Here is a 144,179-nt window from a genome sequence, read left to right as displayed (position 1 = left end):
GGTGGAGGAGATGGACAGACGTAGCCCTCCCAGGAGCTCAGCACCTGTGGACCTACCCTCCAGAGCGCCAAGGAGGTCCCGCTCGCCTGCAAGGGAAGCCAGACGGGACGGTCGGGGAAGATCTAGATCGCCTGCAAAAGGCCCTAGACTGGACGGCCGGAAGGCCCCTGTCCCTCGGGGCAGATCTCCTGTGCGGTCTCCATCCAGATCGCCCAGGGCATCCCGATCGCCTAGAAGAGACCATCGTCCAAGGGATCGGGTCAGGTCGCGCTCTCCTAGACGGGAGGAGCGTCCCAGGAAGTCGAGGGAGCGGGGACGCAGTTCTCACCATCGGCATAGACGTACCCCGTCTACCTCTTCCACTTCATCTACCAGGTCGTCGAAGAGGGACTACTCTCCGACTTTAACAGACAGTCCAACGTCCAGGTCCTCCCCGGTGGATGATATTGGCACGTACCTGGACGTTCTGCAGAGAGGTGCGCTTAAACTAAACATTGAAATGTCTGTTCCTCAAGTCACGACGACAGTCATTTTCGAAACATTACACAAAAAGGCCATCTCCAGACCTCTACTGCCGCTGGTCCCAGGGATTTTGGATCCGGTCAAGGACGTTTTCCTGACCCCGGCTTCAATCAGAGCAGTGCCAGCACGCATTACGAAGAAGTACAAACCTGCGGCTTCGGACCCGGTGTTTGTGAGGTCTGACCCTCCGGCGGACTCGGTCATCGTGGCTGCGGCAAGGAAAACTCATGCGGTTGCTGGTTCGTCTTCAGTCCCGCCAGATAAGGACAGCAAGACCCAAGACTCCTGGGGTAGGAAGGTCTGCAACTCTGCTGCCTCCACTCTTAAAGTCTCCAGTGCAGCTGCGCTCCTGGGTCGGTATGACAGGGCCTTATGGGACTCGATGGAGAGATTCAAAGCGAAGCTGCCGAAAGAGGATCAGCAGGACTTTGATGAAACTGTTACGGAGGGGTGTCTGGTGGCTAACCAGATGATCAGCACGGCCGCGGATGGGGCGGTGCTGTCGGCTCATTCCTATGCCCATGGAGTTTGTGCCAGAAGGTCGGCCTGGTTGCGCCTTACGGGGCTGAAGCCGGATGCCCAGCATCGGATTCTGAATCTCCCTTTTTCGGGTTCTGCCCTCTTCGGGGAACACGCAGACGAGGAAATGACCCGAATGAAGACTGAGCTGGACACGGTGAAGGCGGTGGGCTTGGAGAAGAAGGAGTTCAAGCGCCGCTTCAAGTCCAACAGGGGGAGAGGGGCCCAGCAGAGGGTTCAAACCCCTCAGTGGTCGCAGAACAAAGCTCAGGGAAAACCCCAGTTTCACGGTAAACCCAGCAGGGGCAGAGGAGGCCGCCAGCAGTCCTCCAACGCCCCGAGAGGAGGAAAGGCCTGAACAGTGGCTTCCTCTGACACCGTTGCCCACTCCGGTGGGAGGAAGTGCATCTCAACACCTGGAGGAGTGGGTCAGCATCACAAGAGATCAGTGGGTGCTGAATATACTGCGAAATGGTTACAAGATACGTTTCCGTGCTCTTCCAAAGAGCATTCCTCCGAAGAGCTCTTGTCCTCACCAACTGAGCTTGCTCCGTCGAGAGGTGACGATCCTACTGCAAAAAAGAGCGATAGAAGAAGTTCCTCGCGCTCTAAAAGGCAAAGGAGTTTACTCCAGATATTTCCTTGTCCCCAAAAAAGATCAGGAGGACAAATTCAGACCCATTCTCGACCTACGACTCCTAAACAAGGTCATCGTCAAGGAAAAGTTCCGCATGTTGGCGCTTCACCAAATATGTCCTCATCTACAAGCCGGAGATTGGATGTGTTTGGTGGATCTTCAAGATGCGTACTTTCACATCCCGATTGCACAGCAACATTGAAAGTACCTGAGGTTTGTCGTGGGGCACAAACACTACCAGTACAAGGTGTTACCCTTCGGTCTCAAGTCCGCACCACGAGTCTTCACCAAATGCATGGCGGTGGTGGCGGCTTTTCTTCACAAGAAGGGTCTCTTCGTTTACCCATATCTGGACGACTGGCTCCTGAAGGGTCCATCTCCGGGACGGGTAACACAAGATCTGCATCTGTGCCTGCAACAGCTTCACAGACTCGGCCTCCATGTAAACCTGGAGAAGTCAGTCCTGCTGCCTACGCAATCCATCCACTACCTCGGCTCCGTTCTGGACACAAGCGTGGGAAGAGCGTTTCCTTCGGAGGAGAGACTTTCTTCCATGAACCTGAAGTGCGGGATTCTTCTGGAGTCTCGTCCTCCAACAGCACGACAGGTGGCGTCTCTGCTGGGTTCCATGGCGTCCTGCATTTTTCTCATCCCACACGCCAGGCTGAGAATGCGTCCTCTGCAACAGGCCCTGGAGGATCAGTGGGACCAGGCCACAGGTCGTTGGGAGGACCGTATCCATCTTTCCCAGGCGACAAAAGAGTCCGTCAGATGGTGGACTCGGAGACGCAATGTGATGGTGGGAGTGCCGTTTCATCAACCCATCCCATCCCTGTCTATCGTGACAGATGCCTCCCTGCACGGCTGGGGAGCACACATGGGCCAGCTTCAGATTCAGGGCCGGTGGTCTGCGCAGGAGCAGACATACCACATCAACATGCTGGAGCTCAGAGCGGTATTCCTGGCTCTCAAAGCTTTCCTGCCAGCGATCACATCCAACTCAGTCCTGGTTCAGACAGACAATATGACAACCATGTTCTATCTGAACAAGCAAGGAGGCACAAGATCTCGCCCACTGTCTCGAGAGGCTCAAACAATGTGGCATTGGCTCCTCGCTCGAGGTCTCACAGTGGTGGCGGTGCATCTTCCGGGCGAGTTGAACGTCAAGGCAGACGCACTCAGCAGGCACTTCGAAGATCAGCCAGACTGGGTGCTAAACGAAGAGGTCGTGGAAGAACTTTTTCGTTGCTGGGGGCGTCCGTCCATAGACTTGTTCGCAGACGACGAAAACACCAAGTGCCACGCCTTCGCGTCCAGGTTCCACAGACCAGGGACGCTGGGGAATGCTCTCCTGTTGGATTGGACAGGGATGTTCGCGTACGCGTTTCCTCCCCTGGCTCTGATCCCGAGAGTGGTGTCCAAGCTCCTCAGGACGAACATGGAGATGATCCTAATTGCTCCAGACTGGCCTCGGCAGTGGTGGTATCTGGACCTTCTACATCTGTCTGTGTGTCCACACAAACGACTTCCTTGCAGGCCAGACCTGTTGAGCAAAATGAACGGGAGGATAATGCATCCCAACCTCCCATCATTGAACCTAACAGCATGGCTCCTGAGGTCCTGCAATACGGACATTTGAACCTGCCTCCTGAATGTATGAGCATTTTAAAGGAGGCTAAGAGACCGTCCACGAGAGCATCCTATGCCTTCAAGTGGAAACGGTTCTACTTGTGGTGTAGGGATCAGCATTTGGATCCGATTAAGGGGCAGGAGGACGTCATATTACCATACCTCCTTTCACTCGCAACAGCTGGTTTAAAGTACGCTTCCATTAGGGTGCATTTGTCAGCTATTGTGGCTTACAGGAAGTCGCCTGACCAGGTGTCTTTCTTTCAGGTTCCAGTGGTCAAGGATTTCCTCCAGGGATTGAAGAAGGTGTATCCCCCTGTACGAAATCCTTCTCCTCCGTGGGAATTAAACCTAGTTCTATCAAGGTTGATGTCTCCACCTTTCGAGCCAATCCACAAAGCTTCCTTACAACATCTATCTTGGAAGGCAGCTTTTTTGGTGGCCATTACCTCCGCACGCAGGGTCAGTGAGATACAGGCGCTCTGTGCAAAGGAACCTTATACGGTATTCCACCATAACAGAGTGGTTCTGAGGGCTCATCCTTCCTTCTTGCCTAAAGTGATATCTGATTTTCATATCAATCAGGCTATCTCCCTCCCTTCCTTTTTTCCAAATCCGGCGACCCCGGCTGAGAGGTCACTTCACTCATTAGATCTTAAAAGAGTGCTGAAGTTTTATTTGGAAATGACTAAAGGGATTAGGAAAACAGACCAACTGTTTGTGAACTATGGTGCTATGAGAACTGGTTTTCCAGCGGCAAAGAGGTCCATCTCCAGGTGGATTGTTTCTTGCATTAAGCTGGCCTATCAACTGGCAGGAAAACCTTTGTTGATGTCTCCTAAAGCGCATTCCACTAGAGGGAAGGCGGCTACGGTGGCTTTCTTGCAAGACGTTCCCATGTCTGAAATATGCAAGGCCGCGACCTGGAAATCAGTGCATACTTTTACAAGGCATTACTGCCTTGACTCTGATTCCAGGGCTGACACTCAAGTAGGGCAAGCCTCCTTGAGGAATCTGTTTGGGTAGTCTATTCTGTCTACTCGAGCTTATTGAGGAGATTTCTGTCTTCTCTTTCCTTTGCCCGCAGAGATGAGGAGAGGCTCGCTATTCTATTCTAATGCTTATGACTATTGATGAGGATCCCCTGGAAGAGAAGGATTAGTTACTTACCTGTAATCCTAGTTCTCTTCCAGGGGTATCCTCATCAAAGTCATAAGCAACCCTCCCGCCTCCCCGGGCAAAGGATACTGGTTCGTAAGGAGATATTGTTGACCTAAGTGTTATTGGGTTTGGTTTTCAGTCTCCGAAAAGAACAACTGCCTAACTGCCACTCCTGAGGCATGATGGGATTCAGGGGGTCATGAGTGCCTTAAAGGCACAGTGTCAGTTTTTTGTTATTTAGCTACAGGTTAGCTTTTCAGTCTGGTTAGACTGTGTGTTTGCAATGCAGCCTGGGAGCTTCCTATGCTTCCAGTGAGTTCTGTGAATTTCTACTGCTTTCTGAGCATTAAAACAATTCCTAAACAAACTTAGTGTTGTTTTCTCCTGTTTCTAATGCGTATTATTCATGTATGGTGGAAATTCTTCACAGCATATTTCAGCTCTAATGTGATTTGGCTGCTATTGCTTGTTTTTATATATATATGGTTTATATATATATGTGGGTTTATATGTGGGGCACATATAATATAGTGTTTCCGGGGTCCCGCACGTAGGCGGGAATATTCTAATGCTTATGACTTTGATGAGGATACCCCTGGAAGAGAACTAGGATTACAGGTAAGTAACTAATCCTTATCCACCCAGAGACTGACAAGACTATTAAGAAAAATAATCAGGATGGAAGATGAGGAGGCTGGAGGAGGTTAAATTGAGAGACCCCATCAGCTAGGGAGAAGATGTTGGTTTTCCTTCTGGCCCACAAGCTGACCCATCTGCAATGATGTCTGCAGAGCTGGTCCCAACATCAGGGCCTGCCACCTTCCCCTCCCTAACTCCTGAGGCCCCCATTCCATCAGGACTTTCATTTGCATACTGGCCACTACTTCCCATCCAAGTGCCCGCCAAGAAAATCAAGAGTCGAGAGACATCTGCCCTCAACACGTACATCCCTCCTGTGAGCCACAATCCCTTCTATGTATGTCTGTGACTGCACTCCAGGGGGTGATGGTGACTATTGAGGATGCCAAGACTGTGTTCTCTCTGGGTTTCCAGAACATAAGGGCCGAGCTTCGGATGCTCTGAGACAGTCTACGCAGCTTGATTCAATCAATGCCTCCATCAACTTGAGTGCAGCAATGTTGTTGGTGTTGGCTCCAAGACCCACCCAACCTACTGTTATTGTGTCTCACAGTTCGTCAGCCATCCCAGTTACCCCTACAACCCCTTGTGTTGTCTCGCTCCATGGGTACCTGGTCCTGCACCGGCCAGCCAAAGTGTGTCCACACATGAGGAGGATTTTCCCATAATTGAGAAAGGCGAGAGTAAGGATGGCCAGTGACGTGTTCCCTGAGCCTGGAACCTGCATGCAACCAACATGTGGTTTGGGGCAGACATTGTTCCTTAAGTTGACTGTGAACACTTGTGCTTGGACAACATTTTGATTGTGGACTATTTTGTTTGACCCCTTGTATATAGACTGGTTCCCCTGACGCTTCCTGACATGTTTTTATTATGTTGCCCAACCACATCCTATTTCCTTTGCCCATTCTGCCTGAAGACTTGATTTGTCTTACTTTCTCCCATTTCACCTTACAGTTCGTTTGCAACTTCAGTTGATATTCCTGTTATTTATGTTTTATTCAAATACTTGCATAAATGATATTTTCAAAAAACCTCCTGGTCATTAATTTCCAATAATGTGTGCTACATAAGATGTGGTTAATTGTAAATCTGTAGGTGTTTAGCTTATGCTTTCAAATTGCCATCTTGTAACGCAGATGGTCCTAGAGGTCGACATGTTGTAGTCAAAAACAATTATTTAGAGAACTATGTCCTGCAACCAGAGTCATTGTTTAAAAAGACATCAAAGTCAACTCAGGGCAGAAGTTGTGGTAAGTGCACATATATTTATTGATATACATATGTTGAGTTAAAAAACATATTTGCAATACTCATGGAGATATCTCTTATGACTTTGCAAAGGGGGGGTGGATTATTGTGAATTAGTATTCTGGGTGGTGCTGCGGTGTGCATGTATGTGTGGCAGCTGCTTGTGCAGGTGGATCTGTTTGCTCCTGTGATGGGGCAGGTGGCTGTCCTGATGGGGCTGGGGGGAAGCTGTACTGGTTGGGGTGGTGGAAGCTGTACTGGTTGGGGTGGTGGTGGTGGCTGTACTGATTGGTGGTGGATGTACAGATTGGGGAGGTGGTGGCTGTACAGATGAGAGGTTACTGTACAGTTTGGGTGCAAGTGGCCGTACAGGTCTGGGTGCATAATGTATTTTCGTAAAGTACACGTTCACCCAGAAGCGTATCTTGGCGCTGAATAACAGATGTTTGTTACCCATCTCAATGTTACTCCTTTTTTGTTTTACCTAAAAAGATGAAAGGCTGAGTGGACCCGCTGGGATTTGAACTTGTGACCATGAGGTTGAGCACAGGCCCTTACTATGGGTGCATTCGTCCACTAAGCCACTAGACCCAGCAGGTGGGCTGTACAGGTTTGGGTGCAGGTGGCTGCACAGGTTTGGGTGCAGGTGGCTGTGCAAGTTCTCCTCCATGTGTTGGTCATAAAGGTAGACTTAGGAACATTTTCAACATGCCCCCCATCTTCATAGCTAAGGCATGGTATCTTGCACCCTCTTCCCTAAATAATTTGCTTGATCTTAGTGGATCCTCAACATATCTTGGTAACATTTCACAGCATTGTCCAAGGCATGGGTCTGCCTGTCGGACATCGTAGTGAGTCCTGGTAGTGAGTCTGAAATGTCAGACAAAGTAGTCCCTAGTACCAAATAGCCTGCTGCACATTGGTCTGCTATTGAAAAAATTCCTCCTCCCAATGGCCAACATGAGCATCTGCCGCCCCCCCTTCGCAATGACCATCAGGTCGACCCGTATTGGGAAGGGTGACACGTGGGTAGCTGTGTGGGGAAGATTCTTGCTTACTGAAGTAGCTTTCATAGTTTCACATGCCTGAATCATTCCCCGTCGTCGAGACTGGAGTCTCAGGTACATAAAAAAGCAATGCTTAGTAGTATAGCAAACTGAAAAGATGTGTAGGCCCATTTCCCTTTTGCAACCCATAACCTTTGTTATATAAAAAGGACCAAACTTTTCCCTGAACCAATCCGAGCTCCTCACCCTCTAGAACACTCCTGAGAGAACCTTTTGCACCTCAGATTTTCTACTGCACGTCTTGCTAGGGAGTCTCCTTCGAGCTCTGCTCACACTCTAGCTATTCAGCTTTTGAGGAACCCTGTTTCCTTCTATCTTCACTTGGATTTGAGAGTACTTAGACCTGTTCTCAAGCACATTCTGTTAGAATGTCTGGAAAAGAAAAGAAGGGTCTATTTAGAGCCTGTGCTACCTGCTCTAAGAAGAGGCTCTGCACTGATGACTCACATCAAGACTGCATTTACTGTCTTTACCCTGATCACCAAGCCAAGGACTGCAAGGTATGTTGCACTTTCTCTAATAAGACCCTTAGAGATCGTGAGGGACGCCTGTTGATATGGCTTCAGAAGTTGAAGGCCATAAAGGAGGTAATCTCTAGTGACAGTGATCAGTCCACCTCCTCTACGTCTAGATCTCAGAAGAGAAGAAAATCTCCTTAGACTCATTCCTCAGGGGAACGTCCTGGGAAGGCCTTAAAAAAGACCACTCATGGGTCTTCAGGGCGTAGTCCTTCAAAATCTCCTCAGCCGAAGGAAAAGAAGAGTAAAGGACACACTTCTGGTGAGAAATCATCTAAGAGATCCTCTTCTGAGCCTTCCAAGTCACCACCTTTGGTCAAAGAATCCTTCAGGAAATCATCTTCTATTCCTCCTGAGGAGAAAACCAAAAAACCTACATCGTCAACGGAATTGTCGATGAAGAAACCATTGTCGACAGCGATGAAAACAGAGGTACAGAAAATGACAAAACTACCAGCATTGCATGTTACGGTGTCGACGACGTCCGCGTCAACGGTAGCGTTGACGCCGGTAACATAGACGACAACGACGACGATGGCAGTGATGACGACAACCATGTCGAAGACTGGATATTCATCGACGTTGATGACGGGGTCGTCCACGGGAACATCAACGATGATTAGTATGTTGGCGAGAGATGCCTCTGGCCTGGTATTGACGACAACATCATCGACTGCGATCTCGTCTACGGGCTCGTCGACGAGAGATACTCCAGAAAAACAACTGTTGGTCTGGAAAAAGATTACGCCAGCAGTGACTTCCTCGAGTAAGATTACTCCTCTGGTTCCATCACACCTATTGGAGGAGGAGTCGTCCGAAGAAGAGGATGAGGGACCCTCTGGGTATGCCAGTAGTCCGTCACAACTTCATGTGAAATGTCAGGAGGATGAGGATGAAGAGGGTTATGAGGAGTATCACAGCCCCTCGCAACATCGTTATCAACAAGGATTTCAGGAGGAGATGGTTGCTATGCCATCCTCCGTGATGATGGACTTGCATTTCATGCTAGCAGATTATAAGAGATTTCCACCATCAGGAGCCCCTCAAGAAATTCCTCTTCCACAACCACGTTCCATTTCGGGTACTCCAGTTATAAGCAGAGAGTCGCTACAAGAGATTACACCTCCAACGCCTCAAGTTCAACATCACCAGGATCCGGTTACAACGGACGATGAGGACCAGGAAGAAGGGGAGTTAACGGATCCCAACAAGGAATGGGACGACTACTTAATCCCATCTCCGGCTTCACCCACACCAGGGCCTGCGGATCCTCCACAAGTGGATATTGGTGGATTCCGCAACTTGATGGATAAGAGCCGCGAAAAGGTTGCAACTTCCAATGGCTACAACTCAGACTGAATGCTTCTTCTATGATTTTAAGAAGCCGTATCATAAATCAAATCGATCAATACCAATCGTCAACCATGTGTGGGAGGAAGGCTTGAAAGTGATGAAGACGCCAGCGACAGTCACACCTGTACTTGCTAGGTTGGAAAAGAAGTATAAGGCTCCTTCGGACGCACCAGTGTGTTTGCTGGGTCATCCTAAACCGGATTCGGTAATTTCGCAAGCAGCGCAACAAAAATCAAAAAACCCATCAACGCCTATTTCTGCACCTCCGGACAAGTAGGGAAGGCGTTTGGACAATGCAGGGAAAAGATTCTCCTCTATGTCGGCTCTTCTCGTCAGAACGGCGAATGCCCTTGCCATTCTGGGTAGATATGACAAGCAAATGTGGTGCAATATGGCTCCATACATAGACCTCATTCTGGAAGACCGCAGGCAGGAGGCGAAGAAAGTTCTGCAGGAAAGTGAGAGGACTTCGGCTGAAGTCACTGACTGTGCGATGGGCATCGCGACCACAGCCTTTCGCTCTCTGGGAGGTGCATCGTTTCTATAATGCTAGGGTTGGCTAAGGGCTACTGCCTTTAGACCAGAGGTCCAAAATAAGATTCTAGATCTTCCATTTGATGGGGAAGATTTGTTTGGAGGACAGGTGGATGAAACCCTCCAGGGTATCAAGAAGGACACGGATACGGCGAAGACCTTGAGTACATTGCAATATCGGAAGGTGCCTTTTCGAGGCGCCCGGGGAAGAGGACAACCATCTTATAGAGGCGGCTACCAACAGGGAAGATACCCCTCTTATTCTTCCTCATCACAGCAATACCGTCAGCAATACAGACGGAGACAATCGGGGAGCTATTCTAAATCTGCTCCAAAAGGACGAGGGGGTCGTCAAGGTAAAGACAATAATAGAAGGCAATGACAACCTCCGGTATCCGGCTTCATGTACTCCTTCCCCTCCACGAGTTCCCCTGGGTGGAAGGGTCACTTACCATTTACACCAGTGGCAGAGAATAACATCGGACAAATTGGTCCTCAACATAATAAAATTCGGACAGACTCTAAAATTTCTACAATTCCTCCTTGCACGCCACCTACAAATCAGGAAGCCAAACATTTATCTCAAATGCGCTGGGAGATTCGGACAATGCTCCGAAAGGGAGCAATAGAACCGGTGCCTAACTCCCAAAAAGGGGAAGGATTTTATTCCTGTTTCTTCTTAGTCCGGAAGAATGCTCTCCAATGACGTCCGATTCTAGACCTAAGATCTCTGAATGCCTACTTAAAAAAAGTCATTCAGGATGGTGACCCTCCAGGCCATTCTACTGCTCTTAAACCCAGGGGACCATATGACCACCCTAGACTTGCAAGATGCGTATTTTCATATCCCCATTCTTCCTTCCCACAGAAAATAACTTTGGTTTACAGTAGCGGGAGACCATTACCAGTTCAAAGTGCTGCCATTTGGCCTCAAGTCTGCCTGAGGATTTTTACGAAATGTCTAGCGCTGGTGGCAGCCTATCTCAGAAGACAAAAACACCAAGTATTTCCATACCTGGACGATTGGTTAATAAAAGCACCATCGGAGACGTCGACTCGGGCTTCAACTTTGGCATGCATACAGTTATTTACAGATCTCGGTCTGACTTTAAATGTGGAAAAATCATCCCTTCAACCATCCAGAAAAATCACGTTCCTAGGTGCAAGCCTAGACACTTCGCAAAACAAAGCATTCCCGTCCACAGAGAGACAATTGGGACTAGTAACTCTAGCCAAGGAGTTCAAGAGAAAAAAGTGTCTTTCAGTATGCAAATACAAAACTCTTCTGGGGACGATGTCCTCATGCATACCTCTCATTCCCCTTTGCCAATTAAAAAAGCGCCTCATTACAAGAGGCTTTAGATCTACAATGGTGCCAAGCAAAGGGGTCCTTCAAGGACAAAATCAAGGTCCCACTGCTATGCTGCAGGCAGTAATGTGGTGGACCCAAAGAAGCAAAGTCTCAGTGGGTCTTTCCTTCCTTACCGAACCAGCTCCATTGGTGATTACCACAGACGTATCTCTGGAGGGATGGGGAGCAGTCCTCCAGGATTTGCAGGTCAGCGGCTGATGGAAGCAACCGGAGCAACAACTTCACATAAACGTATTGGAGCTGAGGACAGTAGGCTTGGCGCTGTTAGCTTTCCTACCAAAAGTTCAAGGAAGATCTGTTTTAGTGCGAACGGACAACACCACGGCGATGCACTATCTCAACAAGCTGGGAGGCACAAGATCACTCCCTCTATCGCTGGAAGCCCAGAGTATATGGGAATGGGCTATAGGACATTGGGTATCTCTAAAGGCGGTGCACCTTACGGAAGATCAAAACATTACAGCGGACACTCAGCAGGCAGAGGACGACCTGCCACGAGTGGTAACTCAACCAAGACACATTACAGAGAGTCTTTGGCAGATGGGGAGTACTGACGGTGGATCTGTTTGCAACAGCCCAGAACAAGAAATGCCAGTTCTTTGCAAGCTAGCATTACCAACGGGGATCGTGGGGGAATGCGTTTTCGATGGCACGGTCAGGTGTCTTTGCCTACTCCTTTCCACCGATTCCCCTTCTACCGCAAGTGCTCACAAAGATAAAGAAAAACCATGCAGGATAATATTGATAGCCCCTTGGTGGCTCAGACAGCACTGGTTCACAGAGGTACTACTACTATCGGAAAATAATCTAATACGTCCGCGGCCGATACCAGCACTTTTGACTATGGCCCAGGGACTGGTGCGGCATCCAGACCGAAGTCCCTGCTACTAGCGGCCTGGCTCCTGAATACTGTGGATTTCACCAATTAGACATTCCGGCAGAGAGATACTATCCAAGGCAAGGGCTTAGAGCACTAATAAAAAATATAGGATGAAATGGAAGAGATTCTGTTTATGGTGCCAAGAAAACGACCTGCATCCTCTGAATGCAGAGGCACATCAGATCATCCCATATATACTACTACTGGCAAAGTCAGGTTTGGCCCATGCCTCTATTAAAGTACATTTAGCGGCGATCTCTCAATACTGGAGAACCTCATCGGGTCCGTCCCTATGGTCAGAAAGTATTATAAAACAGTTCATGAAGGGGCTGTTTAGGGTTTACCCCCTATCAGACCTCCGCCTCCACTATGGCAATTGAACATTGTTTTATCCCAGTTGATAAGACAACCATTCAAGCCAATTCACAGAGCAGATCTTAAATTCTTATCCTGAAAAGTGGCTCTACTAGTAGCTCTCACTTCAGCCAGGAGAGTGGGGAAGATACAGGCGCTCACAACTCAGGAGCCTTTTTGTGCAATTCAGAGGACAGGATGGTCCTCAGAACTAATCCCAAATTTATACCAAAGGTACCAACGGACTTTCATTTGAATGAGCCATTGATCCTTAAAAGAGTCTTCCATCGACCGCTGCATTGAAAACTCTCCATACTTTGGATGTTCAATGTTGTCTAAAATTTTACTTACAAAGAACAAAATCTTTCAGGAAATCTACCCAATTATTTGTGGCTTTTAGTGCCCCCAGGAAGGGGTTCCTGTTGTCGAAACAGGGAATTGCAAGGTGGATTTCAAACACCATACAATACTGTCATCAGGCGGATGGGAAGCCGTTGAATGCACGTGTTTGTGCACATTCCACGAGAGCTGTGTCCACCTCTACTGCTCTGTTTTCCGGCTTGCCTATCCAGAACATCTGCAGGGCTGCTACCTGGAGGAGTATTCATACTTTCACCAGACATTACTGCCTAGACGATCATGCAGAGGAGGACGTGGCAGTGAGACAAGCTGTACTGAGGAACTTTAAGTAACAGTGAGCCTTCTTTGCCATCCCTCCTGCCTTTGTTGGTAAGAAAAGCACATTTTATAGTTGTATGCTGTATTATATATGATTTATGAACATCTGTCTGTGTATTTATATACAGCTACTGCTATTGTTAGATGACATATGTTGCCTATTTTAGGGACTTAAATGACTAAACATAAACCCAACATATAATAGCTCTGAGTTTAGCAGTGATGTGATAAACAAATATGTTAAATGCAAACTCAGACTCACCAACTCCAGCCAAAGATCTTTGTGGTTTAGATATCCCTTGTGAAGTCAGCTGCTGAACCTGGCTCCTCAAGTCTTGGATGGATGAGGAGTCCCTCGACCCAGCAGTTTGAAAACGAAGTTTCACTTTTATTAATTGTCCATATTAATAATAAGTGAACATGAAGAACAAAGCTTGGACATCACTGTAAATATTGGGAAAATCACACACCACCATTACATGCTTAGAACAAGTTGCATCATCTGTCAAGCTAATTTCTCCCAAGAGTTAGTTTTTGTGAACGCTGTGCAATATAATAGTTACCTACACATATTGGCACATGTACGTAATGAACAGATTGTAGTAGGTCTAATTGCTGCTGCCAGTACATCTCCTAATAGCCGAGATGTGTTCATGTTGGTGCTCTTGAGGACTGACTTGGTCCTGGCAGCAGTTGTAATGAAGCGGACAAATATATACTTGTGAAAAAATTGCTTATGTATTAAAACAAAATGTATGTTGATCAAAACCACTTTCTAAATAGTTGGAACCACTCTTCCTTAGAGGAAACATTATGAATTATTGTGTTCATAAGTTTTGCATTGATTGGAAATGTTGAGTCATACACTCACATCAAATAACGGGTTATGAAGGCTTTTAATCTTCTAAACCATATTTGTGCATATTGAGATGAGTGACAACAGTGATGTTTGCAAAGCCATGTACAGTTAACATGTCATACTTTAAATCTGACGATGTCTTTTTTGAAGATATATGTAAATGAGCTTACTAGTGTCTACCATCTGCCTGCTGTGTGGTGCCTGACCAGTTGTGACATCAGTACGAGGGGAAAAAAGTCACTCTTGCCTGCAAATTTTGCCTTGGTCAACATCACAGGGCCTTTAAGCATATGGGTGCATTTCTGATGGAATTCAACATTTAATATGTCAAAGAAAAAAATACTCCTTACATTTTTATGTAGAAAACCAAGAAATGGATGTGTCAAAAAGTATGTAATGACTGTGTAAATTATGGTACCACATGGCACACACTTCCTGTTGGCATATTTATGTACTAGTTCTTTGCTGGTGGCTGTGGTTAACTTCACCCCTGACTGCAACCTCCTACATGTGCAAGGGCTTCTGCCCCAGCATATGGATTCACTCTGGCTGTATATAGAAATTAGATATAGCAGATTGCACACAAACACATCAATGGATGCTTCTGTATATAAACATAGCTAACTAATACAATATATGATGAAGATGATATGGAAACACAAACAAGATAAAATCCATGAGCCAGTTATAATTCATATCTCAAATCACATGTAGAGGATTTACAACCTTTACTCAAGATGTTTACAACTTTGAGTTAGATTTACATAGAGTTCTGGTACTTGTAGTATGTTTGAGAAAAAGAAATACCTAAGGGTTTAAACCACTTCGAGTCATAGCACAAACATGGAGTGTCTTCCATTGTTACAATTGCTAATGAGAAAACACCTATTTCCATACTCAATGAATCTTTGTGCTTCATTTATTTACTGGCTTCACAATACAGTCATTGGCCACAGGCAGCCCATGCAGCGGGTGGAGGGTGCATAGTAGAGAGGAAGTCCTCTCGAGTTGGTTCAGATGAGTTCCAGTTTGTCCACAAGGAAGAGCTCTTGGCACCGTTATCCTAGGGACTTTTTCACCTGTCTCCTCTTATCCTGCCACCTTTTCTTAATGTTGCACAGTCTGGACCTCTTACCCCCAATCCAGTGACTCCATTTGCCAACTGCTGCCATAAGGCTGCTTTCTGAGTTGCACTTGTTAAACAAGCGGGCAGCCCATGTAATTTTTTGAAGTTGTGGACTACAAGTCTGACAATTGTTTTAGTCTCCTCCCCATTGAAATTACACTTCTCTTCCTGGGGATCCTCATTAATAGTCATAAGCACAGAATAGTACTGCCTGCACGTGGGAACTCCGGAGCACTTATAAAATACATGAATGTATGCATACATCGATCTAAAAAATATTTACACTCGCATCAATTGCTTATTATAAACCGGCTAAGAAGTCCACATTTTATTTTAATTTAAAAAAAGAAGCATTTTATTTTAAATAGGTCACTATAAAGTTAACATGGTAAATCTCTCACAAACCTTTCTCTAAAAGGAAAAATAAATGGACAGAATTAGCCAATAGGCTGAAAGGAATACATTCAGCTAATACAACTCGTACTATGCCTTTAAGAACCTCACAGTACCCCCAGTATCCCATCATGCCCCATAGGTGATAGCAAGGCCAGTTAATTTTTCCGGCTCCTTGAAACAGGATCCTGGGACACTGAGCTCTGTCTTTTTTTGGCCAATATTGAAAGATTAGCTTTATTTAAACAGTATTTTTAGTTTTTTTCTCAATGTCCATTTAGGATTAGAGTAATTTATCAACATTTTTAGGACTAAAAGAGGTGATTTTTTTCTGTCAGAATGCCTATAGTTGTGCCATTCCTGTGGAAAGATGACTCCAACAGATCCACACAGGGTCTTTATCCACTGAGGATCACCAACCTAGTTCATGATGACACTGTAAATAAAACTTTTTAGAAGAACATTGAGAGACAGAGAAAAAATCAGACTGCATGGGGTATATGAGAAACAGCAGGAGAAGAATGCTGGTTCCACATGCAACCATTGTGAAGGTCAGTCTTCCACCCAAGCGCTTTCCTCCCACTTCAAGGACTCCCCTTGAGGTAGATCCAAGGAGAGAAGGCATCAGGGGAAAATACATAATTCCTGATCGATGTTGAGGAGTATCACGTTGAGGACCGTAACATCGATGAATCTGCTTACCTGTTCGCCCCCAACAGGTATTCCTTTGAAGTTGACGTTGAGGCCCATTTTGATGTCAAGGGACCAAAGTCCATCCACGTCAAAGCAAGTATCTAAATCAAAAAACCCTTCTGTCTACTGCAATACCACTACCGTCGTAATAGTCTCCCCTTCGTCGACATCAAAAACATCACCAAGGTCGATGTTGAAGCATCCACTGTCAACGTCACATCAATCTCAGTCACTGTTAAGACCAATATTTTGTGAAATCTAGATCTCCATAACTCCACTTTGCACCAAGATGGTTGCAAGACTTAAATAGAAAAGGGTACTCCTGATTTGGATTATTCTGAAACCTAGTTGCCTTTTAGAAACATGCTGGAGTTAGCCCGTTCTATCTTGCAGTCTCCTGGGCCAGTCCGATCTCCTAGGCTGTTCGGAGAGGCTGCATCCTCTCCATCACCAGTCAGGCAGACCACTCCCCCCCCCCCCCCCCCCCCCCAAGAAAACCGAGATCACCAAGGAGAAAACATTCTCGCTCTAGATCTAGAATTAATCTTAGAATACCATCTCCTGCAAGATGTGCCTTTTTCCACTCAAGACAATCTGGTAGAAGATTGGCAAGGACTCAATCTCACCATTGGAGATATTCGCCTTCAAGTACCTCACGGTCTTCTATAAGGGAATTACTCTCTAACCCCAACAGACACTCCGCTGGCTAGAGTCTCTCCAGTAGACGATCTCTGCACTTTTAATGATGTGTTAGTAAGAGCGGCTACAAAATGTAACATCAAAATGCACTCCATCACTGCTTCGACTTCAACCATCTTTGAGAATTTACGCTAAAGAACCTATTCTTGACTTCTACTGCCTTTGATCCCAGGTCTTTTAGAGCCAGCAATGGAGCTATACATGATGTCTTCATCAATTAAGTCCATTCCTTCCAGACTTTAAAAGAAGTGCAAAATACCAGCTCAAGATCGTCTATTTTTAATGCAAGATCCTACGCTGGATTTGGTATTGTAGCTGCAGCTAAAAATATCAAACTTGGTTGCTCCTATTAACACCACCAGTTAGAGAGCAAATGGTTAGACTCCTTGGGTAGAAACATGTGCAGAAAATCTGCAACAATCATGAAGACAGCAAGTGCAACAGCTTTCTTGGGTAGATATGATAGTTCCCAGGGGCGCTTGTTTCAAAATCACTCTGGCAAACTCCCCAAGAAAGATAGAAGAGACTTCCCAGAAGTCCTTAATAAATGAGTGCTAGTCGTTAATCAAATCTTTGGTAGCAGTGACAGAGAAGTTAGATTTGGTAACTCATGTGTACTGCCATGGCTTCTCCACTAAAAGCAACTCTTGAGGCTGACTGGGAAGTGCAACGGAGGATTGCTAATTTGCCATTCTGAGGCTCAACATGGGGATGATGAAATGTCAAGAATGTAGTCTGAATAGGGCAGTGTTATTCAAAATTAAGGCCCTCCCACACCCACTCTATTCTTTGCAAAATACCCCATATAGGATCCTGGACACCTTTTTCAGGCTATTGGAGGGGATCAGCGCAACCTACTATTGAAGAGTAACACCGTTCCGGTAGGATTAAAAGTGAAAAACATCCCTGTAATTTTTTTCCAGATAAGATTTACCTTAATAGATTTAGTGGTGTTGGAACCAAATGTTCCCTAGATTGGATGGCATTATCGGTAGAAACGGCTTTAAGACTTAATGAGTAAGAACTAAGAGAAATTGAGGCGTTGGAACGGGAAATAATTGGAGACAGCACTATAAAAGATTCCAAACAATTGCTGGAATCAGTTGAGAAAACTGCTGCAGAATTCACGGTGCACAATACTAATCTTAAAACTACGAAAGTAGCTTGCGGTATAAAGAATTTCAAACTGGATGAAGTCTATCCTTTTCTAAAAGAAGACTTCTTTCAGAAAAACAATCCAAGTGCATTGAGCCTGCAATACAGAGGCAGGTCACGCAATAAATGTTTTACATTTTCAGATACATCATCAGATTCAGATCCAGGGACATACAGTGGTTATCAAACATACCCCCAATATCCAAGAGCAGTACCACCTTTATCTGAAAGGGACACGTTAGTGATAGATTCCTTACCTTAGAATATCCCCAGGCGTCAGACTGGATCCGGAAAATTTTGCGTAGCAATACCACTGCGCGCCGGCAGGCGTCGTCCGCGGCTCCGTGTCCGTCGTTGGCGTCGTTAGCGCCGGAATGACGTCGTCGGAGTACTTAGACGCCGCCCATGCGCCCTGACGTCAGTTCTCCTTTTTTCTGCGCCAGCTAGCGCAGATCTAGAGAAGCCCCCTTAGTCTTTTTTGACTAAACTTTTTGATCTTTTTGATCATTTCTTTGCTCGAGTCTTCGACTCCTAAGGTGCCGGTAGGGATGCCCGGGTTTAAACCCTGTTCCAGGTGCGACCGACTGATGTCGGTTACCGACCCCCATCGCCGGTGCCTCAAGTGTTTAGGCCTCGACCACGACGACCGCACCTGCTCCGACTGCCGGGCCGTGACGTCTAAGGCTAGGCGAGAGCGGTCTCGCAAGCGACTGGAGCTCCGGCAGTCAGCCCCACGGGAGGTCGAGGGACAGGTCGCGGGGTCGGAGCCCTCCCAGTTCCGGGAGTGGACATCGGTCGTCGGATCCAAGTCCTCAGGTAAGAGGCATAAGAGGTTGGAGAGACATCCTCGTTCCTCCGACCCACCCCGACGCTCGCACGATGCGGCCGGGGGTTCGGGTGACACAACCCGCACGGCTCCGCCGAAGTCGCTGTCGTTGCGGTCTGCCCCACACCTTCGGTTCCCTTGGCAAGACGCGACGCCTGAGGAGGTCGAGCGGTACCTCATGGCCAAGGGGTCCCTCCCTCCTCAGCCGGGTCCTGTGGCGCCTTCGGGCCCAACTGCCCCGGCTGGAGGGCCTAGAGGGTCGGGCGCTTCGGCTCAAACGCCGTCGGGTGCTTCGGTCCCGGCGGCGCAGGCCCTCTCTGGATCCGCTTCCGGATCCGGGTCGTCGCCGGTCAACCTCGCTGACGCCGGCCCTACGGGTGTCACCCCCGGTGCCTGCTATGGGCGCCGTCCCCAATCCTACCCCCGGTCCGGTTCTGGCACCGGAGCGGCACCGATGGGCGCCGCTACCGACGGCTTTTGGAGATTTCTATTTCCATGAACAGGACCCATCTGTTGAACCTGTGCTACAGGAGATGGGCGATTGGGAGGGGTCTGAGGACCCTCTGGCACGGGAGTGCCAGTCACCACAAGACTGGACATATGAGCTTGGGGAGGCCAGTGGCATTGACATGTCGCCAGACACTGGATATGTCTCCCCTCCCACCGTGGCTTCGGAGGAGGGGGCAGTTTATAGTGTAGTGTTGAAACGGGCAGCCAAGGCCCTAAATCTTGAACTCCCTGTCGCGGCCGTGAGAACTAACCTCTTCACAGATGTCCTTAAACCGCAGGCAAGCCCCAGTGAGCCTCTACTGCCGTTTTATGAGGCCTTGTGTGACGTTTTTGTGGGCACTTGGTCCAAGCCCGCCACAGGTCCGCCTGTGGATAGGAACGTGGCCAGACGCTACCGCCCGGCCCCGGGCGACCCTTGCTTTTTGTCCACCCACCCCACCCCCGAGAGCCTGGTCATTCAGGCCTCAACTTAACAGACCGCATTCCCGACGGCTCCGCCCGATCGGGAATCCACGAGGTACGAACAGTTTGGGAAGGTGTTCTCGTCCCTCAGTTTGGGACTGTGGTCAGTTCATACCGCATGCCTCTTGGGCCGCTTTACTCACACCCTGTGGGACGCGGTCACGGACGTGCTGCCACAGTGTCCGGAGGAGGTCCGGGCAAAACTTGCCCAAACCCTTGCGGAGGGTCGAGATGCAGCACGGTATTCCATCCGGTGTGGGCTGGATACCACGGACTCACTAGGCAGGGCGATGGCAACGACAGTGGCGGTTCGACGCCACACCTGGTTGAGGTCCGCCAACTTTTCGGCTGATGTCCAGGCCACTCTGCTGGACATGCCGTTTGATGGCCGTCGCCTCTTTGGCGACAAGGCAGACCATGCGCTTGAGTGATTTAAGAACTCCAGGGCTACGGCCAAGTCCTTGGGCCTCTCTGCCCCTCTCCAGCAAACGGATGCCTTTCGCTCCTTTTGTGGCCAAGGAAGGGGCGCCCTCACACGTGCTGCCAGCCACGCGCCGCAGAATGTCCAATAGCGCGGTGGTGACCATGGAAACCGCTGTGGCGGCGGTCGGGGACAACGGCACGGCCACGGCCAGTCCACACCTTCCCCAGCAGCACCTGCCTCAAAACCCTCCCAGTCCATGCTTTCAGGCCCATGTGACGCCAGTGGAGGGCAGGGTTCGCCATCACCTCTTCCACTGGCGCACCGTCACGTCGGACAGGTGGGTGCTGCAAATCGTCCGAAGGGGCTACTCCCTCCCCTTCGTGGCGACCCCTCCAGCCATGCCACCGCAATTCCACCGCGTGTCGGGGGATCACTTGCAACTTCTGCAAGAGGAAGTCACTGCCCTCTTGGCCAAGGGGGCCACCGAGCACGTTCCTGGGCCAGAAGTAGGGTGTGGTTGTTACTCCCACTACTTTCTGGTACCCAAGAAGGACAAAGGGGGCCTACGCCCTATCTTGGACCTACAGAACGTCAACGGCTTCCTCAGGAAGGAGAAGTTCAAGATGCTGACTCTGGCTCAGGTCTTAGCTGCCCTGGACCCAGGAGACTGGATGGTAGCGTTGGACTTGCAGGACGCCTATTTTCACATCCCCGTCCTGCCGGCCCACCGGTGTTACCTCAGGTTCACGGTAGGCCACGAGCACTTTCAATTTACCGTGCTCCCCTTCGGCCTTACCAGCGCCCCACGGGTGTTCACCAAAGTGATGGCGGTGGTTGCAGCTCATCTGCGCAGGTTAGGGGTTTCACGCTTCCCCTACCTCGCCGACTGGTTGTTGAAGGCGGGCTCGCCCCAGACAGTCGTCAGCCACCTCCAGACTACGGCCGATCTCCTGCATCTGCTGGGGTTCTCCATCAACGTACTGAAGTCACACCTGTGTCCCTCTCAGAAGCTCCTCTTCATTGTAGCGGTTCTGGACTCGGCGCAGTTTCGGGTTTATCCACCCGAACAGCGGGTTTGGGATATTCAGGCTATGCTTCCGATCTTTTAGCCTTTATCCCGGGTCTTGGTCAGGTTGACGCTGCGGCTTCTGGGGCTGATGGCCTCCTGCATCCTTCTGGTGCATCACGCCCGGTGGCGGATGGTGGCTCTGCAGTGGGACCTGAAGTTTCAGTGGGCCCAGCATCAGGGCAACTTGACCGACCATGTCCTGATCTCGGAGGCCTCTGCAAAACAAATGGGTCTGTGGCAGATCCCTCTCCCTACCCCACCCGGAGCACGTAGTTGTGACGGACGCATCCCTCCAGGGCTGGGGAGGCCACATGGGAGAGGCGGAGATCCCGACTCCATATCAACCTTTTGGAGCTGCAGGCGATTCGTCTTGCACTGAAGGCATTCCTCCCCTCTGTCCGGGGGAGTGTAGTGCAGGTGTTCACGGACAACACCACCGCCATGTGGTACTGCAACAAACAGGGCGGGGTGGGGTCGTGGACCCTCTGCCAGGAGGCTCTGCGCCTCTGGCAGTGGCTGGAACATAAGGGCGTGACCCTGGTGGTTCAACACCTGGCAGGTTCCCTGAACGCCAGGGCGGACGAACTCAGCCGACGGTGCATGATGGATCACGAATGGCGTCTGAACTCGGACGTGGTGCAAGGCCTCTTTCAGCAGTGGGGAGAGCCTTGGTTAGATCTATTCGCCACAGAAGAGAACGCGCAATGTCATCAGTTCTGCACGTTGGAGTTTCCAAGGCGGCACTCGCTCGGGGACGCTTTTCGTCGTGAGTGGAGTTGCGGTCTATTGTACGCCTTTCCGCCTATACCACTTCTGCCCAGAGTGCTGAAGAAGATCAGGCGCGACCGGGCCCAGGTTATCCTTGTGGCTCCGGACTGGGCACGAAGATACTGGTATCCCGAGCTACTCAGCATGTCAGTCGATCCCCCGATTCGTCTGCCTCTTCAGGAGGACCTTCTGTCGCAGCAGTAGGGGATGGTCCTCCACCCGAACCTGTCAAGTCTCCACCTACAAGCTTGGAGATTGAGCGGCGACAGTTGAGGCCATTTGACTTGCCTCCCGAAGTCTGTAATGTCATTCTGGCAGCCAGGCGTCCCTCCACAAAGTCGGTATACGCCTGCAGGTGGAACAGATTTGTGGCATGGTGCACAGCAAAGGCTGTGGATCCTCTCTCTGCCCCTCTCTCTGAGGTTCTTCTCTTCCTTCTTTCTCTTGCCCAGCAGGGCTCTGCTCTGGGCACTCTCAAGGGCAACCTTTCTGCCCTTTCCGCCTTCTTAAGGCTACCTGATCAGCCTTCTTTGTTCAAGTCCCCCATTGTCAACAGATTCTTAAAGGGCATCACTCATATGTTCCCTCCTGTTTCCTCCGTGATGCCCCAATGGGACTTGAATCTTGTACTTACTTATCTAATGTGTGCTCCCTTTGAGTCGCTCCATAACTGTCCTCTCCGTCTTCTTACCTTGAAGACTGCTTTCCTGGTTGCTATCACCTCTGCCAGGAGAGTGAGTGAGCTCCAGGCTCTTTCTTCTACACCTCCTTTCCTCTCTGTTCATCCAGGCAAGGTTGTGTTGCGGACGAGACCTTCGTTCCTACCCAAGGTTGTCACGGCCTTCCACATTGGGCAGTCCAATACCTTGCCCACCTTCTTTCCGACTCCGCATCCCTCAAAAGAGGACTTACTATCTGGATCGCACACGCCAGTTCCGGGTGGATGACCAACTCTTTGTTGGTTACGCTGAGCGCTAAGAAGGGAAAGGCGGTGCACAAGCGGACCATCTCGCGGTGGATCATCTTGTGTATCCAGGCGTGTTACTCCTTGGCAAAGAAGGAACCCCCTGTGGGTCTACGGGCTCATTCTACTCGGGCCACGGCGACTACAACTGCCCTGGGCTGAGGCGTACTCTTGCAGGATATTTGCCAGGCAGCTACGTGGGCCTCGCTGCACACGTTTGCGAGACATTATTGCCTGGACAGCCAAGTCCGGAGGGATGGCTTCTTTGGCCGTTCTGTCCTCCAGGACTATCTAGTGTTATTATTGGTTCGCAGACCCACCACCAGAGTTGGTATTGCTGGGGTATCTTTTCTAAGGTAAGTAATCTATCACTAATGTGTCTCTTTCAGATGCACAAGTAACTACTTGTGTAACGATATATCTGTAAGAGACATTAGTTAGTGAGATTCCTTACCGACCCACCCATCCTCCCCGCTCTGCGAACCGATACCTAGGGTTAAGGTCATCCCCTTTCAAGGCCCTAGTTTCATGGCACCAGTGTTGGTTCTATCATGGCTCTGCGTATCTGGCGCGGAAAAGCTGTGTTCGAGGCATATGGGCTGCAGATGGTACATTATGAATAGATCGCCATCTGGTGTTGGGCTCGGATGATTGCACTTTGTTTTTCTCTTGGAGAGTCTTTTGTATCTTGGTGACTCCTCCTTTAGTTGGTAGTGCGCATGGGCATCGGCTCCATCCTTAGATTGTTTTTTTCCGCCATCGGGTTCGGATGAGGATCGAGACGCTCCAGATCAACTTCGAAAGAAAGTGATTTATCGGCGCGTATTCCCTTTCCAATTCGACGGTATTGTTATCGAACGCGTTCATCTCCATTCCGACGCGTTGCAAATTAAAAATCAAAGAGAAAAACTTGGATCTACGTCGAAGAACAGGAGACCTTTCTCGGCGCAGTCAAGCCCGGAGTCCATGGAAAGGACTCCATTCAAAAAATGTCCAAAGTGTGGTGCTAAGTTCCCACACAAGGACCTACACGAGGTGTGCAACCTCTGTCTGTCGCCGGAACACGAATCCAGGGACTGCGAAGCCTGCGCAGCATTCTCCTCCAAGCTAACGATTAGAAATCGTCGAGCTCGAAGACACGAGGTTTCCAGAATGCAGGCGGAAGCGATCCCGGAGTTGTTCGGAGACGACCAAATCGAAATCGAGGAAGAAGAAGAAGAACAGTCGGGGTCGGAAAGGGACCAGTCGGAGACTGAGGAACTCATCGATCAACAAACCGTGAGTGACGACGTCCCCTTACCGAAAAACCGACCCCGTGCGGTAACGACCCCGCCCTCGGGCCCGGTCAAACCGCTGAAAAAAGTTTCCGACGCCCCGCCCTCGGGCCCGGCAACGAAACCGAAAGTGAAACCGAAACACTCGGACTCCCACCATGTCGGATCCGACAAAAGGGCGACATCGACTTCGACACCGAGGCTACATGCAAAGGAGAGCTCGGTACCGAAACATTCCATGTCGAAACATAAATATTCCTTATCGCCCAAAAGACACTCGATACCAAGAAAGTCTGAATCGAGCAAACATTCGGTGCCGAAAACAACAAGATCTGACGATCGAAAACAAAAGCACCTCTCGGAACCAGCACCTTCGGTACCGATGCAGGAGCAACAGACAGATCCAAAACAAAAGATCTTGTTTATTGATCCACAAACTGGGAAAGTGGTCACAAAAAAGAGAAAGAGTGAACAATCAGAAGATAAACCTCTTCCTCCAAAGAAGAGAACAATGGGGACTAATATAACTCCTCCTGCTTCTCCTCGTCCTAGGGTCACACCCTCTTCTCCTATTCCTCACAATAGGCCAAATATTCCTACACCTTCCACACCAAGACCAGCTACACCTCAGTCAGATGTAGACAGTGATCTAGGGGAGGGAGAACCTCAGGGGGATGATGAAACCATCCCAGATGAGGAGGACCCATGGGAAAATTATGATGTAGGGTCAGATGAGGACAATGACCCAGAACTATATCCCTCAAAGCCTTCACCACCTGATGATAACACAGGCTTTGTGCAGCTAATTAATAGGGCAGCAAAATATCACAAGTTAGACATGCATACAGAACCTCAAATAGAAGATTTCTTGTTAGAGACTCTACCTAATGCACAGAGAACATCAGGTACTCTTCCTATGTTAAAGGGTCTTCTTACTCACACAGAGGAAATATTCGAAAACCCAGTGAGAGCCAGGGTGTTAAACCCAAGAATTGATAAAAAATACAAGGCGGCTCCAAAGGACCCAATTTTTATTAAAGGACATGTACCTCTAGACTCGCTGGTGGTCTCAAACGCTCGTAAAAGAGCAAACTCATTATCTACAGGAGAGGCACCTCCACCAGATAAAGAATCAAAGCTGATAGATGCATCAGGCAAAAGAGTAGCATCACAGGCAGCGAATAGTTGGCGTATAGCAAATACACAAGCACTACTCGCACGGTATGACAGGGCACATTACGATGAGTTAGAGAAACTTCTCATACATCTCCCAAAAGAACACCAGAAAAAGGCAGATCAATTAATACAGGAAGGTAAAATAATAACCAATACTTCCATTAAGTGTGCATTAGACGCAGCAGACACTGCAGCAAGGTCTATTAACACGAGTGTCATGCTAAGAAGGCATGCATGGCTTAGAATCTCAGGATTCAAACAAGAAGTACAAACGGCCCTACTGAACAAACCATTTGATCAAAAAACATTGTTTGGTTCAAGCACAGACGAGACATTAGAAAAAATGAAGAAAGATACGGAAACGGCTAAGTCAATGGGAGCATTGCAACAGCCAACACACAGAGGTTCCTTTCGTAGATCCACCTATAGAGGGGGCTCAAAGAACACAGGAACAAATCAGCAAACCACATCTTTCACACCAACATCACCCAGAGGTAATTCAAGGGGGAGTTACAGAGGTAACAACAATAAGGGTAGAGGCCGCGGAAATAATAACAACCGCAACGCCTCAACACCAAAACAGTGACTTCATAGAACTCCCCCCAGACCACATAACACCGGTCGGGGGACGTCTATCACAGTTCCTACCTGTCTGGGAAAACATCACGTCAGACAAGTGGGTGAGACAAATTATCCAACATGGTTATTGCCTAGAACTCACAGCTACCCCACCAAACATCCCCCCCAAACAGCGTCCAATGAGTCAAGATCATCTAACATTGTTAAGAGAAGAAGTTCTAGCACTTCTACAAAAGCATGCAATAGAGAAGGTCCCAAAGGATCAACAAGGAACGGGAGTATACTCTCTATACTTCCTGATCCCCAAAAAGGACGGGTCCCTAAGACCGATATTAGACCTCAGACCTCTCAATGCGTACATAAATTCGGAGCACTTCCACATGGTCACGCTCCAACAAGTACTCCCTTTACTGAAGAAAGGGGACTTTCTTTCTACACTGGATCTAAAAGACGCTTACTTTCATATCCCAATTCACAAAGCCCACAGGAAATACCTAAGGTTTGTGTTAGAAGGACAACACTATCAGTTCAAAGTCCTTCCGTTCGGTGTCACAACAGCACCAAGAGTTTTCACAAAATGTCTAGCTGTGGTGGCAGCACACCTAAGAAGACAACAAATACATGTCTTCCCATACTTGGACGATTGGCTAATAAAGGCCAAGTCAAAGGAAGAATGTCTTCACAACACACAGAAGACAATCCAATTGCTGCACCACCTAGGGTTCACGGTGAACTACAAAAAATCACACCTGCAACCAAACCAGATTCAGCAATACCTGGGGGCTACAGTAGACACAGAGAAGGCAATAGCATACCCCAACCCAATCAGAGTACAGACAATGGTCGGGTTAATACAAAGATTTCAACCACAACACTTACTACCAGCACGAGTGTTTATGCAACTATTAGGCATGATGTCCTCCTGCATACAGCTAATACCACATGCCAGACTACAAATGCGCCCACTACAAGAGTGTCTAGCGACACAGTGGAATCAGGCTCAAGGTCAGATTACAGATCTGGTGTTGGTAAACGACCGGACGCATCGCTCTCTGAAGTGGTGGAACACAGAAAACATTTCCAAGGGACGGTCGTTCCTAGAGCCAATTCCACAAGTGACGATAACAGCGGACGCATCGCTCTCCGGATGGGGAGCGCATATGGACAGATACACAGTACAGGGGAAGTGGAGTGTGCAGCAAAAGAAACTGCACATCAACCACCTAGAACTATTAGCAATATTTCTAGCACTAAAGGCTTTCCTAATACAAATAGCAGGAAAAGCAGTCCTGATCAGAACAGACAACATGACTGCAATGTATTATATTCAAAAACAGGGGGGGACACACTCTCTCCAACTGTCCAGACTAGCACAGGACATATGGAGATGGGCCATTCCTCAAAAGATCTACCTGTTAGCGGAACACCTACCAGGAGTTCAAAATCAAATAGCAGACATCCTAAGCAGACAGTCAGAACAAGTACACGAATGGGAGCTGCACGACCAAATACTACAGCCATTCTTCCAAAAATGGGGGCAACCAGAGATAGATCTGTTTGCCAATCATCAGAACGCAAAATGCAAAGAATTCGCATCCAGGTACCCACACCAAAGGTCCCAGGGCAATGCACTGTGGATAAATTGGTCCAACAAATTTGCTTACGCGTTCCCTCCTCTACCACTAATTCCATTACTGGTTCGGAAACTACAGCAACACTCAATGACAATGATACTAGTGGCACCCACGTGGGCAAGACAGCCGTGGTTCACCACGCTGCTACAACTCTCACAAGTACCACATCAAAAGCTAAGGTTATTACCCATGCATCTTACACAGAACCATGGAGAAATAATGCACCCAGATCCCAAACAACTGAACCTAGCGATCTGGCTCCTGAGGTCATAGAGTTTGGGTATTTAGATTTACCACCAGAATGCATGGAAATCATTAAACAAGCAAGACGTCCTACCACCAGAGCATGCTATGCAGCAAAATGGAAGAGGTTTGCTATACACTGTAACAGTAAGCACATCAACCCTCTGGACGCATCCACTAAACAAATCATTTGCTATCTATTACACCTACAGCAATGTAACCTAGCATATACCTCTATCAGAGTTCATCTCGCAGCCATAGCGGCGTACCTACAAAACAGGCAACATCTGTCACTGTTTAAAGTACCAGCAATCAAAGCTTTCATGGAAGGACTCAAAAGAGTCATTCCACCAAGAAGACCACCTTCCCCAGTCTGGAATCTCAACATAGTGCTTACCAGACTAATGGGGCCACCCTTTGAACCAATGCATAGGTGTGAAATACAATTCCTCACATGGAAGGTGGCCTTCCTCATAGCTATCACGTCACTTAGAAGAGTAAGTGAGCTGCAGGCTTTTACGATTCAAGAACCATTTATGCAGCTACACCAAAATAAAGTGGTTCTTAGAACAAACCCAAAGTTCTTACCGAAGGTTATTTCAGCATTCCACATCAATCAGTCAGTGGAATTACCAGTTTTCTTTCCAAAACCACAAACAGTAGCTGAAAGAGCCCTACATACACTGGACATTAAAAAGGGCCATATTGTACTATATATAAAGAACACAAACTTTCAGAAAGACAAAACAGCTATTTGTTGCGTTTTCTCCTACACATAAAGGCAATCCCATCTCCAAAGCGGGCATTGCCAGATGGATTGTAAAATGCATTCAAATATGCTACTTAAAGGCAAAGAGAACATTAACTGTTCCTCCTAGAGCTCACTCTACACGTAAACTAGCAGCATCTATGGCATTTTTGGGAAACATTCCACTAGATGACATATGCAGAGCAGCTACCTGGGTTACACCGCACACCTTCACAAAGCACTATTGTGTAGATGTGCACACAACACAACAAGCTAGAGTGGGACAAGCAGTACTAAAAACATTGTTTCAGACAGTTGCAACAGACACGGGCGACCACCGCTAGGGAGAGAACTGCTGTATAGTCTATTCATAATGTACCATCTGCAGCCCATATGCCTCGAACGGAATATGCTACTTACCAGTATGCATCTGTTCTTGGCATAGAGGGCTGCAGAGTGGTACATGCCCTCCCAGCCTCCCCGGAAACCTGTGTCTGTTCCAACATTATCTTATTTAGATACACTTACATGGGCACTCTTATCTGTATTCTACTATACTACTCCATCTAACCCTACTATGGCAAAACAATCTAAGGATGGAGCCGATGCCCATGCGCACTACCAACTAAAGGAGGAGTCACCAAGATACAAAAGACTCTCCAAGAGAAAAACAAAGTGCAATCATCCGAGCCCAACACCAGATGGCGATCTATTCATAATGTACCACTCTGCAGCCCTCTATGCCAAGAACAGATGCATACTGGTAAGTAGCATATTCCTTATCAGAACTGACGTCAGCGCGCATGGGCGGCGTCTAAGTACTCCGACGTCATTCCGGCGCTAACGACGCCGACGACTGAGCCGCGGACGACGCCTGCCGGCGCGCAGGGGTATTGCTACGCAAAATTTTCCGGATCCAGTCTGACGCCTGGGGATATTCTAAGGTAAGAAATCTATCACTAACTAATGTCTCTTATAGATATATCGTTACACAAGTAGTAACTTGTGCTTTAGGCAGAGGCAGGTTTCGAACAAGGAGAGGAGGACCACAATGGAGGGGTTACAATCATCAAATGGGAATGTTTCAACCCCAGGGCCCTTTCCAACAGTCAGAACAGTACCAGAATCAAGAAACCGAAACTTTCCGTACACGGAAGAAAACATACAGACGTTAAGCACAAATATGTATAAAGAGAGGAAAAGAGTTGATACCATACCCATATACAATTTGTCAGATCATATCCCTACTGAATCCGAATTATCAGTGCTGTCAAAGGGACTCTCGTTTGTGCCAATGGCTCTACAAAATCCAATAGAGACTAAAACGTAAATTTTACATTTCCTTTGTAAAGTTCGTCTAAAAGCCTTTTTTATGGAACGTGAGTCCATGGAACAAACTAATATAAGTGGACTTAAAAAATAAATCGGACTCCATCCCTGAAAGTACACTTTTACCAGAAGAAATATCAATTTTGGAAGACCAAGTCTTACGAAATCTAGATACTTTACAAACCAAGAAATTCTTTTTTATTGCAAATTGTAGTAAATCAGAAAGGATTGCCCTCAAAGACCTGTCAAATAATTTGACAGTAATAATTAAACCTGCAGATGAGGGGGGTGGAATAGTCCTCTGTGACAAAAATAAATAAGATCTAGAAGTAACGAGACAATTATCAAACTCGCTACATTATAGACCATTGGATAACAATCTGACCCCACGTTAAAAAGAAGAGATTCTTGATATAAGCAAGAGCTGGTCTAGAACATGGGTGGTTGTGCCAACAAGAGTTTGATTTCCTAAATCGTGAACAGAACAAAGCACCCAACGTTTATGTCTTGCCAAAAGTGCACAAATCTACAACTAATCCCCCCGGCAGACCTATTGTGTCCTCATGTGGTTCTATTTTAGAACCTTTGGCCAAATATGTAGATATTTTTCTTATCCCATTAGTCAAAGACACAAAATCATATATTAAAGACACAATGGATTTGATATCAAAGATAGAAGACCTACCATGTAACAAAGAGAACCAACTGTTGGTATCTTTTGATATCGAATCGCTATATACGAATATCCCTCAAGAAGAAGCTCTGGCAGTAATGAGACATGTGTTGGACCTGAGAGATAGTCCACACCAAGTACCAACAGAATTTTTGATTTCTTTAGCTTCTCTTTGCTTGAAGAATAATTTCTTCAATTTCAAAAATAACCTATACTTACAAATATCAGGACTAGCTGTGGGTTGTAGCTTTTCACCGGAGATAGCCAATCTAGTGATGGCTGAATTTGAGAAGAAGTGGATATATAGCGACACCAATCCCTTTAAGAACCAGGTGGATTTTTGGTGTCGCTAAATAGACGACATTTTCATGATCTGGAATGGTGACAATTCACTTTTAAATGATTTCCATAATTGGCTAAACTCAAGGACTCAAGAATTCAAGTTCACCTTAGCCTGTGATTCGAATAGGTGGAATTTCTTGGATGTATTTATTAAACATGTAAATGGCCATTTACAAGTAAGTCTGTATACAAAACCCACAGACCGTAATACGCTTTTACACTTTTCAAGCAGCCACCCTCGCACGTTAATGGAGAATTTGCCTTACGGACAATTTCTTCGTGCGAGGCGAAATTGTAGTAATAAAAATGACTATTTTGAAAATGCTAACAAACTAAAAGAAAAATTACTGGAACGTGGGTACCCCAAAAAATTGGAAAAAGGTGCTCTTAAGAGCTTGGTACACACCTAGAGAGGTGTTACTAGTTCCCAAAATAAGAAAAAAGGAAACTCCTCCAACATGTGTCCTTACATATGATCCTAGGGCAAATAGAGTTAAAAAGTTGGTACAAAAAAACTGGAAACTTATTGAACATCTAGGTATTCCTAAGCCCCTTTTGCCTTTAAAAAGGGTAGAAATGTGAGCAACAACTAGTGAGATCGGCAAGAAAAGGAGAGAGCGACTAAAGAGATACCAGAGGGTTACTCAAACTACCTCCTATAGTAGGTCACTATAGATGTCAGAATTGTGTAGCGTGTAGTTTAACAAATGATTCTAAGGAGATTGATATAAATGGACATTTACATCAACAAAGAATTTTTTCAAATTGTAACTCAAAAAATAAAATGTATTGTATTAAATGTCCATGTAATAAGACCTACATAGGATAGACTATACAAATAGTTAAACGCATTCTACAACACAAATCTCAAATTAAATGTAAGGTTCAAGGTGCTCCACTTGTGCAACATTTTGGGGACTTTAATCATTCAGAAAATGACAGAGTGGTCTGTTTTGTGCACATTGGGTAGGACCAATGTCAGTGAAGTTGAACATAAATTGAAACGTCTTGAAGCAAGACTAATTGAGAAATTCAATACTGCGGTGTCAGGTTTAAATGATAGAGATGAAATTTGGGCGTTGATACAATGATGTTCCATGTTGCTTGAGATTACAGCAGAGACAACTTGTTTGTATATAAGCTTACAAACATGTATGGATTGTTAGGAGTGGGGCACAATTTGTTGGGCTATAAGGTAATTTATTGCGCATTAGACACACAGTTGCACTTTAATTTTTTTGTTCAATATCATTTAGATTCTATGTTCTTTGTACCGATTGATCGGTGCACCTATCTCTATTGTTTTCTATTTCTAAATAGATTGAATACAATATTTGCAGAATTAGACTATGTAGGTTTAGAATTAGTTTTTACTTAGACTTTTTTTTCTTTTCTTTTTGAAGTTTGACTGCTCATTTATCGAAAGATATGCAGTTCTTCTTTCTATTGTTATTACCGGGAAGGACGGTTAATCCTTCATTTGTTTTGGGACAGGAAAGAGTAGTCCTTTAACTATGTTTGGGACTCTTGAGGGCAGGCTTATAATCACTTCCGCATCACGCGATACTCTAACACGTTGACAGATTACAAGCAGCGTGCAGAGTGGGACGCAGAGTAGAAACGCGGAAACAAGGTGAGCGGTTTATCTTAAAGAAACTGGTTAGTATTAGATTCCTTACCTTAGAATATCCCCAGGCATCAGACTAAATCCGGAAACTTTTGCGTAGCAGTACCCTTGCGCGTCGGTAGGCGTTGTCTGTGGCTCCGTGGTCGGCGCCATTCGCGATCATTTTCGATTAATTTTTGATCTTTCTTCGAAGTCGAACGACTCCAACGGTGCCGGTAGGGATGCCCGGGTTCAAGCCCTGTGTCGACTGCAGCCGACTGATGTTGGTTACCGACCCCCTTCGCCGGTGTCTACATTGCCTGGGGCCCGACCAAGATGACAAGTCGTGCCCCGACTGCCGGGCATTGACGTCAAAGGCTAGGCGGGAGCGGTCCCGCAAGCGCCTCGAGCTCCGGCAGTCGGCCCCGCGCCGTACGAGGTCCCGGTTCGGAAGGAGGTCGAGGGACTGGTCGCGGGGCCGAAGTCATCACAGCTTGGAGAGTCGACACCACTCCTCGGGCTCCAAGTCCTCAGGCATGAGGCACAAGAAGTAGAAGAGGCGACATCGCTCTTCTGCCTCCCCCGACGCTCGCGCGGCGCGGCTGGGGGTTCAAGTAACACCGCCCACACGGCTCCACCGGAGCCGCAGGCATCGCGGCCTGCTCCATACCCGCCGGTCCCTGGGCAGAACGCGACACCGGAGATCGATGCCTTCCTCATGGCATGAGGTCGCTCACTCCTCCGTCTGGTTCCGTGGATCCTTCGGGCCCCGCGGTCCCGGCTGGGAGCCCAAGCGGGCCGGGTGCTTCGACCCCAACGCCGTCGGGTGCTACGGCCTCGGCGACTTCGGTCTCGACACCGCAGGGCCCCACTGGATTTGGTTCCGGATCCGGGTTGCCGCTGGTCGACCTTACGACCCCGCCAGCGTCAGCCCCTAGGGTGTCGCCCCTGACGTCGTCCCCGGGCAACGTAGTCCCCGGTCCCCCCCTCAACCTGGTTCCGACGCCGGAGCGGAGCAGCTCGATGCCGCATTAGACGTCGAGAGAAGAATTTTTCTTCTATGATCCGGCCCCATCATTTGACCCTGAGTACCAGGAGATGGGTGGCAAGGCGGATTGGGAGGGGTCTGAGGACCCTCTGGCACGTGAGTGTCAGTCTTTTTAGGACTGGGCAGGTGAGCTAGGGGATGCCAGTGGTTTGGGACTTCACCAGACACTGGTGTTGTCTCCCCTCCTACCTTGGCTACGGAGGAGGGGGGCTATCTATAGTGTGGTGTTGGCGCGGACAGCCAAGGCCTTATCCCTTTAACTCCCTGTTGCGGCCGTGAGGACTAACCTCCTCACTGAGGTCCTTAAACCACCGCAAGCAAGCTCTTCGGAGCCTCTGTTGCCGTTTAATGAGGCCTTGTCTGACGATCTTGTGGGAACTTGGTCCAGGCCCGCTACAGGTCTCCCTGTAGATAGGAACGTGGCCAGACGCCACCGCCCGGCTCCGGGCAACCCTTGCTTCCTGTCCACCCACCCCACTCCCTAGAGCCTGGTCATACAGGCCTCTAACTCCCAGACCGCATTCCCGTTGGCTCCCCCCGATCAGGAATCCAAGCGGTACGAACAGTATGGTAAGAAGATGTTCTCCTCACTGAGTTTAGGGTTGCGGTCAGTTAATACTGTGTGCCTCTTGGGCCGTTATTCCCACTCTCTGTGGGATACAGTCGCGGACGTGCTGCCACAATGTCCGGAGGAGGCCCGGACTAAACTTGCCCAAGCCCTTGCGGAGGATCGAGATGCGGCACTGTATTCCATCCGTTGTGGGCTGGATACAATGGACTCGCTAGGCAGGGCGATGGCAACGACTGTGGCGATTCGTCGCCACGTCTGGCTGAGGTCCGCCAACTTTTTTGGCTGATGATCAAAACACCCTTCTGGACATGCCATTTGATGGCCGTCGCCTCTTTGGCGACAAGGCAGACAGTGCGCTTGAGCACTTTAAGGACTCCAGGGCTACGGCCAAGTCCTTGGGCCTGTCGGCCCGCGCCAACAAACTGCTGCCTTTCGCTCCTTTCGTGGCCAAGGAAGGGACGCCCCCACACATCCTGCCAGCCACGGGCCGCAGACTAACTTCCAGCGCGGTGGCGGACGTGGTAACCGCCGTGGCGGTGCCCGGGGACGATGGCGAGGCCAGTCCACATCCACCCCCGCAGCATCCGCCTCAAAGCCCTCCTAGTCCGAGCTTTCAGGCCCATGTGACGCCAGTGGGGGGCAGGGTTTGCCATCGCCTCCACTGGCGCACTGTCACGTCGAACAGGTGGGTGCTGCAAATCGTCCGAAGAGGCTACTCCCTCCCCTTCGAGGTGACCCCTCCAGCCATGCCACCGCAGTATCACCGCATGTCAGGGATCACTTGAATCTTCTGCGAGAGGAAGTTACAGCCCTCTTGGCCAAGGGGGCCATAGAGCGCGTTCCTGGGCCAGAAGTAGGGTGTGGTTGCTACTCCCACTACTTTCTGGTTCCCAAGAAGGGCAAAGGGGGCCTACGCCCTATCTTGGACCTGCGGAACGTCAACGGATTCCTCCGGAAGGAGAAGTTCAAGATGCTGACACTGGCTCAGGTCTTAGCTGCCCTGGACCCGGGAGACTGGATGGTAGCGTTGGACTTGCATGACACTTATTTTCACATCCCCGTCCTGCCGGCCCACCGGCGTTACCTGTGGTTCACGGTAGGCCACAAGCACTTTCAGTTTACCGTACTCCCCTTCGGCCTTATCAGCGTCCCTCGGGTGTTCACGAAAGTGATGGCGGTGTTCGCAGCTCATCTGCCCAGATTAGGGGTGTCAGTCTTCCCCTATCTCGACGACTGGTTGTTGAAGGCGGGCTCGCCCCAGACAGTCGGCAGCCACCTCCAGACTACAGCCGAACTCTTGCACCTGCTGGGGTTCTCCATCAATGTGCCGAAGTCACACCTGTGTCCCGCTCAGAAGCTCCTCTTCATCGGAGCAGTTCGAGACTCGGCGCAGTTTCGGGTTTATCCTCTGAACAGCGGGTTCCGGATATTCAGGCTTTGATTCTGATCTTTCAGCCTTTATCCCGAGTCTCAGTCAGGTTGACGCTGCGGCTTCTGGGGCTGATGGCCTCCTGCATCCTTCTGGTGCATAACGCCAGGTGGCGGATGCGGGCTCTGCAGTGGGACCTGAAGTTTCAGTGGGCTGAGCATCAGAGCAACTTGTCCAACCACGTCTTGATCTCGGAGGGCACTGCAAGACAGTTGCAGTGGTGGCTCACGGACTGCGATTGGGTCAGCGGCAGATCCCTCTCCCTACCCCAACCGGAGCACGTAGTTGTGACGGACTTGTCCCTCCTGGGCTGGGGGGCCACATGGGAGAGGCGGAGATCAGAGGCCTCTGGTCTCTGGCGTAGTCCCGTCTCCACATCAACCTTCTGGAGCTGCAGGCGATCCGGCTAGCACTGAAAGCATTCCTACCCTCTGTACGGGGGAGTGTAGTGCAGGTGTTCACGGACAACACCACCGCCATGTGGTACTCCAACAAACAGAGCTGGGTGGGGTTGTGGACCCTTTGCCAGGAGGCTCTGCGCATCTGGCAGTGGCTGGAACATCAGGGCGTGACCCTGGTGGTTCAAAACCTGGCAGGTTCCCTGAACGCCAGGGCGGACAAACTCAGCCGCCGGTGCATGATGGATCACGAGTGGCGTCTGAACTCGGACGTGGTGCAAGGCCTCTTTCAGCAGTGGGGAGATCTATTCGCCACCGAAGAGAACGCACAATGTCATCAGTTCTGCCCTTTGGAATTTCCAAGGCGGCACTCGCTCGGAGAAGCTTTCCGTCGCAAGTGGAGTTGCGGCCTGTTATAAGCTTTTCCGCCTATACCACTTCTGCCCAGAGTGCTGAAAAAGATCAGACGCGACCGGGCCAAAGTCATCCTTGTGGCTCCGGACTGGGCACGAAGATACTGGTATCCCAAGCTACTCAGCATGTCTGTCGATCCCCCGAATTGTCTGCCTCTTCAGGAGGACCTTCTGTCGCAGCAGCAGGGGACGGTCCTCCACCCGAACCTGTCCAGTCTCCACCTCAATACGTGGAGATTGAGCGGCGATAGTTGAGGCCATTCGACTATCCTCATGAAGTCTGCGATGTCATTCTGGCAGCCAGGCGTCCCTCCACAAAATCGGTATACGCCTGCAGGTGGAACAAATTTGTGGCATGGTGCACAGCAAAGGCTGTGGATCCACTCTCTGCCCCCCTTTCAGAGGTTCTCCTCTTTCTTCTTTCTCTTGCCCAGCAGGGCTCTGCTCTGGGCACTATCAAGGGCTACCTTTATGCCCTTTCCGCCTTCTTTCGGCTACCTGATCAGCCTTCTTTGTTCAAGTCCCCGGTTGTCAATACGTTCTTGAAGGGCATCACTCATATGTTTCCCCCTGTTCCTTTCATGAAGCCTCAGTGGGACTTGAACCTGGTTCTGACTTACCTGATGTGCGCTCCCTTTGAGCCACTTCATAACTGTCCTCTTCGTCTACTCACCCTTAAGACTGCATTCCTGGTTGCCATCACCTCTGCCAGGAGAGTGAGTGAGCTCCAGGCCCTCTCTTCTAAACCTCTTTTCCTTTCCGTCCATCAGGACAAAGTTGTGTTGCGGACACGACCCTCTTTCCTGCCCACGGTAGTCACAGCCTTCCACATCGGGCAGTCCATCACCTTGCCACCTTCTTTCCCCCTCCACATCCCTCGAAAGAGGAAGAGAGGCTCCACCGTCTGGACCCAAAACGTGCGCTGTCATACTGTCTGGATCGAACAAGCCAGTTCCGGGTGGATGACAAACTCATTGTTGGTTACGTGGGCACTAAGAAAGGACGGGCGGTGCACAAACGGACCATCTCTCGATGGGTCGTCTTGTGCATCAAGGCGTGCTATTCTTTGGCTAAAAAGGAGCCTTCTGTTGGGTTGAGGGCCCATTCCACTCGGGCCACGGCGGCTACTACTGCCCTGGGTCGGGGAGTCCCCTTGCAGGACATCTGTCAGGCAGCTACGTGGGCCTCGCTGCACACGTTGGCAAGACACTACTGCCTGGACAGCCAAGTCCGGAGAGATGGCTTCTTTGGCTGTTCCGTTCTCCAGGACTTTCTGGTGTGATCATTGGTTCGCAGACCCACCACCGGGGTTGGTATTGCTGGGGTATCTATTCTAAGGTAAGGAATCTAATACTAAACTGTTTCTTTCAGATGCACAAGTTACTTACCTTCGGTAACGATATATCTGTTAGAAACAGTAGTTAGTATTAGATTCCTTACCGCCCCACCCATCCTTCGAACCGATATCTAGGGTTAAGGTTCCCCCTTTCAGGGCCCTAGTTTCTTGGCACCAGTGTTGGTTTTTATCATGGCTCTGCGTTTCTAGCGCGGAAAAGCTGTGTATAAGAATTGACGTCAGCGCGCGAGGGCGGCGTCTAAGTACTCCGGCGATGTCATCCTGGAGCCGCAGACGACGCTTACCGACGCGCAAGGGTACTGCTACGCAAAAGTTTCCGGATCCAGTCTGACGCCTGGGGATACTCTGATTGTGGTACGAGCTCTGCAACCGTTTGCGCTTGAAAGGACATTTTGATATTCAAGTGCAGAGGAACTATGTGGTGGTTGAAGGTTGCGAACTAGAATTATCCGCCCCTGTTTTTCCTTTTCTGAGACCAAGGATTACTGTCCTGTATTTAAATCCTCTTCAGCTAACGCTACAGGTGAGTGTGGGACAGCACATCCATAATAGTGTACTCTTTAGTGATAGCTTTATATTGCAAACTTTATTGACATTTTGTTTGTTCTATGTCACCCTACAGTTATCCTGACGTTTACCTGTTCATCTCCACAGTTGGCTGAAAGGTAATTCTTAGTCTCTTCATTTTCCGGGGTAATCACCTTCTTGTAGTGTTTATTGTAGATACTGGGAAGGTGGTACTTTGGGAAAGGTTTAGACATTGGCTTCGCTGCCGGGGAATTGGAATTCTGCCTGGATCTACCTGAAGGCCCGACACAAGCTGAACGAAGCCATGATGTTAGAGAAGAGGTACTAGATGTACAGAGATCTGCCTCTGTTGCAGAACTTGAGCAATGGTCCATAGAAGGAATATTGGACGATGAGGATTGTTGGCGCAACAAAGACATGGATAAGTAGAAGTTACCTGCAGCCCATTTACAACCTATTTTTCAAATGGCACATGGGCTGGCACATGTTAGAGCTCTAGCGATACCGAAACTACTTACACAAGTTTGGGAGCATCCTGAGATTGCCAGCACAGCTAAGAGAGTAGTACAGTCCTGTTTGATCTGTTGGCAGTACAATCCTGGAAAAGGGACACAAACTCCTACAGGAGGGTTTGCTACACCAACCGCACCTTTTGAAGTTTTTCAGATGGATTACATCCAGCTTGAACGCTGTAATAATCTAAAATATGTCCTAGTGGTGGTATGTGCCTTCAGTAAATGGATAGAGGTGTACCCTACAAAGGATAATGCTGCTCTTACCACAGCAAAGGTGCTTCTGAGAGAATTTTTTCCTAGGTATGGTGTTTGTCAAATTTTGTGAAGTGACAACGGACCTCATTTTATTGGGCAAGTTGTTGATTATGTCATGAAAGGATTAGGCATCAAACAGAAGTTTCATGCAGTCTACCACTCACAATCAGCAGGATTGGGGGAAAGGTATAATGCTACCTTAAAATTGAAGCTGGCGAAAATACTGGCTTCCACGTCCCTAAAGTGGCCGGATGCATTGCCTTTGGCACTGTTATCCATAAGATCAGTACCACACTCACAATCAGGTCTTACACCTTACGAGGTGGTATTTGGAAGACCGATGAACATTTGGGGAGTTCCTAAGCCACGCCCTAAACATGATGTACCTTGTGTTCTGTTGAATGATTATTTGGCACAATTAACTGACAGTTTGACCTCTATTCATCAACAGGTTCGAGAAGCGATTTCAGACAGATCTACAGGTGAGACCCATGACCTCCATCCCGGTGACCAGGTGATGATCAAAGCATTCGACAGATCGAACAGCTTGGAGCCGAGGTGGCGAGGTCCGAAGCAGGTGCTGTTGGCTACAAGGACAGCAGTTCGAGTAACGGAAAGAACTGGCTTCATACCACGCATTGCAAGCGTGTATCGCCCGCCTTGGTAGAACCTGCTGTGCTGATCGACCATCAAGAGATTCTGGAAACGGAGAATGGTCAAGCTATCTCATCTGACGAGTCTACGGAAGTCTTCCCGGACCACACGATTTCTGGAACAGCGCGATATAATTTGAGACCGAGGAAAGAATCTGCAGTTTTGAATGAGACTGGTCGAGCTACCGCCCTGGGTTTGTGAAACGGAGAGCCAATGAGGCAAGGGGGCAAGGGGGGGGGGAGTTCAGCCCTGCATTAGTGTAGTGACACCCGTCTTGGCCCGTGGTGAAGAAATCAGCGGCTACCCAAGGGATAAGAGCTGCAACAATTGTTTTTAACAGGTTCTTAGAAAGATCGAGCATCGTTGTCAATTGAAATGAATAAGAAAATAATTTGTGCTGAAGGGTTTGTTTTTGCCCTGATGGTTTTGGCAATAACCACTTGGTTCATTGAGAAAGCAGTTCCTGCTCGACAGCTTTTTGTTGCAACCACTCCAGCTCCACTGGAGCATCACTACTACACTCTTCCTTATCATGAGCAGAAACATCGACAGTCCTATCTGGATAACACATTCATTCAGATGTTGCATCATACCCATAATGCTACAAATACTACCAGTTGTTGGGTGTGTGGGATGATACCTGCACACCAGAAGAAAGAAGGAAGGCCTTTTATTCCTCTACCGTTTTCTCATAATGGTTCATGTCAAGCTTGGTATGCCCTTTTGTTTGCTTATGGGAAACCTTCAATAGGTGGAATTATTTTTCGATTGAATAAAGCATGTTACCAAGATAAAGATGGCTATCCTCAAGCTAAAGGGACTAAATGGGAACGGGATGAATACCAACAGAACAATATTTCGACACCATATGTCTTCACAAATGTGAGGAATATGAAGAACATTGGACCCTTTGTGATTTATGTAACCAGAGCAAAAGCAGATTTATGTATTGGCAGTGTTGGGAGAATTCCCGTATGACGAAGCGAATGTACTACTGTATTAAACATTGAGGGTGTTAACAATAGCAGCTTTGTATCGTCACATAACTATTTTGTGTGTGGTAATAAAGGATATTACCAATTACCTGTTTGATGGTCAGGGGTATGCTACATATCATTGTTGTTACCCTCTGTGTTTTTAGCACCTGCATCATATCATCTTAACTTGAAACTGTATAATAATATTTCAAGGAATAGATATAAACAGACAACAAGTACTGATGAGATTGATCAAACAGACACCGCTCTGCAACAATATGTTGATTTCAATTTGGGTTTGTTTTTCTTTGTGGGTGCTGCAATAAATAGTAGAAAGATCAGACGATTGACTCGTAGTGGAAGCTGTTACCAATCAGACAGCTATGGCACTTGGGAACGTTACAAAAGAACTGCAAATTGCAAGAATTGTAGCACTCCAAAATCGGATGGTGCTCGGTGTGATCTTGGCTGATCGTGGTGGTGCATGCGGCATCATCGGAAGTAGCTGCTGCATCTTTATACTTGACCATTCACCTTCAGTTTATGACGCAATCTCTAAACTGCATAAGATTGCTGCAGACATTCACCCAGAGACTGGTACATGGGCATTTTCAAACTGGATATGGACACTCTTTGTACTTGGGGCTGGAAACCACTGACTTTTCTATGTATACTACTGGTGATACTATTTACATGCTGTACTTGTATACAATGTGGTCCCATGATTTGCTCTATGTGCATCACTGCTTGTACACCTGTGAAAAAGAGTATTTCAAAAGAACAACAAATGCTAAATACTGAAGTTACTGAGATGATGAACATTAATATACAGGATGCAGATCTAGATTACCCTAGACAGACGAATGTCTTCAGCAAATGCTGAAAGGGTCGTCTGTGGTAATTTAACAGCGATTAGATTAAGCATTAGCAGAAGACATTCGGTATTTCGAGACTATCTTGCCTGTTTTACGGAATCCATTTTGTATTTCTGTCGCCCATTTTGTATGCCATGTGCTCTGTCCTACCTTTCTGTCAACTGCTCTTTAAATCTGCCCAGAGACCAGATATGTTTAGTCTCCTCTACTTTTCACATGCTCAGAAAAGCATACAGCTGTCTCCAACTTGTAGTTGTCAAGCTGTGCCAACCAAAATTAGCTAACTGTCAGCCCTTCCCACTTGTTGCTAGCACACTCTCTGTATGACCTTATATGTGTCTGAAACTATTACTCTGTACCTTGTACCGCCTTCATTTCAGCCCCTGTGTGGGTTTAAAAGTACCAAGCTCCTTCTAGTCAGTGTGCTACCTCAAACTATACCGAAGGGTGTTGTGTGAATGTAGTTCCACCTCATGAGGTTTAATAAACTCTGTCTTTTCTATTCCAGTTTCTGTGCCAACTTCTTACTATTGGTCTAAGGACTCTGAGCAGAGCAGGGCAAATCCATTGCACTAGTAGGCCTAGCTGAAGCTTGCTACTACACCTCTTTTTATTGGAATGGCTTTGGTGAGTTTGCCACTGGTTCCCATCTGACTTTTGCGTAGTTATCCGTATGAAGTTGTACTATTTCTACTGTGACAACGACACCAAGCCTAATTGCAATGTGACCCTGAATGTGGAAACTATGCTGTATTGCTGCCAACTGGAAATGTATATCAAAACTAATAAAGTTTGTTTAAAAAAAGAAAAAATGAAGTCGTACTATTTGACAGAGCAGGTCATCGGGGACACCCTGGGTTTTTAGGAAGTTCCACAGTAAACCCATGGAAATGAGGTTTAAGGCAGCCTTCAAATATATGTAGGCTATGTACATGTGGCCTCCCTTGAGTTTGACATATTTCCATATTATACATAATAGTCTGAACACCTGGTCAATTGTGCTTATTCTTGCTCTAAACCCGGCTTGATATTCAGACATATTATCGTTTTCTTCTAGCCAGGTTTTGAGCTTGATTAGTAACTGCTTGGCGTATATCTTTTGAAAAACATCAATTAAACTAATTGGTCTGTAATTGGCCGGGTCCTGACGATTTCCCTTCTTGAAAATGGGTATTATTTCAGCCCCTTTCCATGTTTCTGGTATTGGTGAACCTGCAGCAACAGCATTACAAAGTAAGTTTACGTAGGGTTCCCAGACCTTGAGGTCGTGTCTCAGCAGGTCACCTGGAATCTTGTCTGGTCCTGGAGCTTTCCCTAGTTTGACCGCTTTTATTGCTGTCACTGTCTCGTCAAGAGTGAAATAGGGGACGCTATTTTGTTCATACCAGTCAGCTACCCTAAAACTTGTTCCATTGGTGTATTCATCGGTTATCAATGGTTCACAAGTTTCCGAGTATAGGGTTGTGAAGTGATCTTTCCATGTACCTGGGTCCAAATAGAGGTCCAAACTAGTGTTTCACATTTTGCTACCCTGGGCTATCAGAATCCAAAATCCAATGTGGTCCTTATTTTTTGCTGCAGTTAGTAAGTCATTCCAATTATTCTCCTCCCAATCCTTTTTTGCCTGAGCTAATATTTTCCTATACTGCGTTCTAGTGGCTCTTAGTTTGGTTATATCACTTAACTGAGCGGCCAGTGTCAACTGATGTTTCGCCACATGACATTCCTTAGTAAACCAGTAATTATGAGAGGAATGGTTGGCGGAGGCAGGAGTTTTTTTCTTAGACATTTTCGTCAGCAGGTTTACAAACTTCTCAGCCATTGTATAGTGTATTTGCAGAATTGGGATATCACACAGATGGGTATTGATATAAGGTGTTAATACATCTGCAAAGGTGTTATAGATTTTAGCCAAGGTTTGGGGATTCCTAACAATGGATGGCCATTTTATTACCCTACGATTGTTGCTGATCAACGGGCTTGGGAGAGAGTTCTTTCTTATGCTGTTCTCACGTAATGCCCATGTTTTTAACAGAGCACCTATTGTCAGGCACAGGGGGAAGCGATTGCTGTTGTCTCTTTTGTCCACATGTAGCACTTAAAGCTACAGTGCCCAGAGAGACACCTCCACGGGCGTGGAGGTGCTACTTGGATTATATTATTTACACTCCCGAGCGGGGAACGATTTTCTGGAGCACGGCACACGTATTGAACTCTACCCAATAATAGGCAGTGCACAATCTCACTTCTTTGAAATTATACTCTATACCTGCTCACCGATAGTAGCACGCAAGATTTTAACATGCAGATTGAGGAGATCATACACACCAAAATTTGCTGTGGAGAACTTTTTCTGTTTAATTTTGCTGGGTTTCACAGCACTTAAAGCTATAGTGCCCAGAGAGACACCCCCACGGGCGTGGAGGTGCTACTTGGATTATATTATTTACGCTCCCGATCGGGAAACGATTTTCTGGAGCATGGCACACGTATTGAACTCTACCCAATAATAAGCAGTGCACGATCGCACTTCTTTGATATTATACTTTATACCTGCTCACCGATAGTAGCACGCAAGATTTTAACATGCAGATTGAGGAGATCATACACACCAAAATTTGCTTTGGAGAACTTTTTCTGTTTAATTTTGCTGGGTTTCACAGCACTTAAAGCTATAGTGCCCAGAGAGACACCCCCACGGGCGTGGAGGTGCTACTTGGATTATATTATTTACGCTCCCAAGCGGGGAACAATTTTCGATAGCACGGCACACGTATTGAACTCTGCCCAATAATAAGCAGTGCACGATCGCACTTCTTTGATAATATACTCTATACCTGCTCACAGATTGTAGCATGCAAGATTTCAACATGCAGTATGAGGAGATCATAAACACCAAAATTTGGTTCAGAGAACTTTTTCAGTTTAATTTTGCTGTGTTTCACAGCACTTAAAGCTACAGTGCCCAGAGAGACACCTCGACTGGAGTGAAGGTGCTACTTGGATTATATTATTTACGCTCCCGAGCGGGGAACGATTTTCTGGAGCACAGCACACATATTGAACTCTACCCAATAGTAAGCAGCGCACGATCGCACTTCTTTGGTAATTTTATTTTTGCCACTAGGATATCTGGAGATGGCTGTTCAAGTTGGCTAATGTCTATCTTTAAGGAGATTTTAGCCCAGATAGCTAATCCTCCTGATGGTCTGTCTCTTGTGGAAGGAACAGCGCTGGTGCTGAGAGTCCTGTAGCCCAACTTATAGGGCGAGTCCAAGGCCCATGTTTCTTGTAATAGGCAAAGATCAAATAGGTTCATATATTCTTGCCATTCTAAATCTACTAGCTTGTCCCTAACCCCAGCTACCTTCCATGAGACTAGATGTTTTGATCCTAGTATAAATTTCTCACTACCATTCTGTATGCTGGAGTGAGGTGCTACTGCACCAGTAGACTTAGCTTTTTCTTCGACAGTTCCCTGGTGTACTTTGTGAGGATTGTCCGAAGAAAGTATTCTATGGGCTATTCCTTGGGGTGGACTTAGGACACAGGTATATCTGGTGCAGTGCATAATTTAAGTTCTCTGTGTTCCTAGTCAATCAACTGCCTCTAATCATTTCGACTACTGTTGATTTTTGGTGGGCGATCAGTACCTGTGAATATTTCCTCGTTTGCTATCTTAGCTCTAGTTCTGTTTATCCTAAATCTTATTGATGAGTTGGAGTTTAGAGGTGTTCACAAGTCCAGCGCTAACAGGCAATCGACTAACTTTTAGACTTAAATACAAGATTAGTGTCATAAGGTTCCTACTTGTTCATAATACGTTCTGTTTTTAGAATGTCGGAGCAAATGACTGATAAACACTCGTGCTTAGATCTAATCCAGTGGATTACCTTGTTTGTAAGCGAGTCCTTATCTTCCCTATAGGACGAAAGGGTCAATTTGGGAATGTTAGTCATGTATAGTGTCCGGTCGGCCTGACTATTTTTGTCATTAAATACAACGCTGTTGTGGGTCTGCTTGGGATCTAAATGTGTTATTTATGTGGTGTTTTAGCATCTCGCCTTTTAGATCCTGCTCCCTTCTAAAAGTTATGGGCCCTGTGGGATAGTTGGTGTGCTCCCCCATATTGTACTGTAGTCCAATCAGTGGCACCCTTGTTGTTCCTCCCCTCCCCCCCCTCTCCAGCCGTGGCCCCCTAATACCAGGGATCCTCCCCTCGTGGCCTTTATTATTTCCGTAACTTAGTTCATTGGGACCGGTGTTGTGCCGCTTACGGGTTTGTTGTGTGGCTGTGGGTTCGCATCATAGAATTAGAGGTGCTAACAGCTTTCGACTTGTCACAATGTACCTTGCTTAGGCCCGCCCCTCCACTGAGTTTGCCTGGGTCACCAGTAAACCACTAGATGTAAGGTTTCTGACTTAAGTTTTTAGGGAAGCAACTTCCTCTGTCAGAATATCTAGCTTCTGCACTAGTTCAGATAACAACTGTGCAGACACGGTGATTTGAGCCGTTTGAGCCAGATTTTCCATATTATTAATGGGGCAACAAGAAGGGGATTTCTGCGCCTGCTGGTCATTGTGGTTTGGTGCTGTTATTGGAGTCAGCTTCTGGGGTGGTGAGAGTACAGTCCCACTACCTAATGTTTATGTTCTGCCTAGTAGTACACACAATTGTACACACAATTGTTGGTATACCCTCCATATCCTTATCGGAACAGAGTAGATCTTGTGGGAAGTTAGGTTGTGTGGTGTTGGCTAGATGCGCTTTTCCTATATAAGTTTCTATTTCAGTCTGAGTTGGTGATTCTAGCAAAGGCATTACTGATTCATTTGGTACATTTGGTGGAATCTCGATGATTGCAAGCGTTTCACCTACTCTTGGGGTCGATTTATTCTGGGTATTTTCCTCTTGGTTACCTTAAAATGCTGTGATCCTAGATGTGTGTGAACTAACTGGTTTATGTTTCTTGCTTAATAGGGATTCTACCTCCTCTAGTAGGTCATCAATCTCCTCCAGAGTACAATTTTCTGCTGCACCTCTTGTTATTTTTGATTTTTTCCCCTTCTCCATGCCCTTTGTGGCTTTTCGTTTGCCCATGCTGGTATTATTTGTGGGTGGTAACAGGGATGCTAATCCCAGCTAGCTATTGGTGACCTTTCTGTTTTTTAAGAGCATACAGCCTCTAGTCCCTCCTCTTGCTCTAGGCAAAAACAAACAACAGAGTTATCAAATGATCACACACAAAAGGTGAAATCAGGACCTTTTCCAAGACAAAACCTCGCTACCATTAAAGTTTTGGTACACAATATGAATTTCCATGGGAAGTTAACAGATAATCCTTTTAGAGTGGTAGAATGTTTTGTTTGATTACCAATTCCAGTCCTGGAAGCAGAGGGCAAAGTGCGGTGGGTAGCAAAAATAGTCTTACCTGTAGCACAAGTCAGCGAACTGCACATTTTAAGCCAAAGAGCTAAAGGGGATGGCCCTGCCCTGCCTCTTTGTGTTGCTGACAGGCGCAGATGGGCCCGCCCTTGGCCCGTGCTTCGCTTGCGCGCGCCTGTCCCGCGCTGCGGGAGTGATGTTGTGCCTTTGTGGCATCGGATGCATGGCCCCGTCCCCTGCAGCGAGGAGTGTCGGGCTGGGGGACCGTGTCCCACCCCAGCAATGGCGCCAGCAGTGCGGGGAAAGTGACAGCAACAGCTGTAAGGTTACCGATAGGTGGAAGGCACCCTGTGGCCCAAACAAAGCGTCCCGTGCTACGGGAGTGTGGCGGTGCCTTTGAGGCGGCTGATGCGTGGCCGCACCCCCTGCAGCAAGGAGCGTCGTGCTGGGGAACCGTGTACACCCCTGCATTGGCGGCAACAGTGCAGGGAAAGTGGCAGCAGCAACGGTAAGGTTACCAATAGGTGGAAGTCCTGGAGGCACGAGCGTTGCGACAGGCCCTGGCGAAGTAACCCTGACAAAATGCTAGGTCCTTAAGAATATGAGTGCGAGTATAAGCATGAGTACATTAAGGGATGCACCAGAGGAGGGGCAATCATGAGGGGAATGGGAGGGGAGGTGTCAGCATCCAATAAGATTGAAGGTAATGATAAGGGTAGCAAACATAATGGTGAGAGGAATGGTAGTGGTGAGGATAACAACAGTGAGAATCATAGTAGCATTGGGGGAAAGCTGGGAGAGCCGGTGCAGGGCTAGAGGAGAGGCGGGTATATCGGAAGAAATGAGTGGGGAATAAGAGAGAAGAGAGGGGAGGGGAAAAGAGGAGACAAAGCAAAGGGAGTGTATATCAGAGGGCGGAGGTTGTAAGTCGTGTAAGAGAACCTCCGAGGGTGTAAGCGGCAGTGTCATAGTGGCACTCGGAGTATTTCCCACGTATTACCAAAACGTTTGTACTGAGGGGCACTCATAGATGATATGTGTTATGTCGCATCGGAGTTTGGGACAACGTCAGCATTTTGCATGGGGGAGAAGACCCGCTCCGTTCAACTTTGTGGGTGTCCAGTACAAGTCCTGCAGAACTTTAAAAAGGCAGAACTTCACCTGCGCCTTTCTCGCGCCCTTATCCGGGGGTTCTACTATATCAGCCCAATCGTCGTCTTCGTATGTGATCGCCAGCCGTTCTTTCCAACGGGCACGAAGTGTCTGTGCCAGTGGGGCCAAAAAGCGGTGTGATGAGAGCACCCCTTAGAGTCCGGACATACTCCCTTGCACTTCCCTCAGACGAGGAGGAACAACAGCATTGGAGACGGGGACAAGTTCCACGGGGGTCCCAGGCAGACAGTGGCCCATCTAGGTGTATCTCCAGGACTGTAAATTGATACTTGTATAGCGCACTACTCACCCGCAAGGGTCTCAAGGCGCTTGTACGAATACCGCTGTGGAACCCATCCTGGCTTTCCCTGTGAGGCGTCCACTCCTGGGCACCCCCAAGGTGGAGGCCAGGCATCCTTAGCATTGTGGAGGCCGTTGTGGAGATTAAGCAAGCTATTGCCCAGAGTTGCAGAGTGGGACTCCATGATTGGAATAGGCACTAAGACGAGAATTATCAGGTCCGTGGAATTTTGAGCCCAAGACCCGCCGAGGCGGGGAATTGAACCCTGGTCCCGGGCTAGACCTCTGCATCAGGGTCCGAAGCTCTAATCATTGAGCCACACTTCTCCACTGCGTCATAGGGAGACTGTACTCCTCACTGAGTTGTGCCAGTGATTTCGTAGAGCCGTTGTAAATGAGCTGATCGATGGTATATATACCGACTGCCTGCCATACCTGCCACCTCAGGCTCTTCCCCCCCCCCCCCCCCCCCCCCCTACACGTATAGCGTCATTCCCCCACAATGGGACCGTCTCATTGAGGCCTGGATGGGCTCCCAGAATATTGTGTGCTCGGTGCCAGGCCTTGCGCATGGCTAGTAAGATCGGGTGAACAGTACCACTGCCACCGGGCATCGCCATGTAAAGGGCGGATAGACCTCCCTCACCTGAGAGTAGGTGTCATTCCAACGGAACTCATTGTGGCTACAGCAAATTTCTAAACAAAATTACTTAAAATAGAAATCGTATCAGTATAATAGAAAAATGGCCTACATGTGGAGCAGACAGCGTTGAAACAATTGAAAAATCCTGGGCATAGAAGAAGGCGTATAGGGAAACCCACGTAGCTTCATTGTCCATCTATTTTAAAAATCATTTCCCAGCTTACAAGAGAGGTATCAATGGCCAATTCAGAGGGCCCATCCTTTCCCCTTTATCCGACTTAAGGTTAAGCAGAGAATTTAATATCTTAGAGCAATTCTGATATATATTGGCAACTTTATTTTTTCTCAGTTGCTACATCAGGTAGCCCATGGGAGAGCTAGAACCCATACCCTTAAATTCTTTAAGCAGATGGTTCTTTTTACGCAACATGAGCGATAAAGAGAAAACTCTTTTCAAAATATCTAGAATTTACATTTCCATGCTTCCAGGTAAAAATCCAGATTGACAACCAAATTCTGGTTAGGTTGTGTAATTCAAATTCTGAAACAGATTAATATACACCAATAGAAGCATTATAGTGTAAAAATACAAAGTAAACAGAATAAAGCTATCTCTCCGAAATTGATTGAGGCGATACAATAAAAAGAAAACAACTAACTCAATCACTGCAACATAGGTTGTTAGGAGATAAAAATGCACTTTGGATTGCATCAAGTTTAAAGTACAGGCCCTACAAATCCCTAACTATCCCTACACTATCTTAAAATGTGTATCCTAGTCTAGGGTAAGTTTAGCAAAGGTGTGGGAAAGAAAGGTGTCAGCCGTTCGAGCCTTCCTAAGAAGTAACTCCAACCAGTGTCAAGCACCATGAAGCCACAAAATCAAAGGCGAGGTCTGTACCTCAAGACGTCCTAAAACAGAGTGTCAGCTGCGCTAACTACATTATAACATAAGCAATCACTAAATTAAGGCACCTTCCATCGTGCCGCTGGTAAATTTCAATTTTTGCAAATCTCTACTCTTATCAGGGATATAAGTACACCACTGCTTCGGGTAACAAATGTTGAGGTAATCAAGTTAGTTGTTTTCTTTTTGCTGTACCACCTTAATCAGTTCCGGGGCTTTAGCTTCATTCTGTTTAGTTTGTAGTTTTATACCTCTTTACCTCTCATTCTGCTTAAAAAGAACCATCAGTCTGGAGAATTTATGAGTATGGTTTCCAGATCTCCCACCCTCAAATACAGGCATTTACTACAATGTATTTTAATGGGTACATTGTCCCTGAGTCCTTAATGGCTGTCACAACATGTTGGCCATGTTGTAGCCAGCCAATTGGGGAGGGGGAGGCAAACATGTCTGGGCGTGACAGTGTGCTCACCCTGCTCTCCTATATAATTTTACTTCATTTTCAAGACATACTGATGGCGTCTCTGAGTCCTGTAATGGCAGCCACAACATATTGTTCATGTTGTGGCCAGTCGATAAATATTGGCCAATTCAATGGCCAATCAGAGCATATCTGGCTCAAATGGTCCAGATATCACTAACTTTTTCTGGAAGTTAATCCCTCCATAGCCAAGCCGAGCATCACTTCAAGAGCAAATTTCTCAAAACCACTTAACGGATTTACACCAAATAATGAAAGCACACTTTCTGAGTAAAGTTCTAACATTGTGATAAATTTAGTGTAATTCCTTTCAGTCATTTTTTCTTCAAGGAACTGTAAACATTCCTATGGGAAATAAGATGGGAAATTGATGTTTTGGTACCTTCCCTTTTACCTGAGCCCAACTTAATGGGTCAGTGCCAAACTTTCAATGAAGGAACCAAAGTGGATGAAATTTCTTTTGGAAAGTGTCATGCAGGTACGCTGAACAGCACCAATGTTTTTTAGAAAATAATAAGTGAATTTTCTATGGAAACTCTGACCTAACTATAACTATTCTTGTGCTATTGGGTAACCCTGTATCTGAAAGAGACCATTACTTATAAATTCCTTACCTTAGAATTACCCCAGGCGTCTGAAGGACGGGGCCTTCTAGGGCCACGCGGGTTATTTACATCCACCTGCTATGCCTTCCCAAAATAAAGAGTCGGTCAGCCAGTAGAGAATACAAACTTACGTTTATTCAGCATATACTCTCCAGAGGAGTCCTATCAGACTTTCACCCTAGGATGTCTGCCCAACGTTTGCTAATACTTTTGGAGACTTCGGCCAAACCTCTAGTGGAAAACTACCGGCCTGAGCCGGGCATAGACAAAGGAGGCACAGAGATGAGCTAACACGTGCCAGATGGGTACATTCTTTCAGCAGTCTAAGGCCACTGTGCCGAGTCTAAGCGTCTCCTAACGTGGGAGCAAAGTTACACATTGAGAATGGTATACAGAAGCAGAATAATTGCTTGTTAGCAAGTCAGGTAGCAACCTTGAATGAGAGAGAAAATAATAACAAGGTACAGTGTTCTGCTGAGGCAGGCAATTCTGAATACTAAGGCCTAGTTCGAGCACAGTCCAAGCAGTCTACTATGGATTACAAAATACAAAATGGAGTCACACGGTCTAACGAAAGCCTACATGTTTCAGGGATAACTCAGTGGGTTGCATAACGTGAACACAGATGGCATCTATTTAGCCACATATTGCTAATCTAATAGAGCATAGACAAGTGCATTATAGAGAGGAATTTCGAACCTAACACGTCAGACTGGATCCGGAATTTTTATTTTATTTAGCAGTACCCCTGCGTGTCGGTAGGTGGCGTTGGTCGACTCCACGTCCGTCATCAGCAACGTGATGACCGGGATGATGACGCAGTGTCTATTTAGACGACACCCCGGCACACTGACGTCAGTTATTTCTTTTTCCGCTGCAGCCTTGCGCAGATCTGGAGAAGCTTGCACCTTAGTCAATTTTTGACTTAACTTTTCTTAACTTTTGCCAACATCTTTTGAGTCTTCGACTCCTGGTGCATGACAAATTTCACATTGGCGGACCAGACTCAAGCCGTGCGAGGCCTGTAACCACCTTATGCCGGTTACGGACCCCTCATGTGCCTCTGGTGCCTGGAGCGCAACCACAACCTAAAGTCATGCTCCGACTGTTGAGCCATGAATCCAAAGTCTGCAGGAGCGGTCCCGAAAGCTCTTGGAGGCCCAGCAGTCAGCTCCGCGCCCCTCGAGGTCCAGCTCAAGAGGGAGGTTGCTGGACCGATCACGGAGCCACCAATAACATTCTTCATCAAAGTCGTTGAGATCTTTGGGTAAGTCAAAGCACAAGAAGGAGGTGAAGAAGTAGCGTCGCTCTTCGCCTCCTCGTCCGTTGGCCGATTCGACGCGGGACCTGGAGCGTCATCTCTCTCTCCAGCTCCATCTTCAGAGCCTGCTCCTGGGACGGCTCGGTGCTACCCTCCATTTCCTGGTGGTGGTGCGTCCGCTGCCCAGCTTTGAGCTTTATACGAAGCGCTTCATAGCATCGTTGGGCAGCCCGACTTCCCCGGCGCGCCTTCAGGACCCACGAACCCGGCTGGGGGCCATGGGCCTTTGATGCGACTCCACCCCAGCACCTTTGGGCCCCGAGGATCCAGGCCTGGAGCCAGATCGAAGCCAGTCGACCTCATGGTACCTTCCCCGGCACCGATCCCGGTGTCGACGCCCCCCGAGCCGGTCATGCCGCCCTACCGGAGCCAACTCCAGCCTCACCCCCGACTTAGACACTGCGCTGGACCGACATCGCTCGATGCCGGTACCGGCACGGGAAGGTAGATTTGTGCCGCTGTTCATTCCTGGTGTTCCTTTCAGGTCTGAATGGCAAGCTTAGGAGGACTGGGAGTGGTCGGTTGACCCTTTGGCTAATCAACTTGAGGAGCCGTACTGGCGAGAGGACCTGGGTGATGCCAGTGGTCTGGTTACCTCCCCAGACCATGGCATGCTCTCCCCCTACCGTGGCTATGGAGGAGGGAGCCTCATATACAGTGGTGTTGCGCAGGGCAGCTGAGGACTTTGGCCTGGAGCTTCCTATGGTGACAGTCAGGACTAACCTCCTAACAGAGGTGTTTCAACTGGCAGCGCCCTCTTCAGAGCTTCTTCTGCCTTTTAATAAAGCCCTCATTAACGTCCTTCTGGGCACTTGGTCCAAGTCCAGCACAGGGGCTCCTGGACTTGCATGACGCATATTTTCATATTCCCGTCCTGCCAGCCCACAGGCGTTTCCTACGGTGCACGGTAGGTCATGAGCATTTTCAGTTTACTGTGCTCTACTTTGGCCTTACCAGCGCCCCTCGAATGTTCAAGAAAGGGATGGGGATGGTTGCAGCTTATATGCGCAGATCAGGGGTTCCAGTCTTCCCCTATCTCGACAACTAGCTATTGAAGGCGTTTTCACCCAAGGCTGTCCTCTCCCACCTCAATACTACGGTAGACCTCATGCACTCACTGGGGTTCACTATCAACGTGCTGAAGGCACACCTGACCCCCTCTAAGAAGCTCCTTTTCATTGGAGCAGTCCTGGATACAGCGCAGCTTCGGGCTTATCCTCCTGAGCAGCGAGTATGATATATTTGGGCTATGATACTGATGTTTCAGCCTCTATTCCTGATTTCGGTGAGATTGGCTCTGAGGCTGCTGGGTCTAATGGCCTCCTGCATCCTGCTGGTGGATCATGCCAGGTAGCATATGCGGGCTCTGCAGTGAGACCTGAAGTTCCAGTGGGCGCAGCATCAGGGTAATCTGTCCAATATCATCCAGATCTCAAGGGGGGGGCTCAATAACCCGGATTGGGTCAGCAGCAGATCCATCTCCCTGCCCCAACCAGAGTTGACAGTAGTGACGGATGCGTCACTTCTGGGATGGGGCGGTCACCTTGGAGAGGAGGAGATCAGGGGTCTGTGGTCTCCGGTGGAGTTCAGTCTCCATTTTAAAAAAAATAATAATTTTTATTGATTTTCATAGATCCAAAATAACAAGGAGGGTTTTGGTTACATACCCCAGACAGGTATCAAAGTCATAGTGCAATTCAGGTTACTTATGGCATAACTATAGCACAAAATGATGTTCATATCAACTGTTCAGGCATTGCATACTTTCATCACAACAAGTATTTGCAACCAGTGGAACTTCCCATCCCCTACCAGCCCCTCACCCTTCCCCCACCCCCCCAGGCGAGTCACTTAAGTGCAGTCTGTAATAAGCCAATAGAACTGTTATTTCTGTGGGGCGACCAAGTCGTATAGGAGGGTGCTGACCCTGAGTGTCACCTGGCTTGCTTGGCAAGCACCACTACTAAGCGTGAGGCTTCAGACCAAAGTGGTCTTAGAGCTGCTTATGTGTTAGCCCATAGCTGCCACAGGGTTGCTTATGCGTTAGCCTATATCTGCCATAGGGTCACCTACAGATACGTCATATCCCTCAGCTTCAGGGGATTTATCTGCCACAACGAGCTCTTCCCAAGCTCTTGCCCATTCCAGGGCCTTTTCACTCTTGGTTCGCTTCGCTATTTGTAACCTAATTACGCCCTCACATTCAGCCCACTTTAGGAATTCTGCTTTCCACTTTGCTATATTAGGGCCCAATTTGCCTTCCACTGGGTGGTGATGGTGTGTTTGGCCAGGAGCAGACCTTGACCATAAATTTGCTGGTAAGTTTGTTCTTGGACGTGTGGGGAAACCAGTGTAAAATACAATGAGCCATGGTTGGATCCAGCTCTCTATCAGTGAGGTCTTAGATCGGGCACTCCCATAACATGTGTTTAAAATCTGCGCTTTCTGCGTTACATCTCGGGCATGCCGCTGAGTGGTCCGGTAAATATGCATGTAATTTTGCTGGGGTATGGTATGCTCTATGTAAAATTTGGAAGTGCACCAATTGAAATCTTGCATTACTCGTGCTCTTCCAGGCTCTCTCCACTAATTCTCTCCACGCCTTATCCGGGATGTTCCCCCCCTATATCAACTTCCCATTTAAGCTTCAGGACGAACAAGGGGAGTAAGGATTCCAGCGTCATGCGCCTATAGAGGTACGTTACTGCTTTAAAAGTGCCTGCTACCGTAACTACATATTGGCAATCCATGGAAGATGGTGGTTCTGTAATTCCCCTACCCCAGTGCTTCCTGATAGCCGCAGTGAGGGCTGTGTACTGCGGGAAATCACCCCCAGGTAGGTCAAAGCTGGTTTGCATGTCATTAAACAGGATCATGGCACCCTCTTCATATAGGTCCCCTATAGTAGTCAGCCCTTTCTGCACCCAAGTTTCCAATCTCTGCCAATTGCCACCATGCGGTAGGGCCCTGCACATGATCAATGGTATTTCTGGCGCGTAGGAGTATTTAATAGAGGCTCTGCGCAAATATCTGTGCCAGCATTTTGTGCCGTGGTGAGTTCCAAGGTGAATGTTGCGGTGTTAACCGGGAGCCGCAATACAATGCGGGAAAGTAATACCAGGGGCCAGAAATCTTCCCTGCACTCATCATCTCCCCTAACCGCCCTCGCTACCCACTGAGTAAGCCCTTGAAATTGTTCTGCCAAATAATAAGTCTCGTAGTCTGGAACCGCCAAGCCACCTTCTGCTCTAGGTCTCATGAGTGTACTCAGCGCCACCCTCCGTCTGCCCTTGACCCAAAGGAAGGTTGTGATCATTGAGCGAAGCTGCTTGAAATACACTGTCTGGATCCAGATCGGTAGGGTCCCAAAGTAATATAAAAGCCTCTGGAGGGTTATCAGTTTTAGAAGGGCCACACGTCCCCCTACTGACAGCGGCAGGGATCCCCAGAATTTGAAGTTGGCTTTTGTCACTCTGATGGCCTTCCCAATATTACCTTCAAGAATGTCCTTCTGTTTGTGGTAATATGTGTGCCCAGATAGGGAAGACATCTGTCCTCCCAGTTCACCCCTTCTGTGCACTGCGGGCCTAACATATTCCCACGTGCCGGGAACAAGCAAGATTTCGACCAGTTTACCTTTAATCCTGCTACTCTGCTGAGAGCGTGGAGTAGGTTTTTCGTTCCCAAGAATTCAGGTCCCAAGTCAGCGAGGAAAAGCAAAAGGTCGTCCGCATATAATGCAATACGATGAACCTGTCCATTTACGTAAGTCTGCTCTGACCTCGCATGAGCGGCTAAGGGCTCCATCACCAGCGCAAATAATAATGGGGAGAGGGGACAGCCCTGCTGCGTGCCCCATCCCAACCTGCAAGCGTCGCAGATTAGCCTCCCCAGTTTTAATTCTGGCGGTTGAGTCAGTGTATAAAAGAGCCGTCCAGTTCACAAAGTCAGACCCTAGCCCCGTTTTCCACATCACATGAAATAGAAAAGCCTACTCCAGACAGTCGAAGGCTTTTTCTAAGTCCACTGCAAATATCACGGCAGTATTTCCACAGTAAGTGTCTGCTTCCAGGATGCGCATGAGCCTTCTGATATTGAGCGCTGTGTTTCTAGTGGGGATACACCCGGATTGGTCTTTATGTATAAGGGTGGTCATGTGAGGGAGCAGACGGGCGGCTAAGATTTTACTTAGTAACCTATAATCGAGGTTGAGCATGGATAAGGGGCAATACGCTGTTTTATCCTACGCCTGCTTGCCCAGCTTTAGCAGATGGATGATGATCGCTTCCCTAGTGGAGACGGAGTTAGCCAACTTTTTTGGCATCATTATATAATTGTACGAGTTTGTGACCCAAGAGGTCAATGTATGCAAGGTAAAATTCTATTGGGAGACCATCAGAGCCTGGAGTTTTATTACCGGCCATACTCTTGATAGCTCCGCACACTTCCCTTATTTTGATCTCTCGCCCTAGCGAGAGTGCTGTATCTTTGTCCAGCGCAGACAGATCAACCCCTTGCGTGAACTACTGCAGTTCCTCCTCCGTTGGGGACACCAGACTTCGGCTCATTATAATATTCCAAAAATACATAATTAATTCCCTTGTTGGTCATACCTGGCTACCCCATTCTGGTCCCTGATCTCTAGTATGACTGACCCCCGTCTAGCCGGGTTGGCCAACCAGGCCTTAAGGGCCTCTGATTTATCCCTCTCCGAATGTGCCCGAGTTATGTAGTTTTTGTAATCAAAGCATCGCAGGCGCTCTACCTGTGTGGCTACCTCCTCCCTGGCCTCAAGGAGCTCTTGTTGTTTATCTTGGTTTTCGGGTCTGTCCTTTTCCAGGGCCGCAGTTGCTCATTTCTCTTTATATCTTGGAGGAGAACCTTCCTAACTCCAATAAATGATAAGAAATCAGCACCCATCCAAGAAATATTTTCTTTGTAGTTTCCAATGTCCACAATACATATAAAAGTGCACGATCTTGTAAAAAAAAGTCCGGATTCTTGCAAGATTGTCTTATTCAAGTTCTTTATTGCGGTATTTCAACACAGAAAAAATCCAAGGACACAAATGGATTTCCTTCTTAGCCAGCCAACGCGTTTCGTCTCTGACAATGAGACTTCTTCAGGGCTTAAACGTTAATTGGTAATCATAAAACAGTACATCACAGTAGATTTCCTCAAAAACAGCGTGTTGTGAAAATTTCTCTTTATCTTGACGAGATATCTAGAAAAGGTATGGTAACCAGCAGAAGTTCCACATCGACGGTAGGGCAGTTGCTGCCCCACCGTCGATGTGGAACTTCTGCTGGTTACCATACCTTTTCCAGATATTCAAGATTAAGCAAGACAAGAACAGTGTTAGAAACACAACCTTCTTATAGACAGGGATTCCTGATTGTGTACGGGTTCTATCTCTTTGAGCAGATCTCGTCAAGATAAAGAGAAATTTCCACAACACGCTGTTTTTGAGGAAATCTACTGTGATGTACTGTTTTTTTTTACGCAGCTTTTCAATAATTCCCTAGAAAGAGAAACCTTTCCAGAGACATGGAAACAAGCCATAGTAACTCCACTACTAAAAAAAAGCAGGCGCAGATGTGACGAACCCAGTCAATTACAGACATATCTCTCAACTGCCTTACCTCTCCAAAGTTTTGGAGAAGTTGTTCAATAGACAACTGTCTAACTACCTAGAAGACAACTTCTTATTGGACCCCTCGCAAACGGGATTCAGGGCCACCAACAGCACAGAGGCTACCCTGCTGGCCGTCACGGAGAATATTATAACATCACTGGACCAGGGCAAGGCTGTGGCCCTGATCCTGTTAGACCTGTCGGCAGCGTTCAACACGGTCTCCCACCACCTCCTACTTGAGAATCTACATGAGAAAGGGATACATGGAAAGGCCCTTCAATAGCTCAGTTCTTCCCTGAGCAACAGAACTCAAACTGTACAGCTAGGTGCCTTCTCATTTGAACCAAAAACTGAAATGCGGTGTCCCTCTCAGGGGGCATCCCTCAGCCCCACGCTGTTCAATGCCTATGTCGCACCTCTGATTCAGAAAAGGGGGTGGTGATGGACAGAGTTTCTGAATTAAGCAGAATACTCCTACCCAGTCAAAAGATCAGGGCTTGATCCATCACCGTTTTTTAGCTCACTGCACCATCCCAGTTCAGAACCTGGCTACATGCAAATTAGTCTGTCCCTGTCCCAATGCATCATGGGAACAGGGCAAACCAAACTACCAAGCCAATTCTTTCACTGGGAAGGAAACAAGCTTCCGGGGACCGGTTTCTGGCATTACAGCAGTCATCGGACACTCTGTTCATCACCACCCCCTTTTCTGAATCGTTTTTGGCCACTACAGGTGTGGCAGGGTATACTCAGACATGAGTCCCTTGCTCACTGCACCATCAGGATTCAAGCAAGCCGGGCCGACGACGGCTGAAATGCCAGAAACCGGTCCCCGGAAGCTTGTGTCCTTTCTGGTGAAGAATTGGCTTGGTAGTTTAGTCTGCCCTGTTCCCATGATGCACTGGGCCAGGGACAGACTGATTTGCATATAGCCAGGTTCTGAGCTGGGATGGTGCAGTGAGCTAAATAACGGTGATGGATCAAGCCCTGATCTTTGGATTGGGTAAGAGTGGTCTTCTTAATTCAGACACTCTGTTCATCACCACCCCCTTTTCTGAATCGTTTTTGGCCACTACAGGTGAGGCAGGGTATACTCAGACATGAGTCCCTTGCTCACTGCACCATCAGGATTCAAGCAAGCCGGGCCGACGACGGCTGAAATGCCCGAAACCGGTCCCCGGAAGCTTGTCTCCTTTCTGGTGAAGAATTGGCTTGGTAGTTTAGTCTGCCCCGTTCCCATGATGCACTGGGCCAGGGACAGACTGATTTGCATATAGCCAGGTTCTGAGCTGGGATGGTGCAGTGAGCTAAATAACGGTGATGGATCAAGCCCTGATCTTTGGACTGGGTAAGAGTGGTCTGCTTAATTCAGACACTCTGTTCATCACCACCCCCTTTTCTGAATCGTTTTTGGCCACTACAGGTGTGGCAGGGTATACTCAGACATGAGTCCCTTGCTCACTGCACCATCAGGATTCAAGCAAGCCGGGCCGACGACGGCTGAAATGCCAGAAACCGGTCCCCGGACTATTGTCTCCTTTCTGGTGAAGAATTGGCTTGGTAGTTTAGTCTGCCCTGTTCCCATGATGCACTGGGCCAGGGACAGACTGATTTGCATATAGCCAGGTTCTGAGCTGGGATGGTGCAGTGAGCTAAATAACGGTGATGGATCAAGCCCTGATCTTTGGACTGGGTAAGAGTGGTCTGCTTAATTCAGACACTCTGTTCATCACCACCCCCTTTTCTGAATCGTATGTCTCACCTCTGGCACAAATTGGGACAAAATGGGGTTTTGGTGTGTGCTCCAACGCGGAGGACATGCAACTAACAGTCACTATTGGGCAGGGGCATGATGACACTAAAATGAAACTTAACAGCTGCCTTATAGAAATGGCTAGCTGGATGGCGGACCACTGCCTAAAGCTAACCGCAGACAAATCCGAGATCCTGATCCTCGGGAAAGCCAAACATATTTGGGACACATCCTGGTGGCCCTCCTTTCTGGGACACACACAAGCACTGTGCCAAAAACCTGAGCGGTACAATCGATGACAAACTATCCATGCAGGCCCATATACGAGCTCTATGTGGAAAAAGCTTAGCCACCCTGCAACTTCTAAAAAGGTTATTCCCATGGATCCCCCTGGAAAGCAGGAAGACAGTCCCACAGGCCCTGCTGGTCAGCAGACTGGACTATGGCAATGCCCTTTTCGTGGGCATGCCAGACTACCTCTTCAAACGACTACAGGTGGTGCAGAATGCTGCAGCCAAACTAGTGTTTAACAAAGACAAATACAGCTCAGCAAAGGACTGCCTAAAACAACTCCACTGGCTGCCCATTCGTCAAAGAGCATGATTCAAGCTCCTTGGACATGCCCACAGGACACTCCACGACACAGGCCCCATGATCCTCCAGAACAAAATAAGTTTCTACACTCCGACCAGATCGCTAAGATCGCAACACCTCACACTTGCCGAAAGGAAAAGGATAAATAAATCCAGAACGGGAGTCCGCAACTTCTCGCAGCACGGCACTGGAACGAGCTTCCAGTTGAACTCAGGCTGACCAAAGAACACAACATTTTTAGGAGAAAACTCAAAACACACCTATTTCCCAAAGACTGATATCTCATCCACCAATCTCGCGGATCCTACCCACCACCGTAATCCTTAGCGCCGTGATATCCTCAAGGATGAATGTTGCGCTCTACAAGTATTACATAAATAAATTCCACGAGAGACAAGTCGAGCCTAATGGGGATCCCATTGTTGTGGTCTATGCTTCCAACCCTTAAGAAACTTTACCCCGTGACATGCCTGGGACCCCTTAAAAAACCCCAACTATAGAAACAACCCCAACTCCCCCTCCCCAGAACAGGTATCCAAAAAAGAATCCAGTCCAAACCAAAGTAACACAAACCATCGTCCAGTGACAGTGGGAGGAGTGGTCACCTGTTAAGAACCGTGTTAAGTACCCCAAAGTGCCGCCCCATGGCTGATCTAACCAACAGGCCCCTTTTCAACTGGATGTTCCCCCTAAGGCAATGTAGGGGAGGTATAGGTTTACTGTCACTGCTCCAGAGGCACGATAATGGGAGGCCCGAGAAATCTCTGCTCCTAGACTGTCGTTGCATTCTGGTGAGGTCTCAGACCTTCCAGTGAGGCGTCCTTTCCCACTCAGAAGGGAGCCAGGACTTTTGTGGCTGTGCGATATCACCGCCTGTAGCGCCTTGCAACGTTCAAGACTAAGTTCTCTAGGCAAAGGAGTCTTGGATCCAGCTCTATGACTGTGAGGACTATGCTGCGGTTTCCCGGAAGCGGAGGTGTGCTGACCCGCCAGGCTGCGAGTTTTAAGCCAGTCCCAAGCTTCTTGTGGCGTGTTGAAGAAATGAGTCCCCGTCAGGTCTACCACCCGAAGCAGAGCAGGAAATAACATGGCATAGGGCAAGTTCCGTTTGCGTAGTTGTCTTGACAGCAGTGAAGTGAATGAATGAATGAATGAAAGAGCTTTTATAAAGCGCATGGCTACCAAAGGCCTCCCAGCGCTACAAGACACACCTAAACCAGAGATAGTAACAAGATCAAGCAAACAGAAAAGTTTTAAGGAGTTTTCGGAAGCGAAGATGGTTGGCCTCTAGACGAATAAAGTCTGGCAGTTGATTCCACCTTTGAGCAGAAATGACAGAGAAAAGACGACCCCCAGTCCAGGCTCGATTAAATCTCGGGACAAGGGCAAGATATTTCGACTCTGAGCGGAGGGATCTTCTAGGGACATATAGAGAGACAATGGATTGGAGAATCGGTGGCTAGAGATTTGTGGACAATGTATAAGGCTTTAAATTGAACTCTTTTGTTCACAGGCAGCCAATGCAGTGCTCTAATGTGTGGCTTAGCAGATTCTCTGTTATGAGCATGCATCAAAAGACGTGCCGCACAGTTTTGGACCGTTTGGAGTTTTTTTATGGTAAGACATGAGGAGCCCAGGTACAGCACATTGGCATAATCAAGCCTTGATAAAATCAAGACTTGAACTAGGAGTTTCCTGGCATTAAAAGGTAAGATGGGCAGGATCCTCCTAATCTTCTTAAGAATGTCATAGCGTGAGCCAGCAACCCTGGATGTCTGAGTCTTAAAGCTCAAATTATGATCAAGCCATTCTCCCAAGCTTTTTAGTTGGTCTTTGGGGGCAGGCATATCTCCCATACATTTCGGCCACAGGGAGTCATTCACCAAATCCAGTAGTCTTTCCCAAAATCATCAACTCAGTTTGAGCCGAATTCAGTTTAAGGAAAGAAGAGTCCATCCGAGCCGAGACTTTCCCCAAGCAGTTCGCCAGGATGGACTTATTGTTGTTCATCAAATTGAGAGACACAATAATCTGAGTGTCGTCAGCGTATGTTACAATCTTAACCTCAAACGGCTCAACGATCTCAGCTAAGGGATGCATATAAACATTAAAAAGTGTGGGGCTCAGTGAGGAGCCCTGAGAAACCCCACACTGTAATGGCATCCAGTCGGAGGTGGCGTTGTTCTCAAACCCAAGAAAAGAACGCTGAGCAAGAAAAGACTCCAGCCATTTATGTAAGAGGCTATTCACTCCAATCTCTCTAAGTCTTACCAGTAGAAGCTGGTGGTTGACCGTGTCGAAGGCTGCGCTGAGAGCAAGCAAAATGATCGCAGCGGAGCCTCCAGAGTCAAGGATTTTTTTGGCCTCCTTGACGACTGATAACAGGGCGGATTCGGTACCCTGTTGGGGCCTAAAGCCCATTTGAGATGGGTGAAGACAGTGATTTTTCTCCAGAAAATCTGAGAGCACAGAATTGACTTGCTTTTCGCAAATTTTGGCGATCCCAGGCAGAAGCGATATTAGTCGATAGTTAGAAAGGACTCTGGGGTCCAGAGAAGGCTTCTTCAATAGGGCTTTAACCCTAGCCTGTTTCCACTGGGAGGGGACAATCCCAGAGGAGAAAGAGCTGTTAACAAGATCTAAAAAGACTGGGGTGACTGAGTCAAACACCTGAGAGAGCATGCATCTTCCCGGGGTATGGAAGGCTCAGGAAAACAAGTAAGGGATTTTGTAATTTTAATGATTTCATGGGAGGAATTCGCCGCTGACAGTATTTTATTAGTGAAAAAATCGGATTGGGCAGATCTGATCTCCGCTTTGTAGGCCTTGACAAATTCTCTATATTTAATTTTCTCCTGAGTTGAAAACTCCTTTCTCCAGTTTCTTTCATGGCGCTTACAGAGCTTTTTCATCTCCCTGAGTTTCGGGTAGTACCAGGCAGCACCATGATCCGATTTTCTACTAAAAGACCACTTTTTAGGAATATGGCTATCAAGCAATGTCTCTAGCCATTGATTAATTTTAATGTTATCAGACTCAGGGTCATTGCTGAGCACAGGCCTCCCACTGTCGAGCATAAGCGCCCAGGCATCAGTGGAAAGTTTAGCCCAGTTCCGTTACAGGTTATTTTCCGTTCCCTTAACTGTCCACACTCATGTGGAGACCAGGCGAAAAGGACCAAAAAATGATCAGACCAGGGTAGAGGAATTGGTTTATCCACTTTAAGATCATTAATGTTAGAAAAGAGAGGGTTCAGAAGATGACCCTTCTGATGGGTAGATCCAAGCACTTTTTGTTTCAATGTTAGTGTATCCAGTATATCGGTTAGCCGGCGCCTCCGAATCCGGATTGTGGGCCTGATCAAAATGGATATTAAGGTCCCCCAGAACTGAAAAGTTGGAGGTAGAGCTAACTGATTTGGCTATGATGTCTGGAAGTTCCTTTTTGAAACTGATACAGGGGCCAGGGGATCGATAAATGACCGTACCCAAGAAGGAACATGTAGGGGAGAAGCCAATCACAAAAAAAACAACTCTCCCCTTCAGGAATCAGACTGTTGGTAATTTGACAATGATAGCTATCTCTATATATGATGGCTAACCTCCCACCACGTTTTCCTACTCGGTCTTGCCTCTGGATAAGATAACCTGAGGGGAGCGTGGAAACTACAGCAGAGTCTGCGGTACTGGAGAGCCAGGTTTCCGTTAGAAACAATATATCAATTATGTGTTCTTCCAAAAGTAGCCTTAATTCAATAGAATGGTTAGGCAGGAAGCGACTATTTAACCTAGCCATTTTGAAAGTCCTATTGACAGAGGGGGTAGTAATAGCAGCAGGCTCAGTGGAAGGCTGAAAACTAAAGGGGCAGTGCAAACATTTGGGCATCCCAGTGCCAGGTGCCATAGAATGGCAGCAAGTCCCAGCGACACTCCTTCTGAGCTGGAATAGATGGGAAAGAGAGTACAAGCACTGACCTAAGACCGAAGGGCTAGGAGTCCTGGCCCCTGGGCCCGTTCGGGCGCAGACGGGCTTGCCTTAGGCGCAGCCGAGTCATCCGCCCCTTACGAGGAGTGGTGATTGCTGGTACCGCCGCAGCTGGGATGCAGACCGAGGTTGCTTTCCCTTCAAAGTCCCCCTGGAGCATTGAACGCAGCTCCTAGTCCCCAAAACAATTGCAAGACTGGTGCAGGCGGCGAAAATAGAGTGCAGGTAAAAACAATAAAACAGTAATTTACACAGTCTGAAACGTTTGTGAAACACAGAGAAAGACAATGGTAGCAGCCTCTGTATCTAATCGACCCGCAAATGCAGGATTAGGTGAATCTTGTGCTGCGCGTCTGCGTCATCTCCCCCTTATGATTAGTGTTGATCGCCGGTACCGCCGCAGCTGGGATGCAGACCGAGGTTGCTTTCCCTTCAAAGTCCCCCCGGAGCATTGAACGTAGCTCCTAGTCCCCAAAACAATTGCAAGACTGGTGCAGGTGGCGAAAATAGAGTGCGGGTAAAAATGATAAAACAGTAATTTACACAGTCTAGAACGTTTGTGAAACACAGAGAAAGACAATGGTAGCAGCCTCTGTACCTAATTGAGCCGCTAACGCAGGTTTAGGTGAATCTTGTCCAGGAAGATCATGACGTTGTTATTATCAATGTGCAGTTCCTGTTTTTAAACAATAGATGAAGGATTTGCACAGCGGTAATTCAAATTCTAATCAACAATAAACTTTTGTAGCGTGCGAGCAGGGTTGGACGCTGTCTGTGCCTCCCAGCGAGACTCTAAACTAATACAAAGCTCCTCTCCTGTTTTTGGCGGGCACTCCGCAAAATGTGGTCCCTTTCGCGAAAGTGTTGAAGTCTGGCCACAACAGGACGTGGGGGAGCCCCTGGTTTTGGCAGTTTAGATGGGACTCTGTGAGCCTATTCCAGGCCGTAAAAGGGGGGATAGTCCCATTGGAGCCACTTCAGAACGGAGCCAGTCCTCAAAGTAACTGACCATATTAGTCCCTTCCTTTTTTCTAGAATCCCAATGACTCGGATGTTGTTTCGACGCGGCCTCCCTTCACTGTCTTCGGCACGCATTTCCAGAGTCTTTACCTTAGTTTCCAGGACAGCGAGGGAGCGGCTCATCTCGTGGACAGATTCCAGGAGGCCATTCAACTCTTTTTCATTGCTGGACACTCTGTCCTTGAGCTTACGATGGTCATCCTTTAGCAGGCTGTTGTCCGTTCCGATAGCATCAATCTTCCCTTCCAGCGCCTCTCTACACGCCGTTATGGCCTGCATAATGTCAGCCAAAGTAGGTTTCCGGGAGGCCGGGTCTCCACTTTTTTCGGGTAAGTTATCTTCCTCTTCAGAGTGGGTTCTGCCTTGGGCTCTTTTAAAGGCTACCTCTCAGCCATATCTGTCTTTCTTTGCCTTCCTGGTCAGCCTTCTCTTTTCAATAGATTTATGAAGGGCATTACTCATCTCTTTCCTCCTTCTCCTTTCGTAATGCCTCAATGGGACTTGAATCTTCTCTTTACTTACCTTATGTGTACGGTCTTCGATCCACTAGATAACTGTCCTCTTCGACTTCTTATTTTGAAGACTGCCTTCCTGCTTGCCATCACCTCTGCTCGCAGGGTGAGTGAGCTTCAGGCTCTATCTTTAAAGCCTCCTTTTCTTGCAGCTCATCCGTACAAAGTGGTCCTTCGACCTAGGCCCTCTTTTTCTACCCAAAGTGGTTACCTCTTTCCACATAGGTCAGACCATCACTTACACACCTTCTTCCCGCCTCCGCACCTTTCTAAAGAGGAGGAGAGACTCCGCCGTCTGGACCCAAAACGTGCGGTGTCCTTCTACCTTGACCGCACTAAAGACTTCTGGGTGGATGATCAACTCTTTGTGTGTGGGCACCAAGAAAGGTCAGGCCAAACAGAAATGCAGTAAGAGACCTATATTAGTTATATTTATTTAGAACGTTTTATAGAACAAGACCCTTGCGGATATCAGAGTGCTTTACAATCAGTGTAACGCCCCACCCATCCTAGCCGTTCTGGGAAGTGACTTCTAGTGTGAGGGACTCCTTTTCAGGGCCCTAGTTTGTGCACCAGTGGTCAGTGTCTTTCATGGTTCTGCACTTCTTGCGTGGAAAGTTGTGTCAGAACTGACGTCAGCGCGCAGGGGTGGCATCTGAATAGACACTGCAAAGTCGTCCTGACAATCACAATGCCGACGACGGACACAGAGTTGACCAACGCCACCTACCGATGCGCAGGGGTATTGCTAGAGAAAAAAAAAATCTCCTGATCCAGTCTGATGCCTGGGGTAATTCTAAGGTAAGGAATCTATAACTAATATATGTCTCTTACAGATACATTGTTACCGAAGGTAAGTAACTTGTTCGTTACGATCCACTCTTGAGGTTGAGGGGTTACGGTGACTGCATAAATCAATTGCCAAAAAGTGGTTATTAAACCTAACCAGACCCTAGGATGGCAAAATAGGGCCATATTACACGTTACCCATAATGAATTTCGAGTATTACATTTTTATTTTATAGTAGTTAATTTTAAAAAAAGATGTTTTTTTAATAGTGCAGCTAACAATGGGCACTGATTGACCTTAAAATGGTTAAGTTTACTGTATAAAAATAAATTGTGTATAAAATAATGGACAACAGTGAAGGTCGGATAATTTATGCAATGAAATATGTCATTTTTACCACATAATTATAGTTTTACTTCAATTGCCCCATATTATGCCGCATAACTTTAGAAAAACCTTCTTGTTTCTAGCTAAAATGGACAAAAAAAATATTTCCAGAGAAAGTGCTGTATAATTTGCATTTTTCAGCATAATTTAGAAACCCATGCCACATAATTTGGTACCCCATGTTGAATAATACTAGCAGCCTTGATAATGGGAAAGCACAGCATAATGGTTTGAGGGCTGTCATTCAATGTGAGATGTGTTTTTACCTCATCACATTTTCGGTATAAAAGCCCCAAACAGTTGGAGGGAATGTGGACAGACAGGGACTCTCACGCATGTGCTTTGGGATTGCCCCCTGTTGAGGGAATACTGGAAGGAGATCATTGACGAGATAGACGCTCACTTTGGAATAGAATTGCCACGCTTCCCGGCGTACGTTTTGTTGGGTCTCCCGAATGGGTTGATGTACCCGCTGAAGTCCCGTAGAGGTCGACAAATAGCGATCGCATTGGGATCGTCGATACAGAACATATTGATACATTGGCGCACAACTTCAGTCCCCTCCATCACGGGCTGGCTCCATAGACTTTGGCATGTCCTAGGCATGGAAAAACTATCACTTATGGTAGCAGGGGACGTGGAACAATTCGATGAGCTGTGGCAACCTTTTCATGCGCTTTTAACCACAGAATTTAGGGAACTTACCTGCCCAAGGTACCTTAGACTCCTGAGACTAACACCTCCTGTAGATCCAACCAACTAAACAGTCATGAGAGGGGGACTCATGGGTGGGGGGTGGGATGGGGTGGCAGATCGCATCAATGCTTAAGCACTGGACGGGGGGAGGTTGGGTGGGTGTTGGGGGGAGTTGGGGGGAGGGTTCAGGGGGAGAGGGAGGGTTGGCTTCTTGCTTTTCTTTACTTTAGCTCTTCAGCCCCACCGACAGTGGCACACATGTTTAGCTTTTTCTCAACAGACTCTCATCTACGATGGCCACTGTCCGATACCATGCTTTGATTACTTTCGCTTTGATATTTCTCTGTTTGTAATGTGCATACCCCCCCTTCTTGTCCCCTTCCCTCCTGTGTTTTGCCTTAATAAAAATGCTTTAAACCTAAAAGCCCCAAACATCTAACAGAAAACTCATTTTTTGTTTTCTTACTAACTTTGGACCCATTTGCCAGATCTGCACATACCTTTTTAAACAGAACGTACACCCACTATGGCTTCTTTATGGCAAGTTTCTTGCAGATCATTCAAGTGTAGGCCAAGAAACAGATGGATCTCCCAAAGTGCCAGTTCTCATTGTATTTTCATTAGGGTTCTTTGCTCTTCAACACAGAAAAAATGGTTGAAATGAATTACACAGAAATTGGCACAAAGGAAGAACTGTACTCAAGGATGGTGGGCCTCATTTATGAGCTTTTACCATTGGGCATCACCGCAGGCCTTCCTGCTGCACTGCCCTATGGCAAAAGAAAAGGGCAGGAATGCGTGTATCTATCAGATACGGCGCATTCCTGTCCTTTTTCTCTGCGCCGGTGCACCATGGGCTGCCGTGCACCAATGCAGGCACCTTTGCACCATGGTGCAAGGGTGAAGAACAGATCCTGTGCAAAAGAGAGCGCACCCAATCCGTGCATCCGTAGGGCGTGCGAGGTCTGGATAATGGATCCATTATCCGGACCTCGCAAGCCCTACGGACGCACGGATCGGGTGCGCTCTCTTTTGCCACAGGCACCTCCATGAAGCTCATGATGCCCACGTCCTAGACTTCAGCGCCTGCTAGATGAGCAGGGCTTTGGAGATACTCTACTTACAGTCCATACGAACGTGGCTGGCATTCCACCAGTTCTTGCCACCACGATCTCGATACTACCGTAGCCTTTCAGCCCTGATGAGTCACATCTCCTTCACGGTGTGACAAAACCATGTCGGCTTGCTACTATATTCTGTACTGACCAACAATTGACTTATAAACAACTTTCACCCACATGAACCTTTGTCTCTGGCGTTTTTGAACTTTGACGCATTATTATTTCTCTCAGCGGGTTTACAAGTCCTTACACTAGGACTACGTACTACACTTGCATGTGCACAGGATCTGTTCTTCTTCCTTTTGGTTTAGGCCTCCCTATACCATTGCAGGAGTAGTTTTTTTTTTCCTATTGGGTTTGTGTTACCCTGTCCTGTTCTGCACCGCGTGCCTACCGCACAAACATTTCAGAAGCAAGATCACACTGCTCAGAGCGCCACTGCTTCCTGCTCTCTCAATTCAAACCCATTCTCAAACCATGGTGCAAGGGTGCCTGCGTTGCGGGGAAGATTATTTTTGTGGAGGAAGGGAAACCTTCCTGCAGAAAAACAATCACAAGAAACTTTTTCTTCTTTCTAGGTGTGCTGCAGAATGCAGCATGCATAGAAAAAGGAAAAAGGAGAGAAATAAAGATATTTCTCATTGTTGTGCCTTACTTATGCCTCCCATGGGGAATCAGAATTTTTGGCGCTGCCTCAGATTTACGATTTTTCTCAAATATGTGGCAGTGTTAAAAAGCCATGGATGTTGCTGGGAACGCCTCCAGCAACACTCTTTGCATGCCCCTTTAATGCAGAAGACTGCGTTAAAGGGAACAATATTGACAAGACCGCATTAAGCCAAAAAATTGGCTTAGTGCTACCTTGTAAATATGAAGTAGTCTCCTGCGCCACGGAACGTCACAAAAAGTGACACACCGGATGCACAAGGGAGGCGCTGTGTCATAGTTAGATTGGTTTAAATCATTTCAGTAATTTTCAAGAAATGTTTGTTTTAAAAAGTGCTCAGGTTGGGCATGAAGAGGTTACATTTGAGAGATATTTGGACAAGTAATTTGCTAACCCTTTGCAGATTTTTAGATCCACCATTGGATTAGAGAGCTTTTTGTCCCTTTGTTGATTGCACAAATTCAGCACCAGATATGGGAAACTGCTGTTCTCTGATTGGTTGGCAGCCACAGAAACATTTCTTGTTGCAGCCACTATTACCCACCAAAGTGCATTGAGCTCCTGGTTGTGAACATCAAAAAGAATAAGAGCATAAGTGAGCAGAATAAATCTACCCTTAACTCAGGCCTATGGGGTGGAGGGGGGAAAATGACCCACCAGAATTCAAATTAAAATTAAAAATATGTAGTGCGAGCTTTGCAAATCTTATGCTAGATTTGCCGACCTCTGTCCTACTGAGTCCGATAGACCGTTCTGGACCTCGCAAAATTTAAACCAATAAATAAGAATACCTAAACGTGAATTGTAATTAACTAAAATATAAAACCAAACCAGTTATTGATACTACATTCATGGTCGCCTCTGTCAAAGTGGTAGGGGTTACATGATATTTAATCTCATCTGTAAAATGATTTACAACTAATCTAATTGCATCTCCTTCATTAAGCTTGAGGTAAAGACATTTTGCTTTTGTTCGTGAGTTATGATTTACAGGGTCTTTATAAAAGTCATGGAACTTGCGAATTTCATGACCATGACTGCTCTTTAACCATTTTTAGAGGGATTTCTCAGATTTTTATAAATAACGTTGAGGTGTTGAAACCAATGCTAACCATACCTTCACTTTAACCTTTGTTTTTTCAGTAAGTATCAATGCATACATACACACACCCCACACTCTCTCCCCATGTTAGAATAGCTACTTCGAGCTGTGTCACTGAGGAAGATAAATATCATTTCTACTTGATTACTAAACACATTAGAACATCATTAACATCCTGCGATCCACATATCTTGTATTAGGATATATTACAATACTTTATGCACATGTGCATTAATATTTGTATACATATGAAATGCCCTATTAGATTCACCCCTGTTCTGTTGCATGACCTTCTGTAGTACACATATAAATAAGCATCTTTTAGAGCTGAAATACATTCACAAAAATAGTTCAAAGATTATTTTGAAATTACACACAATTTCAGGATAATCTTGGGGAGTGCCAATGTTCTTAATCCAATCTTTGGGAAACTAGAGGTCTAGATGCTTGCACACCAACATTATCAAAGCAAGGTGCAGCTGCAGCAACGTTGCTACACTAAGCACTATGAGGGAAGTTATACCTGTGTCCTATAGGAGGATGTTTTTGGTCCTCCAAAATGCCTTTGTCACTAGCCCTATTAGTACAGGAAGGCACTGTCCGCTCATCACCCTCTCAGATTGTGACTAGATGATGTTCTCATTTTAAATCAATTTAGTGAATAGTTTGGCATTCCTGATCTAATAGAATAAGACATTTATCAAGTGTAAGAGGTAAAGGTTCTTCACAATAATTCTGGTAAGGGCCCTGCAATCTACACACATCCTCAAATCACCCCCTTTCTTGGACCCGAAGATTTAAGCTGAAGAAGATGGAGACTGTTAGGGTTTAATAAAACTATTGGCCAAAGTTTCATTTAGATTCTTCCTGAGATACATTGTCCCTGACTCTGTTAGAGCATGATCTGGAGTTCAAGGATTGTATACAACTCGATCCAAATTCTATCATGTAATCGAAACTTCTATGCAGAGGTAAGACATTTGCCTTTTTCTTGTTAAATACATCACTAAATTATTGGCACAAAAGCAGATAATGAAGCATACCCTACAGCTTGCAAAATGCCAACTCCTGCAAGGACTTTGAAAAGAAAATTCTCCTTTGATGGGCATGAAATCGAAGAACAATTTTGACTTTGCTCAGAATTCACATTGACTCTTTTGGCTATCCAATCATTACAAGGATTATATAGGGTTAACCGTGGCATATATTATTTGTAATATTATTTATTGTATTGGAGGAGCATACAAAACAAAAGGTGAAGATAGTATCAAAAACGAAAGAAGAGAGAGGGAAAAAGAAAGAGGGCGAGATGCAGCATATTAAGTCAGCTTCAATTACTCATGTGCATCATTAAATGTTATACAATACTCCCAAAGATCATTGAAGCTTATTATTAATAAAAGCTTAAATTTAAATATATAGGGTTAAATCTCTCCAGTCCCTCGAAATACATTTATAAGAAGTCACTAATTATGTAGATATTTGCACATTTTCCCCAAAGTTCAAAAATACTTAACAGTAGAACCTCACATTTTAGCTATGTAATACTCTAGTTCATAAACCTACAGAAGTTCCCTTCACCAGTCCCAAATGTAGGTGCAATGGCTGATTACTGTTTCTTGGTGATTGTCAATTGAACTATTGCAACTGCATAAAGCGTCCACTCTTCTGTCCCTCTACACCCAAAATGATTCCCCGGGGTGTGTGAGGGCACTTCATAACAGACCTGAACACTCCCGCACATTTAGGAGCTGCATACTGGTTTATTTTTCATTGTATGGTCCGTGCCCTTCTGAATATTAAGGGCTTCCAAGTCGCTGGGTCTCCGATTGATGAGGAAAATAACTTGTTATACGCAGATGGCATCCTTTTATACCTGACTTGTCATAAAAAGTTGGTCCCCATGATATTTCAGGTCTATGAGGCTATGGTACCCATTCTGGATATACCATAAACTGGGTCAAATCGGTTCTCTTGCCTACTGGAGGCCTTCTTGACCTGTTGGTTCTCTCTGGGATTCTGCAAATAGATCAAGAGGGTTTCCAAGACCTTGGCATTCCTGTGACATTAGACCTGGAGAGATGCCTAGAATGGAACTTAATGAAGGTATAGATGGCATTCCATGCTGATGCAGATCGTTAGAAGGAACTTCCCCTAACGATATTGGGCAGGGCAGCCATATTTAAAATGGTCACCCTCCAAAAATTCCTATATATGCCCTACAGAATACCTACTATAAGATCTCTGATGAGATTATTGTTAAAATTGATGATGAGGTCAGGATGCTGTTATGGAACAATGAGAATCTCAGAGTGGCCCTTAAGACACTTCAGCAAAATCAATATAATGGGGTGTTACTCGCCCAGATCGGAGAGCCTATTTGTGAAGAGACAGAATATTGAAGCAGAAATATCGACTCACATGGATATTGAGTCAAGAATATTTTGAAAGAAGAATAATGAGGAAATATCGATGTTGAAAATATTGAACTTTGTAAGTATGAAATATCGAATTTAAAAATATCGATGTTAAAAATATAGTTCATATCGATTTTTTTTTTTGTAATTTTATTTTAAAGTATGATATCTGAGTTTAAAAAAAATTATTTGTAGTTATTTAATGTTATCTATTCATTTTTTGGAAATCATATATTTAAAAAAAATTATTTCTATTTTTTTTAGGGTGGGTTTATAGGGGAAAGGGGTAGGGAGTAATTTAAAATGTATCTGTTTGAAATAAATATTTTTTATAACATTTTAATTTGTATTTATTTTGGTAATTTATTCACAAAAATTGTTTATATAAAATAATTACTAAATGATATAAAATAATGTTGTTTTATTAATGTAATTGTATTTTATTTGTTTGAGGGGTTGATATTTTAATAAAAAATATTTTTTTTGTTTCATAATTTAAAAAGTATTTTATATTTGAAAAAGAAAATTGTTGGTTTAAATTATATTTTAAATATTTTTATTTATTCGTGTTTATTACATGGTCAATATATATATAAAATATGTTTGATAGTTGTAATTTGAGTTCTTTAAAATGTTTACAAAAATGTAAACATTTTAAATTAAATAATTGGTGTACTTAAAAAAAGTCAAAAAATTAAAATTAGAAAAGATTACATTTTGGATTTATTTCACATTTAAAAAAAAATGTATACATTCAAAATTTATACAAAAAATGTGTTAACATTTCAAATTAGGGGAAAAGTATACAAAAAATGTAATTTGCCATTATTTTCAATATAATTTTTAATAATGTATATCTTTAATTGAAAAAAATGTTAAAAATTAAAAATATTTTGTGTATTTTGGAATGTAAAAGAATTGTGTAAACTAAGTTTCTCTGCATTTTTATTATTATGTTTATTTTTAAATTAAAAGTTTATATGTATATTTCTGTTTTGTAAACTTTTTCATATTCAATAAAACCATTTTTGGTTATTATATGATTTACATTTTTGGGGGGATACTAGTAGTTTTAGTAAATGTATAATTTCATTCATTATGTATTTAGGGGGTTATTACAATGTTGGGCAGAAAGACTCCTCCCGACAGTCGGAATCTCCTCGACTTCGTCGGAGCTCCTCCGAACTACTCGGTCGGTTTCCATTCTGACCGTCCGATTACAATGTTCGCGTCGGAATGAATACCTCAAGGTCATTCAGAATCGGTTCCGAGCCACTTGCAGAGGATTCGTTTCGGTCGGAACCTCATCGTACATCCCTATCGACAGCATTTACGCCCTCAGGATTACAATGTCGATTTCCAAAAGCCTTTCTGCGACATCCTGGCCAACACGGAAAGGCTGTTGGAAAGTTACTTTGGGGGCCCCTGTAAGGGCCCCCTCGGCCCCACGGCTTGCGGTTGATGGCCGAAGGATTACCTAAGGGACCCCCCTATAGAACTCTGCAGTGTGTGGCAGGCACCGTGGGAGCCTGCCACGGAGTGCAGGTTTTTTGGCAAATACCACATTTCCCCGTAGGAGCCTGTGTTACGCCCGGTTGTCAGGCTGAACACGAGCTCCCATAGGGAACAATGGGACTCCGACCGAACAGTGTTCGGTCGCATCGTAATCCCATGGTTCGAATTGCAGGCCGAAAGTTGGTCAGTCCCTATTCTGAGTCGGTGTGGGGCAGAGGCTTTCCGCCTGACATCGTAATGAGGCGCTAAATGTTTATTTTATTAATTTGGTTTCAAAATAGTAATTGTTTTTTGTTTGGTGTTAATATAATTTTTTTTGTTTTAATATTTGGAACTTGATTAGTTATATGTTTTTCTAGATTAGGGTGTGGTATTTTTTATTAATTTTGTTAGTTTGGAGTTGGAATAGTAATTTTTTAGGTTTTATTATCCTGCACTTTCCCTGGATGTAGTTAGTTTAGAGTTGGAATAGTGATTTCTTAGGTTTTTTGTCCAGCACTTTCCTTGAATTTAGTTAGTTTGGAGTTGGAATAGTATTTTTTAAGGTTTTATTATCCAGCACCTTCCCTGGATTTAGTTAGTTTGAGTGCTTAATATGTGATTGTGGTTTCCGGTGCTTAGCACCGGCACTTATTCTTCAGGGCCACTGCCAACTCACATCAACAACTGAACTGCATGTGATATGTCACAGTGTAAATAATTAACTCACTACAGTGTAATTCACACTCTATCACTGTCTCCTGAGTCCCCGGTGAAGAATGCTGCTGTACTGAGCCGATAATAAATCCATATCCGTAGGTCCATGCGAATTTGCCTTCAGTTCAGTGTTGCAGTGGGTGGGCCACTAATTGGGCTAGATTTGGTTATGTGGGGTAGGGGCGGCAGCATCGTGCGTGTGCATAACCTTTTTTCAACATTCCAATGCCTGCACGCACGCACTGCATGAGTCGCCACCAGTTCAGTACGACATATTGAAGAATGTCAAGCAGCCAGCTAGGGTGACCAACCGTCCGTAAATTTCACGGACAGTCCGTAATTTCGGCCATCTGTCCGTTGTCCGTGAAGGATCCTTTAACGGACGCCATTTGTCCGTAATTTTAACCGGGCACAGATTCCACCCTCCTCCCGTCTTTACTCCGAGGCTGTTCCAAAGCTCAGATACCCAGCAGCATCGGAGAGGCACAGCGGGATGGCCTCACACCTCCAGCCCTTGATGAGCTGTTAAGAGGTGCTCGAAGGTGACAGAGGGGGAGGGGCTGTGGCTTCTGGAGCAGGGGCATCTATTCAGATGCAAACAGCCCTGAATGCGTCTCTGCAATTTAGAGGGGCCGCCGCCTCACACATTCCCTTTCTGCCAGGGCCCCAAACATCCTAGAACCGGCCCTGATTGCAGCACTGGTTCTCTTCACAGAGCGGTTCTTCAAACATGCAGCCTATAATGTAATAAAGTAAAGAAATGGCAAAATCGCACCCACTCTGATTAACAAAGTATGGAGGACAATCAGTTAAATCAGTTCTCTTGGAGTATCTCCTTTAAGTGCTGTACATCACAGTGGGGGACTGGTGGGATAGGAAAACTAACATTTTGGAAAGAGAGCCTGTCTTCTCGTTGTCTTGTCCAGGAGGGGGTGAGGAGCCCTACCCCACCCTGGAAGAGACAGGATGATACTAGAATACTGCATACCCACCCCTGCGCCTACCCTGGTGGATCCTGTTCCCCCTCCTGTGATCGCTCCTGCCCACCCAGTGATGGCTCCTATGCCCCCCATGTGATGGCTCCTGTCCCCTCTCCACCCTCCCCCCCCACCTGTGATGGCTCCTGTCCCCCTCCTGTGGTGGATCCTGTCTCTGCCCTGGGTGGCTTCTGTCTCACTCCTGGAAAGGCTCCTGCAGCGAGGGTGAAGTTCTTGATGGGCCTCTTCTCAGAAAGGCTCAGCTTAAAATTAATATGAAAAGGTGGGCGAGTGAGTAAGTGAAGGGATGGGTGGCTAGCTGGATGAATTAGTGAAAGGGTGAGTGGATGAAAGAAAGATTGAATTGAAAGATAATGAGAGAGGATGGCTGGATTGATGAGTGAGTGGAAGGATGGAAGAGAGAAAAGGAAAATAGCTGGATGTATGGGTGGAAGGGTAGCTGGATGGGTAAAAGGGTGGATGGATCAGTAAAATGATGGCTGGATGAGTGAAAGCGTGGATGGTGAGTGAGTTGATGGATGAGTGAAATGATAGATGATTGATGAACTGATAAGTGCAAGGGTGAATGGATGGACAGATGAGCGAAAGGGTGGATGGATGGACAGATGAGCGAAAGGGTGGATGCAAGAACGGATGAGTCAGTGAAAGGGAGGGTAGATGGACAAAAGGATGAATAGATGAGTGAAGGAGTGAAAGGATAAATGGATGAGAGAAAGGATGGATGTGTGATAGGGTCAATGGATGGATTCATGAGTGGATGAGTAGATAGGTGGGTGGGTGGATGGATGGAAGGAAGGATTGCTAAGTGAAAGGGTCGAAGGAGAGCAGAAGGGAGGATGGATGGATGACTGAAAGGATGGATGGTTGGAAGGATGAGTGACTGGGTGGATGGATAGTAAGTGAAAGGATGGCTGGATGGGTGAAAGGGTAAATGGCTGGATGGATGAGTGAATGAATGGATGGATGGGTAGAAGAGAGGATGGATGAGTTTACAGATGGATAGAGTGAAAGGGTGGATGGATGGATGGATGGATGGTTGATGGATGAGTGAAAGGATGAATGAAGGGATGGATGAGTGAAATGATAGATGACGGATACATGATGAATACGTTTGCAAATGGTTGAATATGGCTGGGCTTACTTATATACTATTGCGCGACCTCTGATGTGTCTGTAAAACTTATCCAATTGTCCTGAAGTTTTGTCCTGAATTTTGACCTACTGTCCTGAATTTGTGTCCTGAATTTTGACCCTTTGTCCTGAATTTTTACAGTCACCGTCCTGAATTTGCACCCATAACAGTTGGTCACCCTACAGCCAGCATATCGAGTTCCAGTGTATGTGAGGCAGGCCTAATAAAGGAAGAGCTACCATTAACCAAGTAGGTACCTAAATTAACACTGCTTTTTATTGAGCGTGGTGTGACAGTCATCGAATCCGAGCAATCATGCCGCCGGCACCATGTGCAATGCTCTGGGCCTGGAGGCTGGAAGAAGGGCAGGGCCTTGCCCTTTGGCCTTAACCCCTTTCTGTCTAATCGTTGACATAGTTGAATTGACTGTTTTTATCTGTTTCGAATACACTTTGGTTTTGGTATTTTAATAATTCCTGCTCTCCACCGGCAATATCGAGAGATGCACCTGTTAAACATTTATTTCCTACGTCATGAAGCCTTGTGGTTGTGGCTCAGGTTGTTTGTGCAGTGGTGTGGTTGCTGTTGTGGGGTAAGGTGTGCAGCCTTCACCCGCCTGACACTCACCGGTAGTGGAGCGATGCTCATGGTTTACAATCTGGTTAGTACATGGCCACCTCCGTAGTGAGTGTTAACAGAGTCCTGTGCACACGTTAAAATGAATGGTTTCCTAGTGAAAACCTAAATGTCACCAAAGTAGTTCAAAATGATTCAAAAGTCCGTTATATGTGGGTATGGATGTTTTAATAGTGGGGTGCTGATCAGTACATCCAATACACCAAAAGAATGTGCATGAATTAGAAACGTAGAGTGATAACAATAGGCTAGATGTGTTGTAGTGAGAGTAAAGTGTCACTACAACACACCTAGCCTACTGTTATCACTCTACGTTTCTAATTCATGCACATTCTTTTCGTCCTTCCCAGCCCTGATGAGTCACAGCCGCCACAGGGTGTGACGAAACACGTGTCCGCAATTTACTTTATTACAAAGAATCATGTATTGGATGTACTGATCAGCACCCCACTATTAAAACATCCATACCCACATATAACGGACTTTTGAATCATTTTGCACTACTTTGGTGACATTTAGGTTTTCACTAGGAAACCATTCATTTTAACGTGTGCACAGGACTTTGTTCATATTTGTGGAACAGGAGACACGTCTCCTGACCTTTGCAGGGGCTGGTTTTCCTTTGGGTTTGTTCCCCTGCCCTGTATGCACCCAACCTAACTTTCAGCCACGACCTACATTGAAGGAACACGCTGAGCGCGACTTCTTCCTAAACCTATCCAAACCATTCTCTCCCCCCCCCCCCCTTTTACTCCGTAGTGAGTGTGACAAAACGCACAAACCCCTTAGTTGTATTTTTTTTCTTGCACTGGCAGTGACGCACATTCCATGCAGTATTCACTCTATATTTACTGTTTTTCATGCACAGTGCCAGCCAAAGGATCTGCTGTGCCGGTAGCCACTGGTTTCAGCAAAACCCTGTTCAAGTGCCATCCGCTGCTGTGGACATGTTTTTCATTTTATTTCTGCCCTGGTCCCCTTCGCAGTCCACAAACACAGTGCCTGCTGTAGAGGTAAATTAGGGTTTGCTGGCAGTGTTGCACCCTCTCTGTGCCACAGTCCGGTAACACTGTGACACCCGTGTTTAATTGGTCTCATGGCTGGCTCTAGGAAATGGTACCACCAAACTGGGTGCTGATTTCAAGGAGCGCAATGTTTGCAAGTTTCTTTTCATTTTTAAAGCATCTGCTGCCGAGTTCCTTGTCTCCAGGCAACAATGAAGATTTAAAGATAACTCTGTGATCAGGACCGGACTGGCTGTAGCAGGCGCCCGGCCATTTCCCGGTGGGCCGCCAGGATGGGGGGCCGGTTTTTGTTACAGGGCCATTTTTATTAACTGTCGTCAAAGAACTGCATGCACAGTGAAAGTATAGGTTAGAGCATAGATTAATGTTGCAAAAAGGGTTAATTTGAGTAGAAATCAATTCTTCTTATTATAGAGAACCTCCCAATTATGGTGTTCCATTTTCAATTCAGAGGTTGTGCTTCTCCAGACCAATCAGTCTTAAACTATACTGCCTACTCGTATGGACAACATGTCACTCCAACACTTGTAGACCTCTGGGCCTAGATTATGTAACATTTCCTATATGGCTATTTACATACATAGAATTAATTGTGTGTTGGCCCAGTGGAGGAAGTGGGTGGAGCCGGGGGAATGTGAGTTTGGCCTCCGACAAACATTTGAGCACCTGGACTTCATATTTTACAATTTTAAGCACTAGTTTGGAGTTGGAATAGTAATTTCCTAGGTTTTATTGTCCAGCACTTTCCCTGAAATTATTTAGTTTGGAGTTGGAAGATTAGTTTTTTAGGATTTATTGTCCAGCACTTTCCCTGAATTTAGTTAGTTTGGAGTTGGAATAGTAGTTTTTAGGTTTTATTGGCCAACACTTGAATTTAGTTAGGGCCTCATTAGGATGGCGGTCAAGCACATCCAATCATAAATGGGACCGCTCGACTACAAGTAGGCGCTCCCGTCATCTGAATTAGGATGCGACCACCACAACTGAGGTCTCAATGTCTATATTTTGTATTGCGGCGGGTGCTGCGAAAAAATAGCAATCACACATATCCATGCACTACAGTGCCAAGCACTATGCGGTGCTTGCCACATGGTGCAGGAGTATGTAGGCGGGCACCATAGGTGCCGCCCAAAACTGAGGGGGAAGGGGGCCTGCCACGGGCCCCCAATGTCCCTTTCCGCCACCCTTTTCATGGTGGGTAAACCAGGGAGGAACATCCTAATCCCTGTGGAGGTGCCTGGCAGGCACCGCCACCATGATAGGGATTCAAGTTCTTTTCGTCGGATAGGTGGTGGCCGGTTTCTCCAACTGCCACCTTTCTGTCCGCCATCCTAATGAGGCGGGCGGGAATCTTCATAGCGATGGCGCTGGGACTGCGGCCACTGACTGGCTGTAGGTGGCTGTCCCATCATCATCGTAATCAGGCTTTTAGTTTGAAGATGGAATAGTAATTTTTTAGATTTTTTTGTCCAGCATTTTCCCTGGATGTAGTTGCTTTGGAGTTGGAATAGTAATTGTTTATGGTTTGGTGTCTAGAAATTTTCCTGAGTTTGTTTTGTTTGGAGTTAGAATAGTCTTTTTTTAATGGGCTAATTGATTTGGATTTTGGTTAATTGATTTTTTAGGGTTTGTTATTTTTAAACATTTAATATTTGTAAGTGTGTAATATGGTTTATAGGGTTTAATATTTATTTTTTGGGGTTTATATTTTTATTTAAATATATTTTGTTAATTGTGTATATTTTTCACAATGTTATATTATAGTTATTTTAATAAATGTGATTGATAAATTAAATATAATAAAATAAGACATACAATTTTTTCATACAATCAATTTTATTAAAAATATATTTATATTTAGACAAGGTGTGATTATGATTTTTTTGAGGGTAGTTGTATTGTCCATTTATTATAAATAACTAACATTAGTGTTTACAATTTTTATTTTGAATAATACTAACTCATAAAGTATTTATTTTGTAATTGTATTTAATATATTAGATAATTTACACATATGTAACAAAGTAACTTTTTTAAATAAATCTCATTTTACAATCAATTTTTAGTTGTTAAACATTGTCATATTGTTTGCATGTTACCAAAAGTGTTTTGGTAATTTACTATTTTGAAAATTATTTATATAACATAAATATGTTAATATATATTAAAAATTATAGTTTATTGTATGTATATAGAATTACTGTTTTTTGGCGGTTAAATATTTATATATTTTTATATAATTTTTTTTAGAATATAAAAATATAGATTTAAGTTGTTTGAATCATTTCTTGTAAATTTCCATTCTTTTTATTTATTTTTTTTTTTTTATCCTCATTTGTGTGCATAGCTCCAATCTATCAAAACCAAGAAGAAAACCACCACAGAGCAATAAGCCGACTGGTCATGTACTGTGCCAACTCTGCATATAGCTGGTAGGGGAATTTATATGACGAAAAGCGAGGCCAGTTCCCATCAGCACTATATACAGTGACCAATCTTAAACCCGCTTAGGGTGGTACCTCAGTTGATAGTGCCCAAATTATCGAGACCCCTTTGGTACCAAGACTGTTAGTCTTGTTAGCCAGGATAGGCAATGCGCACTTTATTCATAGGACCTGGGGGGGAAAAAAAAAAAACCCCAGGCGTGATCAAGACTATCCCAGCATTGCCCAGAACGCTCTACTATTCAGATTTCCTACCCTGGCTAGATCAAGTTTGGAAATTTGAAGGAGTGATGTTCGCCATTCATGTACTGTAGGTGGTTGAACATCTTTCCAATGTCTGCATATCTCCCTACGTGCCGCAAGAATGGAATAAAATATCAATCTGGTTGCTGCGTTGCAGGTTTTGTTTCTCAGACCAAAGATAACAAGAGCGAGGTCTATAGTGACATGTTCACCCAAAGATTGTGATAGCTTATTCTTAATAGCTTCCCAATATTCTGATAGACTTGGACATTCCAAAAACATATGTGTATCTGTGGCTGCAATTAACCCGCATCTAGGACATAGAGCTGGACCTGTTAATGAGAATTTAGTTAACCTGTAGGGAGAATAATATGCCCTATGTATGCTAAAAAGGTGGTTCCTACGAAGCCACGAAGGTTTAACTAAATCCCAAAGCAATGAACAAGAAGCAGCCCAGAGCTCTTCCACATCTAAGCCTGGCATCAGTTCTGCCCATAATGTAGTCGGTAACTGAAAACTGACATCTATTTCATCTATTATTTTGTTATACCAACGCGAGATTTCTTTTTTTGCCACTGGGCTGTCTAATAAACAAGTTACCAAGTCACTAAAGCCGCCTATAGGCTGCTTGTTACGTCGCATTGGCTGATCTTTATATGACTGAGCCCAGCTGGAAATCTGGATGTATTTAAATCTCGACAACCCTGGGCCTACTTTGTTAATAAGATAATCCCATGGGAGTAAGGCCCCGTCCATAAACAGGTCATCCCAACTACAAATACCAGCTTCTATTAGCGGATTATTAAGGGCGTCTATTGTCCATAAGGGAGGAGCGGGTAGGTTCCATATCGGAGCCTTCGCTGAATAGTAGCCCATCTTTATCGCTTGCCTAATTTTGTACCAAGTGGATACAATCCCTTTTAGAACTTTCAACTTTATCTTCTTAAAGAATTTGGGATCACCAAACTTAAACAAGAAACCGGCATGATTAACTCCTTCGCATTCCAATAATATAGAAAAGAGAGCGCCCATCCCTGTAGATATAGGGGTTTTAAGCAACATACGCATGTGCGATAGCTGGAACGCCCATGCGTATATTTGAAGGTCTGGGCCAGCCAGCCCACCCTTCTCCCTACGACGCCTAATTTTTTTCCACGAAATTCTGGCACTTTTATTATTCCAAATAAAGCTGGTAATCGCACTCTGTAATTTAGAAATTAATTTTGGATCAAAATAAAGTGGTATTGAATTAAATAAAAAAGAAACTTTCGGTAAAATGCTCATCTTCACCAAATTAAGCTTACCCAGAACAGAAAGCGGAAGATGAGACCAATCTCTCATAAGTTTCCGGCACTCTGCAGCTACTTTGTTAAAGTTAAGAGAAGCAATCGCGTTGATGTCCTTAACTATGTTCACCCCCAGATAGCGAATTTGGCTTTTAGATGTCCCATTGTTATTAGTTCTATTATAATTCCAGGACATTGACTCTGTCTTGAGGGCATTAATTTCATACCCTGACACTTTCCCAAATGTAAGGGCCTGTTCAATTATCTCTGGGTATGCCTCTTCATAGCTTGTGGAAAAAATCATAATATCGTCTGCATAAAATGCCACCTTCTTATCCCAGCTACCATAAATAAAAGGTTTAATGAGTATGTTGTCCCTAAGAGTCTGAGCGAATGGTTCTATATATACGTCAAAAAGAAGGGAGGACAGGGGACAACCCTGTCTGGTTCCTCTCATGACCTTGAAGGGCTCTGTCAAGCCTCCGTTAATTAGCAGTGAATCGGATGGATTATGATATAGAAGCTCTATCGTCCTCCGAAATCTGTCCTCAACGTTGAACCTCTTCAAGGCCTCCGACAGGTACAACCAATTCACCCTATCGAAGGCCTTGGTAGCGTCCAAAGTAAGAACAACCAGTGGAATTTCCTCCTTTATAGCAATATCCATTGAACCAATCAATTCATATGTAAGCTCACAAAGCTGTCTCCCTTTTATAAACCCCTTTTGATTCGGAGCTATGATATCAGGAGCTACCCGACCCAGCCGATTAGCCAATATAGATGTAAAAATTTTATAATCGGCGTTTAGTATAGAAATGGGCCTGTATGAGCCACAGTCTGAGGCAGGTTTACCAGGCTTCAGGATGAGGGTTATAGAGGCATTATTCCATGACTCCGGTGGTAACTCGCCCTCTCTAAGAATTTGATTGAACAAAGTGGCCAGTACTGGTGACACCTCTAAGATAAGTTTTTTGTAAATCTTGCAAGGCATCCCATCAGTACCTACCGCCTTTCCACTCTTTGCTTTCTTTATGGCCTCCTCAACCTCTAATATGGTTATTTCCCCGTCCAAGGAGCAGGACTGTTCTGTTGTTAAGGACGGAAGAGATATGCCCTCGAGCCAATTAATTATGTCATTCTGATTGGGCTTAAGATCGTCTTGATATATAGATTGAAAAAAATTTCTGAAAACTGCTCTAATTTCGTCATCCCTGGAAACGGTGCCCTCCGCTGATGTGACTGAAGATATGTTGTTACGGACCCGATCAGATTTTGTTTTCCAGGCAAGTAACTTTCCTGCCCCCTCCCCATATTGGAAATGCGAGAGTTTACTTGCCTCCCATCTCTGTATGACCCGCTTCTCCAGAACTGCTGACAATGAAAGCTTCAGCCTATTCAAGTCTGCATGTTTTGCGGCAAGGATTTGATTTTCTATAGGAGCGGTGTTATCTATATCGTTTTGTACTGTCAAAATGTTTCTTTCAATGGAGGTAACTTCGTCTGTATATTGTCTACTACGGTAGGCTACTTTATTTTTAATAAGACCTCTTAATGTACTCTTAAACGCGTCCCAAATTATTCCTATGGGGGCTGTATCTTTATTGGTACTAAAGAAGTGTCTTGTCTCTGATTGTAAAAATTCAATATCCTCTGTTGAAGAGAGAAGAGATCTGTCAAAGGACCATATTCTTGTGAGAGGTGTCGTAGCCAGTTTTAGTTCTAACTCTACTGCAGAATGGTCGGAGAGATGCATTGGAGTGTATTGTATTGAGGTAATGTTTTCAGCTAGAGCTCTACTTGTGAGAATGAAATCAATTCTAGATCTATGTCTATATTTCCAATTTCTGAATGAGAATTCTTGCCTTTGACCCTCTTTGAACCGCCAAATATCTATGTAGTCGTATTGGTTCATTAAACCTAGCAGACAGTTTCTGGATTTAGAGATGATTTTCTGCCTACTATTAGGGGATTTATCCAGAAGTGGATTCAAAGTTATGTTGAAATCTCCTGCTATAATCACCGGGTCTGGGAAGCTAAGCAAATGGCTAAAAAGGGTTTCCAATATTGAGGGGTCATCTATGTTGGGGCCATAATATCCCACGAGTGTTAACTTGGTGTCTCCTAATTCTATTGCTGCGATAGCCCATCTCCCTCCGGTGTCTACTTTCTGCTGTTTTATTTTAAATGTGACGGATTTTTTGAAAAAAATCGAGACCCCCCGTGTATTAGAACCTTGTGTTGTTGAGATCGATGATTCTATCCATCCATTCCTTCGAACCAACTCGAGTATCTCACTCTCGATTAAGTGAGTCTCCTGGAGGATAATGATTCCCGCATCGATATCTCGAAGATACTGCATGATTTTGTTAGCACATGGTTTGGTGCGGAGACCATTAACATTCCAGGATAATATTTTTAGTTTACTCATTAAGTTGTGAAATTAAGTTATTCATTAGGGCTGACTGTAAAAAGAAGAAATTGGACAATTCAAGCAGATTGTTACTATTTGGCTTAAGATGAGAAGAAAACATTGTGTTGAAAAAGTTATTTACACAAAAAGATTGGAGCTCTTTTTTAGGAGTGTGGTTCTGCCCCCCTACCCCCCTGTTCCCTCCCCAACTCCCACCCTGGGAAAACCCCGTACTCACCAACCGGAAAACTTCCGGAAGTAAGTGCCCCTAGCTCTTCCCCATCTCGTCACCGCGTGCCTTTAATATCTACAGTGTGACTCGCCGTTACATTTTATGTTTATCTTAGATGCGAGTATATTTGTGTATAGTTGTGTATTTGTATTTGTTTTTTTTTTTTAAAAAATTTACCCCTTTTATTCCCTGTTTTTTTTTTTTTTTAACTTTACACTTTATGACCTTCTTTTATTACCCTTTTCCACTTCAATGAAACCTCCACAAAACTACGCTTCAAGTGTATGGGGGTTCTAAGATTTAAGAGTCAATAACAATCTTTTAATTCATTTGATTGTTTCAACACATCTTAGTATCACTCCCTTTGTTTCTTATTGCCAAAGGATAATAAAAGATCATCTGCAGCTTGCACTGATCTAATGTTGTGCATTTTGTTGTCTAGCATGATTTTAAGGGATGCAGGGAAACCCATCTGTACTGTAGCGCCTAGCTTACGAAAAGCGTCCATCCTTTGGCCGAGCTCCCATTGTTTATCCAAGGTGAAGCGGGACAAATCTGAGCGAATCTGAAAATTATAGCCTTTATATGTTTGCGACTTAAGCTTAAGTGCCTGGTTCAAAATGTGTTCTTTCAATGAGTAGGTGTGAAAATTTACGAGGATTTTCCTAGGCTTGGTCCGCTGGATGTTACGTCTGAAAGGATCCCGATGTATGCGCTGAATATCCGCTGCTAGCTCCTCAATGGATTGAGAGAGATTTAATGTTTCTTTTAGTAAAGTGATTATGTAACTCTTAATATCCGCACCTTCACTCCCCTCAGGAATATTCAAAATGCGTATATTACTACGCCTCGCGTTGTTTTCTAAAATCTCCATTCTTTCTGAGAGGGCTTGATCTTCTTTCCTTAATTTTGCGATGTCCTCAGTGGTGCCCTCGGCTCTCATTGATATTTGGCCCACTGTCTCCTCCAAAGCTTGAGTTCTTAACGTCAGGTTGCCTAATCTCTCATCAAGACTCGCAAAAGCTCCTTATCTCTCTCTGATTAGAGGCTGACTCGGCAAAGCCTTGTTTAATCTCTGCAGATAGTGCCGCAAACATTGTTTGTACTGAGGCTACAGATATTGTTTCTACACATGAAACAACCGCATCACTTAATTCTTGAGGAGTTTTCAAAGGAGTTTCAGAGAATATCCCAGCCTCAAAATTATCTTCAATGTTGGTATTGGGGATCTCGACAGGATCATTCCTGCCATCTACTGGAGGACTGGGTAATAACAATTCATCCACTGCCTTTAACATTTCAGCGTCTATTGTGACTTGGTCCGCTGTATTTTTAAGCACTGAGCTCTCTACCTCAAGCTCACCCAGTGGACTCTCCTCTAGTTGTGTTGTATGAGACAGATCAATATTAGCAGATTGATTATCGACTAGGTTGGCTAAGGTCTCGAGAGGCAAAACTGGCGCTTTGTTTTCCATGGTCTCAGAACCAAGTTTGGAAATATTATTGCTAGATTGGATTTGATCTTTTCCAAGGTTCAAAATTTGAGGGATCACCTTGAAATATGAGCGCAAAGATGGGGTAACTCTGGGAATGGGAGCAGTAGGGGGTTTCGCTTTGGAACGTTTCCTTCCCCTTTTTGCTTTAACCTCAATCGAGAGATAAGAGGATGTTTCCTGATCTGATTGTGGGCTTTTTCCTAACTCAGAAACTTTGTTATCAGCCTCTTCTTCAATGTCCTGCAGTACGCTCTTTACTCTCTTTTTGCGAGATACGCTGGCCCCCACTAAGTCCTTTACTACACTCTTTCCTCTTAGCTTCCTAACAGACTCTGGAGCACTCATGTGTGCCAAAGTTAGGCTAAAAGACGTGCAATAAGCTCTACTATTAATCACCTCATTAACGCTATTTTCACTTACTACAGAAGTTGCAGAAGACTCGGAGGACCCGCCTTTTGGTGTAGCAGTTGTGTACAGGGAAACAAAATCACCGTCTGTTTTTGTGCCTGGTGAAGCTCTAGGTCCGAATATCAGCTTGTTAATGCAAAAAGCTCCGTTAACAACTGACAACGCCGAAAAGACTCTGAATCCGTCTCACTCTGCACAGCTCCAGGGCGGCTTGTCTCCACGGTTGCAGCGCAGGTGGGAGCTCAGCACACGAAGGGCGTTCACTTCCTCGTTCGTCTCCGCGGCTGCTGGGGCTGCTGGGGCTGCCGCGCCCTTCCTCCCGAGCGCTGCTCCTAACGCAGGAAACTCGGCACATCGAGCAAGGTAGTTTTTCCACGCTGATTAAGCGTTAGATCATAAAAGTTAGAAGAGTTAGAAGAGTTAAACCTGCAAAGGGTGCTCTATAGTCTTGTGCTGTTGCTAGCGATAGCGAGTCAAGTTTCCTAAATTACCGGCCAGGCATCTGAGGGACGAGACGGAGCGGAGCACTGCCGCAGTCAGCCGACTGCCGCCATGTTTTCCCCTCCCAGCGGTGTTAAGACAATAACGGAAATGAAATGAACAGGCGGGAACAATTCGTAAATTTCCATTCTTGTTTATAAGAAGTAGTAATTTTTCCAGTTTAATTACGCAACCATATTTTTCTTGATTTTTGTTTTCTATCTATTTTGTTTTTAGGTCATTTCGGAAGAAGGAACCTCACGGTTGAGAGCTGCGTTTCGTCACTTAAGGTAAGTTTTATATTATTTTTAAGGTAATTCTGTGGTAGGAGGAGTTGGTAGGAGGGTTGATAGAGTAGGTAGAGTGTTAAATGTAGATTTGTTTTGTGGTATGATGTAGTTTTGGTAGTTTAGGACCCGATGTAGGTAACCAAATACCGGTCGGTAACGGCCGAAATTCGGTAATTTCGGCCATTACCGACCGGTATATGATAAACGAGATGTATGTGACCAAAAACGTACCGATTCGTTAAATACCAGTCGGTAAAACACCGAATCGGTATTAAACGAATCGGAATTTACCGAAATCATATTTACCGATTCGGTAAATAAGAAATGGTAAATATCCGAATCGGAAAATACCGAATTCATATTTACCGAGTCGGTAAATATGAAATGGTAAAAATGGCCTGTTGAGATGTAGCTAATTCTAAAAATACAGAATTTCATGAAAATCGGTATTTAAGAGTCGGTATTTACCATGGATTGGGATCAGTTGTTAACCAGGAACAGGATGTATAAGAAGGCCCCAAAATGCAACAGTGCAACCACAATGGCGGCTTTTTACGTTATTGCAAGGCGGCTACGGATACAGGCAGCAGGAAAGAGGGTCTGGCTAAGGGAGGAGCAGGTGTATAGGCAGAGGATCACCCTCTTCCAACTGACTGAAGCTGAGATCCTGCAAAGGTACCAACTCCACCCCAGAACCATCTTGGACTTGATTGGGGACCTCCACCCATATCTGGAACACCCAACCCCAAGAGCACACGCCATCCCACCCCATGTGCAGGTGCTGTGCTGCCTACACCTTCTTGCCTCAGGTAGCTACCAGCACGTGATAGCCACAGTAGGTGGGGTGTCTCAGAGCTGCCTGTCACGGTTTTTCAGAAAATTCCTAGACGCCATGATGCAGAGGATGGAACACTACATCGAGTTCCCTGACACACCTGCCTAACGTGCAAGGACGAAAACTGATTTCTATCAACTTTCCCAGTTTCCGCACATCATAGGCTGTATCGATGGGACGCACATCCCACTATGCCCACCTGCAGCAACTGAACACATATATCGAAACCGGAAGTCCACACATTCTATAAATGTGCAGGTGATCTGCAACGCTGGCAACATAATTACGGACATTGTAGCCAAATATCCAGGGAGTACCCACGACTCCTACATATTCACCAACAGTGGGATATACAGACGCCTTGTGGCTGGTGATTTTGGTGATAGATACCTGCTGGGTAAGTATGTGTGAGACACCCTGATAGTCCATGCAGAAGGAAACATAAAGAGAACTTCACTAATCAAAATTTCCATTTTCCACCCAGGTGACAGTGCATATGCCCTGCGGTCATTTGTGCTCACCCCCAACCTGAACCCATCCACCATGAGCGAAAGGCGTTATAACATGGCACACAGGACAACACGTTGCGTGGTGGAACGCACTTTTGGACTGCTGAAAAGTAGATTTAGGTGCCTCCATAAGAGTGGAGGTGCACGGCAATACACGCCAATTATCTGTTGCAAGATAATAGCTACCTGCGCCATGCTGCACAATCTTGCCACCAAGGAGGGCACAGAGATTGAACTGACATATCATGAGGACATAGATGATGACGGGACTGTACCAGCCGATTACACTGCAGCAGGAGCAGCACCTGCTACAGATGGTAGACTGCGACACGCAGAAATCACCAACAGATACTTTTAATAGAGTGATGACACACAGGCATGTTCATGTCTTGGAGCACTCACTATAATTTGCGCAACTGCACTATTCAAGACCAAAAAAATCAAATTAAATTCACTTTGCACACTGGGTGGCCAAAGTTAAATTCACTGTGACCTGTCCTGTGTTCATTATGATCTCCTAATGTTTGCGCTTACGCGTGATGTTGTGGGAGCCACGGGGCTGGGGGTCAACCTGCGCAGTGGGAGCGGTGTCATCTGCATGGAGTCTGCTGCTCCGATGAATGTCCCGTACAGGCGTGCTGGCTCCACTCCTGCTAGTGGACTCCTCTGTGTCCCCCACACACGTGTTGCCAGCAGTGGCTGCCTGCTGTGTCAGCATAACCTCCATAGCAGTGGTCACCCTCCCCATCCCCCTGGACAAGTCACTGCAGCAGTGCACAATTTCAGTTTGCATGGTCACTGACCGGCGGCATAGCAGTGTGGTAGAAGTAGCCAGACGGTTAATTGAAAAATTCAGCTGCTGTACCTCGCGCCTATACCTGCGCCTTTCTTGGTGGTCACTCTCCAGGCTGTCACAGAGGGAACCCATGCGCACACCCATGTCCCTCACCGCCTCTGCCATGGACTCCATTCCTTTGCCCATTGCCTCCATTCCTTTGCCCATGGACTCCATTCCCTTTGCCATGCCACTTATCCCCCGGTCGATGTCTGACTTTGGACTTACTATCTAGGGAGGACATTAAAGTAAACCATGCACCACACGAACCATTATGTGTGAACGGGTAGGGAAAGAGGGTCAGAGCTCCCTTGTATTTCTGATAGGGAGGGAGTCGGCCACATATCCAGCAATTGGTGGCATTGCTGGTTTGGTGTGAATGATGTAACATACGGATGAATGTATTGTTGCGCATTGCTAAACGATAGGACAATTCGTGGGGAGGCAGGTCGCTGAAAGTGTGCTCCACAGTGTCATTAGAGGAAACATGTACATTTGAATCAAGAGGAAAAAAGATGTGTAACATTAAACTTATACAGATTATCGTAAGACTCAGAAGAAACATTGAGATCAAGGCGATGATGCATCCACCGTGCAAAACTTTACAGTGTTTTTTCCATTTTTCGTTTCGCCTATCTCTCTGACTACTGGGGTCTATTCTATACATGTCAGAAACCTGTCTAACCGCTTCACCCAGGGGGGGACTTAAACAATTAAACTCTGTCTGACTTACTAGACCTCAGCTTCTCCCGATACTCCTCTTGGGGAGTTTTCTCTAGCAGGGGGAGTTTAGTATCAGTCTCTGGAGAGGGAAAGGGGCAGTCCTTAATGGGCAGGTCTGGGCACAGTCCGTGAATCTTTTTTATATGGCTGGAGTGCACCCAGCCCTTCCTGCCCTCCAATTTCACTGCAGTTCTTGTAGATAATAAAACCAACTTCGGCTGCTTCCATCTGGGTTCCAGCGGACTCTTCCGATCGAAATTCCGAATCAGTACAAGTTCTCCTGGGCGGACTTCATGTGGCTTTACTTGGGTGTTGTCCGGAAAGGCAGCTGCGACCTGTGAACGACAAGATTGTAGTGCAGACATCAAGGAGGCCAGGTAATCTGTCAGCATACGACTGTCAACATCAGTGATCCTACGGGGCATAGGCGTCCCCCACATATTCGGAGGCCTCCCAAAGACCACCTCATACGGGGATAGCCCTGTCCTGGAATGAGCTACCATTCGCATGTAAAAGAGTGCAACTGGCAAGGCAACTATCCAATCTACACCTTTCTCGGCACAAATTTTGGCAAGACGGGTTTTCAGGGTCTGATTGTGTCTCTCTACGAGACCTGCGGCTTCAGGATGTCGGACACAATGGAACTTCCACTGGTAACCTAACAGGAGTGACACCTGTTTCATTAACTCGGACGAGAATGGCTGTCCATTATCAGAGTACACGACACGGGGCAAGCCGTATCGTGGGAAAAATTCACGAACCAGCTGCTTGGCAGTGGTCGGGGCAGTGTAATCTGGGACTGGATATGCTTCTGTCCATCGGGAAAGAGCACATACAACTACGAGGACATACTTGAAACCTCGACATCGGTCCATCTGGATATAATCCATCTGGAGGACTTCAAAAGGATGGTCAGGAGGATGAAATCCACCCTGTTCCACGGGGACACCTTTTCCTGGATTGAACTGACAATAGATCATGCAAGTACGCACTTTCTGTTTTGCTGCTGCTCGTAAGTGTTTGTTATACCAGAGGTTCTGTAAGCTGTCTAACATGGCTTTCTCTCCTAAGTGTGCTGGACTATGTGGTGTGTTAATAATGATTTGAACCATGGAGTCGGGGAGGAACCATGTTGCCCTTCCCTTCGTCATCCATCCCTGATCTGTTTGGATCCCTCCTTGTTCAGTCCATTTCTTGATTTCGTCTGGTGTAGCATGTGTTTGTATGTCGAGTACATCTAGAATGGGATCCTTAACTGTCAGGCAATGTGTCAAAGTAGTCTTGGTCATGTCAGTCGGGATTACTGTCTGAGCTGCGAATTTGGCTGTACGGTCTGCCAGGTCGTTACCCTGGGAAATTCTGTCAGTGACTTTGGTATGTGCTTTGCATTTCATAATGGCTATGGCTGTAGGCAAGTGTATTGCTTCTAGCAGGGCTTGAATGAGGGGACCATGCTGAATCTTGGTACCGTGAGAAGTTAGAAAACCTCTCTCTTCCCAAAGGACTCCGAAGTCGTGAACGACTCCGAATGCATATTGTGAATCAGTGTATATGTTTACTTTCTTGTTCTTGGCTAGTATACATGCTTGAGTCAAGGCTATAAGTTCAGCAGCTTGAGCAGATAGTGTGTCAATACGATGCGTATCTAAAACTTCAGTTTCAGTGGTCACTGCATAGGCGGCCACTAACTCTCCTGTGTTTGTTCTCATACATGAACAATCCACGTAAAGTGTCAGGTCAGGATCGGGTAATGCAATGTCTGTCAAGTCTTGTCGGGGCTTAGTTACCGTATTAATGACTTCTACACAGTCATGTGGTGTTGGATCTGCTGTATTCGAGGGTAACAATGTGGCAGGGTTAAGTATGTTGCAGCGTCTGATTTCTATGTGTGGCTGGAACAGTGTCAGTTCATAACCTGTCAGTCGTGCTATGGTCAAGTGCTGAGTCTGGGTTCGGTTCAGAAGTACTTCCACGGAATGTGGAACCTGTACTGTCAAGGGATGTCCTAGCACTATTGAATCGCTTTGTCTGATAGCTAGAGCTGTTGCTGCAACTGATTTTAAGCACGCAGGCAAAGCCTGGGCTACTGGATCCAATGTAGTGGAAAAATAAGCACATGGCTTATGGTGTCCTGCTTGATCTTGTGTGAGAACGGACAACGCTGTGCCATCGCGTTCTGTGACAAAAAGTGTAAAAGGTTTGCTATAACATGGTGTCGCTAGAACTGGTGCTTGGCATAAAGCTTTCTTCAAGTCATTAAAAGCCTGTGTATGTTCCTGAGTCCAAGGGAGGACAGTCGAAGTCGCTGCCTCCTGTGTTGTCAACTGAATAAGTGGCTTGGCTAGAAATGCATATTGGGGAATCCATTGTCTGCAGTACGAAGTGAGGCCAATAAAAGCCCGTACTTCCTTTTGAGTCTTGGGTTGTGGCAGATGTGCTATTAACTGGATACGATCTGGTGTCAACTGTCTCCCCTCCTTGGACAGCAAGTGCCCAAGGTATACCACTTGCTGGGCACAGAATTGAAGCTTTGAAGGGGACACCTTGTGCCCCTTGTCGGCAAGGAAAAACAAGACTGTCAGTGACGCGCTCTCGCAGTCACGTTCGGTCCGTGCTGTGATCAGTAGATCATCAACGTATTGGAGCAGAGCAGTGTCAGTAGGCATGTGAATACTGTCTAATTGTCGTTTCAGGGCTTGACTGTAAATACTGGGACTTTCTGTGAACCCTTGAGGTGCACGTGCAAATTTAAAACTTCGGCCATTTAATGAGAATCCGAACAAATATTGGCTTTCCGGATGAATGGGAACACTAAAGAAAGTGTTCTTAAGATCAATTACAGTAAAGAACGCTGCTTCGGAATCAATGGCAGTCAGTAGTGACGAAATATCTGGGACCACTGGGTACTGTGGTACTATGCATTTGTTGAGTTCTCGGAGATCGATCACCAGCCTATAGACTGGAGGTGCATTTGGGTCATTTCGTTTAAGAATCGGAATGATTGGAGAATTACATACATTGGAGTCAGTTTCTACGACTACTCCCTGGGCAATGAGTTCGTCAATTATTTTCAATAAGGCTGTTACAGCCTCGGGGGGCAATTTGTATTGTCGGATACGGGGTAGTACAACACCTTGTTTGAGGGTGACACGATAGGGAGTAATGTGCATACAACCTACATCAGTTGGACCTTGCGCCCACAAATGCGGTGGAACATTTTGCAATCTGACATCAAAATCTCTCAAAACATAGTGACCCTTAAAGTCACGTAGGAACAATCTCACTCCTTCCGGAGAACAACATATAACAGCTCCTAGAGCTTTCAGCGTTTTAATACCAAGCAGGTTTTCAGGACATGATTTGGTAAGCAATAAATCTGTGGTACGAGACAATGGACCAACTGCAAGGGGAACTGGCTGTGATACTTCGTTAACAATAGGTTTTCCTGAAAATCCAAGGGAAACATTCTGTGAGCCTGAGAGGGGTGCCCCTGGAACCTCGTCATGACTAATGGTAGTTCTGCTCGCCCCTGTGTCAATCAAAAATTTTCTGTCTTTCCCTAATACCTGACTATGTACATAGGGACCATCTTGATCTACAGGAACCTCGATAAGGGGCAAGCCAACCTCCCTCTCTAGGCTGTTTCATGTGTACTGCTGATAATCGGGGTAATCTGACTGTGCATACTGGTACATTTGTGACGTGACATGTTGAGTTGCAGCAATAGGTTGGGGTTGGGGTACAGCTACTGTCTGTTGCTGTACGTGCTGTGAAGGTTGCGGATTCTGTGAAATATTCTGTTGAACGTGTTCAGGTCTAGGTGGACGTGGTCTTTCTTTAGTTTTGCCTGTAGCAATATTGTGTCTGAGAACGGCACAATCACTTATAAAGTGACCTGGCTGCTTGCAATAATTGCAATTACCTTTAACTGGACCTGTAGAATGACTAGTCTGTGTGTTCTGCGTGTTACCACCCTTCTGACCATTTGCTGGTACAGACTGGGCAACTAGTACTTTCATTTTCGTGTCTTTCATGCGTCTCTGTTCATGATCGTGTTCTTCTCTAATTCTGTTCTGATGATACTGTAACATCTGTAACATTTGGCAAGGCGTGTTAGCTTGCCATGTACTTTCGACTTTCAATACTCTGTTTTTGACCTGGGGCAAGGAATTCTCGACTAATTTGGTCACAAAAAGATGTGGGAAAGACTCGCTACTTGGTTTCAGGCCACTATTGATAATGAAACATTTCTCGAATCTCGAATAAAAATCACTAGTGTCTTCGTCTTGTTTTTGTTTGCAGGCTGAGATTGCATCCCAGTCTTCCTTTTTAACTGTCAATAATCTAGGCAAAACCTGTACTAATAATCCTGGTAGTGCTTTAGCTTTATCCCCAAGACCGAGACCTGGGGTACGTCTATTTTCCTCGTCTTCTAATTCAGCCCAAATAATCTTTTTATCTCCCACCTCCCATTCTTTTTCTTTCAGTTTTTCATATATCCCTGCTGGCAACAATACTTTTAGCATTTTAAGAATATCGGGATAGGTATAATCTCCCATAAGTAACATGTCTTTTAATTCACGGTGGAAGCCTGCAGGATCCTTATCGTGACAAGGTACAATTTTCTTCATTTCCAATAATTCCATTTTAGTCAAAGGAGTGTATACGAACACGCGTTCAAGTGAATCATCCGGCTTCCGAATTGGATGTACTTCTCGTAAGGGGTTCTGTCTATCTAAGTGATATGGCTGTCTTACTGGGGGTGGAACGGAAACAAGACGTGGAGTCAGGAAAGTTCTATATTTGTGACGTTGTTCTAAAATGATATCAATTAGATCAGTACCTAGGCCTCTCCATCTTCTCAGGAGTAAATCTTGCAATAAATTATACAATGGACCTGGATCGGATTGCTGATTTTCATATGAAGTGATGAGATGTTGGGTCATGTATATACCAGCTAGTCGCTGTTCTTCTGGAGTAAGACTTAAAAATGTTTGCACTACTAAGTCATCATTATATATACTGTCATCCCCAGCCCATTGGACTGCTGACCGGGCTAGTTCCTGATCACGTAGGGTATTAAGTTCATGATAACCTATTCTTTCTTTCAGTATTTTATCAGTACCTTGAAAAACATGTTCAAGAGAACATTGCTCTGGTATCGGGGAAAGGAATCGTTTTTTGTTTTCTGCACGAACGGATCTGTCATAAGTTCTATCAGAAGGATACTGTTTAGGGAGTTTCACTCTACCTACGTACGCTATTGTCCCCGGAGTCTGATTCTCTGCTGGTGTTTCTATTTCTTCCTCCTCTGAGGATTCATTCTTGTCTGACCCGGCTTCCTTTTCAGCTTTCTGTCTAATATGTATTGCTACTATTTCCTTACGAATCTTTCTGGACATGGCATCTATACATGTTTGTTTATCATGTTTACAGTCTGCAATATTTTGACCCCATTTTGTCAGTACATCCATTTCTTCCTTTACAACACCTGTCTGATCTTGTTCTCTTATTAAACAATCAAGAATCGTAATATAAAACCCTGTGTCTCAACTTTCTGATATGCCATGGCTTCACAAATACATTCTGGTCTTTCACCTGTCCTAATGTAATGATATATTTTGTCTAGATGTTCTGGCATTTCTGGTAATAACATCAGATAATCTGTAACACGTCGTAGACGTAACGAAGCTAACATCATGTCTTTTGTCTTGCCTGGTACTGGATCATATCTACAATCAGTAAGATACTGTTTAAGTTTTTCCTGAGGCATCGCTTTCGGAGTACGCTGTGATGCTAAGTCTCTCATTGTCACTCGATGTAATTGTGGCGGGGTGTGATATGGGCCTCCTGCGGCACCTCCTGAAGCAGAACCATGGGCATGACTTGACGTCATGGTGTGTGGGAGCGGTACATGTGTCGGGGACTGACTCTGGGTCGCATCTGTCGAAAAAGGATTTTGAGGGCCAATAGTAGGGGAAGTGACAGTAGGTGCGGGAAGGGAATCTTGGCGTGGAGGGGTCGTGACTAGAGCTGCCGGATATTGCTGCGGTCAATTATTAGCTGGTTGTACGGGTACATTGGTATACTCTGGAGCTACATCATCTAAATAGGAAGAAAGGAAAATGTCTGCTGCAGTCTTTTTGTGACGGAGTTGGGTCGGGACCAATGGTGGTGGCAAGCTACGGGGTACTTCCGGGGTCGCCTTGGACAGGCCCTCGGTTAACACTGGATACATGCTTGTAATGAGTGCATTTCTTTGACGGTCTAATTGTTCTGATCTAACCTGTTCTCCTTCTTCTATTAACTCTTTTTCTCTGGCTTTTTCGGATTCTTCTCTACTTCTCTCGACTTTCCTGAGTTCTTTTTCTGTTCGCCTATGCGATTCTTTACGCCACAATTCTATGGCATCCTTCTGAGATTGTCTGGATTTCTTTTTCCATAATGCTTCTTCTACTCTCATGATGCACTCGGCATCCCATGTCCCTGAGGCAGGCCATCTAAACTTCTCTTCCAGATTCTTGGTGTACTCCACCCATAAGTCTAAATACAGCACAGCATCTGAGCCGTGTTTGTGGTACATAAAATATCCTGGAGTGTCTCTAGGGGGGACAGGAACTGCTTCTTCTAGTATCCCTTTTCTAGTACCTATCTGACGTAATTTAGAAAACAACGGCATGGCCGAATTACTTTAAACGTAGACACAGTAAAACACAATAATGAATAGCAAAACAGTCACTCATACCACAACACTAAAACATATTGTAAACATGTTACCTGATACATAGAAAACACATAAGAGCCAAACGGAAAACGTGAGTTGCAACACTAGATACTTGATCACAGAATTACTAGACTAGATGTACTGCTAAAACAGTACAGACCGGTCCCATAAAGAGACACGTCGGACCGTATCCACCTAAGTGAACACGTACGGACCAGGCCTGTGTACCCAGACCTGTCTTTACCGAGCACAAATTAATGAACCAGTCTAGATGCGTTCCCAACAACGGTACTCACCGGGAAGCAAGAAACTGAAGGCCTCGGAACGGAAACTGGACTGGACTGGACTGCGTCAGGTGACGATTCTCCTACGCATGCTCTCCGGAACAGGTGGGCCTCCGGACACCTCGGACCTTGCTCTCTCGACTAGGGCTCTGGTCGGGATCCTCCGCATTCCTCACCGCCTCGTCTGGACGCCGGACCGCAGTCTCCGTCTCCCTCGTGGACCCGAGGGAAGATAGCGGGAAACCCCGCAACGTGCACGGTTTCCGTCGGGGTTGTGGAAGGGGGCAAAGGCCGCGTGACTTCACCGGCGTGTGGGGAAGGGGGGGGTACCTGTTCGGGCGCCAAATTATGTGGTAAATAAGTTTTACCTAATCAATTTTTCCATATAATTATCAATACAAGACAGCTCATTAAAATGAGAGGCAGAGTCCGTGGTATCTGAGTCATACGGGCTTTAATATTATGCTTCGAAGCAAAGGATATCGGGTTCCATCACCACGCAGGTTCAGGAAGGGACATTCAACGTTTTATTAACATTACACATTATATATAGTGAATCGTTACACATGAATCCAATACAGTAGGCGTAACAGGTGAAAAGAGAGAGATAAGAACACATGTGCGTAAGAGGAGGCGTGAAAAGAGGCGTACACATGGGCGTGCACTGTACATGTCAGAGAAACGTCACAAGATACGTCACATGTGGGTGGAAGCAAAGTGAGAAGTTGCAGGATCAGCAGAAACCCTCCGCCTATATGCGCGCGCAACTAGTATGACGTGAAACTGGGGGCTTTGACTTTAGCACTAGTGGAGGAGACTGGTGTCTGGAGTGTCAGGGCAACCTGTACCTATAGCATATCTGATATCTGTTGTTTGGAGGATGTAGTGTCTGAAACAAAAGTCTCTCGGGCAGGGGCCTTTCAATACCGAATGCTAGTGCATGCATACGTGTCTTGGTGCAATGAGCGGAGCCATGGGCCTACCATGGTAACGGGTTCAGTAAATCACTTGCAAGGAGGACAGGAAGGCCGGGCCCTTTGCTCTGCAGCCGGGGATATGTTTACCCATTTCACTAGACTGGAATGTGTTTTCGAGGAGGCTGAGCAGATACCTGTAGGCAAAACATGAATTTGGCAAGCAGTCCAGGCCGAGCCGGGCACCGCCGCGCTGGCAGGAAGTAAGGCAGGGGTCAGGGATGCGTGCAGCTTTCGGAGACGGGAGAGATGAGGCAGAGAGGCCTCGTTAAGGGCCTAGTTTGACTGAGTCAGAAAACATGGAGAAAACGTGTGCGAATTTCAAAAGTGCACCACATAAAGACGGTGGCACCGTATGCTTAGGAACATAACTAACAGGACTTCTTGGTATGGTTGGATAGCTAACATGTTAAGGACGGACGCAAATGTATTTGCGTCTCTCTAGCATGAACAGAACAAAAGTTACACGACATACAAGGAACATGGGTGCATGGATAGGGTGCGAGTTGGGGGACACTTTGGCTACCTGAAAATTTCTATTACCTCAATATTGAATGTAATATTTAATGTATGAGAGGTTGTATGTGTTTTTGTGGGAGGGTGTTTTTCTATTTTTGCAGATTTGGATTTTCCAATGGAGGTGAAGGTGTTTTTTTTTACGGAAAGGAAATTGTATTTAGTTTCATCTAACTACTTTTTTACATTTCCTTTTATTTTTCGTTTTTTGTTTGAGCGTTTCTTTCTTTAATTTTTTTTCCGGGTTTTTGAGGGTTTCGTTATTGAGAGGATTGTGTTGTTGGACCCTCTTTTTCTACAGCTGTATTTTTACATTTTCTTTTTGGCCTTACTATTTTGATGGATTTGGATTTGTTTGGAGATCGATTGGATTTTACGTTTTTGAGGACGATCTACTGCTACAAAACTGTAAGTTATTTTAAAATATTATGGGTATGAAATGTTTTTGTTGACAATTTGTTTTGCTGTTTCCTTTATTAATTTAATAATTATGTTATGTCTTGTTTTCGTGTAAAATGATAGATGCAATGACATAATTGTGATTAATAATATAAAAAAGATGAGTAAAAGGTTGTTCGCTGCTTTTGTTAGTTTTTCATAGTTTATGGTGTTTAGATTTTTGTGGTTTTTATAGTATAGATTTGGCTATTGTATCTAGATATTCTAGGCCTTGAGACGGGAGAGATGAGGCAGAGAGGCCTCGTTAAGGGCCTAGTTTGACTGAGTCAGAAAACATGGAGAAAACGTGTGCGAATTTATAGTATAGATTTGGCTATTGTATTGAGTGTTTCAGTATAGTCTAGTTTTGTACTGTAGGTGTTTGTACATTGTTTTTTTTATTTCAAATCTGTTTATTGAAAATGTAACACACAAGTGAAACATATGTAGCCCCACCAAAAAGATATAAAAAGAACATCATCACTCAAGTTGGATGGCAGAGCATTTCAAATAAAACAGGAATAATGAAAGTAGTACCTTCACACCCTGGCCCACAGTGTCAAAGAAGAGAGAGGAAAAAAAAGCATGAAGCAACAATATACCACTGGGAGGAGGAGCTTAGCGCGCATCCAAGATGGTCGTGTGAGCTGTGAGCTCCCGAGACCCTCGCTGCCTCCACCGACTATCCTGGCACTAATCCTGGTTTAGACGATGGGTTCTTCTTGCCGCGACTCTCCTGATCTGGAAGACCCTTTTCAGAATTTGATTTGGACGCCGGATGCCCGACTTGCTCCTTCTGGAGCCCAGAGGCCTACATCGTGGCTTATCCCGGACCTTGGGCATTGGGAGCACCCCGAAAGTAGTTGAACAACAACGGCCTGCGGCGAGAGGCGGATGCCCGGGACCTACTTTCGGTTTCGTTCCTCCGTGGTCGCGAGGATTGGAGATAGTGGATCTCGAGCCTGCTGGCTACCACAGCTCCCTGACTAATCCCCACTGTGCCCTGTGTTTCAACACCTTGTGGAGTTTTCCCTCGAGGGAGCCATTTATACCAGGTCTCGGAAGCCCCGGCGGGGCAGATTATCCACCATGGCGGCTAGGTCTGAAGGCGACAAGCGGCCTGACAAGACTACAACTCGTGGTGGCGGGACCCAGGCTTCCATTATGGACAGATTTGCTCGGAACAGGGGTTCGTCGAGTGGGACTGGGAAATCCTCGGAGGGCATGAGTAGTGGCGCCCAGGAATCGGAAGAACCGACCCTTTGAGATATTATGGGAGCCATCGCCAGCATACAGTCGTCGATGGGCCAACAATATGAGACCTTGGCGGCCAAGATCGACGCAGTGGACGTGGGCCTGCTCAGGGCAGATCTGGGGAAAACCAACGAGAGGGTGAAGTCGTTGGACATTAGGACTGCCAGTCTCACTTCGGATGTGTCCGAGCTCCAGACCGAGGTCCGCACCCTTCGATCCTCCAGCGAACGGTTTGCCCGCCGCCTCGAGGATTTTGAAGGTCGTGCTAGCCGAAATAAAATTTGCATTATAGGAGTTCCGGAGACATCGACAGACCAATCGACGGACCTTCTTGTGGAAGACTTGATTGTTAATCATCTAGCCCCTAAAGGCCTGAGCAAGCTTTTTGCTGTGGAGCGCGCCCATAGGATTCCGGGCGGCAGACGAACACAGGGGACGGCCCCGCGGCCCATCATTGCGCGGCTCTTCAATTATAGAGACAGAGACGTCATTTTGCAGGCATCGAGGACCAATGGCCCCACCAGGTTTGAGAATACCTCCGTTAACTTTTACCCTGACTTCACTCCCCTGGTGCAGAAGCAGAGACTGGCGTTCTCCGGGGTGAAAGGTAGACTACGGGATTTGGGCATGAAGTATGCCATGCTTTTCCCTGCTTGTCTGCGCATTGAACACAATGAGCGGATGCTCTTCTTCGATATGCCTGAGGTGGCTAGTGACTGGTTGGATACTTTATCCACGCCTAGAGACAATGATGACAACACTGGTGGTGCTGAGGGAGGCCAACGGGACCAGGAGTAGAGGCACCGGCATATGTTCCATTGTACTGTGTTACGATATTTTGTTCTTTTCTTTTTTGGGTCGATGACTTTTAAAATTGGGACCCTGGGGCGGCGGGGGGGTTCGGGACTTCTCCTCCGGGGGTGTTTTTCCTTTCATTTGTAGTTCTAGTTCTTGGGGTAGGGCGACAGGCACACTGCTGAATGGGGTTGTTTTTTGGTTCCTCGCAGGGGTGCAGGGTGGAGGGTTGCTGTTCTGGGGTTTGGGGAAGGGGGGGTTGGGTTTTTTCTCTTTTGTTCATACTGCATTTGAGGCTACGTATTGTTGCTATTTCTGTGTTTCCTTCGTGGGGTTGGGTGGACCTGATTTCTTACTTCCGGGATGGAGGGTAGGGGGCTGCGGATTTTGAGCTGGAATGTCAATGGCTTGGGGGACAAGATAAAGCAGGGAATTGTACTTCAATATGTGAAACGTCACTCTCCCGACATCATACTCCTGCAGGAAACACACCTGGTTGGGAATACGTTTCATGCAATGAATCGGAGGGGCTACAAGCTGGTGGCGCACTCGGGGTTTACTTCGGGCTCCAGAGGTGCTGGTATTATGCTCCGTAATTCCCTTCCCATTGAGGTAGACGATACGATTGTGGATGACAGGGGTCGATATGCTGCAATTGTTGGGAGGTGGGAGGGAAGAACTGTTATTGTCCTTTCAGTCTATGTTCCCCCTGGCCTGCAGACTACCACCTTTGTTGACTTGGGTAAATTGTTGCTTGGGCTCCCCGAAGGGCTTCTGGTGATGGGAGGTGATTTTAACTCTGTCATGGACGGTTCGCTGGATCGACCCCCTCCCAGGACGCTCACACCATCCCAATCTGGTCTTAGTGGGTTGCTAGACACATTTGGTATGGTAGACTGTTGGCGGATGCTGCACCCGGGTCAGGCCCAATATACCTTTCACTCTGGGACGCATGGGAGTCTGGCTAGGCTTGATTATCTTCTTGTGCCCGCTGCCCAGGCCGCGACGGTGCGAGAGGCCCGACATTTGCCCAGAGGCATTTCGGACCACTCGCCGCTGTGGGTTCATATTGATCTCCATCTGAACGCTGGGGGCCGGATCACCCCAATCAATCCCTGGCATCTCCGGACTCCAGAGACTGGAGCGGGGTGGGTTAGTTAAAGCTATAGTCCTTTATTTTGCAGAGAATGTAGGTTCTGTTTCGTCCTCAGTGTCCCTCTGGGAGGCTTTTAAGCCTGTGGTGCGGGGCCAGGCGCTCTCGCTTATCGCTGGCGCGAAGAGGCGGCACAATGAGGAGGTTGAACGGCTGGAGGCTGAGGTGGTCACTCTAGAGAGAGAACTTGATACTGGAGTCACGCAGGAGAAGTTGCATATCCTGCAATTTAAACAGTCTGACTATAAGGCCTTGGTCATGAATGCCGCGAAAGCCATGAGTCGGGAGCAAATGGGCCGTCTGTATGATGTGGGTGATAAAGCTGGGAAGTTGATAGCGTGGTTGGACAAACGGGACGGATTGAGTCGTGTGGTGCCTGTGATCGAGCGTGAGGATGGGGTATGTGTGACGGACCCGCTGGAGATAGTAGAAGAGTTTGCCTCGCACTTTCGCAAGGTGTATGCTCCGGTCTCGGATCGGCCTGAGGAAGATTCCCGTCTTTTGCTTCGAGATGTCGCCCTGCCTTGTCTGTCCGAATCCGATAGGGAGCGAATGGAGGCGGCCTTTTCCACGGATGAGGTAGCGCTTGCTATTCGCTCCATTCGCTCTGGTAAAGCCACGGGACCGAACGGCCTGCCCATCGAGCTGTACAAGTTGTGCCCAGACAAAATGGCGTTATATCTTCGCGCGATGTTCTTGGAGTCGAGAGAGAGAGGCCGACTTCCCCGAGATCAACGACTTGCCTCCATTGTGGTGCTTCCCAAAGAGGGCAAACCACGTGAGTTTTGTTCCTCGTACAGGCCTATTTCTCTCCTAAACGTCGAACCCAACGTTTTGGCGAAGGTGTCGGCCAACCGATTGATAACCGTTATAAGTCATCTGGTGCACCTGGACCAATCCGGTTTTATTCCTGCCCATAACACTGCGCTCAATCTACGTCGCCTTCATGGCGTGCTGGCGAGAGCAGATACTCTGCGTGAACCGGCCATTTTGGTCTCGTTGGATGCCACTATGGCGTTTGACACTGTGGAATGGCCGTACTTGTGGGCGGCTTTGGCTAAGTTCGGCTTTGGGCCGGTGTTCATTGGTTGGGTCCGTTTGCTGTATGAGGAACCCCTGGCCCAGGTGGTCGTTAACGGAAGAGTGTCGGCTCCCTTCGCTTTGGGTTGAGGTACACTGCAGGGATGTCCCCTTTCCCCGTTGCTTTTTGCTTTGGCGCTGGAGCCTTTGGCTGCCTGGTTGAGATGGGAGCCTTCTCTCAAAGGCATCAGGTGGGCCCCCGGTTTTGAAGATCGCATATCGCTTTATGCGGATGGTATTCTTCTTTACCTAACTTCCCCGCGGAAATCCTTGGGAGTGCTATTTGATGTCCTTAGCTCCTTTGGCAGGAACTCGGGATTAGTCATTAATTGGTCGAAGTCCTGTGTATACTCGCTTACGGAGGATGTCCCACTAATACCACGTACTTGTCCGATACAGATCTCGCCCACCGGATTTAAGTATTTAGGCATTCACATCTCACGTGACCCGACGACAAGATACCGACTCCATCTGCTCCCCCCGCTCGCTCGGCTGCGAGCAGATGTGAAGGCATGGAATAGGCTGCCTCTGTCCCTGGTGGGTAGGGCGGCCTTATTCAAAATGATGTCCCTTCCCAGGTTTCTGTATGCTCTCCAGAACACGTTAGACCTAGTGCCCTCCAGCTACTTCCGTGAGGTAGAAAGCTTACAAAGGAAACTGATCTGGGCTGGCCGTCCCCGGATTGCCTTGGCTAAGCTTACGCTTCCATGGTATGATGGCGGAATTGCGCTGCCGGATATCCGTCGGTATTACTGGGCCTCACAATTGAGCCCGGTTAACCATGCTATGTACGGCCCGGCATCTAATCTGGCCTTTGCCATGGATAAATGGTTGCTTCCTGGCGGGGACTACAATAGGGCGCTTTGCTCGAAGCGGTCTGTGTGGCCCTTACCGGGCCTACAAAAGTCGCGGTGAAGGTTTGGCACAACGCCACCGCTGCCACGGGTTGGTCAGACACCCTCACTCGGGCTACTCCACTTTATGCGTCAGAAAAGTTGGGTAAATTACGGACGACTAAGGGGTTCGATAAGTGGGACCTTATTGGAATTAGTGTGGCTGGTGATCTATTGCGGAAGGACGAGATCAAATCTTTTGAGGAGCTGCAACGGGAGTTTCAACTCGGCCCTCGCGAACATTTTCGTTACCTGCAGGTTGGGCACGCCTTCTTCTGTGATGTTGCCTGGGATGTCTGTCCTGGACTCCTCGCCCCTTGAGGATAGAGTGCTGGACGGGCATATCCCGGACAGTACGATTTCGTTAATATATAAGAAGTTAATAAACCATCGGGTGGACCTTCTTGTGCAGCTCCGCATGTCTTGGACCGGCGATGGAGTGGAGCTTGACGATGAGGACTGGCAGGCGGCGATATCCTCTCCAAAGGAGGTGGCTATCCCGGCTCGTTTGAGACTGGTACAATTAAAAATTCTACACCGAGTGTATGTGACGGGTCCTCGATTGTTGCGGATGGGGTTTGTTGCGGATGCTTTGTGTAAGCGTGGCTGTGGTATGGTGGGTACATTCCTCCATATCATATGGGAATGTCCTGCGGTTGCCTCATTCTGGACCCGTGTGCATGGTGTTATGTCTGAGGTGACTGGTGTTTCGCTTCTGCCTGAGGCTCGGAGATGTCTGCTTAATGTATGGGAGCCCAACGACTATAATGTTGCCCAAACGCAGTGGGCCACCTTGGGCAACATGATTGCGAAACGTGACATTGCGCAATTGTGGGGGTCGGCGCAGCCTCCGAGTCTGTCTGCTTGGTCTAGGAACATGGATTGGTGCATGTTCCGTGAAAAAACAGTTTATGTTGCCAGGGGCAGGCCCAAAAAGTGGGGTAAAATATGGGGTCAGTGGAATCAATACCGTGGTGAGATCTGCACCCCTCCCTTTGAGCCGCCACCGGAACGTCTCCAGTCCCCTTAGCATGACATTCCCTCCTCTCCAGGTTCCATTTGTGTATTGTTGCATACTACCTGCTCCCTCTTCTATTCCATTCCGGACATCCAGTTTGTTGACAATGCACCAGTGCAGACGTGGTGCCCCTCTCCAGAAGGATTCACCAAGATTGTTTTCTTTTTATATTGAGCCCTTGCAGTATTTTTCTTTTGTTTGTTGGTTGGGGGGGTTGTTTTCCAAAAAAGATAAAATCAAAACCTACCCTTCTCCTTTACATGTACATATGGCTAGACCTTTTCTACGAAGAATTTGGTTCAGGAGAGTCTTGCTTCTGGCCCCTCACATAAGGTTCGAGAGAATCTTCAAACAGCTGCAGTGCACATAATCTAGGGGGAACCAATCGAGAATATTCCATACTAGAAAGATGTTGTATTAGGGGCTGCCAAACTCGGGTGAATTCATATGTGCAATGAGCAATTCAAGGGCTAAAACGTGCCATAAACGTAAAAACCAAGTAGCCATGGGGTGGGGGGATGGGGGTTTCTCCAAAATCGAACAATGAATTGCCTGGCTGCACCCAACATCTGCAGTATCAACCGCCAGTCTGCATATTTCATGGCTGTCATTGTCGAGGGCCTAATGCTCAGTATGGTGACCATCGGGGGGGGGGGAGGAAATCCCACTACTTCCTTTATATGACTGAGGATCTCTTTCCAAAACATTTCAAGACTCGGACAGGACCACCAAATATGTAGAAAGTCTCCTCTATCAGCCTGACATCTCCAACAAGTCAGGGGAAAGTTTTGTAGCATCTGGTGCAGTCGAACCGGGGTGACGTACCAGCGCTACATAAGCTTGTATGCTGATTCACGCTGGGGTATGCTATGATAAATTTTCGGGATATCCTGCAATAACTTGCCCAACATTCTTGAGGTATGTCTTCCCCCTAAGTCAATATTCCATTGATTTTGGTAGGTGTCAGGGTGGGGCTGATAGTGTAAGTGGGAGAGATCAGTCCCCTTGACCCAGCAAATTGACACACTAGAGTTTCAGAATCTGTTAGTTTTCTAGTGGCTCCCTGGGCATAGGCTGGAGCAAGCAACCAATGCTGTGACTGATAGTATTGCATCCGGGCACCCTTTATAAGGTGGAAGGACCGTTTGCATTGTTCAAAAGGGAGGAATTTGTCACCTTGAAACAGATCTTGAATGAACCGGCATTCCCCATCAGACCACGCGCCAAATACCCGGGGCTGCAGTGAGTGGGGAACATGGGATTAGGCACAATGGGAGTATTAGGGGAGGGGGAAGTAGTCAGACCACGAGATAACGCCTCTTTGTCCCAAATCTCTAGAACAGTTTAGCTATGTAGGCACTATGGGGGCGAGTTCCACGAGAAAACCAAGCCAGGTCACATAGGGGTCTACAGGAAACCACACGATCCATATGGAACCAATGTTTCTCACTCTTTTGAACTACCCACTCTGAAATGTACCGAAGGTGACATGCCCAATAGTATTCCAAAAGATTAGGGCAAGCGAGTCCGCCTCAGTCCCGAGGTAACATCAGAATCATGTTAGAAATACGGGGGCGCGATCACCTCCATATGAAAGAGGTGAAGTCCCGCTGCAGCAAACTAATTTCTGCTTGTGGTATCGGGGTAGGGAGGGATTGGAATAAATACGAAGTCTTCGGAAGAAGCAACATTTTTATAGTATTGATGCTTCCCAGCCATGTCAAAGGGAGGCCCTTCCAAAGACTTAATTCCTCACATATCGCTCCCTAAATCTTGGCCAGTTTGCCGATGTCCAAGAAGAAAGCGCGGGGGTCTAGTCTAATCTTAGGTGTCTAATCCACTTATCTGTCCACTGTAGAGGGAGTAAACCTTCTAGGTCCCAAACCTCCGAGGCCGATAGAGTGAGATTGAGTGCATGAGATTTAGCGAGATTGATTCGGAACCCCAATGCTATCTCAAAAGAGCGTAAAAGTGTGGCTAACACTGGAATAGAAGAGAATGGGGAGGTCAGAGAGAGCAGCAGGTCATCTGCAAAAAGGGAACCCTTATGTTCATATCACCCAAAAGGAATACCCCGGATTTCAGGATTGCGTCTGAAGTCAATGGCAAGGGGTTCTACCATGAGGGCAAATAACATCGGGCATCCCTGTCTGGTCCCGCTAAGAATCGGGATGGAAGCAGTGAGGAGTCCATTGAACCAGATACGGGTGGTAAGATGCGTGTAAGAGGCCATCAATCTAGAGATAATTTGTGGACCCAGACCCACCCTCAGCAGGACCTTCCAAAGAAAGTGCCAGTCTACGCGATCGAAGGACACCAGCTGGTATATCTCTGATCTGCGCTTTCTCCGCTATATGGGCTATTCGGCTAATGTTTTCCGCTCCCTGCCGTTGATGAATAAACCCAACCTGATCAGGGTCAACAATCAGACCCGGAAGATGGCGCTCTAGCCGGTTCACCAAGTTCTTAGTGTAGAACTTAGCGTCTGTGTTTAAGTGATCAGTGACCAGTCTGCTATGGGACGGGAAAGAGCGACGTATAGCAATTCACAAACTAAAAAGAAGCTGGTATGATGGCGGCATTGCCCTCCCCAACATCAAATTATATTATTGGGCCTCGCAGCTCATTGTCATAGATCAATGGCTTCACATACCCCAAGACGACCCAGCATATCGCATGGATAGACACCTACTAGACACTGCAGAGATTATGGGTGCACTATACAATAAGGTTAGGAGAAACAACCTCACAAGCCCAACGGCACACACTATCCAAATCTGGTTTGAGGCGCAACAAGCATTGGGATGGGAAGGAGTAATAACGCAGGCCATGCCATTGTGGGACACGAAAAGATTAGGTTCACTGTCCAACACCAAAGGCTTTCGGCAGTGGGACCTGATAGGAATCTCGAGGGTGGGAGATCTGTGGAAGAAAGGGGAAATAGTCATGTTTGCCCAATTACAGGCCACATATGGGCTAGCAAAAACAAAAGTGTTTCGTTACATACAGATCAGACACGCACTCATGGCAGTAGTTACACCAGGAACACAGCTTGCAGAATCTTCACCACTGGAAGATAGGCTCCTCACAGACCACCTCAATAAAAAAAGCCATCTCCCAAACCTATCGGAAAATAATAAAAAACCAGCTAGATCCCCTTGAAGCCCTTAAAACCAAAAGGGAATCAGAGGTAGGTGAATTAGATGACAGAGAATGGCAAGAAGCGCTTGTGTCCCCTAAGGGGTTAGCGATATCATCAAAACTTAAGTTAGTACAATTAAAAATCCTACTTCGCACTTCACACTTACTATACACAGACGCTCCTATATCAAATCGACCGGACGGGCACACCGCTCTGCCTTCAACAATGTGGCGCAGAGGGCACACTCATTCACACCCTCTGGCTCTGTCCAGAGATTGCAAATTACTGGAGGGCGGTCATGCGCACACTATCACAAGTCACGACGGTTAAGATTCTTCCAGAACCAAAAAGATGCCTCATCAATATATAGGAGACCACAGACCTTAACCATACAGCACAAGACTGGGTGACGCTGGGCATGATGCTGGCAAAGCGTAATATGTACAACAAAACAATTGCCAATACTGCTCAAATGTTTTTATCAAAGAATCAATAAGCTGAGTTCATCGTTCTCAACTTAATAGACCACTCTTTCAGTCCTGAAATATATCTCAAAGTATACATTTATTTATTTTCAAAAAAAAATTTGATTTTTTCTTTTGCTTTTAGACATCCAACGTTAATGCATCACAAACTAAAGTGATTCTACTTGTTTTTTGAATAAATACAGGGAAGAAAATCTAATAATCGAAGGAAAATAGTGAATATGTACATTAAGGTGTTGAAAGGATTGTGCAAACAAAACAGAAATAGACGAACTAAACAGATATTTCAAACACTTATTCATCAAACTCACACAACGTCACTTATACCACAGATATTCAAAACAATATATGACACATACAAAGTGGTGAGGGGGGAAAAAATTGTGTACGAGTGATTTGAAGTAAAAAGCCTGAATCAATTCATTTGACAATCCAGGATTATAAGGGAAATATAAGATGTTATTCCTGTAGTACCCTCACTAGTTTGGCCCTCTCAAACATATATTTACAACCAAGATGGGCCTAGGAGAACTAGGAAAATGATATTTCTCTTTTGAAAGACACTAAGTCACTAGGTTTGAATACAATCAAATGAATACAATATAGTACAACACTGGGGATCCGGACACACTCCTACTCTTCATCAATGGTGCAAGGACATGGATAACACAATGACAGTGGATAAGTCAGTCTATATTCACAGAGGGTGCCCCAAGAAATGGACACGGGTATGGGAAAGGTGGAATACCTACCGTGGAAATATATGTGAACCCCCACAAGAGGATTCAGAGTCAGCAGTCAGCGAATGACTGGCCCAAAGAAAAGGATGAAAGATATTATGTATTTTGATTACCCACAAGCCGACACTAACACAGTGCATTACCCAATGCTAAAGTCCATCAGTAGACCATCATATTGCATGGTAAACCACTGTATGTAAACCGTCAGATTAAATCTCATTGTATTCAATGCCTATATTATTGAAAATGTTAATAAAAATGTTTTAAAACAAATAAAATAATGGTGGAGAGAGAGAAAAAATAATCAATAAGGGAGTACGACCGATGCATGTGGGAGTAAAAGGAGTAGTCTTTAGAGTCCGGTTGTAGGTATCTCTGTTGAAATATAAAATCTGATCCTTCTGGTTTTTTAATTGAGCTACGCGTCATCCATTTGACCTCTGCCCTCCTTTCTAGCTCCTGCTCTATCCTTGACACCTCACCTGCACAAACATTTGTAAAGAATCTAGATTGCAGCAGTGCAGGCTGTGTAAACATGCAGAGTCAGCGCAAAAGAACAGCTGGCGTCTGCTCAGAGTTTCCAGACAATGGTTAAGTCCTGAATAAAGTTTACACAGGTAACATATCTTGTTGTGCAGCCTCATGACGCGAAATTTGCTCAAAACACCAGGGCTGTCGATTCTCACCATTACCTCATTTGTGTGTTTTTCTCCATGCTTTATTTACACCATGGGGCGTCCCCTGTTTGTGATCCTTTTCTATAAAAACCCATGTAATCATTCCTTGGGGTGCTTCCTTCTTGAGTATCTCTTGGTGCTTGCTGGACGAAGCCCCCGCTCATGAGTGTTAATAATAAATAATCAGATTTTTACTTCACTCCAGTGTCGATTCTCCTTACTTGTTTCAACCCGTGGACCACAGGTGACCCTGCACCAGTGTGTCTGCTAAAAGACACACGTCCACAAATTGGCACCCAAACGTGGGACCCCATCAGAGGCCTGCAGTTGGACGGGGAAGGAGATCGTGTCGGTGAGAAGAACTTCACTAAGGAGCGCACCACCTGAGGAGACTAGTTTTCATGGCCAAGGGGATTTTTTTTCCGGCTTCCTGACTGATCTTCCTGGTGGCTGCTAACCATGACTGGGGCTTCCGTACGGCTATTTGGAATTGATCACTTGATCACGGAGGATCGACAGGTCGGAGTTGAAGACTACAAATAGGTAGGATTGCATTGATTTTCAAAAAACTGAGAAGAACCCCTTTTACCAAAAAGAATAGGGTACTATACAGTCATATCAACAAAAATGTTTCCTTTGGAAAGAACTCTAAGGCTATTACTATTCACTATATGTCCTGCTAGACACCAAGCTTGCACTCATTCAAGCTAACATAGCTCATGGGAGGAACAGTATAACTACACGCCCAAAAACCATCACTTCAGTCAACAAAGATTGTTTCACAAAAATATATCAATTTATTCATCAATTTTATCCAGGTGTATTTTTTTTAAAGCATAAACTAGACTATATAGGTAATAAATTCCTCTGTTCGATCAGAACATCGTTTCCATGATAAAAACATCAATTGCATACAATTTCATATTAAAAACATGTAACACATTAAAAAGAGAGAGTACATACAACTGACAAAAGAACTATGTCATTAAATGGCCCGCATCTGTGATTACTTAATTTTAGGGCTGAGACCCGATACCATGTAAATAATGAGCACTCAACGGTTCCAGTCTCTTCACAGATTGTGTTCCTTTAGTAAAGCGTTGACGCGTTTCGATGGGAACTTTATATAACCATCTTTATCAAGACTGAGTGTTTGTACCTCTCACAAACATACTGACTAACACTGGAACACTTAAGATCACCTAAACAATATAACACATGTGTCAGTAAATGTCGCTTGACATTGCAGAGTCATACAATAATTCAGAATGCAACAATAGTTTGCTTAACAGTGGCTATAGAAATCTTGAAAAATTCTTTTTTGTAATGTGTTACATGTTTTTAATATTAACTTGTATGCAATTGATGTTTTTAGTATGGAAACGATGTTCTGATCAAACAGAAGTATTGAGTACCCATATATTGTCAAGTGTATGCTTTTTTTTTTTTAAACCACCTGGATAAAATTGATGAATAAAGTGATATATTTTTGTGAAACAATCTTTGTCGACTCACAAGTGATGGTTTTGGGCGTGTAGTTATAATGTCCCCCCCCCCCCATAGACGATGTTAGCTGTGCAGATCCATCCCTTATCCCCTCCATCCCAAGCCAAGCCAAAGTCTCTTCAGGATATCAGGGCAGAGGGAAGGTCGGGGGGAGAATTGCCTACCCTGTCTTACAGCCTTATGGACTCTTACAGCCTTATATACTTGTGACTCATTATGCTCAGGCAGAAACCGAAACCTGGGGCATGCAGGCCAGTACAAGGGAGCCCTCCCCACAACCCTCAGAGAAGGAAGACACTGAGCCTACCACTATAGAAGCCTTGCTTCACCTGCGCCTGCACAAAGTACTAGCGACAATTGCCAACACCAAGGCAACTCTGCAGCAGGACATCTGAGCTGTCTCGGTGACTTTGGGACTCCTACAGGCAGAGCATCACAAGCTAGCAGATAGAGTAAAGTATGTGGAGGTGAAGGAGCTCCAGCCAGAGAAAATATTGACAGCCTCTTAACTGGAGGAACTCACAACGCGGTTGACTGTGCTGGAACAGCACACAGAGGATGCTGAAGAGCGTAGTAGAAGCAACAATATAAGGGTTGTGGGTGTTCCAGAGGAAGCGGAGGGCCCAGACATGGTGGCATTATTGAAAAACGGGCCGAGAACTGAGATGCTCCCAGACCCTTTTCCGGTTCTTCGCACTAGAGAGGGGTCACCGGGTCCCTGCACGCTCCCTGCCCCCGGTATGACTCCCTTCCATGTAGTGGCTAAGCTCCTCTACTACCGGGAACGAGATACCATACTGCCACAAGCCAAGGCACATGGCGCCTACGCCTTGGACAATAATAGGATTTTGTTGTTCTCGCACTTCACGGCTAGAGTGCAGGCATAGCTAGCATCCTTCATAGAAGCCAAGAAGGCCCTCTGGGAACCAGGATTTCACTACCTTATGTTTCCAGTGAAACTTCGAATCATCCTCAATGGAGCTACCCACTTCTGTGAATCCCCGGAAGACACATGGACCTGGATAGTGGTGTATAAAAAGGGGCACCCCTGCCAAAATCCCGGCCGGCCCCCTGGGCTCCGGAACGTGCCGCCAGGAAGAGGCAGCGGCGGTCAAGAAGGCTGCAACAATTATAGAAACCCACAGCACCCCAAAAAGAGCAAGACAGGAAAGCCGCATTGCAAGCAGTGGCACAGATCATGTCACCACAGAAATCTGACAGAATGACGGACACCTCCTTGGATCCGAGAGACCTGACAATGGATTCGGAAGACGTTACAGGAAACTAATCTTCCCTGACGAAAATAAACCCCCGTTCAGCAGATGACATCATATAAAAGATTCAAGCGCTGAAGGGATCTATATGTAAGGCTTGTATCTCTGAGAGTGGACATGAAGGCACCCACCATCAGACTAAACCGCCAGACAGGCTGAAGGCAGCGCTCGCACTGTAATATTAATGTTTGTTTGTAGGTTTTGGCTTCTGGCCATTGCTTGGCTGCTCTTGGGATGGGGACTTTGTTCATGGGATTTGTTGTTTATTGCTCTGGGTTCTATGAGAGATAATCCTGCTCCGATGTTGGGCCCCAAAAAAAGAAGGAATGAGGTAGGAGGGATAGAATGACACATCTATTACAGCTATGATCCCAAGATTGCCGATAAAGGGGAGGTTAACTATCCTGGAATATTAGGGGTATGGTTTTCCTGCTAAACGCTACGATATCCTTAACTATATCTGCTGGAGGGGTGCGCAGACAATAATGATACAGGAAACGCATCTCACAACTGAAGAAGGCTTTCGTCTCTCCCGTAGATGGCATGGACAACTATTCGTGATCACATGCTTGGCGTATGCAAGCCCTGCTATGGATAAAGCCAGGTACTCCCTTTCAAGTAACACATAAAATCATTGACCCTGAGGTGACACTGGGGAGCATTTACCCTCCAAATCAAGACCAGAATCAGTTCCTACAACACCTTTCTGGTCCCCTCTCGGAAATGGTAGCCTGTGACCTAATCCTGGCCAGGATTACAATTGTGTTGCAGATATAGCAATGGATAGGTCTACTCCCCCAATGCATGGTACGGCAGTGGCTGCAGCCCCTAAAGGGCTTAGAGAGTAGATGAGTAGGTGGGATCTCTTAGATATTTGGCAGCTACATAATAGTCACCAGAGGTTAGACATGTACTTATGCTCACCACGGTTGCAGCGACAATGTTCGGGGCGGAGTACTTGCGGCGTACCCTGTCGGATCACAGTCCACTGCTTCTACGATTCTACCTACCCCTGACAATGTGTCCATAGCGGTTTGGCACCTAGACCCTAGTCTCCTAGATGATGACTGCTTTAAGCAACAACTATCCTCTGCCATCTCAGACAATTTCCAATTAAACCAAAATACTGCAAGTACCTCCCTGATGGAGTGGGATACTTTTAAAGTGATGGTGAGAGGTCAATGCATGGGACAGACAGTGGGCAGTAGTTGAGAAATCAATAAAGAACTCCACATGCTGGAAAAGCAAAATCATTCCTTAGATAATCGACTGGGGGTAGATACTGGGGTCCAGAGACAACTCTCGGACGGCAAAAGTAAATATAACGTAGTTCTGGAATGCCTGCATTTAGTAGATCTCCAAACCTATCAAGCGAGACAACAGAAAGAGGGAAGAAGGGCAGGGAGATTACTAGCATGGCTGATTAAGCCAGAGAGCAGAGGTACACTCATCCCTAGCCTTTGAACTACTGACGAACCGGTGGTCTTCTCCCCCATAGTCATTAGTGCTACATTCAGGGAACATTATGCTACTCTCTATGGGAGATCAGGGGAGATCACAGCGGACTCTATGGTGGAGTATTTGGAGGCGTTATGCCTTCGTAGGCTGGACCAGGCGGTGCAGAGGACTTTGGGAGATGTGATTTTCACTCAGGAGATATGTTTGGCGATTAAAGATATGGCCAGAGGGAAAACCTCAGGCCCAGAAGGACTCCCTGCAGAGTTTTACTCCACCTTTGCCTCAATAGTTACACTGCGCCTCCCTAGATGTATGCCAACTCCCAACGTTTGGGACATCTTCCGACCTCCACACGAGAGGCGCTGGTGGTCCCACTGCCAAAAACTAAATCAAACCTGGCTGGCACGGCTGACTTCGGCCATACTCCATGTTAAATGTAATTTCACAAGTTGACCTCGCACACCAGAAACAATATAATGAACACAATATTAGTGCTTGTTAAACATTTCTTTTGTGATAAAGATGGAATCCAACAGTTCTCCCAAGAAAATTCCAAGTCAATTTTCTTCTTTTTATTCTTTCTTTTATTATTCAAAATTTGCAGATAAAAATAGCCAACGCGTTTCGTCCGAAACCGGACTTCTTCAGGGCTTAACGCAGTGTATCTTTATGCTACACGTCCCATCCGTCTTGAAAGATGTCTGATCAGATGGGGTTTTTAGTTGTATAGTTGGCTGGTCAAGTAAATCTTGTATCATGCGTTAGTTATAATCCAGTTGGAAAAGAGAAGAATAAAGTATAGGCCATGTAGTCGGCGTCGTCGTCTCGTCCGTGTGCGGTCGTCTGGTTTGTCGGTGACATCCATGTTAAATGTAGACTTCAAAGTGCTCAATAAAGTTTTGGCAACAAGGCTAATCCCATATAAGTCAGACCTGGTTCACACTGACCAGAACAGATTTATCCCAGCTAGATTGACATGAAACCTGAGACAACTGTATGATGTTCTATTCCATCGGGGCATTTCTGCATTTCCAGAGGCGGTGGTGATAGTGGTTGATCTACAGAAGGCACGTTATGTGGAGCATGGGGCTGGGGAGGGATGGTCGAGATGGGTACGATTGCTCTATACGGACCCCACTGCTAGAGTTGGAGCAGGCGGAGTGGTCTCTGCCTTTTACAACATATATAGAGGAACTAGACAGGGTTGCCCGCTGTCTCCCCCACTTTTTGCTCTAGCAATTGAGCAACTGCAGAACGCTTCAGACAAGAGGGGTTGCAACACGGGCTACTCATAGAAGGGAAAATGCATATAATCTCTTTATATGCAGATGAACTACTATTATATATAAGAAACGGCTCCCAGGGTATAGCCCACGCTATGACCATCTTGGAGGAATTTGTAGGACTAACCGGACTCCTAGTCAACACTCTTAAAACTCAGATATTCCCGCTGGCTCCCTCTCTGCCAAGACCAGGGAACCTTCCGATAGGCGTTAACTGGGCCCCTAGCTCCTTTAGATACTTGGGCATACAGGTGTTCCATAACCAAGTGGGTCTTATGGAGGGAAACCTCAATCGAGCGCTTCGCCCACTGATATCATGTGTATTATTCTGGCGTTCCCTTAAATTAACTGTTATGGCCAGGGTAGCCATGTCCAAAATGTTCATCCTCCCGAGACTACTATACTACTTTGTTAACCTTCTGGTGGTGGGCCCATTGAGATGGTTCAAAGACTTGGACACCTTGCTGCGGGATCAAGTCTGGAATGGGGGCGGAACAGGGTCTCCCTGGTTGTGCTGAGGCAGCCTCTGGCAGCAGGTGGCCTAGGGGCGCTAAATTCTGAAGCTTATTACCTACCGGTGCACTCAAACGGCTGTCCCAATGGCTAGATGGGAGAGGATTAGAGACACTAGAAACACCGGGACTACACCCCTGCAGATGGCTCCTAGCCAAAATCCTAAAGCCTAAATTCCAGATACAAGATGCTGGGGTTTTGCTACAGGTAGCATTAAATTACTGGGCTAGATGCACTCGGCTTGCGATGGGGATCCACCTGTATGCACCCGACCTACCCTTGATTGGTTGCCACGAGGAGGAGATAGCTCTCCTCTCACAGAGGCCCAACTTAAGGAGGGGACAGTAGCGGGAGTGACAACAGTTCATAACTGTTACCAAGACAGAGAGTTACTTCCCCTGACAGAGTTCCTTACTCTAGACGACCTACCCCCAGGGCAGTTCTTAAACTATCACATCACATAAACTATCGGCCTGGTCGCCCCCACGCTCCTCTCCTCTCCTGCTCCTGAGCCCCCTGCTGCCCGAGCACATCGCCGCTGATAGCCAACGACGTTTGCAGCGCCCCAGCCGCCGCTGGGCTGGCCGCTTGCCTGCACCCGTTTTTTCCCGCCGCTGCCTGCCTGCGGCCCCGCCCCGCCCCCACGCCAGACGATTGGCTGCCACGACCCCGCCTCCCAGCTGACCCGCCCTCCCGGCTCCCTTCTTATGACGCCCCCTCAGCGACCGCGCAGCGGACCCGCGCAGCGGGAGCACCGACTGAGCACCGAAGGTGCGCCAAAGGTAAGCCCATCTGCGCCCGTCCGTGCCTGGATCGCGCCCAGTGCCAGGACCCCTGGCCCTCGCAGACCCCAGCCCACCCGCCGGACGTACGACGCCGCCACCCTCAACGCACTCAACACCGGCCGATTCCCGGGATGCTACCGAGCCACCCCGAGACGCACCCACGGACCCTTCAGCTGCCGCTCCTGCGAGTTCACCTGCATCCGGACCTGCACTACACCCGCACCCACCAAGACCAAGACGAGCAACAACAGCAGCCACCTGAAGTGCAATCTGCTCAACACCCGCTCCGTCCACAGACACGCCGTCGAGCTCTGGAACCTGCTCAACACAACAGCACCAGACGTCGCCTTCCTCACGGAAACCTGGATGAACGCCTCTTCAGCGCCCGACATCGCCAACCCAGACGGCTACAAGATCATCCGAAGGGACCGCATCAACCAGACCGGAGGAGGCATCGCCATCATCCACAGGAACACCATCCGCATCACGACAAACACCTACGACACCCTGACAACCGCCGAACACCTTCACTTCCAGGTCCACATCAACCCCAAGACCACCCTCAGAGGCACCCTCATCTACAGACCCCCGGGACAACGCACACAATTCAGCGAAGACATCGCCGACTTCATAAGCCCGCACGCACTCCTCTCCGCTGACTACATCCTCCTCGGGGACCTCAACTTCCATCTGGAGAACAACGACCGCAACACCACCACCCTGCTGGACAACCTCGCTAACCTCGGACTCAAGCAGCTGGTGACCACCCCCACCCACTACGCCGGACACACACTAGACCCCGTCTTCTCATCCAGCAAGGACATCGCCTTCAGCCACGCCACCTGACTCCACTGGACGGACCACAGCTGCGTCCACTTCAGCTTCAGAAGGACCACGATCCACCACCACCAACAACAGGCTGCACGCAGAAGCTGGAACAAGATCACAGCCGACCAGATCACGACTTCCCTGAGCAAGAACCCACCCACCAGCGCAACGAACCCCAGCCAAGCGGCCACCAACCTCACGAAGTGGATCAGCGACTGCGCTGACGACCTCGCCCCCCTGAGGACCCCGCCTAGCAGACCCGGCAGCAAGAAAGCCCCATGGTTCACCGAAGAACTCAAGAGCTCCAAGAAGAACTGCCGAGCCCTCGAGAGAACCTGGCACAGAGACCCAACACCAGACAACATGACTGCCCTCAAGCTCGCCACCCGAAAACACCACCAACTCATCCACGCAACCAAGAAAACTGCATTCAAGGAACGGCTGGACAGCAACGCACACAACAGCAAGGAACTCTTCAACATCGTTAAAGAGCTCTCCAACCCCAACACCGGAAACAACGACATGACCCCTTCGCAAGACCTCTGCAACTCCCTCGCCTCCTACTTCTACAACAAGATCGCGGACATACACAACAGCTTCAGCACTCAACCGACACACGCCACGACCGAACCATCGCCCCCCACCACCACCCTCCGCGCCTAGACCCAGATCAGCACCGAAGACACCGTCCGCACGATGAACTCCAACCACTCCGGATCTCCGACCGACCCCTGCCCTCACCACGTCTTCAACAAGGCCGATGCTGTCATCGCACCCCACCTGCGGGACATCATCAACACCTCCTTCGACACTGCTACCTTCCCGGAGAGCTGGAAGCACGCCGAACTCAGCGCTCTACTAAAGAAGCCATCAGCCGACCCCACCGACCTCAAGAACTACCGCCCCATCTCGGTGCTCCCGTTCCCTGCAAAAGTCATCGAGAAGACCGTCAACAAGCAGCTGTCCGCCTTCCTCGAGACGAACGGATCCCTCGACCTCTCGCAGTCTGGCTTCCGGGCCAACCACAGCACCGAGACCACTCTGATCGCAGCCACGATGACATCTGAGCCCTGCTTGACAACGGAGAAACAGCAGCCCTCATCCTCCTAGACCTCTCCGCGGCCTTCGACACTGTCTGCCACCGCACACTAGTGAAGCGACTCAGCAACGTCGGAATCCAGGAGAAGGCACTGGAGTGGATCATCTCCTTCCTCGCCGGAAGGACACAGAGTTCGCCTCCCCCCATTCAGATCTGAAGCCACCAAAGTCATCTGCGGCGTTCCTCAAGGCTCCTCGCTCAGTCCAACCCTCTTCAACGTCTACATGAGCCCCCTCGCAGACATCGCACGCCAGCACAACCTCAACATCATCTCCTACGCCGACGACACCCAGCTGATCCTCTCCCTCACCAACGCCACCGCCAGAGCCCACCTCCACGAAGGGATGAAAGAGGTAGCCGAATGGATGCAGAACAGTCGCCTGAAACTGAACTCGGACAAGACGGAAGGCCTCATCCTGGGATCCTCACCCTCCGCCTGGGACGACTCCTGGTGGCCCCCCGCCCTAGGCAGCGCACCCAAACCAACAGACCATGCACGCAACCTAGGCTTCATCCTGGACTCCTCCCTCTCCATGACCAGACAAGTCAATGCCGTCTCCTCGTCGTGCTTCAACATCCTGCGCATGCTACGTAAGATCTTCCGGTGGATCTCCACCGAGACCAGGAAGACGGTCACCCAGGCCCTCGTCACCAGCCGTCTGGACTACGGCAACTTCCTCTACTCAGGAACCACAGCCAAACTCCAGAAGAGACTTCAGCGGATCCAGAACGCCTCTGCACGACTCATCCTGAACATCCCCCGTCGCAGCCACATCTCCGAACACCTGAGAGACCTGCACTGGCTCCCGGTCAACAAGAGAATCACCTTCCGTCTCCTCACCCACGCTCACAAAACCCTACACAACCAAGGACCAGGATACCTCAACAGCCGCCTCAACTTCTACGCTCCCAAACGCCAGCTTCGATCGACCCGCCACGCCCTCGCCGCCGTCCCCCGAATCCGAAGAGCCACCACAGGGGGACGGTCCTTCTCCTACCTCACCGCCAAGACATGGAACTCCCTCCCGACCCAGCTCAAGACCTGGCTGTTCGAGCAGTAGCGGATCCCCCTCCCCTAGCGCCTTGAGACCCTCCGGGTGAGTAGTGCGCTATATAAATGCTTTGATTGATTGATTGATCATGATGGGAAAATTTACAGGACTATGGCAAAAGAGCAGTCGGCAACCCACCACGCAAAAAGTCCTCCAAGCTGTGGTGACACTTGGGTCGGTGAGGCATTTGGTGAAATGGATATACGGTGCAATCACGAACCTGACAGAACAGCCCTTAACACACCTGTAGGAGAAATGGGGACCCTGGTAGGAAGGGACATGTCTTATGCGGAGTGGGGAAAGGCCCTCAGCCCGAAGACGATTTCTAGAAACTCCAATCTCATTTTCACCCAATTTATTATCTTGTTAATGGCCATTAGGAGCTGCAAAATGAGATGCATACTCGCTAGTTTGGTGCTTTCTGCATTTTTCCGAGCCACATTTTATCTTTGTCGTCTGGTTGAAAAATGTAATATTGGTTAGCCACTTTTGTTCGCAAAGGAAATTGTTTTTAAATTGTTCTGATTTGGTTTAAAAATATTGGTAAAACATCTCTGACTTAAAACGAAATACCACATTGCTCCACTCACCACGCATCATGGCTCCAACTGGGGTTGACACTTCTGGGCGCCATTTTGGGTTGGTTGCGCTGTAGTTGCTTAGGAGGATTCCCATAAAGATACGAGCTGCGTGGACGTCAGTGCCGTTAGGAGCTGAATAATGAGACGCATACGCGCTAGTTTGGTACTTTCTGCATTTTTGTGAGCCACATTTTATCTTTTGTCGTCTGCCTGAAAAATGTTATATTGGTTGGCCACTTTAGTTTGCAAAGGAAATTGTTTTAAAAAATTTCTGATTTGGTTTTAAAATATCGGTAAAAAATCTCTGACTTAAAACAAAATACTGCATTGCTCCACTCACCACGCATCACTACTCCAACTTGGGTTGACACTTCTGGGTGGCATTTTGGGTTGGTCGCGCTCTAGTTGCTTAGGGGGATTCCCATAAAGATACGCGCTGCGCGGATGCACCTAAGGCAAGCCCGTCCATGCCACGGAAGCGGATTGCACCAGCCACGCTGCCCGCTTCAAACCACAGTTGCATGTGGGCCACCGATCATATAGCCGCGATGATCCAATAGCATTTGATTCTCTCCAGGGTAAGTGTGAACATCATTGGGAGGTTCTGGATAACATTCACAGGATTTGCTCTATCTGCAACTTTAGCTGTTGCACTAATTTGGAAATTGCCTCTCAATCCACCAATACCAATGATCGTCAACCCACTGTTCCCCCTACAGCCACTCGGAAAGGACATTGCATTCGGGCAGCTTTAATTAATTCCTGCTCGCTAGTGAAACACGCTTTTGATATATTTGAGCTTCTGTCAGATGAGCAGCTAGACCTATTCTTCATGACTGAAACATGGCTTAATGAGTTTTCTAACCCAGTTATTGAATTGACCATACGTAGGGGGTATAAAATTGCCACGGTAGACCGCATAGTGGGTAGAGGTGGTGGAATAGCGGTGGTGGCGAGAGAGGCGTGGGTTTTCACCTGAGAGGAGTCCCAAGCAATTGGTGATGTGCCGCCCACTTTACACTGGGTGGCACACTGGTGTACAGACCCCCTGGCCCCACGGGAGCCTTTCTGAAAGCTTTGGATGAGGTAATTGTCCCCAGGGCTCTGCGCTTCTCAAAATGTCTCCCCCTTGGTGTTTTTAATATTCATTGGAATCGAGGGGAGGAAAGCGATACGAGGGACGTACGGGACTCGCTTAACCTGGCCCAACTCACTCAATGGACTAACTATCTGTCCCATAGTGGAGGGCACATTTTAGACCTGATTTGTACCAATTTTCCGCTTAATATCAAAGAACCCATTCAAACATTTTGGTTAGATCACTATCTGATCCAATTTTCTTGGACTATTCAGATGCCGCGCTTCACTAAGGACCATCTCCAAAGCAGGCCGTCTCCAAGAATGGACCCTTTGGCTTTGAGTAGGGTTCTGGCAGATACATGACCCTCAGCGGCCACTAATTTGGAGGGAGCTCTTGAGAGCTTCGGTAATTGGATCTCTCAGGCAGTGGGATACCTGTCCCCGTCTCTTGCCAATAAGGAAGTTAGAAACACCCCTTCAAACCCGTGGTATACTAGCAAGTTCAAGCAGATAAAACAATTTTGTAAAAAGCTAGAACGTAGCTAGAGATTGGCCTACTGCCCACTGGCCACAATTGCGCTGAGAAAGGCCTAGAGAGACTACTATGCAGCAATTAGGGAGGCCACAAGCAGCTACTACACGGAACGAATCGCTATGTCCAAAAACAACTTGAAGGACATTTTCTCTATTGTACAGAGCTTTTTGACCCCAGAAGTGGCGCACAGTAATCTACCAGCCTCTGTGGCCTGGTGTGAAAGGCTGTCCTGCTTATTTATTGACAAGATTCAGGACAACTTTGGGTCACCTAGCCAGGAAATAGTTTCCTATGGTAATCATATAGGGTCTAATTTTCAGGTGCCCCCCCTGGTAGGGTTCTCTCCTATCAGCTTGCTAAACTCTACCCATTTTGAAATCCGGTTCCCCGCGGTCCTCTGTCTAGCAAGATTGCTAGCAGCAGTAGCCGAGGTGGTTAATTCTGAAGTCAATACCATCATAAACATATCACTTCAGACTGCCACAGTTCCGCTTGAGTGGAAGCAGGCCAAACTGCTATCCCTAATAAAAAAGGCCTCCCTTGACCCTAATACACCAGCTAGCTATCAACCTATATCTCTCCTTCCGGCAGTGGCAAAGGTGTGCGAAAAAGCAGTCTATAAGCAGCTGGCCACTTTTGTGGAGACATCTGGAGCCCTCCACCCAGCTCAATCAGGACTTAGAGCAACGTATGTTATGTTAAAATGTTATGTTAAAAAGTTTATACCGCGCACGTACACCGAGACGGTTTCTTGGCGCTCATAACAGACATAGCTAGCCAGGGCAGAAGGTTTTACTCAAAGGCCGCCTTGAAAAGGTAGGTTTTCAAGGTTTTTCGGAACAGCTCATAAGAGGGACAATGGCGTAAGGAGGAAGGGAGGGAATTCCAGAGGGTAGGGCCTAAAAAAGAGAAGCGTAGACCGCCGTGTTTTTTGCGGCAGATTGATGGGATGCATAGAAGATTGTCGGCAGAGGATCGTAAATTGCGAGTTGGGAAGTATCGCTTAAGTTTGGAGGAAATGAACTCAGGGGCGTGGTTGTGAAGGGATTTGAATAAGGTGCATCCAAGTTTGAAGGAGCACCGTTTAGCCACTGGGAGCCAGTGAAGGCTCTTCAGAAGGGGGGAGACGTGCTGGTGTTTGGGTTGGTGGAACACCAGACGAGCGGCCTGGTTCTGGATTAACTGAAGTTTTTGAAGCTGGTAGACAGGAATCCCCGCATACAGGATATTAGCAAAGTAAACCCTGGAGATGACCAAAGCCAGTATTACTAGTATGAGTGCCTCTCTGGTTAGAAATCTGCAGATCTTGCGAATCCTGCGCAGCTGGAAAAAGCAGGATGATGTTACTGCTGAGATCTGGGGTTTCATAGATAGATCCTCAGAGATGATCACTCCTAGGCTTTTCACAGAGCTGACCGGGCGAGGGGGGGACCAAGAGAAGGGGGCCAGTAATTGTCATCCCATGGGTTGGTAGGACCACCCACCAGGACATGTTCCGTTTTAGACGGATTCAACTTGAGCTGGCTGTGAGCCATCCAGTCAGAGATGAGTAACATTGTGGTTTGGAAGTTGAGGCGAGAGGAAGGTGAAGTGTCCAGAGGGAAGTTCAATTGCAAGTCGTCTGCATAGTTATATATTGTAGCAGGGGAGTGACGAAGGGAAGCCATAAGTGGTTGCATGTATAGATTAAAGAGAAGGGGGGAGAGAGCAGAGCCCTGGGGAACACCACAAGTGAGGGGGAAAAAAGGAGCAGAGAAGGTGGACAGGTGGACTGCCTGGGAGCGACCTTGCAAGAAGGATCGAACCCAGTCAAGGGCGATGCCCCGAATGCCGGCGTTGCTGACACGGTTGATCAAAATAGTATGATCGACCGTGTCAAAAGCCGCCGACAGGTCTAACAGTACAAGGGCTTGGGGGATATTGTTGTCGGCCCCAGTTCTAAGTGTGTCCATTACTGCTGCAATCACCATCTCTGTGGAGTGCAGGGGGCGAAAACCCGCCTGTTGGGGGTCGAGGAAAAAAGAAGTCTCCATAAAGGTGCTCAGACACTTAGTTACGTAAGTCTCTAAGATCTTTCCCAAAAAAGGGAGGAGAGAAATTGGTCTATAATTGCTCAGCACAAGTGGGTCTGCGCTGGGCCTTTTCAGAATGGGTAGCACTACGGCCTGCTTAAAAGCTTCAGGAACAACTCCTGATGTTAAGGAGGAGTTGAGAAGGGCCAGGGCAGGATCAGGGCAGAGCGTAAAGATTTATTTGAAAATATGTGGGGGGCAGCAGTCCTTGGGGGACCCAGAACTTACTTTGTGGAGAAGACTGTGAAATTCGGTGATGGAAATGGGAGGGAAAGTATGGAATTTCTGGGGGTTTTCCGAGGGAAGGGGAAATGATTTGGAAGGGGGAGGTAGAGAGATATTGTTTTTAATTGTGGAAATCTTGTCTTGAAAGAAAGCATTGAGCTCATCACACAAGGCCTGGGTGGGAACGGGCGGGAGAGTGATGCGATCGGGAAGGGAGAGCTCATTGACAATCGAGAAGATGTCTTTGGCTTTTGAAGCCGACTCCAGGATTTTACGTGAAAAGTAGGAAGTCTTTGCCTCTAGTATGGAAGATTTATATTTGCTGAGTAAGGTCGTAAATTCAGTCTTGAGTACGGGATCATACTTGTGACGCCAGCGACGTTCAGCCTGGCGGAGGGCTAGTTTGTCTAGTTTCAGCTGGTCAGTAAACATCGCTGGGCGTCATGGGGGCGTGAGACTTTAATGGTCTTTAGAGGAGCTACAGTGTCGGCAGCTGCCTTCAACCAGTGCTCAAGAGTAGAGGCTTGGTGAGAGACAGATTCTGAAGCTGGTGGAACTGAGGCTGCCAGAAGAGAATGAAGCGTTGTCACATTGGCATTCTTCCAATTGCGGGCCGTGATGCTAGCAGGGCGCGAAGGGCGGTGAAAGCTAGGAAGGTCAACAGAAAAGGAGATAAAGTAATGGTCTGACCAGGTGCAAGGGGGGATCAGTGGAGGCGAAAGATCGAGGTTGGCCATCCAGACCTGGTCAAGTATATGACCCTTGCAGTGGGTAGGAGTAGAGATCAATTGCTGACAGTTCAAGATAGTGAGGGTTTCTGAGAACAGCTCAGACAGTCGGCTTTCTTGGGGGTCGGTAGGCCAGTAATTAAAATCGCCCAGGATGAGATGAGGTATGGAGACTGCCTTGGTCGAAATATCGGTGGCGATCAGAGAGTGCCTGGATGCTGGCGGTAGAGCCGCCGTTATTTTGTTGGACCTCTCCGCCGCGTTCGATATGGTGCCTCACCAGCAATTACTCGCCCGTCTCTTGACCCTTGGCGTTTCCGGCCTTGCTTGGGGCTGGATTAAATAATTTGTGGAGGATCGAAATTCAGCAGGTATGGATACCTCCATTTTCTTCGGCCCCCAGAAGTGTATCCACGGGCCATCCACAGGGCCCTACTTTGAGTCCTCTCATTTTTAATGTTTACGTCACGCCCCTGATCTACTTAGCAGAAGAACTGGAAGCGAAGATCATAGCTTATGCTGATTATACTCAGCTTCTTTTTACCTGGAAGGAAAATGACTTGTCTTCAGACCAAGCTAAATACTGTCTCTCTGCCTTTTTTAAATGGCTTGCACTTTCACAGCTCAAGTGCCATGAGGAAAAGTTGGAGATACTACTGTATGGCTCTTTCCCCCCAATTTTTAGGGAGTCGATCTGGTCTACTGAGTATCCCATGCCGAAATCTACCGGCAATCCAGTTAAGAATCTGAGGGTGTGGTTCAGCGAGGTTCTCCCCTCAGATAAAGAGACTTGCTGGGATGTGCTTCTGCATACTAAAATCTCTTAGAAAGTTTCTACTGTTGCTCCCTAGACCGGCAAAAGAGATGGTAACACGACAAAAGAGAAACTGAGAGGGGGAACCCCATCCCAGCTCTACTTCTGAGAGTTAGCACTGTAAAGTCATACCTGTTCTATTATACCTTATGAAAAGCGACCTGAGAGGTCCCTAAGACTGGTAACCCCCTCAACACTTCGGAGAACTTAGACCGACAAGCAATAACGATATGAGTAGGTTATTGCCGAACCTGACCCCAGAGAAAGTTTTATTATTTCTTTCTTTCTTTTTTTTCTTCTGTTCCCTGTTAATGGTTTATCATGTTTGCAAACGATGTTTGATCTTATTGTGGCACAATAAGAACTATACTATGAGGCAATACTAGATGGCTCCCCCACCACGTTGTTTATAAAGGAGGCAGTGTATCATAACTGGCAGATTCTATGTACCTATTTATTTTGCTTGAACACCAGTTTTTTTTCTTTACAATGCATTGCCTTAAACTGTACAACTGCAATATAATGGATACAAAGCTAATAAAACAATATTTAATAAAGGTTTTCATGAACCGGGTACCTAGCATGCTAGGATTCGTGTGTAGCTATCAGTTTGAATCAATTGTTCTTCTTAGATCTGACTTTTCAAATATTTCCCTCTCTGGGCGTGCTGTATTGGCTCCTGGTAGAAAGTAAGCAGCAGCCACTGTGCAACAACGTATCACCACATATTATCACAATGTATCCCAGTGTGGTGCAATTAAGAAAAAGAATCAGTAGCTTGAAATTTGATGGGATGTGATTACCCCTGAAACTAGAAAGTTCTCACAGCTTCCATGCCACCTGCGGGGCAACTGGTCATACTGTATGCAACCGCAGCAGCTGGCAACCCCTAGTGCGCAGTAAGGTAATATGTTTGGCACCCAGATCAGTAGGCTTTCTTCCATCTTTAGCCGGTCCTTGGAAACCACCAGGACAGCTCAGAGCACCGCTCAAAATCGCCTGTAACCATCTGGGCTCTGGTCCCAGGACTCAGAGACTCAGCGTTTGTTACCTACAGCTCAGCCCTTCAATCTGTTAGGTTGAGAGGATGGCAGCCGTCCTCTCATACAACCAGATGAGGCTGCAGTCCATCAGCTCGTCTGCGTTTCTAGGGAGCTCCGCCCATGTGCTTGTATGCTTGCCTGCTTAGATGTTCACTGTATCTCTGTTAAGTCCTAATAACAGTCGGTGATGAGGGGTTGCTTTACCCTTTCTTGTCTCCTGGGTATTCCTAAAGTCTCATAGCCAGAAAAGTCAGGAGGACGGTGTCCACTCACAAGCTCAACAGGTTCTCTTTGTGGCGTTGTCACAGCTGGCCTCCATATTGCCAACACTCCAACCATGGCATGTATTCAAAATCCCTGTTACCTATGGATCAACTATGAGATTAAAACAAATCTTCCCTTGATGATTTCCAAAGCATATAATTAAAATCATATCTGTAAGAAATACAACCAATCCTCAGAATAATTTGGAACCATCTACTGCCTTAATATCCTCAGGAGTCTTTTTCTTATTAACTGTGATTTGTAATAATTGCACAAACATAATATCCATTTAATTCCCTGACGTGCCAGAATCTAAACATTCTACCACCACTGCTTCCTAGCCTTCAAACGAATTCATCTTTATAGGTATTGCCACTTGTGCCACATCCGACAACATTGTACTCATAACTCATTTGGGTACTGACCTAACTTCCTTTTTTGTTTGTTTTGTTTAGAAAGCTTTATTGAAGCAAGTAAAGAACAAGGTACAAACATTCTAATAATAATCATAAAAGAAATACATAGGGTAATCAGAAACATATTTGAAAAACAAGGGATATAAGCAGAATATTCATACATTAGCAATAACAAAAACTGTTAAGAACAAAATCAAACAAATATGTACTGTAATGAAATTAGCATTTCAAAAATTATATAAGGAAAAAAGTAAAAAGAAGGAGGAAGAAAAAGAGAGAGAAGAAAGAGTAGAAGAAGGAAAAGGAGAGAACAAAAGGAATCAACAACCTTATCAAAAAATCTAATAGTACTTTTCCCAGTTAAACAATACAAAATCTCAGAGAAGAATATATTAACAATAAAATATGAACACTGTGAAAGGAATGAACATGGTACTCCTGGTGGCTGAAATACAAAATTACTATCTCTGGTATGTATTGCAGAGGAGGATAGGTAATTAGTACGTGGAAAACAAAACGCTTATTTTCGAAGGAGCTCTATCTAGCCTGTGATGGTATCACAGAAGATTCCAGCAAGCTGAAAAGGAAACTTTGGAAGCATCCTTCCAGTTGGATGTAATTACTTGACTAGCAATTTCTATTAGCAAATCCACAAATGAGCCCAATTTGCGGGTGCCCAGCTATTGTATGGAGTTACTACCCTGAAATATGAAGTAGATATCAACAGGGAAATTAGTGGAGCAAATGGAGGCAATTGATTTGCATACTTTTGTCCAAAAAATGGAAATGTTAGGGCAAAGGAAAAAGGAATGTAAATATGTGCCAGGAGTATTCTTGCAGGACCAACAATTGTGAGATAAACCGTGACTAAATTTGGAAACTGACAGTGGGGTTAAAAATAATAGTCTGAGAAATGCTAGCATTGAAAGAAGTGTGATGTAATCGAGCCCAAATGGAATTCCATGTGTGTGTAGAGAACGTACGTTGTAAATCTGTTTCCCAAAGAAGTTCAGTTTTACTTTTGAGACGGGTGGGAAGAGAAAAATGAAGATATTTGTATATGTGAGAGGCCCGGACAGAGAGGCAAGTAGATAATGGTTAAAACGGAGGATCAGATGAAGAGGAGGAAACTACAGAGATATGAGAAAGATGTTGCATTAAGATCAATCTCAGAGATTCGAACTTAAGAAGGGATGTAGCAGGTAAATTACATTTAGGGTGAAAGTCCTGAGAAGTCAAAAATTGCCTATCCTGCATTAAGTGTTTAACCTGGATAATCCCTTCAGCAATCCAATCCTTCCACAAAATGGTGCGATTAGAGATTTTAATGCACTTATTGTGCCAAATAGAGGAGTCCAGGAATATCTGTAAAGGTGAGAGAGATTTTGTAAGAACTGGATGAAAATTCGAAATAAGTTGTGAAATAGTGGGGGACTTAAACGAGCGAGGGAAGTGAGTAAAATGAACTAATGAGGAGAAGGGGAGTAGATGGATAGCGGATTCCTCCAATTTGTGCCAAACTGAAACAGGAGGATCATCCGAGGAAGATAAATAGGGCAGAACCTGACAAATTAAAAAGGAGGAATGATATTGGCGAAAATAGGGAAAATTAACCCCACCCCTGACCTTAGGAGCAAATAGAGCAGACAAAGAAATATGAGCTTGGCGGTTATTTCATAGGAAATTATTCAAAATGCCATTGAGAGTTTTAATTTTATTTAAAGGGAGTCGTACTGGCAGCATGGATAAATAGAAGTTAATAACCGGAAGCATCATCATTTTAGAGGTGTCCAGCCTCCCCACCAAGACAAGAATAAAGGAAGCCATTTCTCTGCCATAGCAGATACCTTTAATAGTACATCATCCAGATTAAGTTGAACCATTCTAGCAATTGAGGAAGAACATTTTATTCCCAGACATGTAATGTAATTGGTGTTCCATTTGAAGTCTGTCCCATCGAACATACATCTTAGACAATATTTGTTTAATGGAAGGACTTCGGATTTAGAAAAGTTTAATTTATATCCGGACAGACAGCCTAGGACGATAAAAGGTCTGTGAAAGCGGGTAAAGAAGAAGAAGGGTCAGAGAGATATAACAGAATACCATCTGTGTTAGAACTGGCTATTTCTGGTGGGCTAAGGCTGACGCCAAAGCCAGGCAGAAACCACCATTCTAGTCAGGGCAAGGAAGTCACACGCCAAGATAACCCCTGCTCACCCCCTTGGTAGTTTGGCACAAGCAGTAAGGCTAAACTCGGAGGCAATGTGTAAAGCATTTGCGTCAGCGCACAACAGCAACAACATACTAGGCACACCACAAAAGAGACTCCACACAAGGTTATTATAAAAATAACTTTTGTATTGTAAAATCACAGCAGATAAAATCACACATATACATTGTGCCAACTGGCACGGGCAATATTCACATGGGGTTATTCACAAGACAGGGCCACATGGGCCACTGTCATAATCAGCACTTAGTAGAAATGAAATACTGTCAGAATTTAGAATAAAAGAATATAAAATCACTGTAGCACAAAGTAACAGTTATGAATCACATCCAGTAACTACTGGGAACAGGTAAGTACACACTACGCAACCCTAAACACCTTAGGAGCATGTCACGCAGGGAACCAGGACCTTACTGGGACCACCTGTACTAAAAAGACCAACCACCTAAGTATCACACAGCCTTTAGGGGTCTAGGAAAGAACACATTACCCATGATGCATAAATATACATTCAGAGGAGTAGTAACGGGAAACACATGACACATAAACCTACACATTCAGCGGTGTTTAAGAACAGAGCACATGATGCAATAAAATACATTCAGGGGTGCAGCGCAAGAAGACACATGGTGCCTAAAACATTCGGAAGTGCCAGAGCAATACAATAGCGCAAGAATCACATGATGTCTAAAAACATTCAGAGGTGCAGGAATAACACATGATGCAAGAAATCACATTCAGAGGTGCAATAACCATACAATTGTGCAAAAACTCACATAAGCCACCACCTGTGGCAGTCCCTAGGCCAACTGGCCTTGTGGGGCAAAGATGCCCTGAGTCCAAAGTCAGGGTGCGCTGCCATGCAGCGCCAGTCTCAAAGTACAAAAAGCCTAAACGTGGCAGCGGCCCACCAAGTGCTGGGCAGCTGAGGACCAACAAAACTGCGCCAGGGCCCCCTTAGGCGCATACTGCGCCACTGCTGGAGCCACACAGGCTCTGGGCATATCGCACATGCCCCAGACGTTGGAGCCACACAGGCTCTGAATACATCCCTCGCAGGCAGGCGGGGGCGGGCACCGGCAATATGCCCCGACGCCCCCTCTCACTAGAAATGGCCCAACGCTGGAGCCAAACAGGCTCTTAAACACAATATGGCCCCTCTGAGCCACACAGGCTCTCTAACGTTGGGGCGACCCGCTGCCAATCGGGGCCGCCCTGACCAGCAACAACAAAAGGGCCCTCGAGCCTCGCCGGGCTCGTAAATCAAGAAATGGCCCCCTAGAGCCTCTCGGGGCTCACACACGTTGGGGTGACCCACTGCCAACCGGGGCCGCCCTTGAAGCCCTCGTGGCTTCACACGCACAAGGAGCGCAAGCTTGCGCTACTGGGGGGGGCGGACACCGACAATGTGTCCCGGCGCCCCTCCCTTCTGTCTGCCCCCACTGGGAAGCGGCCCGCTGCCAGACGGGGCCGCTCTACACTTCCAATGGAGACCCCCCCCCCCCGCCTGAGACGCCCGCACTCACCGGATACCTGCTGTGAGGCGGCGTCTTCACTGGGGCTTCTTCCGGCGGGGGAGCAGCTCGTCTCCTCTTCAGCAGCTTAACCGGCGGCGGGGGCGGGCACCGACAATGTGCCCCGCGCCCCCTCCGCTCTCTCTCTCCTCTCGTGGCAGGGCTCCCTCGACACACGGGAGCCCTGTTCACCGGCCATCTTCTCTCTTCCCCTCGGCCTCCTCCCCCGGGCAGCTTCTCTCGGGCTGCCAGGGGCGGGACTTCCGGCCGGCCGCGCTGGGATTGGCCGGCCGGCCGACCACTTCCGGGTCGCTGCGGGCAGCGCAGCGGCCCTTCTCCTAAGGCAGGCAGGCGGGGGCTGAGTTAACCGAGGAGTGGGCTCCCTCGAGTTAAAATATAAACTAAAGACGCGAGGTGGGCACTCGCAAAAATAAGCAAATAACCGGGCATAAAGCAGGGTGGCACCTGCAAAACCTCACGCAAAATGCGTGATAGCGACACGCTCGCTACGGGTGCAAAACAAAGCGCTCTCAAGCGCTACTGGTCAAGGTGCAGCGCTTCCAGGCACTGGAAGCCAGCAAAGTCCAGGCAAAGTCCTTCAGGAGATTCAGCAAAGTCCTAGGGGGATAAGAAGAAGGTCCCCAAGGATCCCAGGGCAAAGCAAAGTCCCCCCATCAGCCTAGGCAAGGCAGAGGGGTCCCCCAGAAGTCCTCCAGGCATCCAGGGGCTGGGCAGCGCCTGCCCCTGGTAGATTCAAGTCAGAAACAAGAACATTTTGGAAGGAGACACAGCCCCTTCTTATACACAGAAAAGTCTTTGAAGCCCTTTGAAGTCTTGGTGCAAGGGGGCCCTGAGCACTGGAATGTTTCTGGTTTTCTTCTTCCTGTCAGCTTCAGGGGCCGGTAGGAGAGGGAGCCAGCATGGTGGTCAGGCAGACACAGCCCGACACTATCAGGCGCTTCTTCCTCCCCCTTCCCTGGCAACAGATGTTGCCTTTCACCCCTGGGCTGACTCCGACCCCCTCCGGGGCCCTGCAGCCCCTGTCACCCTCAAACCAGACAGTTAATCCACAGCAAGCCCAGGCACCCTGGGCCAGGCTCACCAGCCAATCGCACGCCAGAACCAACTTACACAAATATGCCAACTTCTAAAAGTGGCGCTTCTAGACTAGACACACTCATGCCGCATATACCATTACGCAGCATTCACTCTCACGAGTTCGTACATATCAAACTCGACCCTGCACGCCCCACACATCAGGAACTACCATGGGCATACATATTCCCCATTCATTCCTATGGGAGGGCAGGTCACTCACCACTCATTCACAGAGAGCTCAAGCACTTTACACTGTACCACAGTGAAAAAGTGCGCAGAGGCCTAAAATCACCAACACCAGGTTCCCTAAACAGGCTAAGAAAAGCAAAAAGTCTAGGGGTGAACTTGCCTAAAGGGCCGGGTCCAACAATCTGCATATGCAGTGATCTCGATTTCAATCGATTTATGTGTAAAACCACGAAAAGCAGAAGATTGTCTTAGGGAATGAAGAAAAGGTTCAAGAGATAAAATAAAAAGTAAAGGCGAGAGAGAACAGCCTTGATGAGTGCCACGCTGAAGAGTAAAGAAGGGAGATTTAAATCCATTAATAAAAACTGAAGTAGTAGGGGTGGAATATAATAAACTGATGATTGCGATCAAAGGCTTTCACAGCGCCCAGGGTAATAGGTGCAACAGGAGAGGAACTTTTAGAAGCAAGATGAATAATGTTTAAAAAAGTTCTAGAATTATCTGAAAGAGTCCTACCCCTGACAAACACAGTCTGTTCATATCCAATCAAATCAGGAATAACTTTGTTAATACGAAGAGCGAGAACCTTAGCAAAGAACTTACAGTCTAAATTAATTAAAGAAATGGGGCGGTAATTAACACAAGAAGAGGGGTCCCTGTCCTTCTTATGAATTAGACGGATCATGGCTTCAAGAAAGGAACCACAAGCCTCCTTTTGGGAAAGGAAATACTGAAATAAAGATAAAAGATGAGGAAGAAGAATCTGGGAGAGCCAAGAACCGAACTCTGCGGTAAAACCATCCGGGCCGGGAGATTTTTCCTTAGGCAGTAAAGCAAGGGCTGACTTAAGTTCAGAAAGGAATAGGTCCTTTTCTAAGAGAGAGCAATCAGGAGAGGAGGAAGAATGGGGGGTAGCGCCTCAAAAAAAGAATCCAGTGCTGTGTCAGAAGGAAAAGATTCAGGCGTGTATAGTGACTTATAGAAATCCACAAAGCAGTTTAATATTTCTTTTAAATGATTTAACTCTCTTATCATCTATGATATTAACAATTTTAGATCTTTGGGATTTTACCATCAAATAGTTAGCGAGCAGTTTGCCGGCTCTTTTACGACCACCATCAAATTCAGAATTAACCTTTAGTAGTGCCCCAGAAGCTTCCGCCGTCGATTTTTCTATTAAAAACAATTTAGCCTGAACTAATATAATAAGTTTGTCTTCATTATTAGAAGAAAAAAAAGAATGCTCAAGATGTTTAATGGAGGCTAATAAGGAAGCTGAGTCCTTAATGGATTGTTTCTTTCTAGCCGCAACATAATTAATAATAAATACTCTGGCAGTCACCTTAAAGGCATCCCAGATAGTGTGGAAAGGAATATCTGGATTAGAATTCCTAAGGAAGAGGTCTGACAAAAACTCTTTAAAACGTTTCAAAAAGGTGGGATCCTTGAGTAAGTAGTCATTAAAAAGCCACCTGCGAGCTTTGGAGGGCTCAGAAGGGAGATCTAAATTAATCAGAACAGGGGCATGATCGTAGATACGGGTGGACCCAATTTCAGCATGTTAGGTTGGAAAAGAGATGGGGGCTCAAAAAAATGTAGTCTATTCTAGATGAAGAATTGTAGGTAGGGGAATAGAACGTGAACTCCAAGGTGTCCGGATGAGATATCCTTCAAGTGTCCACCGAACCCCTGGAGCTAATTGTGTTCATGAACGTTTTTTGCATTTTATTGGGGACATATCTAGCAGTGGACTTTCTATCAATGAAGGGATCAATGAAGGGATCCATTACCTGATTGCAGTCCCCTTCCACCAAAACATTGGCATCGGGACTAAAATTGAGAGGCGACGCCAGTAGGGCTGTATATGTTTAGATGAAAGAAAGGGGAACCATTTATAATGAGATGTAGAAGGAGCCATCTACCATCAACATCCTTCTCCTCCTTTTCTAAAACTATAGAAAGAGATTTATGAAATAGGGTCACCACTCCATTTTTCCTGTCCTTAGCTGTGGAACAGTAACATGACTTCTCGTTGTTTTTTGAGAGAGTTGATATCATTCTTATTCAAATGAGTCTCTTCAAGCATCGCAATTTTACAGTGCAGGCTAAAGAGTTGATATCATTCTTATTTAAATGAGTCTCTTCAAGCATCGCAATTTTACAGTGCAGGCTAGATAGTTGTTTTTTGAGAGAGTTGATATCATTCTTATTTAAATGAGTCTCTTCAAGCATCGCAATTTTACAGTGCAGGCTAGATAAGTGGGTAAGTACCCTCTGTTTTTAAACAGGATTCCGAAGTCCCTTCACATTCCAGGAAACAATGCAAACATTATCAGTTATGGTAAAAAGAAGAAAACATTAAGCAACAACATATGCATTATATAACTGGTACAGCTGAGATTTAAACATGAGGAAACGTGTAAACTGAAATACAGGAAAGTAAATAGTAGAAATCAATAGGCCAAGCACTGGCATAGCCAATAGGTCTCGCCTTTGGGACCTTATAAGTGTTTAGCCATGCACCTTCAGAGCCCGTATGGCTCAAATAACACGCAGTTATCCAAGTGCCAAACGTATGCATCTGGATTGGCGAAGCAGGATATGGCAACAAACTGGACTCTAGATTTCCGGCGTATGGCAATTCTTCTCTTGTAGTCACAGGATCACATTTCAGAATATTGCCTCAACCTTGGGACAGCAAATACATCTGGGCCACAGTTATTTTTGTGCTGCGGAGGGATGTTAGCAACGAGGCTTTAGATGTACAGGAACCAGTGCTGTCACTGGAGTCAATGAAGGCAACTGAGGCATGAATTGCAATGATAACTGGAAAACTATGTGAAGAATAACTTGGATTAATGCAAATTGCAAAGATGTGTGTGAGTGGAAGCCCTATATGAACTGCATGCACACACTAGCTTTTGAAGCCCCTAGAAGCACAGAAGGAGCTTTTGCTGACTCAGCTGGGACATCTTTAGAAGAAACTGTCTAAATGTGAGGAAGAAACAACTGCTGTGTCCTTTCCTCGACTGACAGTTAACGGACAGTCCAACCTCTTTTATTGAGACTACAGGATCAGTTCTGGTAAGAGCAAAAGGTCCAGTCGGTTTGGTCAAGCCAAGACCGCTCAAACAGGCATTTTCACTCATTTGTCACTCCCAACACGAGGAAGGTACACTCGGCAAAGGAGATAATAGGTGTTCTCAGTCTAGAAATGCTCTTGGGGGGGAGCTAGATCTTTCCACCCTATCCATTATTTAAATATTTCTATCAACACAACGGAGATTGCTGTGAACAGAACACACAAGGGGGGGTATATTTTACTTTGGCATTTGTTAACTTACGGCTGATAATGACTTTAGAAATAACATGGGTTGAATAAACACTGTCAGCACAGAGTTTCTGCTCTCGAAGGGAAAAAAGCATGCCTTGCTCCCCACTCGCCCCCTCTCCCCAACCATCTGACAGTTCTTAGCAAAAAGGTTGAGAAAAGCAGACAAACAATGTCAGAGAGAGGAAAGCCGTTCTGTGCAGGAGACATTAAATGAAGACAGAAAGAAACGGCTGGACTAACACAGAAAGCTCTGCGGTGTAGAAAGTAGGGAAGGTGAGACTCCTGAATGCGAGTGTATGAGTATGAGGAAGAAGATCAAATAGGGAGTGAGTAAAGTCAGGTGAGAGTGGGGGGGTAAAAGTGTGGGGGTGGGGTGTTGGGAAAGAGCCCTTACAGTGTGAAGGAGAAAGAGTGTGCATGTGTGAAAGAGAGTAAGAGTCAACGAGGGGGAGGAGAGAGAGAGAAACATAAAGGTGTGTGATCTTGTGTAATGTAATTGGGTGCTCATGTAAAGCGCTCCAATATCTTTCAGTAGAGTTCGCACTATATATTTAAAAAGCACTCCAGAAAAGCGAGAGAGAATGGGAAAGAGAGAAAAGGGGAAAGAGAGGAATGAAGAGATAGAGTTATAGGGGCAGTAAGGGAGAGACCAGGAGAGAGAGAGAAAACAAGCACACAAGTGGTGCGTGCGTGCATGTGCGTTTTTGCATAAAGTGCAACTCCCAATTCTTCTCATGACTTTACACATGCTAACTGAGACTGGTTTGAAATTCAACAGCGCATGAATGTGAGACTGCAAGGTAGCGGCTATGCAGCAAGTGTCAGGGAAGGAGCCAACTTGTGTATGGGAAGTAATGGATGCGGGCAAAAGAAAATTTTAAATGGCCTGCTGCACTTTGGCTAGGAAGTTTGGGCAATCCCAGCTCTTTCCTGCATGTGATAAAAACTCATTCAAAGCCTTTTCTATATCCAGCGGGACTGTTTTTGCTCCGTTAGTCATCCTTCACTTCTCACAGTGCATGAGACAGAAGTCCTAAATTATTCCTGGACGTATAACCAGGTGTGAAACTCCCCTGTGAGTCATGAATTAAGCTCAGGATAATGTTCCTCTCATGGTTCTCAAGGACCTTTGCAAGAATCTAGATGTCAGGATGTAGGCGGGGGGTGGGTCTATAATTGAAAAGTGAGTAGGAAAGAGAAACTGAAGAGAAAAGATTGAAGGGGGAGAGGAAGAGAAGTTGAATGTCGAGTAAGAATGCAGAGACGAGAAGAGGGTGTTAAATAGAAGGAACAGAGAAAGGAGCAAAGGCGGGGGATCATGGAAGGAAGGAGAGCCACCGGGGAATGAGGGATGGGAGAGCACGGAAGCAAGGGTAGGGCAGAAGGGGAGGGAAGGAGTGAAAGAAAGTGGAAAGGAAGAGGGGAGAGTTCTGGAAGGAAGAAGGTTCCGGGGCTAGATGGAGGGGAGGGCAAAGGTGGGAGAAGAGGAGGGGAGGGGGTAAAAGGAGGTTGAACGGAGATCAGTAGACATGAAAGGTAGAGGGAGTATTGGGAAAGTAGGGGTCTTGGGCAACTTGTACTGTGTGAGGAGCCTTCATCCTGATACTATGTAGATTAAGTGCTGCTGTGTACAATACATTGCGGTAAGTTGCTTTAATTTGTAGAGCACTTGCTGTGACTTTCTTTCTACATGTATTGATCTCACACGGTTGTACACTCTCAAAGTAGCACTCTAACCCTTTGTAAGTAGAGTAACATTTACGATCTGCGTGCTGTACGTGCCAGCTTTGAATCTCCACTGAGAAGCTTCCCCTGCATGGCACACTGGTCATGATGGCTGTAGCTGGGTTGCCCTTGGCGCCCGTCTCTGCAGTGCAGATTCCTCCATGAAGCGATCTGTTTCTAAGGTGCCACTTATGTTTCCAGCATTTGTATAGCGTACTAAGCCGCACTTCTACATTGCTGTGCTATGAAGTCTGCTCTTCCTTTAAGGTTTTTGTTGACCAGATTCAATACGACCTCTTCTCATTCTGCTTGTTTAAATACAGTGTGTCTGCTCAAAGTATTTTTTATGAATGGCTTATTTTGGCAAAAGGGTGAAAAAGGAGCATTCAATTTTGTCAAGGATTTTTGTAGAGAGAGAAAAAGCTAGAGTGAGAGAAATAGAGAGAGAGCGAAAGAGAGTGACTGTGTGTGTGTGTGTCTCATGCCATCTGGCCATGTGGGCAAAAGAACATTTTAAACGGCCTGCTGCAGTATAGAGAGGCGGGAGGAGTGGGGGCCAGCAGAGTGACACATCTGTGGTGGGGGAGGGGGAGGGAATTGAAGCATAGAGAGAGGCACGCAAGGCTTAATGAGCCTTGAAAGAAACCCACATGGCGGCTGCACGCGTGCACGCGCACGTGCACCCAAGCTTGAGGCCAGTGGTAGCACTTTGAAAACCCCCTTCGTAAAGTCAAGCAAGCAGTGGCTCGACCTAAAAAAGGAATAACAAAATAATAATGAAGCAGAAAAGAGAAAAACATAGAAATAATCAGAGAAGGAATGCTGAAGAGATTTAAGGAATAAAGAAGAAAAACGAAAGGAGAAACGAAAGGATACAGACAGAAAAAAAGAAACCGAAACGGCTAAATGGTAGAAGAAGAAAAGTTGACAAGAAACCAATAGACTTTAGTCAAAAAGAGCAGAGCATATAGCCAAAGAGAAAAGAGTAACATAAAGGAGCGGGGAACCGCAAGGAGAAGACAGACGAGACACTGCAAAGTCAAGGAGAAACGACAAAGACCAAAAAACATAAAAGAGGACAAATATAATAAGGAGCGACCATCAGGCACCAGTATAATGGAACAGAATAACATAAAGCAAGAAGTCCAAAAGAGAACAATATAAATTACGTACATACATTTTGGGAGAGAGAAACACTTACCAAAACATGAAGAATAATAAACAATGGGAGTAGGAGGGGAGGCACCATGAGGAGAAAAACATCAGGGAGGGGTAACCAAGCTAGACAAGATATATCTGTGGAAAAGAAAACCAGACAATGATTAGGAAGTCAGTAGTTTGAGAGGTCAGATAATAACCAGTTAAAAAAAATATATAAAATGAACGGAGATAAAGACACACAAATAACATCAAGAAATAGGTCAAAACCCTCAAAGACCTGTAAATTGAAAAAGGTGAAGCCTAAAATGAGCTAAAGCTCGCATTCAAAGCTGTGCAAAAAGAAGTACAACATGGTGGAGCAGTCAGTATTCATGAATTTCCAAGCTCCATTTCCTCTCCTTTGTGATGAAGAATAATTAAGTCTTCTGGGCAATCAAAAGAGTAAGGCCTTTCCTTGTAAGTAACTTAAAAAAAAAAACAACAAGGATGAACAAGGCCATATCTAGCATTCATGGAACGAAGAGCAGGGCAAAATGAAAGGAACTCCTTGCGTCGAGCAGCAGTAGCGCGGGACCCATCCTGAGAGAGAATTTCTTTTGGGCCAGACCACAACATCTGATTTCTCTGCTTAGCCGCAGACAGGACCATTAACAACTCAGTGTATTCCAAAAAAAGGACAATAATCCCTCTGGGACTATTAACTGCCGACGTGGAGGGCGATCCCCCAAGCCTGGGACCAATACGATGGGCTTGTTGCAGGTTAAGTGAAGTATTATCCTTAAGGTCAACTATTTTGGGTATATGAAGTTTGAGAAAGGTGAGCATGTTAGAACCTTCCTCCCCTTCAGGAATACCGTACATTCTAAGATTGTTGCGATGGTTGCGGTTTTCCAAGTCCTCTGTCTGCTGTTTGAGAAGAGCTATTTCCTTAGCCATAACTTCAACCGTTTTAGAGGACATCCTGAGCGTCACTGATCCTCTGCTCCACATCCGATACCCTAGATTCTAGATTGGACCATTTCTCTTCAAGCCTCTGAAGGGTAGTGTTGGTGTCAAGAATGAAAGGTTTCATAAGTTTAAACTCCTCCATAAGGTCCTCTAGCGTGATGGGTAGTGAAGATTTTGTAGGAGAACTGGGATCTTTCTTATGACACTTTGAAGCAGCAGTAGGAGAGTCTTTGCAAAGGGAAGGCATATTTGCAGAGGCTCCCTTCTGGGTTTGGAGGGAGGAAGGGTCCATATATACAAAAAGGGGAAATACTACTGTATTGCCTCAAACCTCAAGTATAACTGGCGAGCAATAAATTACCTCATGTAAACAAGTCCCAGTTATAAGTTCAAACTTGAAGCGATAGACTCCCAAGTAAACTTTCAGTACTGAAAATAACAATAATACACGTTGAATTAACTATCACCTCTCAGTTTAGGACTCGCATTCCTGAATTGGCCACCTTGAAAAAGACCCGGCTGATAAACTGCGGGCGCAGATCGTAGAAAGTATTCCTTACCCTGCTTCTGAGTAACAGTTACTAAGAAAGAAGGTAGAAACGCCCGACCTTCGCGATCCACCGCTGGTTCTAAGCTCTCGGGTCCCAGTTGTAGAAGCTCACAGACCTCTCCCTACCGAAAAACACATGGAGAGCAACCCGTATGTGGAGAAGCAGGAATACATTGAAGAAGGTGCCAGAGACATAAAAGGAGTTCATTAGAACCTAGAACCAAGGCATTGCAGAAGGCCAGGAAAGTGGCTGTTGTTCACCGGTGACTAAAACCATAGCCTTACACGGCACATAAAATGGCAGCCGGAACCAGCACTTGTGAAGAGAACGTGACGCGGTGGAAAACAAGCTAAAAGCTGAATAAAAAACGAAAAAAGAACAGCTACCTGTGCCCCCGCAGCAACCCTCCGATATTCTTCAGGTCATAGGGTCGGTAGTTAGAAACAGCCGCTCCGGTATGTAAACAGTCTCCGCCGAAGCTCGGAACTCTACAGAGTCACAGCCATCTTTAGGCAGCTCAAGCCACGCCCCCCAACTTCCTTTTTTGACATGGCAGTTTCCTTCATTGTCAAAGATTCTAGTTTTCCGCAGACTGTAATTTATGCGGCACTGATGCTGCTTGACTCTTAAAGAATTTAGATATATTTTTGCATTCTTCATTCTTTAACAAAATGTCCTAACCTTCTATGATATAATCACAATTGACACCCCTTCTGTCAAACTCCTCTTTAGATAGATGTCTGTTAGGCTCCTGCCCAACCCACACACTGCAGGAACGAGGTATGTCCCAAACCACTTCCCCGACTCACCGGCCACTCACTAGATGGTACATATGAGTAAACCGATGACCCAGAAAAGGGGGTGGAATATATATGAAGGCACCAAACCTTCCACCCCTGTAGAGCGTAGTCCAAATAACACCCTCCTCCTCGCTTCCGCACCTGCATAAACAGTGAGACAAAAATACACCTCACAATAACCTCTCAGTCCCCAATCCTACCTTTGTACATAATGACCATATCCAGCAAATAATCACACATGCACTTACCAGAAACGAATGCAGGGTTTGCTTCGAGGGGGGTCTACTCCAGGGTACAAATACTCCAAGATAACTTCTCTTGGAATAGATTTAAAACAGGACTAGTATTTCGGGTGATTGGTTTGGGCGTTTATGTATATGCAGGGTAAAAAACATGCCTAAATAGCTGGCATGAACAAAAAACCCCTGCGTCTTCAGAAATGGTTGTGGGGGAAAAAGGGAATCCGAGAATCGTGATCAACTCTGTTCTCAGGAGGACCGAATGGCAATGCCCAGCCGGGATTCCACTCGCGGAACTGCCTCAAACGTCATTTCCGCCCATAAAGAGGCAGAACGGTTACCACAAGACGTCTTTACAGCGCGAACGCCGCGCATCCAACAATCTTCCTTACAACGTCTCGAGTACAAAAGAAAAAGGCACCAATACGGTGTCTGACAAACAGGAGCCCCTGGATGTCGTTGGCAAGTCTCTCTAAGGAGAAGGGGGAAACCAACTTAAAGGAACCACACTAACTAACTACAGCTTACAAGGGACGGACATTTAAGAAACGGGAGGGAGGAAACAGGCAATAAGCAATATCGGGACTCCAGGACATGGGAAGAGGGAGAAAGAAAAAGGGAATACTCCAACGATTCTCACGAGCCCGTGAGAACCAGCAACAGCCAACAAGATACACAGGAACCAGGATAGCAGGAACCCACAGGTTAGCAATAACAAGCACCAACACTATGGTAGGACTAGTTTATATGAGTAACTGGCGAGTCATGTGATAGCAGAGACATGGTCATTGAAAGAGGACTGGGGACCGAATCCTAACAGTACCCTCCCCCAATGACCCTCCCCACCGGTCGGGGCTTCCGGGGATGCAGCCTATGGAATAACCTCACTAAACGAGGCGCATGCACCCCCCCCCCGCTGGTTCCCATGTCCTGTCTTCCGGGGCATAGCCCTTCCAATCTACCAGGTAAAACAATCTTCCCCTCCTACGCCTGGAATGAAGAATAGCCTGAACTTCGAACTCCTCCTCGCCATCCACCAACACTGGGGCGGGAGGGGGCAAGACTTGATCTGAAGGAACAATGGGCTTCAACAACAATGAGTGAAAAACTGGATGGATCTTATAATCCGATGGCAGTAATAGATTCAGTGCCACAGGATTGATCACCTGTACTACTGGAAAAGGGCCTACATACCGGGGCTGTAGCTTCCTTGACCCCTGCAATCTCAGATTACGTGAAACCAACCATACTTGATCGCCCACCTTGTAACCAGGGGCCGAGACCCTATGACGATCCGCCTGTACTT

Source organism: Lissotriton vulgaris, chromosome 11 (assembly GCF_964263255.1).
Source record: "Lissotriton vulgaris chromosome 11, aLisVul1.2, whole genome shotgun sequence".
Taxonomy (NCBI): Eukaryota; Metazoa; Chordata; class Amphibia; order Caudata; family Salamandridae; genus Lissotriton; species Lissotriton vulgaris.
This window is presented reverse-complemented; position numbering follows the sequence as displayed.